This window comes from Rhinoderma darwinii, chromosome 1 (genome assembly GCF_050947455.1).
Source record: "Rhinoderma darwinii isolate aRhiDar2 chromosome 1, aRhiDar2.hap1, whole genome shotgun sequence".
Taxonomy (NCBI): Eukaryota; Metazoa; Chordata; class Amphibia; order Anura; family Rhinodermatidae; genus Rhinoderma; species Rhinoderma darwinii.
The window spans coordinates 194073144-194205126 of NC_134687.1; the positions used below are offsets into that span (position 1 = coordinate 194073144).

Genomic DNA, 131983 nt, shown 5'->3' on the forward strand with positions numbered 1-131983 from the left:
GACCGTCGCCCAGTTGTACGCCGTCGCCTAGGACGGGTCGTGCAAGTAGGCAGGGACTGAGTGGCGGGTAGATTAGGGCTCACCTGTCTGTCTCCCTACCCCGGCCATTACATAATCACAGGCCCATATACCTTTTCTACCCTGGTTCCTACTACTATGGACCCCCTTGGGACCCTGGCTCAGCAAATGCAGGGTCTCTCCCTACAGGTCCAAGCCCTGGCTCAGAGGTGCGACCAGCGTGATGCTAACCAGCTAGTGCCCTCCACCTCACCTCTTGAACCCCATCTCAAGTTGCCTGACCGGTTCTCAGGGGACCGGAAGACTTTTTTCTCCTTTCTCTCTCTATTTCCGTCTATGGCCCCACTCTTCAGGTTCTGAGAGCCAGCGAGTGGGTATAATTTCTCCCGGCTCCAGGACGGGCCCCAAGAATGGGCCTTCTCCTTGGCTCCTGACGCCCCTGAACTTTCCTCTGTTGACCTTTTTTTTCCGCTCTCGGGCTCATCTATGACGAGACTGACAAGACTGCCTTTGCCGAGAGTTAGCTGGTGACCTTACGTCAGGGTAAGAGACCCGTTGAAGAGTACTGTTCTGACTTTAGGAAGTGGTGTGTAGCTTCTCACTGGAATGACCCTGCCTTGAGGTGCCAGTTTAGATTGGGTCTGTCGAACGCCCTGAAAGACCTGTTAGTTAGCTATCCCTCTTCTGACTCTCTAGATCAGGTTATGGCTTTAGCGGTACGTCTTGACCGAAGTCTCAGGGAACGATGACTTGAACGTTTTTGTGCCTTCTCTTCTGGCTCCCCCATGATGGCTCCCGAGGTTCCGTTGCTTCGTTCTTCCACGGAAAACTCGGATGAACCAATGCAACTCGGGGCCTCCGTGTCTCCCCAACAACGTAGAGAGCTCCGCAGGAAGAATGGTCTCTGCTTCTACTGTGGTGATGAGAAGCATCAAGTGAACGACTGTCCTAGGCGTAAGATTACTCCAGCCGGAAAACTTCCGCGCCTAGGTGACCATCGGGGAGGTCGCTTGGGCGCACAGGTATTTCCCGTAAATATGAAACCTAATAAGATCTTGCTTCCCTTTCAGGTCTCTTCTGAGGGTAGGTCTGCGACCGGCAGTGCCTTCGTGGATACACACTCCTGGTTTGTCTCGGCTCGTTCACTACTCTTGTTGCTCACGGTGTTGCCGTGGGCAACTGCCCCATTTCCCTTAACTTTTTTGTACCCTTGTCTGTTTGTCTGTTGTGCACGTATTGAGCGTAGGGACCGTCGCCCATTTGTACGCCGTCACCTAGGACGGGTCGTGCAATTAGGCAGGGACTGAGTGGCGGGTAGATTAGGGCTCACCTGTCTTTCTCCCTACCCCGGCCATTACAGATCTGTTCCCAAAAAGACAAAGGCCTCCTGTAGGTCTTCCGGAGCTCTTACAGCAAATTCTGCACCCCCTTTCCGTAGAATGATACAGAAAGGAAGGCCCCAACGGTATGATCCACCCGTTTCACGGGTCTTATCCAGCAAGGGTTTCACCATGCGTCGCATATTAACGGTGTGACGTGACACATCTGGGAGCAAAGTGACAGTCGTCCCTGCATGTGGAATGGGACCCACATCCCACGCCTTTCGTAGAAGAGCTTTTTTTTGTTGGTAAAAGTGAACGCGGCAAAGCACATCACGCGGGCCACTCCTATTCCGGTCCTGCAACCTGGGGCTATAGATCCTATGGACTCTGTCGAGCTCCAGGTCATCCTCATCAGTTAAATCCAACATTTTGCAAAATAGAGCAGAGACAGAACGCCACAATTCATCATTACCCACCGACTCCGGCAAGCCACGTATTTTGATACTGTTTCGGCGGCCCCGATTTTCATCAATATGCAGTGTGAGATCAGTCAGCAGACTAGAATGAGATTGCAAGGTAGTCCTAATGTTAGAAAGCGAGCTGTCCAAGTCTGTGGAACGCTGTTGTACCTGCGTCACTGTAGCAGAGAGCTGTTGAATGTCATTGTGAATGGCAGAAATGTCCCTGGCATGTCGCTCCTCAAGGCGGGAGAACTGTGCCTCCAGCTCCACACGTGCGGGGAGAGCTTGCAATATGTCCCTCAGCTCAGAAAGCATGGGAGCATCTGTTGATTCCCCACTCTCAGCGTGGGACTCCCGTGTCTGGGAGAGAAACATAGCCGGCACAGGCGGACTAAGGGCGCAGGCACTAGGGCTGGGCGGCCCTCATAGGGGAGGCTGTCTGCACGCTGTTTGTGTGGGCACCATGTTGGAACGAGGCGAGGAGGAAGGGGAATCTAACGTGGAGTTGCGGGAGAAAAGCGCCAGCAAGGTGCCTGGGATAGCCGGAGGTTTAGGGTCCACTCTCTTCCCTTTTGGCATTCTGTCAGCGAGGATCAGGTAAGTTAAAGTCTCTGTATAAAAGCTGTGGTCTCGGAGCTCCAGATGAACGCAGCCTTACTCTGCCATGTCCGGTTTTATTTGTTTTTATGTCATTCACAGTATTTCTACATTTGGGGTTTGAAAAAGAGGTGGCTAGGAGCTAATGAAATAAATGCATTCTGCGTAGATCGTGAAGGAAGCAGTTTCTTTTATCTTAGTAATGGAAGCAGTGTTTATAGTGGACCGCTGGTGGTCTTAAGAAATTGGAGCAGTACTCTTTAACCCCTTCCCGCCGGATCACGTTACTGTACGTCATAATCTGCGGTGCATTCCCGCATTATCACGTACAGTAACGTCCAGGCGATAAACTGTCACCATGTCACTTGACATGGTGACAGCAGGCAGATCACGGCGGCGAGTAGCAACAAACACTTGCTGCTCGCCGGCACAGGACCAATCAAAGTGGTCCTGTGACGTCGATGGCTGTGATTGGTCATTCAAAAATGAATAACCAATCACAGCATATGTAAACAAAAGACAGAGAATTCTCCTCATCGCCGACTCTGACAAGCTCATTTCTGTCAAAGAGCTTGTGAGAGTCGTCGTGTGAAGCCCTGTCAGACAGAAAAAGTTAAAATAAAGTGAATAAAGATCTCTTCTAGATCTCCCCAGATCTCCCCAGATCCGCCCAGATCTCCTCAGATCTCTCCTGTCCCAGTAGTTATAAAATAATCCCCAAATCGCCCACCCATTACCGCAGTGAAAATACTGCGCCATATTACGTTAGGCGATAGCCTAAATACCCCCAGATCGTCCCCTCACTGCCCAGCGAGAGAACATTGATCCGTGTCAGCGTCCAGTTCGATACACACAGATCGCCACCATTCACTGTTGCCGTGCCACATACAGTCACAGTTTTACGCAGTGACCCAGTCCGTTCCATCCCGCTCCTACGTTTTTGAGAGCGCCAGTTTGTTTCCAGTTAATAAAAAAATAAATAAAAATATATATTAAAAAAAAATTCTAACATTTTTATTTTTTTCTTAGTGACAGTTACATTTTAGGGTTACAATAAAATTAGAGCTGTTACATTGTAGTGTCCATTACTACAATATGGCACAGAAATTTTATAGCCCAGAGGAGGCGTACCCTATGCTGTGCTCAGATACAGACTCTGCTAGCGAAGATGAAATGGAGTTCGTGCTGACATCATCTTCGTCTAGCGAGTCTGATGAGCCCCCCCAGCAGCGCAGAAGAGCTGCTGGTTCTGACCCCCCCCCCCGATAGTGCGGCGATATGGATGCCTGCTACAAGTTATGCCCCCCAGGTTCCCGACTTCACTGCATCCTCGGGAATCCAAGTGGAGACCACGGGGTTTGGAGAGTTCGATTTTTTTTAATTATTTTTCTCCGCTGAATTTATAAATTTAATGGTGAAACAGACTAATTTATATGCGGAACAATTTCTCGCCAACAATCCCACATCCTACTATGCCAAAGACCAAAATTGGACCCCCACAAACTCTGAGGAGCTTTACAAATTTTGGGGCCTGTTACTGAATATGGGCCTCATAAAGAAACCCAGCATTAGGGACTACTGGTCATCGGATGTCCTATATTATACCCCCCTTTATGGCACCATTATGACCAGAAGAAGATTTGAGGTCGTCCTCAAATTTCTGCATTACGCAGATAATACCCGCTGCCCACCCCCCAATGATCCAAATTATGACCGTTTATTTAAAATAAGGCCTGTCATAAATCATTTGAATTTAAAATTTGCCCAAATCTACACCCCAGATAAAAATATTGCGGTCGACGAGTCTCTCGACAGTTTTAAGGGAAGGCTCCACTTCCGTCAATATCTCCCAAATAAAAGGGCCCGGTATGGAATAAAGCTCTATAAGATCTGTGAAAGTTCCACCGGGTACACCCATTGTTTCCGGATTTATGAGGGAAGGGATTCCAAAATTGATCCCCCAGAGTGCCCCCCTTCCCTTACTGTCAGCGGAAAAATTGTGTGGGATCTTGTACAGCCGCTACTTGGCCAGGGATATCATGTCTATATAGACAATTTTTATAACAGCATCCCTCTCCAAAAGTGCCTTTTGGCAAGAGCGACAGTGGCCTGTGGCACAATCAAAAAAAATTCTAAGGGCCTCCCCAAAACCCTCCTGGGCCAGACTTTGCCAAAAGGGGAAAGCAAAGCAATGTGCAGTAACAACATGTTGCTAGTGAAATATAGGGACAAGAAAGATGTCCACATTCTAACTAGCATCCATAAGGATAGCAGCATCAATGTTCCAGTTCGTGGCTCTAGCACCACAACTTCCAAGCTTGCCTGCGTACTGGATTATAACCGCTTTATGGGTGGGGTGGATCTATCTGATCAGGTCATAAAGCTGTATAGTGCCATCCGTAAAAGTAAGACCTGGTACAAGAAGCTGGCAGTCCACCTCACCCAAATGGCAATGTATAACGCATTTGTGGTGTCCAGATACGCAGGCAATCGAAACACATTTCTCCAATTTTAGGAGACAATAATCAAGGCCCTTTTATTTGACAACCCAGAAGGCGAGGGCACTTCTTTGGGAGATTATAGTTGCTGTATAATCCCAGGCCAGCACTTTCCCTCAGTAAATCCCCCCACTGACAAGAAAACAAGACCCCAGAAAAGATGTCGGGTGTGTTCCAAAAAAGGCATTAGGAAAGACACTATCCACCAGTGTGAGACATGCCCCAAAAAGCCAAGCCTATGCACCAATGAATGCTTCAAAATTTACCATACCTCCCAAGAGTTTTAGATTATTTTATTTATACACCCGTTTATTTTACAAATTGGCCATTCTAAATTGATTTTTGAAGCAGAGTAATTTTATATCAAATAATTTTTGCCCACAAAATTTAAAAGAAGCCCAAACAAAACTAAAAATTCTTACTGCACCCCTGGATGAATACCTAAAGTGGCTTCACGTTATAATTAGTCACACCAAATTAAAAAATGTTTGAAAAACCCCTAACAAAATTCTCACTATACCCCTAGATAAATACCTATGTGGTTTCACGTTAAAATTGGTCACACAAAATTAAAATATTTTTGAAAAACCCCTAACAAAATTCTCACTATACCCCTAGATAAATACCTACGTGGTTTCACGTTATAATTGGTCACACAAAATTAAAATATTTTTGAAAAACCCCTAACAAAATTCTCACTATACCCCTAGATGAATACCTTGAAGGGTAGAGTTTTCAAAATAATGTCAGTTGGAATCACTGAAATAGCATACTTGAGATAAAAATGTAATTTTTATTTGACAGCATCATTTCACATAAATGTAATATTCCTTCAATACATATTTTTTTTTTATAATTTTACTGAGTTTGCCTATTATTATAACTGATCGATGGGGCTAAAGAGATGTTGTATGACTAGTCCCTTTGAAAAAAAGAAGTGACGTTATAAAGCCCTGTTCTTTCATCCTGTGAACATGCTCAAGTTCTAATGTTTTTCCTCCAGTTCTCAAATATATTGCCCTTCAGTCCAATACAGTTCTAATTTAAATTCTCCCTGCTTTAACTGTTGTTAACAGCTGTGGACTGACACATTTGTTGGTCATCTGCTTTGTCGGCACGACACAGTTACATACACTGGCAAATGCACTTCTACGGGTTAATATGCTGTGGAAGGCAACCATGTACCAAAAATAATAGATTTGGTAAAAAAATTACCACCTAAATGCCATGATTCCGGCTATAAAAACCTAGCGGTACAAACACTCATTAAACCACTAGGTGAATACCTTAGGGGTGCAGTTTTCAAAATGGGATCACTTTAGGGGGTTTCTACTGTTTTGGTCCCTCCAGGGCCTTGAAAACACGACATGGCACCGAAAACCATTCCAACAATATCTGCGCTCCAAATGGCACTTCTTCCCTTCTGAGCCCTTCTGTGGGTCTAAACAGCCGTTTATTACCACATATGGGGTATTGCCGTAATCGGGAGAAATAGCTTTACAAATGTTGGGGGGCTTTTTCTCCTTTATTCCTTTTAAAAATTAGAAAATTCTATGTTTTTTCTGAAACACAGTAGATTTTCATCTTCACAAACTAATTCTAATAAATTCAGCAAAAAACCTGTGGGGTCAAAATGTTAACTATACCCCTAGAAAAATTTATTGAGGGGTGTAGTTTCCAAAATAGGGTCACTTTTGGGGGTTTCTACTGTTTTGGTCCCTCCAGGGCCTTGAAAACACGACATGGCACCGAAAACCATTCCAATAATGTATGCGCTCCAAATGGCAGTCCTTCTCTTATGAGCCCTGCTGTGGGTCTGAACAACAGTTTATTATCACATATGGGGTATTGCCGTAATCGGGAGAAATTGCTTTACAAATGTTGGGGGGCTTTTTCTCCTTTATTCCTTGTAAAAATTAGAAAATTCTATGTTTTTTCTGAAACACAGTAGATTTTCATCTTCACAAACTAATTCTAATAAATTCAGCAAAAAACCTGTGGGGTCAAAATGTTAACTATACCCCTAAAAAAATTCCTTGAGGGGTGTAGTTTCCAAAATGGGGTCACTTTTGGGGGTTCCTACTGTTTTGGTCCCTCCAGTGCGTTGCAAACGCGACATGGCACCAAAAACAATTCCAGCAAAATCTGCGCTCCAAAATCCAAATGTCACTCCTTCCCTTCTGAGCTTTGGCGTGGGTCTAAACAACCGTTTATTACCACATATGGGGTATTGCCGTAATCGGGAGAAATTGCTTTACAAATGTTGTGGGGCTTTTTCTCCTTTATTCCTTGTAAAAATTAGAAAATTCTATGTTTTTTCAGAAACAAAGTCGATTTTCATCTTCACAAACTAATTCTAATAAATTCAGCAAAAAACCTGTGGGGTCAAAATGTTAACTATACCCCTAAAAAAATTCCTTGAGGGGTGTAGTTTCCAAAATGGGGTCACTTTTGGGGGTTTCTACTGTTTTGGTCCCTCCAGTGTGTTGCAAACGCGACATGGCACCAAAAACAATTCCAGCAAAATCTGCGCTCCAAAATCCAAATGTCGCTCCTTCCCTTCTGATCTTTGGCGTGGGTCTAAACAACCGTTTATTACCACATATGGGGTATTGCCGTAATCGGGAGAAATTGCTTTACAAATGTTGGTGGGCTTTTTCTCCTTTATTCCTTGTAAAAATTAGAAAATTCTATGTTTTTTCAGAAACAAAGTCGATTTTCATTTTCAAAGACTAATTCCATTAAATTTAGCAAAAAAACTGTTGGATCAAAATGTTAACTATACCCCTAGATAAATTCCTTGAGGGGTGTAGTTTCCAAAATGGGGTCACTTTGGGAGTTTCCCACTGTTTTGGCACCACAAGACCTCTTCAAACTGGACATGGTGCCTAAAATATATTCTACAAAAAGGAGGCCCCAAAATCCACTAGGTGCTACTTTGCTTCTGAGGCCTTTGCTTCAGTCCAGTAGCGCGCTAGGGCCACATGTGGGATATTTCTAAAAACTGCAGAATCTGGGCAATAAATATTGAGTTGCGTTTCTTGGGTAAAACCTTCGGTGAAAATGTGAGAAATTGCTGCTAAAGTTCTAAGCCTTGTAACATCCTAGAAAAATAAAATAATGTTAAAAAAACGATGCAAATATAAAGTAGACATATGGAACATGTGAAATAGTAACTATTATGTGTGGTATTACTATCAGTTTTACAAGCAAATACATTTAATATTAGAAAAATCATAATTTTTGCAAATTTTCTTTAAATGGTGGTGTTTTTCCCAAATAAGCAATGAATTTATTGACCAAATTTTTCCACTAACATAATGTACAATATGTAACCTGAAGAACAGATATTACACATCCATGTACCATAGTTCAGATCCCGAGGGCAAAATGAAAGGGGTCTCTATTTTTATCCACAAGTCTCTCCCCCACAAAGTCCTACAGGTCCAAACGGACCCCGACGCACGTTTCCTCTTTATTACATGTGAGATCGGGGAGCGAATATACACGATTGCGAGTTTATATGCCCCAAATATGCATTTTTAATTAAGACACTAGAGGTACTGCAAGTGTTCAAGAGAGGGAGCTTGCTCTTATGCGGTGATTTTAACATCCCCCTTAACCCATCTTGGGATACCTCCTCTGGGAGATCTAGCATTGCACATAACAAACTGAATAGGATTAAGAAACTCTTCCATGATATGCAGCTCTGCGACATATGGAGGTTGGCACACCCGTCGGACAGGGACTACACCTTCTTCTCCCATGTACATAACTCCTATAGTAGGATTGACTACATTTTTTCAAATCATAGTTTGCTCTCTCAAATTACCTCGTCGCGTATTGGGAATATTTTGTTGTCGGACCATGCGCCTGTCTTCTGTGCGATCACCTTACTCCCCAAATCGAGGGGCTCTTTCACGTGGAGGCTCAATGAATCCCTCCTGCAAGACTCCTTATGTAAGCTTGTAGGAGGGACTACCGCGGTAGGAATGAAATGAACAAGACACACCTCCTGTTGGGCAACTTCTTTACTGTAGCGAGCAAATAACAACAAATTCTTCTCTATGGAGCAGACAGGAATCCTGAGGTTGAGGACTTCGATCCCGCTGGAAGTCCCCCAGAGAGAGGTTGTGCCTGACCCCACGTTGCCGGCTTGGCTAAGGATACGCCGCTGTCAGTCACGGCGGGAGCTACCCACTACTGACAGCCTATCCTAGGGTAAGAGTCACACTCTCGGCCCACGGATCGCGTCGTGGGAATCAGCGACTAACGTACCTACTAGCACCGTCACGGGTCCTTGCGGAGCTATCCGCTACCTTTCATGACAACCCTCTCTCTCCTCAGTCGGTAGTCCGAACGGTGGACCCCCTAGGACGCAACTGAACTGGCGGGCTGACGCTAAGGGTTACACGAAGTCCAGCTAATAGTCCAACAAAGTCCCGTCAACACGACCGTTCCTTCTGTCTGCTCCTATTCCAACAAGATTCATAAACAACAGTTCCATGCAAGTATTACATGCGGTGCTCTAGCTATAACAGTTCCATGCAAGGGTTACATGCGGTGCTTTATCTATAACAGTTCCATGCAAGGGTTACATGCGGTGCTTTATCTATAACAGTTCCATGCAAGGGTTACATGCGGTGCTTTATCTATAACAGTTCCATGCAAGAGTGACATGCGGTGCTTTATTCTGGAGGACGCGCAGAGGCACTGGCGCGGTGAATGAGATAGCAAGTCCTCTGCCTTTGGGCCTTTCTCAGAAAGGGTTGTTTGTCCCTTTTGAGACTATTCTCTTGGGAGTAAGGTGGCGGTAGTTAGCGAGGGACGTCACGCCCAGAAACGGTCACGGACTAGGACACGGGCCCTTTGGTTATGGCGGGAATCTAGTTCTTGGTCAGGGGTCTTAAGGTCTGGGCACGGTACCTGTGGCTGTTGGCACACTCCTTGTGCTTTGGCCGGTCCTCTATCCTCCTCCAGGATTTCCTCTGAAACACCCATGCTGTCCTTCTTCCTCTTATTCTGAGGCTGCAGCTGGGAGCCCACGTGCTGTCAGGCTCCTGCCTTCTCTATTCCGGTGCCTTTCCTGCACCTCTCACTTCTCACTTCACCTCTTCTCTCCTGTTCCCTCTCCGTCCTGCTCCTTCTTCACCCACCCTGGCTTCCGCTCTCCTCCTCTCCCTTTTTCGCGCCACTCACTGCTCCGCCCCTCTTGCTTGCCGCGCTTCCCCTCCTCTTTCCAGTCTTGCCGCGCGAGAGTTCGCCCTGCTCTTTGTTCGGCGCAGGCGTCATGGCAGCCACTTCAGCCGCCCGACAGCCCGTGTCCCTGCACTGTTCTCCGGAGAGAGGTAAGCAGGGACGCACCCTTACAAGCTTGATCTTGAGGGAGCTGTGGCGCACTTTGAACAGGACTATGCCGATGATTCCACCTCCCCGCCAATTAAATGGGAAGCACTCAAATGCGTGTTGAGGGGGCTCCTTATAAAGCATGGGGCCCGACTTAAAAAAGAGGCGAGCGCTAAATTCAGCTCCCTGCTTGCTGAACTGCATGTGCAGGAAACCCAACATAAACGTACACTGCAGGCAGACTCACTACAAGAACTGCTCCTAAAATGACAGGAAATTCAGCATATACTCAATAAAAATATGCCCGTTTGAATCAAATATTCTCCAGCTCCATGTACGAATGGGGAAATAAACCCGGCAGAACATTGGCCTTAGCGCTTAAGAACCGGATGTCAGCTTCCTACATCCCTTCGATTAAAAATGGCGCGGGGGTAGAAGTGCATAATTCGGACAAAATAGCGGAGGCTTTCTTGCAATATTATAGAACATTGCATAATCTCCCCGCCACTACGGAAAATCCGAACCCGCGTGGAGAGCCTTGTTCACTGACACAGTACATCTTAGACACAGCTCTTCCCACGTTAGCCACCGCAGATATCGAGCAGTTAGAGTCTCCCTTCGCCTTAGAGGAGTTAACGAATGTGATTACACGGCTGCCAGCGGGTAAGAGCCCTGGCCCAGATGGGTTTACAGCAGCCTTCTACAAGTCTCTATCTGACGGGATTTCCCCAATATTGTTAAGGGCCTTACAGGCGCTGATTGGAGGGGCACCAACGCCTCCTGAATTTTTGCTAGCACATATCACTGTTATTCCCAAGGAAGGCAAGGACCCACAATTGTGCACTAGTTATCGCCCCATCTCATTGATAAACACAGATGCAAAAATATACGCAAAACTTTTGGCTAATAGATTAGGAGGCCTGCTTGGATCCCTAGTCCACCCGGATCAGGTTGGTTTTGTTCCCACTAGAGAGGCCCGAGACAATACTCTGAAATCCTTCTCTCTTATAGAATATGCAAAGCGGACTTCTCTCCCCTGCATGTTGCTCTCACTTGATGCCGAGAAGGCCTTTGACCAGGTGGACTGGGGATTTATGTGGAAGACTCTGGAGCAGATTGGAATAGGCCCATCCATGCTGCAAAGTATAAAAGCGCTTTACACGGGCCCACAAGCTAGGGTTCGGATAAACAGTCAGCTATCATCCACCTTTAAATTAAACAACGGTACCAGACAAGGCTGCCCCTTATCCCCCCTTCTCTACGTTTTAACTATGGAACATCTTCTACAGGCGATAAGACGCAACCCTGATATCAGCGGTGTACAGTTCGGGGCACGGCACGTTAAATGCTCTGCTTTTGCAGACGATGTGCTATTGTATATTACGCAACCTCGTATCTCCCTCGTATCTCCCTACCGGTACTGATGTCCACTATTGGTGAATATAGCCGACATAGTAATTTTAAGATCAACCTCGCTAAGAGCACGGCGTTGAACGTATCTCTCGATAACAGCACTTTACAAGCCTTGCAGTCCTCTTTTGGCTTTACCAGGCAACCTAGGGCGATTAAATATCTGGGTATAATGATACCCCCGGACCTCAAGCAAATTTATGCCATGAACTATATTCCCCTCTTACAAACCATAAGACGAGATCTTAACAACTGGGAGGGAAAGTGTTTGTCCTGGCTAGGGAGAATCAATGTCCTGAAGATGAATGTGCTACCCCGCTTACTGTACTTATACCAAACGCTACCCTGTACTCCCCCTAGGACGCTATTCCGAGAGTTAAATGTTTGCTTTAAGAAATTTGTCTGGGCTTCGAGAGGGCCTAGTGTGGCACGCCATATTTTGGTACAACGGAAAAATAGCAGGGGATTGGCCTTACCGGATTGCTTCCTATATTACATGGCTGCAACCTTGGCGAGGTTATTTGACATAGCTCATACCCCATCTGAAAAGAGGTGGATACAGTTAGAAGCAGATCAGGCGAAGTTACCATTAATCTCCCTCCCTTGGGTGCCTAGGCCATCAGGGAGTAGGAAGGCATCCAAGTCCTTACCTATGGTGGTAGGGGAGTTGTTGAGGACCCTGGACAGGTACCTCTACAGGATTGGTTTATTCTCTAGGAGTGGGCCGTTGACGCCAGTAGTGGGAAATAGAGATTTTGCCCCAGGATTGCAGCCCTCCTTTCTGGGTAGATTGGGCCGCGATACGGACAAAGGTGTCCCATTTAAAAATGTCATGGTATCGGGTCAGTTAAGACAGTATGAAGACTTGGTCCCAGTCGAAGCCAGGTCCTCACGGTCGAAGTGGGACTATCTCCAGTTACAACATTATTTTAACAAACATAAACTATCCCTACAACTGCTTAGGGAATTGACCCCTTTCGAGTGTCTGATCTCCTCGCCCTCCGCAACGTCTAGACCGATAGCGCTGGTTTATGCTCTCTTACTAGAGGAGAAGAGGGAACCAAAACCCTCATATGCACTAAGTTGGGAAAAAGAACTGGGGGCATCTATCCCACCCGAAGACTGGTCTAGGGCATTCACTTTGTGCCACAGATTTTCAATCTCATGCAAGGCGCAAGAAACCAATTTTAAAATCTTGTCTCGGTGGTATAAGGTGCCGGCGGTCCTGAATAGGATATACCCTTCTACATCGGATCGGTGTTGGCGTTGTGGTCTAGCGAGGGGAACGATGACCCATGTATGGTGGGGGTGCCCGCTTCTTCGCCCATTTTGGGGCTCGACACTATCTTTTATCAAGACCATCCTTGACATAACCTTAGAGGATAGCCCAAAAGTATTACTTCTATCCATAATACCGGGGGCCACTAAGGGCTGGTCCCGCACGCTGTTGGGCTATATACTGGTTGCAGCCAGGACGGTGATTCCCAGATATTGGAAAAGTAATGTTATCCCCACGGTGTCAGAATGGGTTAGGGAAATGTCACACATACACGATATGGAAGAGTCGACAGCTATAGTCCACCAGCGCTCCGTCTCTCACTTTCGGACTTGGCAGAAGTGGCATGATTTCCGTAACACTCCAGAGTTTGAAGCACTTAATTCTTAGGCATAGGAGACTGATGAGGCTCTGGAGGTGGGACAGGGCGGATTTGAGTTCGGCCACGGACACTAACATTAACATTGACCTGTCTGTCTGGTGCATTTTATTTTTCATCTTTTCTTTTTCTGTTTTACCCATTCCATTTTGTGCCTGCCCCTTCTTAACCACTAGTGCCATGAATGGTAGGCACCTGGATTACTCCTGGTAGTAATTGCTAGTAGTTTCCATGCAGGTAACCTCTGATCTCAGTATGTTGGATTTCAGCGAAGTAACAGTTTACCAAGTGTTATGTTAAGGCATATTCTTTGTGACCGCATAATATTGGTTGTTTTATGTGCCTGTGTACTCTTAGAAAATTGTATCATGGTATGACAAATTTGCGTTATGTGTCTACCCCCCTTCCTGTGTATTTTTTTTCCTTTTTGTACCCCCTTAGAATATGTTGTGAAAAATCTTTAAAATAAAGAATTTATAAAAGTACAATATGTCACGAGAAAACAATCTCAGAATCGCTTGGATAGGCATTCCAGAGTTATTACCACATAAAAATGACACGTCAGATTTGAAAAAAAATGGGACTGGTCCTGAAGGCCAAAATTAGCTCAGTCCTGAAAGGGTTAAAAACTAAGAAAGGACTTTTGTCTTCCCTATATAAAATTTTTTATTTTAGGGGATGAAGGAAATCATATTAAATCACAAAGAAAATGGGATAAGTATCTTGGGATTAGAATCGATTAGGGGTTAGTTTATAAAGATATCGGAGAAGCATCATTAAACCTTTCCCGAAATTTGTCGTAAGTATACGACATGGAAAGCCAGTGCTTCCCGCAAAATGTCGTATACTTACGACAAATGCATGGCACCGGCTGAGAAGCTGAGTCGGTGCCATCATCCCCGTATGTCAGCTGTATCTAACAGCTGACATCCTGATGTAGCGGCGGGGACCGCAGTTTGCTTCGATCCCCGCCATTAACCCCTTAAATGCAGCCGTTAAAAGCAATCGCTACATGTAAGGCGGTTGCAGTTCATCGACACCCCAGCAATGAAATAGCTGGTGTGTCGGTGGCTGCAATGGCAACTAATACTGGCCTCCTGGTGTGCCTAGCACGGAAAACTTCCAGCCCCGCCCGGAGGCGGGCGGGGCCTGAAAGGCTTCCGTAGCCGCCGGCAAGATGGCGCCGGCTCAGCAGATGAGCCGGCGTCATCAGCGGTGGATATCATCTGTATGTTACAGCTGACATCCACTTGTAACGGCAGGAACCGGAGCCAGCTCCAATCCCTGCCATTAACCCCTCAGATTCAGTGATCGGATGCGATCGCTGCATCTTTGTGGTTGCTAGCAGATAGCCAGCGCACGACTGCCGACTGTTTTATGACACCAGGAGACCTAACAATGGCCTCCTGTTTGCCATTACGGAATGACATTAGTCAGTGAATGACTGTCAGATCTAATACATTGCACTACGCTGGTAGTGCAATGTATTAGAAAAAAAATCGGACAGCTGAACCTTCAAGTCCCCTAGTGGGACTAAAGTAAAGTGTAAAAAAAAGTCGAAAAAAAAAAAGTGAAAAAAAATTTGTAAAAAATATAATAAAAGTTTTAAGTAATAAAATAAAACACAATCGTCCTTTTTCCCTTATCAAGTCCTTTATTATTGAAAATAAATAATAAACCATACATATTTGGTATCGCCACAACCGTAACGGCCTAAACTATTAAAATAATATGCTATTTATTCCACACAGTGAACGGCGTAAAAAACATAAAAAATAATGCCAGAATTTCAGTTTTTTGGTCACTTTGCCCTACAAGAATTGAAATAAAAAGTGATCAAAAAGTCGCATGTATCCAAAAATGGTGCCTATAAAAACTATAGCTCGTCTCGCAAAAAATAAGCACTCATACAGCTCCGTCGACGAAAAAATTAAAAAGTTATGGTCCTCACAACATGGCGAAAGAAAAAATAAATTATTTTAACAAAAGTAATTTTATTGACCCGCAGAATAAAGTTAACATGTAATTTATAACGCATGGTGAACGCTGTATAAAAAACCCCTTGAAAAAACTACACCAGAACTGCTGTTTTTTGATCACCTTGCCTCTCAAAAAATAGGATAAAAAGTGATCAAAAAGTCGCATGTACCACAAAATGGTACCAATAATAACTACAGCTCGTCCCGCAAAAAAACTCATACCATTACGTCTATGAAAAAATTAAATTAGTTAAGGCTTCCATAAGTCAGGAAATAAAAAATATGCAATATGTAGCGTAATACACATCTATGGATTATTTTATTGTTTACCCCATTATTATACCACCTGACTATGCCCCTGATTTACTCTGCCCAGCTTATATATGCCCCCACATTATAAACGGAAACACCTGTAATACTCAAACAAACTACTACCAAGCAAAATCTAAGCTTCAAAAGCCAAATGGCTCTCCCACCCATCTGAGCCCTACAGCATGCCCAAACAGCAGTTTACTTCCACATATATGGCACCGCCATACCCGGGAGAACCCTTTTAACAATTTTTGGGATGTGTGTCTCCAGTGGCATAAGCTGGGTACGACATACTTGCCATGGAATTGGCAATTCTGGGAAAAAATTTACATTTTTACTTTGCACCATACGCAGCGCATTTATTTATGGAAAAGACATGTGGGGTGAAAATTCTCACTTCACCCCTTAATAAATGCTTTTAGGGGTGTAGTTTCTAAAATGGGGTCACTTCTGGGGGGGTTTCTTTTATTATTTCCCATCTGAGCCTCTGCAATTGTGAACCAATTTTGTGTAAATCGCCAAATTAGGCCTCCATTTCGCATGGTATTCTCTCACTCCTGAGCCCTATCAAATGTCCAGGCAAAAGATTAGGGCCCCATGTAGGGTGACTCTAAAGCCGGGAAACACAGCATAATAATTAGAGAGCTGTCTTGTTATGGTGGCACAAGCTGGGCACCAAATATTGGCATATCTATTGAAAAATCTAATTTTCACTCTGCAATATCGAGTGCACACTAATTTATGCAAAACACCTGCAGAGTTAACATGCTCACTACACCCCTAGGTGAATACCTTGAGGGGCGTAGTTTCCAAAATGGGGGTCACTTTTGGGGGGTTTCCACTGTTTTGGTCCCACAGGGGTTTTGCAAATGCTACATAGCGACCAGAAACCAATCCAGCAAAATCTGTACTCCGAAAGCGAAATGGCACTCCTTCCCTTCTGAGCCCTGCCGTGTGCCCAAAAATGAGTTTATAACCACATATGGGGTACTGACATACTTGGGAGAAATTGCTTAACAAATGTTGGGGTTCTTTTTCTGCTTTTATTTTTGAGAAAATGAAAACTTTGCGCTATTGGAAAAAAAATGTAATTTTTATTTTCACTGCCCAATTCAAATAAAATCTATGAAACAGCTGTGGGGTCAAAATGCTCACTACACCCCTATATTAATTCCTCAAGGGGTATAGTATCACAAATGGAGTCCCTTTTGGGTAGTTTCCACTGTACTGGTACCTTAGGGGCTTTGCAAAAGAGACATGGTGTCAAGAAACCAATCCAGCAAAATCTGTGCTCCAAAAGCCAAATGCCACTCCTTCTCTTCTGTTCCTTGCCATGTGCCCAAACAGCAGTTTATGACCACATAAGGGGAATTTCCGTACTCCAGAGAAGTTACTTTACAAATGTTGGGGTTCTTTTTTTCGTTTATTTGTTGAGAAAATTTTGAGCTAAAGCTACGTCTTAATGAAGAAAAGGGATTGTTTTTATTTTCACTGCCCAATTCTAATAAATTCTATGAAGCACCTGTGGGGTCAAAATGCTAACTACACCCCTAGATGGATTCCTCAAGGGGTGTAGTTTCCTAAATGGAGTCACTTTTTGGGTGTTTGCATTGTTTTGTCCCCTCAGGGGCTCTGCAAATGTGACATGGCCTCCACAAACCATTCCTGCTCAATTTGAGCTCCAGAAGCCAAATAGCGCTCTTTTCCTTCTAAGCCCTGCCGTGTGTCCAAACAGCCATTTATTACCACATATAGGGTACTGTTTTACTCAGGAGAAATTGCTTTAGATATTTTGGCGTGTTTTTTCTCCTTTAGTCCTTGTGGAAATGAGAAAAAATTAGCTAAACCTACATTTTCTTTGAAAGAATGTAGATTTTCATTTTCACGGCCAACTTCCAATAATTTTTGCAAAAGACCTGCGGCGTCAAAATGCTCACTATGCACCTAGATAATTTCCTCAAGGGGTTTAGTTTCCAAAATGGGGCCACTTGTGGGGGGTTTCCACTGTTTTGGTCCCTCAGGGGCTTTGCAAATGCGACATGGCCTCCGAAAACCATTCCTGCTAAATTTGAGCTCCAAAAGCCAAATGGCGCACTTTCCCTTCTAAGCCCTGACATGTGTCCAAACAGCCATTTATTACCACATATGGGGCATTGTTTTACTCGGGATAAATTGCTTTACAAATGTTGTGGTGCTTTTTCTCCTTTAGTCCTTGTAGAAATGAGAAAAAATTAGCTAAACCTACATTTTCTTTGAAAAATGTAGATTTTCATTTTCACGGTCTACTTCCAATAATTTCTGCAATAAACCTGTAGGGTCAAAATGCTCACTATACACCTAGATAATTTCCTTAAGGTGTGTAGTTTCCAAAATGGGGTCACTTTTGGGGGATTTCCACTGTTTTGGCACTGCAAGAGCCCTTCAAACCCGACATGGTGCCTAAAATATATTCTAGGTCCAAAATCCTTTAGGTACTCCTTTGCTTCTGAGGACGGTGCTTCAGTCCATTAGCCCACTAGGGCGACATGTGGGATATTTCCTAAAACTGCAGAACCTGGGCAATAAATATTGAGTTGCATTTCTCTGGTAAAACTTTGTGTTACAAAAAAAATGGATTAAAAATTAATTTCTGCAACAACAAAAAATTAAATGTTTAAATTTTACCTCTACTTTGGTTTCATTCCTGTGAAACGTCCAAAGGGTTAAGACATTTTCTAAATGCTGTTTTGAATACTTTGAGGGGTGAAGTTTTTCACAACTGAACTGGCCCCTGTAAAAAAAGCCTTTTGAAATTTTCTTCAAATTGGGAGGAATTGCTGCTAAAGTTCTAAGCCTTGTAACGTCATAGAAAAATAAAAGGATGTTCAAAAAACAATGTCAATCTAATGTAGACATATGGGGGATGTTAATTAGCGACTATTTTGTGTGGTATAACTGCCTGTCTTACAAGCAGATACATTAAAATTTAGAAAAATGCAAATTTTTGCAATTTTTCGCAAAAGTTTGATGTTTTTCACGTTTAAATACTGAATCTATCGAGCAAATTTCGGCAGTAAACCAGTCTCAGAATCGCTTGGATAGGTTAAAGCATTCCGAAGTTATTACCGCATAAAGTGAAACATGTCAGATTTGAAAAATGAGGCTCTGTTGGGAAGGTCAAAAGTGGCTAAAGCGGGAAGGGGTTAAATCACAATCACCGATTTATTTGTTTTATGATGAGTAATAGACCTTATTATACACCGAAGCTCTAAAAGGTTATGGGGTTAAGGAATAACGATAAATGTCAGAAATGCGGTATACATCTGTAACGTCTATGGCCACGGTCCGTCGTTCTGCCTTAATCCCTGACGGCCGTGGCCATGGACATCTTACCTGCTTGCAGCGTCGTCAAGGATGAAATGGCTGCTCGAGACCTGCCTTTTGCCTTGGACGACTTGATTCTGCTTGCCACTCAGGTAGACATAAGGCTGAGGGAGAGATCTCACGAGGTTCGTCAGGAGCGTCGGCGCCCTAGACTAGCCCCCAACTTTCAGCAACCCCTCTTGCCTGCTTCTATTGCTTTGCCCAAGGTCCCGATGCAAGTGGACCGACTAAAATTATTAGTCCAGGAGAAACAGCACAGGCGCACCTCTGGACTTTGCTTACATTGCGGCCTCGCTGGCCATGTTGTGCGCATGTGTCCTCACAAGCCAAAAAACCCCAGCGCCTTGGTTTGGTTGGAGAGACAACCCTGGGCGTCAACACATTGAATCAAGAACTCTCTTCCAAACTCTTCATTCCCTGTAACCATCATTGCTGGCGAGAGGTCCGATCAGGTCTCTGCCTATCTGGACTCCGGCTCTGCAGCCAACTTCATCTGCCAGGACCTTGTGGACCTCCTTCAGTTGCCTACTATCCCGCTTGAAAGGTCGTTGATGGTTGCCTCGGTGGATGGACTGCCATTGCCTGACCCAGTTGCGTCCGTAACCAAGCCGTTGAGACTCCAAGTGGGAGCCCTTCATGCTGAACTCATCTCACTGTTCATCCTGTCCAAGGCTGTCAACCCCGTGCTGCTGGGTTTCCTTGGCTCCATCTGCATCCTGGATTGGAACTCTGGAGAGGTCCTCCAGTGGGGTCCGAAGTGTCTTGACCGCTGTCTGGGCCATATCCAGTCGCCACAGCCTGCTCCTCTTCAGTCTTTGACAGGGTTGCCTTCTTGTTAACCATGCTCCTGCAGCTGACTCGACCTTCAGGGACTTTCTTCAGATTTGGCAACAGACCCATTCCTCTATCCTGTTGGCGGTGGACCGAATGAAGAGAAAGGCAGATACAAGAACACGGACGCCTCCGCAGTTCCTTCCAGGGACTAAGGTCTGGTTATCTTCTAGGAATATCTGGCTGAAGGTGCTGTCGTGCAAATTTGCTCCTAGGTTCCTCGGACCCTTCGAAATCCTGCTACAGATCAACCCGGTATCCTACAAGCTGCGGCTTCCCACTACCCTCAGGATTCCTAACTCCTTCCATGTCTCCCTGCTGAAACCCGTGGTCCTGAACCGCTACTCCAGGACTCCTAGTTCTACAGTGGTTCCTGGCGACTCATTGGGGACTTTCGAAGTAAAGAAGATTCTGGCTACCAAGAAGGTGGGAGGAAGGACATTTTATTTGGTGGATTGGAAGGGGTTCGGCCCAGGAGAGAGGTCTTCGGAGCCAGAGGAGAACATCGATGCCCCTACCCTCGATGTCCGTCGTTCTGCCTTAATCCCCGACGGCCGTGGCCATGGACATCTTACCTGCTTGCAGCGTCGTCCTCCTGTGAGGCGCCGGCACTCACTTCCGGACTTCAAGTGTCTCCGGCGGGCGCACGCGCCTGCGTGTGCACGGTCTTAAAGGGCCAGTGCGCGCATTTTTGCAGGAAGTCTGCAATATAGCCCAGGATGCCCATGGCTACAAAAAGGGCTCTGCTCTCTTGCTCTTTGTCAGAGCGTTGTTCGTTACCCAAAGTTTGTCGTGCTTATGGTCTCCCAGTGTCTTCTAGTTTCCCAGTGTACCTTGTTCCTGTATCCCGTATCCTGTTTCCGTGCTACCCAGTCCTAGTGCCGTGCTGTGCTGTTGCCGTGCTGTGCTATAGTCTACGCTTGATTTGCTACGCCTCACCTGACGTCTTCCCGCCGCCTGGTCCTGGATGTGCCTGCCTCGCTACTGTCTACAATTGTCTCAGGTACCCTCACTGAACTATTTGAACTCTGTACTTACCTGTTTGGCCAGCTGCCATCCCGCTACGCGGTATGGCCCAGTGGGTCCACACCCCGCCTCGTGACAACATCAAGGGGATGTCATCCACTTGTTGTGGCGTTGTCCAAAGCTACATAGATACTGGAGTAAAAGTTCCAGTTAGGGACTCGCAAGACTGGGAACCTTTGACGAGGGTTGCGAACGTAGCTTTTTTTTTGTCCAAAATTACAACCAATACCCCATGTTTTTTCTTGGTTACTCATACTGTATATACTTTTTTCAGGACGCAGCCAGGTCTTATAATGCTGGGAGAGCATGGTGTGCTAGTGTTTGGTATGGCATGCAGAGCAACCCGCTCCAATAGCACGGGCGTTGCTAATAGGCTGCTATTCGGCAATATATGCTCCGCCTCACTTCTCGCACACTATCCCTCCATGTTTTACACACTGCACTCTCACTCTATGTATCACTCATAGCTCTGACCCCTATGCACCACACCCAGTACTGCCCCCTATATCCCACATTCATTATTACCACTTGTGTACTATACACAGTATTCATTTTTTGTACTACACATTTATATCTATGCACTACACACCACTCCCCTCAAGGCTAGTGGGAGTGACTATTATCATTTAACACATCTGAGCACTCTCTTTTAGTAGCATTTTTGACCTGTCTGCGCCCTGCTGGGAACGGGTCTTTACCTGCCCATTTTGTAAGTATGGCCTTTTTGTGTTTTTAAATAGATACTGGAGTGGAGAAGCAGCATCTATTTCTAAATGAATTCTGAAAGAGGTTCCAATCGAACCGATGCTCTTTATTTTTGGCACTTCCGGTCTTCTGAAAGACTGTGGTTGTAGCAAACTAATTAGAAAGATTTTGTTTCTGGCAAGATTGGTTATCATTTATAAATGGATCTCAAAAGATTTCCCACAGGATAGGTGAATAGAGTGATGCTTTTAGAAAGATCATATTACTTGACACTAAGTAAGGAGGAAGGGGAAATTGTTTTTTCTATAAGATTTGGAACAGATGGATAGTGGAACTATCCCCTGAACAGAAAAAGACCTCAGGGCCAGTTTAAAATGTGTTAGTAGCTGTTTGAGGAGTAATGTTTTTTTAGTTTTTTTTCGATCTCTCTCTCTCCCCGCCCCACGTGATATTTTCCAGGGTTTTAGTGGGTGATGGCTCATTTTCCAGCATTGACTTTTGGGATAGTGTCTGTACTACATAATTCTTTGTTTAATATAATGTTAACTCTGAACATTTTCTTAGTTTTTTTGTTATGTAGTATGGAATATTTTAATGTATAATTCAACAACAATGAAAAATTATATTATATAAAAAAAACAAAAAACGAGCCAAGTTTCTTTTTACTGTCTTTTAGGTGTCATCTGACAAAATGATGTTAGCAATATAATGGTACATGCTGCTGGTCAAAGATTTTTATATATTCTCAATGTCTTTTGCCACGAAGTCACTGCATGCCATTCACCTGCAGTTTGTGCAATCATTTCCACCAAGGAGACCATGTCTTGAACAGCTGCCTGTTACAGTGGGGCAACCTTATTCAGTCTTCAATTTTTCGCCAAGAGCCATCTAGTTTTCGGATGGACCACATTGGGCTGTTAAAAGGACTGATTGCATGCCTGAAAACTTCAGCTCGTATCAGCGCTTCCATTGATTTCCTTGTGTCCTCCAGGAATGCTGTACTGCTTCAAATTAATGGGTTTCTATGGGGCCTGAGATGTGTACTGGAGTCCATATTGCATTCCCCCTCACAATGGGCCAGATGACAGTAGGAGAAGAAGAGCACCCACTATGTGTATCAATTGTCTGGCTTCTTAAAATGTCTATACCCAGAATGTTATCAGGTAAGTCTGAGATGAGCACGGCAGTATCTAACAAAGCAGTCACATGTTGTGGTCTAGTAAAGTGTCCTGAATACAGAGTTACATTCACTCCTTTCTCCTTCCACCCCTCCACATCACTTGTCGCTATCTTCTTTGGTCCGGCTGTTTGCAATTTCCCTGTCTCCTCAGATCTTGCAATTTCTTAAAGAGTTCACTAGTAGGGATAGATTTGAGATCAAGAAACATTCTCTCGCTTATCTTTTTAAATTGAGTACCATTCTCTTTTTGGTCCTAATTTAAGCCAAAGGATTACTTGCAGTGTAGACTGTAGTGGGATTCCACATTACTGCACTGAACATAGAAGGACGATATTAGCGTGTAGAGCAATTTCTAAATAGGAGGAATGCCTCCATTTTTTCACAATTTGAGCTGACAGTAAGAAGCAAATTAGGAGGTATGCCTCAAATGCATCTAACAGAAATTTGTCACCCCTTTTTTGTTTCCAACTGTAAAATAAATTAATGTTAGAAAGAACACCTTCAATGAATGTAGGAGACATTGGCATTTTTAATTTTCTTTAAATTGCAAATTAGACAACTCACATTAGGAGGAATGCTTCTAATGAATGTAGGAGTTATTGATGGCTCTAATATATAAACTGTAAATACCTCCAATAAATGCAGGAGATATCAACATCTTTAATACATGAGTTTGCAAATAAATGAATTCAAATATATATTGAATCTTTAATGATGCTATCCTATAAAATTATAAAAGGCTGCATTTCTATTTGTTGGAATATCTATAAGGGAATATAATCAATATCTCTGTTCCATCTACATATTTTTCCATTAACATTAAATTGACAATATAATATTTATAATTGGTAAAAGCTGTACATGGATTTAATTTTTAATCCACAATTCCTTGTCCTCAGTAGGGTTAATAAAAACTCTTTTGTATATCAATGAAAGAAATTTTTGTTTTATAGTGTGAATATACATAACGAATCACACAGTTAGTGGGAGTACATCCTTTGGACTGTATAAGCACAATCCTCATGTTGGAATATGTGTCTCTAGCATGTCTCATCTTTAGGTGTACCATAAGGTCTAAACACATGCTACCCTAGCCTATGGCTTCCCTACTGGACAGAATTATACTATCGGCATTTTGCACCTAAATCTGTTAATTCCCACTATAACTATGAATCTGCTCAGTCATAGCAGCTTCTGCACCTGTCTTTGTCTGCTTTGCCTCCATCCTTTCTTCTGTTGTGTTACTTTTCTCCTTTGTTTGGTCAGAGGCGTAGCTAGGTTCTCCAGCACCCGGGGCAAAGATTCAGTATGGCGCCCCCCCCCCCCCCAACCTCTTTCCCGACATCTCCTTCCCCCTCGCCGTGTTTGTTTTCTCTACCAATCGACGTGTCATTTCTTTTTATATAACGCGAGCATAAAAGTATTTGTACATTTTACAAGTAATATGGTTCTATACACAACACAAGAACCAAGCTCGGTACATATATACAGCCCCAGAACAAATACAGCTCAATTTAGTGCAACCCCTGCCGTATAGGTGTGTACGGCGTAAAACTACAGCTCCCAGCATGGCCCGAACAATGGTAAGGATATGCTGGGAGATGTATTTTCACAAAAAATAAATCATATTATAATCATCTCGCTGCAGATCATACAGTGACTACATTACTGATTAGAGGCAGAATAAACATTTACATTGAGTGACTCACCGGTGACGTCTCAGATTCTAGTTATTTTTCTCCACCCGGTCCAGACCTCTATGACGATTTCTCCCGGTCACAGACCATTTAAATAATAATAATAATAATAATAATAATTATAAATAAATATAAAGTTATCATTATACCACACACTACGCCCCTAAATATAATAGCGCCATACACTGCACCTCTAATTATAATAGCACCATACACCGTGTTCCACACACACACACACACACACACACACACTGTGCCCCCTGTAGATAGTGCCTGCCATAGAGCCCCCTGTAGATAGTACCCCCATATAGCCCACCCCTGTATATAGTGTCCCACAAATAACTCCCCCTATAGTGCTCTACAGATAGCCCACCTCTGTATATAGTGCTCTACAGATAGCCCAACCCTGTATATAGCCCCCCTGTAGATATAGCCTACCCCTGTATATAGTGCTCCACATAGTCCACCCCTGTATATAGTGTTTCACAGATAGCCCACCCCTGTATATAGCCCCCTTGTACATATAGTCCACCCTTGTATATAGCCCCCCTGTAGATATAACCTACCCCTGTATATAGTGCTCTACAGATAGCCCACCCCTGTATATAGCCCCCCTGTAGATATAGCCTACCCCTGTATATAGTGCTCCACATATAGTCCACCCCTGTATATAGTGCTCCACAGATAGCCCAACCATGTATGTAGCCCCCCTGTAGATATAGCCCCCCCTGTAGAGATAGCCTCCTGTAGATATAGCCCCCCTCTAGATATAGTCCCCCTGTATATAGCCCACCCCCTGTAGATATAGTCCCCCTGTATATAGCCCACCCTCTGTAGATATAGTCCCCCTGTATATAGCCCACCCCCTGTAGATATAGTCCCCCTGTATATAGCCCACCCCCTGTAGATATAGTCCCCCTGTAGATAGACACCCCCCCGTAGATAAAGCCCCCCGCATGTAGACAAAGTCCCCCCCGCGTGTAGACAAAGTCCCCCCCGCAGATAAAGCCACACTTTTATTACAATTAAAAAAATAAAACGATTCAAACTCACCTTATTCCCACTCCCACGCCGTCCGGCAGCCATGGAGACCTGCTCTCTTCTGCGCAGGTCTCCAGGGGGTTGAACGCGGCGTCTATGAAAGGCGCTGATTGGCTGGGCAGGATGACTTTGCCTGTCAGTCAGCGCCTTTCATCGACGGAAGCATCACTGGTACAAAAGGTACCAGTCGCTTCATTCGTGGAAAGGCGCTGAATGGCCGGGCACGGAACGTACCCGGTCATTCATTGCTTCTAATTGTACCTGTGTGCTTGAGACAAAGGTACAATTATAGTGCAGGAGGAGGTGGCGCTGGCGCCCCCCTCTAAGCTGCGCCCGGGGCACATGCCCCGCCTGCCCCCCCCTAGCTACTCCCCTGGTTTGGTGGTAACAATAGGTCTAAACTGTGTATCTTTATCTGATATTCTAGTCTTCTTCTTCTATCTTATTCATCATCATATTGTAGCTAGCCACAAGACTATAGAACTAGGCTTCACCTATAGCAATCACCTTTCCCTGGGACTAACAATGTCTCTCAGTACTCAGTTATCCCCAGGACTTACAGCAGGGCCGAATTGTGATCCAATCAGACAGTGAAAGAAAAGGGAAACATGGAGCACATATCATTCTAGCAGGCACAGTAAAATCTAAAAACAGAAATTCACTATCTGAAAACAGGGATGGTAACAAGATGATGATGTCAGACAGATTGTAATGTCCATGGCCGCCGACCGTCGTACTGACTCACCCCTCAACAGCCACGGCCATGAATCTGTGTGCTGGCCCGCGTTTTCTCCCCAGGAGACACGAGCACTCACTTCTCTCCGCTCCGCAGTGTCCCGTAGGGTGCGCGCGCACACTTGTGCCCGGCCTTAACGGGCCAGCGTGCGCGCATGAATAATGTTACAAATTAGCCCTAATCACTCTGGACTATAAAAGGGGCTCTGCCCTTTCACTCCTTGCCCGAGCGTTGTTTGTATTCCTCTGTTAGTCTTGCAAATGGTCCCTTAGTCGTATCCTGTTCCCTGTGTTCCCGTGCCCTGCTACCTGTATCCGGAGCTGTATTTTTTCCTGTGCCATCTCTAGTATTGGACTTGTGTTGTGCCGTTTACTTTGTCTGCTGACTTACAGCACGTCTGGTGTCATCCGCCATGTTTGGCATCTCCTGCTGCCAAGGTCCCATCTGGGCCTAAGCCGTTGCTACTGTCTGGACTATTACAGGTACCCTTGTGCTTGGACTGTATATTGACTTGGTACACTGCTGTTGGGCCAGCTGCTTCTCCGCTACGACAGTGTGGCGCAGTGAGTCCACATACCCACAGATCGTGACAGTACACTCAGGCCATGGACCCCGCTGGCTAACCCAAGACCATGACAACGTCACAAGCCATGCAGGCAGACATACGAGACCTTCGGTCACGACAAGACCAACTCCTTCTGGGGGTGAATTCCATTGCGCATCGGCTGGATGCGCAAGCTGCAGTCACCACAGCACCTGTTCCTGTTGCTCTGGCTGTTTCCCCTGCTACACTTTCTTTCAGTACCAATGCCAACTTCCGATTCTCGCTGCCACTACCTCCACGCTACGATGGAGACGCGAGAACCTGCAGGGGAATTTTGAACCAGTGCCAGATCCACTTCAGTCTACATGTCAGAGCATTTCCTTCTGATGGTGCAAAGATCGCATTCCTTGTCTCTCTCCTTCCTGGCAAGGCCCTGGAATGGGCGAATCCAATCTGGGAACGTCAAGGACCAGAGATCCGTGACTTACAGTGTTAGCTATAAATATATAACCTAAAGAAGAAGATGCCAATAAACTGGAAATATGAGAAAATAGAAAAATACTTTATTGAAGATAACACATGAATATACAATGATTTAAAAAGAATCCATAAACCAACAGGTTTAAAAAGACATACAAGCCATGCAACTTACAGGGTAAATAAGCCATGTAGACATGAAAAATGAGTGCCTGGTGGCATAACCTAACACTGGATACGTCTGCAAGCTATATGCTGCCCTAATAGTTACATAAAATGAATAAATATATGCCATATATAATGGTATAAGAATGAGTAACCAAGTACGTATGAATAGCACGGCAGGAAATAGACAATGCTGAGGTATAAAAAATGTTCACAACAGGTGATAACAATTGAACATACCCATATTAAGTCCAGGCTAGAGTGCACAGCGAGATGTCCGCCCCAACTTTCCGCACAGTATTTGAGGAACCTGCACGAGTCTCTTCAGCAGCTGCATCCTTGATGACCCTGCGCCAAGAAGACACCTCTGTGGGCGGGTACGCCATTCAGTTCCGTACCCTGGCGGCAGAGCTGACCTGGAACAACGATGCCTTAGTGGCCACATTTTGGCAGGGTCTATCCGCAGCAAACTTCATCCAACAGGACCTAGTGGATCAGCTCTGGTTGCCGACGGCTCCCTTGGAGACACCTCTGGCTGTTGCCTCGGTGAACGGTCTTCCTCTGCCCGATCCAATCATGTCCAAGACCAAGCAACTGAAGCTCCAAGTGAGAGCTCTTCATACTGCAGATTACATTTCTTGTCTTGCCCAAAGCCATAAATCCGGTGTTGCTGGGCCTGCCCTGGCTCCGGCTTCATGCCCCCAGTCCTGGGCTGAAATTTCAGAGAGGTTCTTCAGTGGGGCTCCAAGTGTCTCCCCCGCTGCCTGTTACAGGTTCATCCTGTTCTGCCTCCTATGCCTCAGTCGTTGACAGGACTACCTACTCATTTTTTGAAGATTGCGGATGTCTTTGGCAAGAAGGAGGCTGATATGCTTCCCCCACACCGGGCGTACGACTGCCCGATTGAACTGGTTTCTGATGCTTCACATCCCCGCGGACACGTATACCCCCTCTCCTTGCCAGAGACTCAGTCCATGTTAGCCTATATCAAGACGAATCTGGAGAGAAGTTTCATACGAAAATCCTCCTCCCCGGCTGGTGCCTGGTTCTTCTTCGTAAAGAAAAAAGACGGAACTCTTCGACCCTGCATTGACTACCATGGTCTCAACCAAATCATGGTCAAAAACAAATACCCTTTGCCACTGATCTCAGAATTATCTGATCGTATACGAGTAGCCAAGATCTTCTCTAAACTAGACTTGCGTGGGGCCTACAACCTTATCCCAATCCGTCAAGGTGACGACCGGAAGACGGCATTTAACACTTGAGATGGGCACTATAAATACCTGATGATGCCTTTTGGCCTGTGTAACCCTCCGCGGTCTTCCAAGAATTTGTCAATGATATCTTCCGAGGTCTCCTTTATGTCTGTGTTGTAGTTTATCTTGATGACATTTTGATCTCCTCCCCAGATCCGACGACACATTGGAGGCATGTCCGTCAAGTCCTGCTCTGATTAAGGGAGAATCGGCTGTATGCCAAGTTGGAGAAATCTACTTTTGAAAAAAATTATTTGCCCTTCCCGGGCTACATCAACTCGAATCATTGTCTCAAGATGGATCCTGAGAAAGTGAAGTCCGTCCTGGAGTGGCCACGTCCTCAGGGCCTGCGGGCCATACAGCATTTTTTGGGATTTGCTAACTTCTACCGGCAGTCTATCCCAAATTTCTCTTCACTGACGGCCCCCATCTCTACCCTTACTAAGAAAGGTATGAATGCCAAGGTGTCGACTTCAGAGGCAGAATCAGCATTTAATAGCCTCAAGAATGCCTTCACTTCAGCCTCGATCCTCCATCATCCTGACTTGTCTCGGCAGTTCTCATTGGTGCAGGTGGATTTCTGGTCCAAAGAGGCTTCAAAAGGAAAGGCAGTAGTATGTTGCTATTACTCGAGACTTTTTTTCCAACGCAGAGCGCAATTACTTTATTAATATATAAATAGGGGACCATTGGGGAACCTTAGTATACATAGGGTTAACCTTTCGCTTTGTTTACCTTTGAATATGTATTGAACACGATGCAAATCCAAACTGCCTGGAGCTCCCCAGGGTTACTATGGACGCTTCGGTGTCCAGGCGTGCTGACTGGCTGAGACTTTGGGGGCGTGCCACCATCCGGGACGTCAGTAACTGACGTGCTTGATGCGGATTGGTTGGTAGGTCTACCCACGACAGTCGGTGGGAGGGCCTAAGCCTCTAAACATCCGGAATTCCTCCGGCGCGTGTGCGGCCAATACATCAGTGCCGTGCACACGCTGGGTTATTTCTATAAGCACGAAACAGTGCCAACCGGCTAGAATATCAATTTAACTTAATCCCTGATGATGTACCCCAGGAACTGGGGTTACTGAAACGCGTTGGATTAGATAATTTGTGGCAAGTACTTCAGAGAAAGCATATACTATAATGGGAGTGCATTATCAGTAGGGGGATACACGTTCTAGCACCTACTGACGCCTCTCACATCTCACATCTCTGACCGCCTGCTTGTGCCTGTATTTAGGATTTATTGGGCTTGAGAGCCAGTTTTTCTAATATCATTAATAGAGTATTTAATTAGTATTTTAATCGTTCTTTCAGGCTATAATAAACAAATGGATGCTGGATGATGACAACAAACTGACCCTTACTCTAGCTAACACTTTATCTATCCCTGAACATTGACCTTAACTCCAGAAACCACTAACCCTCACTGTCCCAAACACTGTCCATAATGGAGTACCTAATCTACAGATGCTGTGTCTATCACAACACCAAAAAAACACTAGGAACCACAGGCAATGGGCAATGAAAACAAAACTAACATGCAAAACTCAGTGAGATTGGATAAAGCAGAACAGAGAACAATAGAGACAGGAGAAAACTGAACAACTAAACAAAATCAAACACAGAAGCGAAGAAGGACTGAGGAAATACAAGACAGAGCTGGAATAACACAAGACTAAGCTGGTAACACACCATCTGCACAGAGTACAGAGAATGACAAAGCAAACACACACACACATAGCACATACGTTCTCACTTGCACCATACTGCTGGAGCAATGGATTCTTAAGGAGAGGCAGACCAATCAGGTCGCTCTCTCCAAATGAACTTCAGTGGCTCATATCAGTGTGGTCATTTGACCTGCACTGACTAATTAGCTGTGCAGCAGTTACCTTAGCAACTGCCCCTATTGCTGATTAATAGAAAGATGACGACCATGCAGGAAAAAAGCCGCTGCTCATGACACATCCTCAATGTCAGAACCCTCCCACTCTAGCAGATCTGACCATTGTCTAGATGTAATCATGGTTCTGACATGTACAGTATGCAAATCAAACACAGGCTTTTGCCTCCTCCGGCGCCTACTTACATTTTTTACTACACATTTCCTGCACACTCTATAAAATTATCTCGCATACAGACTTATTATTTCTGTTGAACTCTCAAGGCTGTCTAAATCAAAACCCTTTGGTCTATGGCTGCCTCCAGCTCCAAGCGTAAGGGTTCAATCTCCTCCTTGTAATTTTGAAGCACCTACATACAGACGCACCCGTCAGCAGCAGCGGCTATTCTTTTTGTTGGAGTATACCTTCAGAGATTATAATTGACAAGAGCTTGCCAGGGGTTTTCTAACTGCTGTCTTTTCATGTACTTCTTACATTCCTATGCTATGGGGTTCAAGGGTCCAGAACAAGACACTCATCCAGAGTAAACTTAGCAAACATACTGTCTAGCAAACATATTTATTAAAGCAATCCTACTTCTGACACCAAGTGTTTAAGGCTCTATTCACGCGACAGGGTCTGAGTGTTGGCCGATAAAAACGGCCGTTTTGGACCGTTTTTCCCAGCCATTTTGCATCTGTTTTTTTCCCTGTCCGTTTTAAAATCGGATGAATTTCATTTGTACATTTTTTTCCATACATGTTCCCTCTGTAGATAATGTCACCCACTGCCCTCTGTAGATACTGCCACAGCCCCCCTGTAGGTAGTGCCACACAGCCCCCTGTAATGCCACCCAGCCCCCTGTAGGTAGTGCCACCCAGCCCCCTGTAGGTAGTGCCATGCAGCCCCCTGTAGGTAGTGCCACACAGCCCCCTGTAGGTAATGCCACACAGCCCCCTGTAATGCCACACAGCCCCCTGTAGGTAGTGCCACACAGCCCCCTGTAGGTAGTGCCACACAGCTCCCTGTAATGCCACACAGCCCCCTGTAATGCCACACAGCCCCCTATAGGTAGTGCTACACAGCGCCCTGTAGGTAGTGCCACACGGCCCCCTGTAATGCCACACGGCCCCCTGTAGGTAGTGCCACACGGCCCCCTGTAGGTAGTGCCACACAGCCCCCTGTAGGTAGTGCCACACAACCCCCCGTAGGTAATGCCACACAGCCCCCCGTAGGTTGTACCACCCAGCCCCCTTTAGGTAATGCCACACAGCCCCCTGTAATGCCACACAGCCCCCTGTAGGTAGTGCCACACAGCCCCCTGTAGGTAGTGCCACACAGCTCCCTGTAATGCCACACAGCCCCCTGTAATGCCACACAGCCCCCTATAGGTAGTGCTACACAGCGCCCTGTAGGTAGTGCCACACGGCCCCCTGTAATGCCACACGGCCCCCTGTAGGTAGTGCCACACGGCCCCCTGTAGGTAGTGCCACACAGCCCCCTGTAGGTAGTGCCACACAACCCCCCGTAGGTAATGCCACATAGCCCCCCGTAGGTTGTACCACCCAGCCCCCTTTAGGTAATGCCACACAACCCCCCATAGGTAATGCCACACAGCCCCCCATAGGTAATGCCACACAGCCCTCTGTAGGTAGTTCTACACAGCACACCCCCATAGATGGCACCCCCCTACCTAGATAGCGCCACCATTCCAGAAGAAGTACCTGACTTCTACTGGAGCGGAGACATCAGCCACAGGGTCGGGGATTCTGCTGTTTCCGCTCCAGGAGAATTCCCTGACTTCACTGTGTCCATATATGGATACAGTGACGTCAGGCACTTCTGAAGCGGAATCTCTCGACCCTGTGGCCAGTGACTCTGCTCCAGGAGAAGTCCCTGACTTCACGGAGTCCAAGGGAAAACTCTGTCATGTGAATAGGGCCTAAGTGCAAAAGTATGTGTCTTTAATCAATATTATGCAAACTAGAGCAGAGCATAAACATAATAAGTATGGAGCAGGCTCACTGCTGACCTTAAAGTACCATAACAAAGAAGGAGACAGAAGAAGAGCAATGGAAAAACCAATATCAGGCTATGTTCACACGGGGTATTTTGCCAAGTTTTTTGACGCGGAAACCGCGTCGCAAAACTCGGCAAGAAACGGCCCGAAAACGCCTCCCATTGATTTCAATGGGAGGCGTCGGCGTCTTTTTCCCGCGAGCAGTAAAACTGCCTCGCGGGAAAAAGAAGCGACATGCCCTATCTTCGGGCGCTTCCGCCTCTGACCTCCCATTGACTTCAATGGGAGGCAGAGAAAGCGTATTTCGCGCTGTTTTATGCCCGCGGCGCTCAAAGGCCGCGGGCAAAAAACGGCGCGAAAATTGCAGCGAAAATCTGCGTGCAGGGAGAGGAATATCTGCCTCAAACTTCCAAACGGAATTTTGAGGCAGATATTGCTCCTGCAAAATACCCCGTGTGAACATAGCCTCAGTATAGATAAAAGGAAAAAAAATGGTATGGTCACTATGTTACTATCAGGGGCTCCGCTGTGTGCATGCTAAGACCACAAATTATTACCCTTCACCGGATATAAGGGGCATAGCCCAAACTCTAAAGAACAGCCCCAAAGCATTAGCTCTCCGTCATATTTTATAGTAGGTGGTTTTCATCAGGTATCCACCAAACTCGGTTTCATCAATCAGATAGTGAAACGCGACTAATCACACCAGATTCATGTGGTGGTGTGCATAACACCACTCTAGCCAAAGCTTGGCATTGTGATCTTAGGCTTGTGTGCAGCTCCGAGACCATGGAAACCCGTTTCATGAAGCTCGCGATGCAGAGTTGTTCTGCTGATATAACTTCAAGAGGGAGTATGAAACGCTGTAGTGAGTGATATAACAGAGGATAGGCGATTTTTAGGCACCAGGCACATTCAGCGCTCAGACTTGTGGCAAAGGTGGCTTCCTATGGCATCAGATACCCAGGCAATGGAAACTTTGGGGCACTTTCAATTTAGATCTTCCTATTGCCTTTGTGTTTAATTTGGCAAAGTTGGTGGAGATGAAATAGTTGGGGTTTGTGCAGTAAAGTTGCAAGCATACGAGAAACTTTATTTAACCCCTTTCCGACATTTCCCATATGGATACGTCATGGAATGCTAGTGCTTCTTACATTTTGCCGTATCCATACGACAAATGGTGGACACCGGCTCAGGAGCTGAGCTGGTGCTATCATCGGTGTATTACAGCTGACATCCGGCTGTAATGGCGGGGACTGAAATTAGCTTTGATCCCTGCCATTAAGCGATCTTTGCATTTAAGTTGTTTGCAGCTCATTGGAACCCCAGCAATGAAATTCGCACGCAAATTTATCTTAAAGAAATTGCATAGTAAAATGGATCAAAGCAATGGCCTAACCACTTTACAGGAACAAGAAACTCTAGCTGCTTTGGAATCTTTACAGGAGGACAATACGGCAGAACAGGTAAACAAATTCCCTACAGCTATGAAGAAAAAAATCACAAAAGTTTCCACCTTTGAATCTATGTTCCTCGGTTGATGTTTTTGTTAATTTAGTCAGCAAATATATGGGAAATCAAAGATAGGATAATTTATCATTCGATGAACGTAAAGCGCTTAAAGAACTGAAAGCTCTGAAAAATGATGAGATAAAACCAGCAGATAAGGGCGGGAATATTGTTATTTGGCCAAAAAGTCTGTATGAAAAAAAGACTTTTAAATTAGTCAATGACACCACATGCTACACTAAACTTTCATCTAATGCCCATCCATGTTTTCAACAACAGCTCTTGAAGAAATCTTACGGGAAGCCTTGGACAAGGAAATAATATGTAAATATATATATGAATCTCTGATGATGACTAATCCTAGAATCGCAACATTCTACCTTATTCCGAAAATCCATAAAGACATCACTGATCCTCCTGGAAGATCCATAGTTGCTGAGTTGCCTTCTCATATTAAAGATACCACTGCAGCACTAAACCGGCTTGAAGGCTTGACCCTCGATGACAACTACCTGATAGTTACTGCAGATGTGGAATCTCTGTACACCTCAATACAACATTCGGATGGTTTCATGACAGTCTCACAGGCTTTGAGATCAAGCAATCTAGCCAAAGATTTATGTAAGGTTTTACTTGTATTGCTTGAATTCATTCCCAAACACAATTTTTTCATTTTTAAAGATCGCTTCTTTTTACAGGTCCAGGGGACTGCCATGGGTGCCACCTGTGCCCCATCCTATGCCAATTTATTCTTGGGAGCATGGGAAAGAAGGATCTTTATAGGTAGTGCAATGTATTAGAAAAAAAAAAACTGACAGTTGGACCTTCAACACCCCTAGTGGGACTTGAAACAAAGTGTAAAAAAAAAGTATAAAAAAAAAAGTTTTAAAACATATAATATAAGTTTCAAGTAATAACATAAAACAAAACTGCCCTGTTCACTTATCAAGTCCTTTATTATTAAAAATAAATAAAATAAACCATGCATATTTGGTATCGCTGCGACCGTAACGGCCTGAACTATAAAAATATTATGTTACTTATTCCACGGGGTGAACGGCGTAAAAATAAACCGTAAAAAACTATACCAGAATTTCTGATTTTTGATCACTTTGCCCTACAAATATTGGAATAAAACATGATCAAAAAGTTGCATGTATCCAAAAATGGTACCTATATAAACTATAGCTCGTCTCACAAAAAACAAGCCCTCATACAGCACAGTCAACTAAAAAAAACTTAAACCGTTATAGTTCTCACAACTTGGCGGCAGAAAAGATACATTCTTTTTACGAAAAAAAATTTATTGTGCAAAAAGTTGTAAAACATAAAAAAAGTGCTATAAATTAGGTATCGCCGGAATCGTACTGACCCACAGAATAAATTTAACATGTAGTTTATAACGCATGGTGAACGATGTATAAAAAAACCTAAAAACTATGCCAGAATTGCTGTTTTTTGGTCACCTTGCCTCCCAAAAAAAAAGGATAAAAAGTGATCAAAAGTCGCATATACCCCAAAATGGTACCAATAAAAACTACACCTTGTCCTGCAAAAAAACAGCCCTCATACCACTATGTCTATGAAAAAATAAAATTAGTGAAGGCTCCAATAAGTCAGGAAATAAAAAATATGCAATTGTGCAGGCCCGAGGGGAACGTTTCTTCTGTTTCAAGAGGCGAATTATCAAGGCCCTAAAATTAGGAAACCAGGAAGGGCAGGGCCCAAACATATTTGCTGGAAGCGAGGGTGCTCATATTATACCAGCACAACGCTTTCCCAGCAAAATTCCCCAAACTGCAAAGGTGCGGACTCTGGACCAAAAGGTTGATAAGAAAGGACATTTATCAGTGCGACACTGGCCTGTGCAGAAAGGATTGTGTTACAACGTAACACACATCTATGGATTGTTTTACTGTTTTAGTTGACCCAATTATTATACCACCTGACTATGCCCCTGATGTACTCTGCCCAGCTTACATGTACCCCCACATTATAAACGGAAACACCAGCAATACTCAAATAAAACTACTACCAAGCAAATCCACGCTCCAAAAGCCAAATGGTGCTACCTCCTCTCTTAACCCTACAGCGTGCCCAAACAGCAGTTTACTTCCACATATATGGCATCGCATGCCTGGGAGAACCCTTTTAACGATTTTTGGGGTGTGCGTCTCCATTGGCACAAGCTGGGCATGACATATTTGCCACCGAAATAGCATATAGAGGGAAAAAATGTTACTGTGCACCATGCGCAGCGCAATCATTTATGGAAAAGTCCTGTAGGGTAAAAATGCTCACTACGCCCCTTAATAAATGCCCTGAAGGGTGTAGTTTCCAAAATAAGGTTTTCTTTTATTATTTCACACCAGAGCCTCTGCAATTGTGAACCAATACTTTGTAAATCGCCAAATTAGACCTCAATGTTACATGGTACTCTTTCACTCCTGAGCCCTGTAAAATGTCCAGGCAAAAGATTAGGGCCACATGTAGGGTATTTCTAAAACTGGGAAACACAGCATAATAATTAGAGAGCTGTCTTGTTATGGTGGCACAAGCTGGCATATCTATGGAAAAAAAACAAATTTTCACTCTGCAACATCGAGTGCACACTAATTTCTGCAAAACACCTGCGGGGTTAACATGCCCACTACACCCCTAGGTGAATGCATTGAGGGGTGTCGTTTCCAAAATGTTGTCACTTCTGCGGGATTTCCAGTGTTTTGTTCCCACAGGGGCATTGCAAATGCGACATAGCGAACAGAAATCAATCCAACAAAATCTGCACTCCAAAAGCCAAATGCCTCTCCTTCCCTTCTGAGCCCTACTCTGTGCCCAAACAGCAATTTATGACCACATAAGAGGTATTGCCGTACTCTGGAAAAATTGCTTTACAAATGTTGGGTTCTTTTTTTCCTTTATTTGTTGAGAAAATTAAAAATTTTGAGCTAAAGCTACGTCTTATTGAAGAAAAGGGATTGTTTTCATTTTCACTGCCCAATTCTAATAAATTCTATGAAACACCTGCGTGGTAGAAATGCTCACTAAACCCGTAGATGAATTCTTCAAGGGTTGTAGTTTCCTAAATGGAGTAATTTTTGGGTGTTTTCATTGTTTTGTCCCCTCACGGGCTTTGCAAATGCGACATGGCCTCCGCAAACCATTCATGCTAAATTTGATCTCCAAAACCCAAATGGCGCTCTTTCCCTTCTAAGCCCTGCCATGTGTCCAAACAGCCATTTATGAACACATGTGGGGTAATGTTTTACTCGGGGGAAATTATTTTACAAATTTTGTAGTGCTTTTTCCCCTTTAGTCCTTGTGGAAATAAAAAAATAAAAAAAGTTAATCCTACATCTTCTTTGAAAAAATGTAGATTTAAATTTTCACACCCCAATTCCAATCATTTCTGCAAAAAAACTGTGCGGGCAAAATGCTCATTATGCCTCTAGATAATCTCCTCAATGGGTGTAGTTTCTAAATTGTGTCACTTGTGGGGGGTTTCCACTGTTTTGTCCCCTCAGGGGCATTGTAAATGTGACATGGCCTCCGAAAACCATTCCTGCTAAATTTGAGCACCAAAAGCCAAATGGCGCTATTTCCATTCTAAGCCCTGCCGTGTGTCCAAACAAGTGTTTATGACCACATGTGGGGTATTGTTTTACTCGGGAGAAATTGCTTTACAAATTTTGTGCTGGTTTTTCTCCTTTAGTCTTTGTGGAAATGAGAAAAAATTAGCAAAATCTACATTTTCATTGAAAAAATTTAGATTTTCATTTTCACGACCTACTACCAATATTTTCTGCAAAAAATCTGTGCGGTCAAAATACTCACTATACCTCTAGATAATTTCCTCAATGGGTGTAGTTTCCGAAATGCGGTCACATGTGGGGGTTTCGACTGTTTTGTCCCCTCAGGGGCTTTGCAAATGCGACATGGCCTCCGCAAACCATTCCTGCTAAATTTGAGCAGTAAAAGCCAAGTAGCACCCTTTCCCTTCTAAGCCCTGCCGTGTGTCCAAACAGCAGTTTATGACCACATGTGGGCTATTGTTTTACTCGGGAGAAATCGCTTTACAAATGTTGTGGTGCTTTTTCCCCTTTAGTTCTTGTGGCAATGAAAAAAAAAATTAGCTAAACCAAAATTTAGATTAAACCTAGATTTTCATTTTTACAGCGTACTTCCAATAATTTCTGCAATAAACCCGTGGGGTCAAAATGCTCACTATACCCCTAGATAATTCCTTGAGGTGTGTAGTTTCCCAAATGGGATCACTTTTGGGGTGTTTCCTTTGTTTTGGTCCCACAGGAGCCCTTCAAACCTGACATGGTGCCCAAAATATATTCTAATAAAAAGAAGGCCCCAAAATCCTCTAGGTACTTCTTTGCTTCTAAGGCCTGTGCTTCAGTACATTACCACACTAGGGCCACATGTGGGATATTTCCTAAATCTGCAGAACCTGCGCATTAAATATTAAGTTGCATGTCTCTGGTAAAACTTTCTGTGTTACAAAAAAAATGGATTCAAAATAAATTTATGCAAAAAAAAATTACATTTGTAAATTTCACCTCTACATTGCTTTAATTCCTGTGAAACGTCTAAATGGTTAAGAAACTTTCTAAATGCTGTTTTAAGGGGTGAAGTTTTTAAAATGGAGTGACTTATTTCGAGTTTCTAATATATAAGGCCCTCAAAGCCACTTCACAACTGAACTGACCCCTGTAAAAATAGCCTTTTGAAATTTTCTTGAAAATGTGAGAAATTGCTGCTAAAGTTCTAAGCCTTGTAACATCCTAGAAAAATAAAAGGATGTTCAAAAAATTATGCTATCTAAAGTAGACATATAAAGGAGGTTAATTAGCAACAATTTTGTGTGGTATAACTGCCTTACAAGCAGATACATTTAAATTTAGACAAATGCTAATTTTCGCCACATTTTGTGGTTTTTCACAATTAAATACTGAATGTATCGAGCAAATTTTGCCAGTAACATAAAGTCCAATGTGTCACGAGAAAACACTCAGAATCGCTTGGATAGCTAAAAGCATTCCAAAGTTATTACCACATAAAGTGAAACATGTCAGGTTTGAAAAATGTGGCTCTGTCAGGAAGGTCAAAAGTGGCCAAAGAGGGAAGGGGTTAAAAATGAACAAATTGCCCAACAGGGAGTCTATTCTTAATCCACCACGCTTCCTGCACTGAAGTATCCTGCACAATACTGCTAGTACACTACTATATGTACAAACTGCTGCAAGAATATTTTGAGATTCTTTTTTAACTACTTTCCTAAGAACAATCTTGGTTGTATTTCAATAAAAGACAAAGTTCACAGCAATACTTTGCTTGCTCACATGCTACGCAAATCATTTATCACTCAAAATATCACTGAACTCTGAACAGAAAACAGTCAATATTTGATCTCTAATTTAAATTTGCACAAGCGACATTTTGAATTAGGTAACAATTTTCAATGCATCTGAATGAACATGTAATAAAAAACTGTATGAAAGATCAGGTTTTGTTACACACATATTCATACTGATTTTTAGCTCAACGGATCAATGAACAAAACTAGTTTAACCCTTTCTTGACATACACCATACATGTACAGCGGAAGTCAGAGGTGAAAGTATGGAGTGAGCACACCGGCTGACCCTGATCCAAAGTGCGGATCTCAGTTGTTTAACGGCTTAGACGCTGAGGTCAATAGCGGCCATGGCATCTGCACTGTTAGGGTATGTTCACACGCCCTATTTACGGACGTAATTCAGGCGTTTTACGCCTCGAATTACGGCCGAAAAAACGGCTCCAAACATCTGCCCATTGAATTCAATGGGTCTTACGGTGTTCTGTGCAGACTGGCTTTTTTGTAAAAAAGACGCCCGCCTCAAAGAAGTGCATGTCACTTCCTGGGACGTAATTGGAGCCATTTTTCATTGACTCCAATGAAAACCAGCTCCAATTACGTCCGTAAAAGACGCCACGAAAAACACGTGCACTTATCAAAACGTCTGAAATTCAGGAGCTGTATTCGCCTGAAAACAGCTCCGTAATTTCAGACGTAATTGGCGTTGCCGTGTGAACATACCCTTAGATAGAGGGGTTGCTCCATAATGTGATCGTGGGGAGCCGCTGGGTTGTCATGACAACCGGGGGCCTAATGAATGAGTTTAATAGGAGAACGTAAAAAGCACAATATACTGCAACACATAAACATTGCAGTGTATTGTGCAAGAGATCTAACGACCGTGTGTTTAAGACCACTAGTTGGACTAAAGAAAATGTAAAAATTAAATGAAGTTTTTAAAAATCAAAAAATAAATAAATATATATATATATAGATATATATATATATCAGGGGTCTCAAGCACGCAGCCCGCGGGCCGCATGCGGCCCCTGGTGCTGTCATCTGCGGCCCGCGGGACACAGAGCCGCTAGTATCGGCTCTGCTCTGAGACTCTGGAATTCCCTGACATCGCTGTCCATATATGAACAGCGATGTTTGGGGCTTCCCCAGAGCCGGAGTCCCAGGCAGAGAGCTAGTACAGGCTCTGCTCCGGGACTCTGTGGAATTCCCTGACATCGCTGTCCATATATGGACAGTGTGTCAGGGTCTTCCCCAGAGCGGAGTCCCGGCCAGAGCGCTAGTATAGGCTCTGCTCTGGGACTCTGGGGAAGCCTCTGACATCGCTGTCCATACATCGACAATGATGTCAGGGGCTTCCCCAGAGCAGGAGTCCCAGTGATGTCAGGAGCACAGCTGGAGTCCCAGGAAGAGCCTACTAGCGCTCTGCCCGGAACTCCATCTCTGGGGTTGTCCCTGACATCTCTGTCCATATATGGACAGTGATGTCAGGAGCAGAGCTGGAATCCCAGGCATAGTGCTAGAAGCGGCTCTGCTCCGGGACTCCAGCTCTGGGCAAGGCCCTGACATCACTGTGGTAGCATCTGTGGAGGGCACTGTGGCAGCATCTGCGGAGGGCACTGTGGCAGCATCTGCGGAGGGCACTGTGGCAGCATCTGCGGAGGGCACTGTGGCAGCATCTACGGAGGGAACTGTGGCAGCATCTACAGAGGGCATTGTGGCAGCATCTACAGAGGGCACTGTGGCAGCATCTACAGAGGGCATTGTGGCAGCATCTACAGAGGGCACTGTGGCAGCATCTACAGAGGGCACTGTGGCAGAATCTACAGAGGACACTGTGGCAGCATCTACAGGGGGCACTGTGGCAGTATGTACAGAGGACACTGTGGCATTATCTAGGGGTGTGCTGCATTATCTACAGAGGGCACTGTGGCATTATCTACAGAGGGAACTGTGACAGCATCTACAGAGGGCACTGTGGCAGCATCTACAGAGGGCACTGGTGGCAGCATCTACAGAGGGCACTGTGGCAGCATCTACAGAGGGCACTGTGGCAGCATCTACAGAGGGCACTGTAGCAGCATCTACAGAGGGCACTGTGGCAGCATCTACAGAGGGCACTGTGGCAGCATCTACAGAGGGCACTGTGGCAGCATCTACAGAGGGCACCGGTGCAGCATCTACAGAGGGCACTGTGGCAGCATCTACAGAGGGCACTGTGGCAGCATCTACAGAGGACACTGTGGCAGCATCTACAGAGGGCACTGTGGCAGCATTTACAAGTGGATGTGTGGCAGTATCTGCAGAGGACACTGTGGCATTATCTAGGGGTGTGTTGCATTTCCTACAGAGGACACTGTGGCAGCATCTACAGAGGACTCTGTGGCAGCATCTACAGAGGACTCTGTGGCAGCATCTACAGAGGACTCTGTGGCAGCATCTACAGAGGACTCTGTGGCAGCATCAACAGAGGACTCTGGGGCAGCATCTACAGAGGACTCTGTGGCAGAATCTAAAGAGGGCACAGCGGCAGCATCTACAGAGGGCACAGCGGCAGCATCCACAGTGGGCACAGCGACAGCATCCACAGAGGGCACTGCGGCAGCATCCACAGAGGACACTGCGGCAGCATCCACAGAGGACACTGCGGCAGCATCCACAGAGGGCACTGCGGCAGCATCCACAGAGGGCACTGCGGCAGCATCCACAGAGGGTACTGCGGCAGCATCAACAGAGGGCACTGCGGCAGCATCCACCGAGGGCACTGTGGCACTATCTAAAAGGGGCTGCCCAATCTTGACATGTGTGCTAACTGAGCCTCCGGACTGCATTTAGCGACACTTAAACTGTAAAACTGGATTGTTGAAATAAGCACGTGGAGAAATATCTCAAATTTTAAATCCAGCGGTATTATTATAGTAATGTAGTATTATTATTATTATAGTAATATAGTGTTATAGTAGTTCAAATAACTAATTGATTAACAATAATTTTGTATTGTATCAAATTTGAAAGTAATGCGGCCCGTCAACTTCCCATTTTTTCTATATGCGGCCCACTTACCCGGCCGAGTTTGAGACCCCTGATATATATATATATATATATATATATATGAGTTAGGTCCAGAATTATTTGGACAGTAACACATCTTCATGATTTGGGCTCTGCATGCCACCACATTGGATTTGAAATGAAACAATTGAGATGCAATTGAAGTGTAGACTTTCAGGTTTAATTCAAGGGGTTGAACAAAAATATCCTGTGAAACGTTTAGGAATTTCAACCATTTTTCTACACAGCCTCCTCATTTCAGGGGCTCAAAAGTAATTGGACAAAATAACATTAATATAAATAAAATGTTTTTTTTAACACTTTGTAGAGAATCCTTTGCAGGCAATGACTGCCTGAAGTCTGGAAACCATGGACATCACCAAACGCTGGGTTTCCTCCTTTGTGATGCTTAGCCAGGCCTTTACTGCAGCCGTCTTCAGTTGTTGCTTGTTTGTGGGTCTTTCTGCCTTAAGTTTTGTCTTAAGCAAATGAAATGCATGCTCGATCAGGTTGAGATCTGGTGATTGACTTGGCCATTGCAGAATATTCCACTTCTTTGCCTTAAAAAACTCCTGGGTTGCTTTCGAAGTATGTTTTGGGTCATTGTCTATCTGTACTGTGAACAGGGCCGTATTTAGAATTTGTGCTGCTCTAGGCACTTTTATTGCGGATGCCCCCGATATTGCAGCTTTTCCGCTGCAAAAATGGCAACATGTGCTAATTCTTGCGGGTTTTACCTCCCCATTGAATTCAAAAGGGAAAAGCCTGCAACAGAAACCAGCTATTCCACAACATAAATTGACATGCTGTGGGATAAAAAAATGCGCCGCAGGTCAATTTATGAACGGTTTTCGGTGGGTTATTTACGCAGCGTGTGGATGAGATTTGTTCAAATAAGCGCTGTAGAGTAAACATAATTGGTGTTGCAGTGTCTATAAGTCTGAATTATTCTAATATACTTTTCAGACTATAAGACGCAGTTTTTAGCAAGAATAAATCTTGCTAAAAAGTCCCTGCATCTTATAGATGGGGGCTGCATGTGCGCCCTCATATGCCAATCTTTATTCCTGTCAGATCATGGTACATCAATGGACCGGGTCATCTTTTGGGCCCGCTTCATTGACGATATCTTCATGATCTGTCAGGGAACACCTGAACAACTACAGAAATTTATGTCTGAACTAAATTCAAATGATCAGAATATTAGACTAACATATAAGTGTGACAAAAAAAACAAGTAGATTTTTTGGATATTCAAATCCAATGCGATGATAATGGATATATCCAAACTGATTTGTTTAGGAAAGAAACATCTGTAAACTCACTTCTACACGCTACCTCTGTACACCCAAAACAGACAATCACCACCATACCTACAGGCCAATTCCTCAGACTAAAACTTACTTGTTCAATAAATGAGGACTTTTTAAAACAAGCTAAAGATCTAGATAATAGATTTATTTACCGTGGATACAGCAAACGCTGCATTAGAAATGCGAAAAAACGGGCCCAGGAAACAGAGAGAAACAAACTCTTACAACCAGCAGCTAGAACAACTAAAAGTAATGAGGTGAGATTTATTACACCGTATCACTCTTCTTGGGAAGAGATGAAGAGCTATCTAAACAGATATTGGCCAATTTTGAGAGCCGATCCAATATTAAATAAAATATTGCCAAAATTTCTTCTTGTAACATACCAACGTGCAAAAAACCTCAAGGACCATTTTGTCCAGAGCTTTTACACCCCAGTATAACAAGAAAAAAAAGTTCTTTGGCACAAAAGGGCCAAAATGGGGCTGCTCCCCCTGTGGAGACTGCATTTCATGCCCCAACATTGAACGTGTTGCAGATTTCACTAACTCTGAGAGAGATAAAACTTTTAAAATTGTATGGCACATCACGTGTGCTACATGTGGTGTGATTTACTATGCAATTTGTCCTTGTCATAAAATTTACATAGGACTAACCTCATGCGAATTTCGAGTGAGTGTTAGGGAACATGTACGTGACATTTTATCTGCAAAGGGGATAAATGATGCTGATAAAGTGGAGAAATTAAAAGCTATCCTCGCCACTTTAAATTATATCACAATTGTAATTCCAGATTGTTAAAAGTGAGGGGAATAGACCATGTGGAAATGAACATAAGAGGTGGAGACTTGATGAAAATGTTATTGAGGCTGGAAAGTAAATGGATTTGGACATTGGGGACTATGCAGCCGAGGGGCCTGAACTAATCACATGGGTACGCCTCTTTTCTCTGATCTTTGTGTATGCTCTGTGGCAGCATTTTTTATTTATGTAATATACTATTATTATATGATTTTAACATATATGTTGTCCTTCTCTTCCTAGTCCACTAGATATAGATACCTAGGGATATACCAACATTGTGATAGATGGTACCGTAAGGCTGGGTTCACACGACCATGTTACGTCCGTAATGTACGGAACGTATTTCGGCCGGAAGACCCGGACCGAACACACTGCAGGGGGCCGGGCTCCTAGCATCATAGTGATGTACGACGCTAGGAGTCCCTGCCTCTGCGTGGAACTACTGTCCCGTACTGTAATCATGATTACAGTACGGGACAGTTGTCCTGCAGCGAGGCAGGGACTCCTAGCGTCGTACATCACTATGATGCTAGGAGCCCGGCTCCCTGCACTGTGTTCGGTCCGGGTCTTCCGGCCGAAATACGTTCCGTACTTTACGGACGTAACAAGGTCGTGTGAACCCAGCCTAAGACATCAAAAAGATGCTTTCCACCTGTTCCCTCGGATATGGTCGTCTATACAATTGTACTGTTAATTATCTATTAATGTCTACAGTGCAAAAAAACATATTTCTATATTTTTTTTCTTGAGCCGATATATGCACAACTAATTTTGCCCACTTATTCACTAGTACTTTATTTATTTCTGTATATTTATTTGGTATGTACTGTATTATTTTTGATATTTATATTTTTTCACATATATTGTAATGTTAATATATTGTATATAAATGGTATTCTTTCACTAAGATGCATTATTTATTTACATGTCATTATTCACTTATATGCATATTTATTATGTATATATATATATATATATATATATATATATATATGTATATATATATGTATATGAAATTTGTTTACAATGACACGTCTAGTGTGTCATATTACCACATGAGTTTACTTATTTTTTGCACTATATGAAATTTCTTTCTTTTGCATTTAGGGAATTAATTGGTTTTGCTTATATCAGCACAATTCATTCACTATGTTTTTATGTATATTTATATACTGAGCAATAGTCGTTGATGGATTATAATAGATGTGATGCCTTGACTATAATATATGAGTCTTATACTATCACTTGCTGGGGTATTTATTTACATTTCTCCCAGAAATTATCATGGAACTTTTTCAGAAGATAGAGATAGTGATAAAGCTCTTTTTGAATAGGTCCCTTTAAATACTCACATCGTAACATCATGACTAGCTACATTAGACTGTACAAATCTAGACAACGTACCTGGATCAAGTGTGCAGGCGTCCTTAGCAACTCACTACAAGCCGGTATCTTGATGTGCACGTGATAAGAGGCGTTGCTGTGATGAGCAGCTATGAACAAATGCGGACATGACGCCAAGAAATTATCGAGTTAGTTACTTAATATATTGTTCACCTGGCGGATCTATATGTAATTGGTCCTTGTATAGGATAAATAGGAAGTATGTATCTGTAAGTGCCACCCCCAGACGAAGGCGTAAGCCGAAACACGTTGGGGCAGGTCGCCATTCTTGAGTTCCAGCCACATGGGGCAGTACTCTACTCTCCATCTTAATCTTTCCCTGAAAAACTTTTTTTGCACTTAGCACTTTATCGGTAGGTGTACATTCAATCAGTAGTATGGGCTCTATATTTGACTCTCTATAGTAACTGCCAATAATACAGGCCCATATACATAGTTTAGAGTATGCATACTATGTTTGACTTCTCCTTTGCACTAAGCACTTTTTTGTGGCCCATATTGATATCTGTTTTGGTGTAATCAAACATTTGCTGAATACTTACTCTCTTTTGGCGATCCTCTTGTTATCTGTGATTCATTTTTAATATTGTGTATATGTAATGTTTGTAATTTATGGAATAAAAAGATTGTGTTTTTACATTTGACTTATAGGCTCCGTGGGTTCTTGTTTTTGGTGTTATATTATACAATAGGAGTACAGTCGTGTTACTTGGGAGGATTTATCATGTGAAATGATGCATATGTATGCCCTATATATAGGTTCTATACATATATATGTATTGTGCGCTGGCGTCCCACTTGGGCTGCTGTATTGGGCAGTCACGCACACGGAAACGGGGTGAACACAAACAGCGGGTACTTTTTATTTGCACCAAACAAACAAATCCTTTTTGTACAGAGCTTGCATCCACTGGGTAAAGCAACAAACAAAACAATATAACTTGTGGAAAAACAACCTTTAAAGTTCTCACCCTGTAGCAGCCACCACCTGAGCGTGCAAGTGCCCTTTGTTAGGTGTTTCGTTCATAGCAGTGTCCCTGGAGGAACAACAATCTCCTTCCTCCTCACTCTCTCTTCCTCTTCACACTGTCAGCTTCCCTTTTAATCAAGGCCAGTTGAGACTCAGAACCTCTAGAAACCAAAACCTGGAGTGGAGGTATGGGAATGGCCATCCCACCCAGAATCTCTACAGCCATTCCCAAATCCCGGACCCTGAAATCCAGCCTAAAAACTCCTGCTCACCAACTAAACTTGCTGAGCAACGAACTTCCCAGAGATAAGAAATCTCAGTGGCACATACCTACCCTCTACCAGTCTTCCTACTGACTGTTTACAGTATATATTACATACATACATACATACATACATATAGATATGGATATATATATATATATATATATATATATACATACATATATACAAACATATATGTATACAAAACCATGTATCATGTATTATATAACAGTGTGCTAGGAAGAAAAGTGGTAACGGGGTCCCTGAGAGGGAGAGCACCCCCGTGCCCAACACGGGAAGTGCGAGTCCCCTAAAAAGACCCTATCACCCCAGCCAAATCACTATAATAAAAATCCCTTAGAAAGTACACTATACAGTGTACAGCATAATTATAGATATATGTGAGAACAAGAGGACTCGAGATATCGGTGGACGGAGCGGCAGCCAAAGCCCATCACAACGCAAACAGCGTGGCGATGTAGGTCGAGAAAGCCAGACCACCCACCCCTCTAGAGCTTCTGCACCCACATAATAGGTGAATAAAAAAAAATCAAACTTATTATACTCAAGATTTAAAGTAGATTAATAATATATATCAATTAGTGACACCAATGAATGCATAAAAATAAAAAATAGAGTTAAATACTAGATAAAGTAAAATAAAACCATTAGTCCACGGTGTCCGCATGAGAGCCCCAAGAAGGACTACCGCCTCCCGTGGACCCCTGCGGAGACTCATGAGCAAACGGCCACAAAAATTGATCATAGTGTCAATATGAAGAGTATATGCATATGTACTGTGCACACAAATTATACTAATACATACAGAATGTGTACCCTCAATCCCACTATCAAACAATTACACATATTAGATCAATACAAAAACACAAAAAGAAAAAGAAAAACCACCGTTACAAGAGACAAAGTCTTAAAAGTTATGTGTTAAAAAACACCTAAAGTTTTTACGAGGAACGTAAAACAAACTCAACGTTTTATGAGGTTGAATGTTCCACTATCCTCATTTCACATCTATACCATAGTTCCCACAACTGTATATACACAATAATAACAAATACATATACATAAAGAATAATACACAATATGTATAATAAACAAAATATATTTATCGATTATAAAAGCCCGTTAAGATCAATTTTTCCATATCCATAATTCAAAGCTGGTCCTCAATTATCTTCATAAAATGGCAGTCCACATGGTAGGGTTCAATATCCCAAAAACTAGCAAAAACAAAAAACAAAAGTAGTAGTACTCTGTGATTCAACCTTTGGAAGATAAAGTGTCAAGTTTCACAATCCACTTCACCTCCCTATGTAAAAGGCTATTAAAGATGTCACCCCCACGATTCCCCTGATATATACGGTCAATCCCCTTGACCGTAAGAAGCCTCCAATTACTCCCATGGTAATCCCTGAGATGTCATCCCCACATAAAACTTATTGCAAGGACAGTGCGCGTGATAGACCACATTCCTAACATTGCAATTAATGAAGTGCACGAGTTTGTACACTCTAGTACGGTCCGACCCAAGAAAGGAATCGGTTTTCTCCATAACCTTGCAAGCCCCACAGTTTCCACATGGCACATTACCCCATTTAGGCCCTCTGGTTCCAAAGATGTATTGGTTTTTAAGAGGGGGAACATAATGGCTCTGAACAAGTATGTCACGTAAATTCGGACTTGGTCAAGGAGTCATTGCCGTATCAGGAGTGAGTATCTTAGATAAACATTTGTCGGTTTGCAATATAGACCAGTGTTGGCAAAATATATTACGCATAACATTCCATTGTTTGTTATATCCCGAAACGAACCTCACCACATTTTGATTAGACCTGTTTCTTGATCTCGGTTTCAAAAGATCTGTCCGATTCATGGCCTCTGCATGTTCATATTCTCAAACAACTTGAGTTTGTTCATAACCTCGATTAAAGGAACCTTTTCATTAAATCTTTCGACCGATATTCAAAACACTCGTCAGAGGAGCAGATGCATCTAGCTTGAAGAAATTGTCCTCGTGGGATGGTCTTGATAATATGTCTAGGGTTGGAGGAGTCAGCCATTAAATTAGAGTTTACAGAAGTAGTTTTCCTAAAAATATCTGTAACAAGCTTACCATCAGATTCAACAAGAATTCGTAGGTCCAGGAATTCCATTTCAGTCTTACTATATTTGCTCACAAGTTTGATGTTTATGTCATTTATATTCAAATAGTCCAGAAACAATATAAGATCTTCCTCGGTACCCTGCCAAATAAATAAAACATCGTCTATAAAGAATCTCCAGGATACCACAAACACTTCAAAAGGATTTTGTTCACTCAGGATCATGTTTCTCTCACAGAAACCTATGAACAACTTAGAACACGATGGGGCACAGGTTGCCCCCATCGCTGTACGCCGATTTTGTAGATAGTACCTGTTCTTGAAAATAAAAAAATTGTGACACAGCAAAAATTCCAATAATTCAAGGACAAGTTCAACCAAGTCAATGGCTAGATTACACGTCTGTAAAAAGAATATACAAATCCGAAGGCCATGAGTGTGATGAATGGATGTAGAGTGACTCAACGCCACTTGTGACAATATACATGTCCTGTTCAAGTCTCAAACCTTCAAATGATAGTATAATTTGCTCTATCTCGGCGACATCCCTTTATCTACCTGTAAATACTCATCTGGTTATGCAGCCAATGATTTGTATCCCAAGAGGATCTTGTATCTGTGGAGGCAAACTACTCTTTCTTCGGTTGCTCGGTATGTCCTTGAGAGGTACTCACAATAAATTCCTCAAATCCTGGCATCACTGGATAAGGTTCCAAAATTCTGCTGAATTTAGATCCCTCTCTTCTATGTAAACTTATTTGTTCCTTATTTGATTATATCTCCCCCTCCAGCCTTTTTTCCCCCCTCTCTTCCTCTTGTTTTCTCTTTTCTTCCTCTTCTTGCTCTCTTTGTTCCCCAAGAGATTTACTTTCTCTTTTCTTTTTCACTCTTCTCTGCTCTCTACAATTACCTTTTATAACTTTGCATAGTTTACTATGTTGACATGTATCGTGTTTGATTGGCTTGATTTGCTTTATTGCGGCCTGTGAGCCGACACTTGCGTTGCTGCTTATGACGGCCTGCGAGCTGACAATTGCTTTGTTTATTGCTTTTGGCAAAATTTCTTTTTTCTCTTTTCCAATTGAAAAATTCCAAAAATAAAAGAATTTATTTAAAACAAGACCTGAACAAACAGATGATGCTGCAGACTAAAGCAAATTCTGATCAATTTCTTTCTAAATATGTTGCCAAAACTTTAGATGAAATTGTAGTAGGGGCCCTCTACTAACTGTATAATAATGACAGGTGATACAACAATCGAACCTTTGCTGGAAATTTACTTCTCTTGGAGAGGCAGAATTCTTAAACTTTACACATGCAATAACACAGTCTTTAATGGCAACTTTTTATAGTGGTTGGTGGTGATGATGAATTTCACCGTACTCTGCTCCTGTACACACGGTAGACCTGTTCACTGGGGAACCTGCCCAGCAATCCAGCTCTTAGCGACTTCCTCCCCGCTTGGCAATCTGGCATATTATAGCCTTTTCAGCGCCTCCAGCCCTGTTTGGCAAATAGGCGTTTCACAAATACGTCTCAGAGGTTTCTGCACAAGAGTAGTAAGACCTCCCCCGAAATGGCACCTAGGAATAAGACTACCCGGACTTGAAGTACGTTACATGTAGTATGTCCTAGGCAAAGTAGACAGCACTTTGCCCAGCAGGGTCTCCCACAACTCCGACAGCAGGGCCGTACCCCGTACCCATGACTACACATTGCATCGTGTCACAGGCCGGCTATCAATATAGTATTAACCCATAATAAAAGCTTTTTTGCCCCTGCGGAAGTCATCACTACCTGTATGTAGAAAAAGACACACAAAGTTAAATGCACATAATTGAACCCCTTTTACAAAATTCAAGCTGGAGGTGATGCTGGAGGGCGCAGTAGAGATTTGAAGGTATTGAACAGTTGTTTTGGGTTGCAAAGATATGAGAGTGGAAATCTACAATCGCATAGCAGATGAGAGGGCATCCCTCAGATCTTGTAACGCTTGTTTCTTGAAACCAGAGAAACCATTAAGTCATATATGCCACTGCAGTCACATGACTTCTTTATGGATGTGCATAAGTAAACAAACAGATTGGGGTTCAAGGAGTTTGTGAACATGCAAAAGGGTGACAATTGATCAAAAGGTATATACATAGAAAATAAATGTTTATTATTGTTATATTTTGGGGCCATAAAAATTTATTCTTTTATCTTGGGAAATCTGGAACATGGATCAACCCTTTAATTAGATCATATTTTTTTCAATATTTTGTCATACAGTATAATTAGCTATTGTATTATATAATTTAGTTTAATATCTATGGTTTAACTAAAATCGTTGTTGTAGATTTAAAGAAGCACTACCAAGCTTTTTTTTTTTTTTTTGCTAAGGCTGTGTAATGACGGGGTAGGGAGACAGACAGGTGAGCCCTAATCTACCTGCCACTCAGTCCCTGCCTACTTGCACGGCCCGTCCTAGGCGATGGCGTACAACTGGGCGACGGTCCCTACGCTCAATAAGTGCACGACAGACCAACAGACAAGGGTACACAGGAGCTAAGGGAAATGGGACAGTTGTCCACGGCAACACCGTGAGCAACAAGAGTAGTGAACGAGCCGAGTCAAACCAGGAGTGTACGAGGTACCAAACGCAGAGCAGGAGAGTCGTCAGTAAAGCCAGGGTCAATTTGAAGCAGAGGTCAATAGTATAGCAGGAGCAGCAGAGCCAGGAAACCGACAGAATCACAGGCATAGGAGGAGCAGGAAATGAAGGTATAAATAGACAGAGGGCGGGAGCTAGCTCTATCTGGCCAGGCTGTGATAGGTTCTCCCACTCCTCAGCCTCCCAGCCTGAGTGGTAGCTGATCGAGTCACCCTAACAGACCTAGGCACAGATGCAGGCTAATTAACCACGGGCATCGACAAAGAAGCTGTGTCAGGCAAATCCATTACAGTACACCCCCTTTTATGAGGGGCCACTGGACCCTTCCTAGCTGGACCTGGCTTGTTGGGGAACCGAAGATGGAACTTCCTGAGCAATAACCCGGCGTGAACATCCCGGGCGGGTACCCAAGTCCTCTCCTCAGGCCCGTAACCTCTCCAATGGTCCAGGTACTGGAGGGAGTCCTGGACCATCCTTCTGTCCACAATCTTGGCCACCTCGAATTCTACCCCTTCAGGGGTGAGAACAGGGACCGGAGGTTTCCTCGAGGTAGCCAAGGACGGGGAGCATCTTTTCAGGAGGGAGTCATGGAACACATTGTGTATCTGAAAGGACGGGGGTAACTCCAGCCGAAAGGAGACAGGGTTAAGGACCTCAATGATCTTGTACGGCCCTATATACCGGGGAGCATATTTTTTGGACGGCACTTTAAGGCGCAAATTTTTTGAGGACAGCCACACCAGATCCCCGACCACAAACAAGGGGTTAGCAGAATGTCTCTTATCTGCCTGAGTCTTTTGGATGCTCTGGGACGCCTCAAGGTTCTTCTGAACCTGGGCCCAGACTGTGCACAGTTCCCGATGAACGACATCTACTTCGGGATTGTTGGAACCACCAGGTGAAACGGAGGAGAACCATGGATTAAACCCAAAATTACAGAAAAAGGGGGAGACCCCCGACGAGTTACTGACCCGGTTATTAAGGGAAAATTCGGCGAGGGGAATGAAGGATTCCCAATCATCTTGACAGTCAGAGATAAAACACCTTAAATATTGTTCTAGAGACTGATTAGTCCTCTCAGTTTGGCCATTAGTTTCAGGATGGAAGGCCGAGGAGAAGGACAGATCAATCTCCAACTTTTAACAGAAAGCTCTCCAAAACAATGAAACAAATTGTACCCCTCTGTCAGAAACAATATTGACAGAAACCCCATGGAGACGCAGGATGTGTTTGACAAACAAGGTAGCTAATGTCTTGGCATTGGGTCGTTTCTTGAGGGGTACAAATTGGGACATCTTGCTGAAACGGTCTACTACAACCCACACCACCGACTTGCCTTGGGATGGAGGTAGATCGGTGATAAAATCCATGGAGATATGGGTCCAAGGTCTCTGGGGAATGGGCAAAAAACATAGTAAGCCCGCAGGTCGGGACCTGGGAGTCATGGACCTAGCACAAAATTCACAATCGGCGACGTAGGCCTTAACGTCTTTAAGCAACCCAGGCCACCAATAGGTTCTAGAAATGAGGTGTTTGGTACCCAGGATGCCTGGATGGCCAGATAGTGCAGAGTCATGATTCTCCCTGAGTACCCTTAGCCGGAATTGCAGGGGAACAAACAGCTTGTTCTCAGGAAGGTTCCCGGGAGCTGAACCTTGATCAGCCGCAATTTCGGAGGCTAAGTCAGAATCAACAGAGGATATGATTATACCTGGGGGCAAAACACAAGCAGGATCCTCCTCAGGAGGAGGGCTGGCCATGAAGCTACGCGACAGTGCATCAGCTTTAATATTTTTAGACCCAGCCCTATAGGTGACCACAAAGTTGAATCTAGTAAAAAACAACGCCCATCGAGCTTGTCTCGGGTTTAGCCTCCGGGCAGATTCTAGGAAAACCAGATTCTTGTGGTCGGTAAGGACCATTACCTGGTGCCTAGCCCCCTCCAGGAAGTGGCGCCACTCTTCAAATGCCCATTTAATGGCTAAGAGTTCGCGGTTGCCAACGTCATAGTTACTCTCAGTGGGGGAGAACTTCCTGGAGAAGTAGGCACAAGGACGGAGATGGGTAAGATCCCTGGTACCCTGGGACAAGACAGCACCCACTCCCACCTCGGAGGCATCAACCTCCATGATGAATGGCTCCATTTGGTTAGGCTGAATCAGCACTGGGGCAGAGACAAAGCACCTCTTAAGGACCTCAAAAGCCTGAACCGCCTCCGGAGGCCAGTGGAGGAGATCAGCACCCTTGCGAGTAAGGTCTGTAAGAGGCTTAGCGATGACCGAGAAGTTAGCAATAAATCTCCTGTAATAAATAGCGAACCCCAGGAAGCACTTGAAAGCCTTAAGGGAGGCAGGTTGGACCCATTCCGCCACAGCCTGAACCTTGGCAGGGTCCATGCGGAATTCGTTAGGAGTGAGGATTTGACCCAAAAATGGTATCTCCTGCACTCCAAACACACATTTTTCAGTTTTAGCAAAGGGTTTGTTTTCCCTAAGGGCCTGGAGCACCTTCCTGACATGCTCAATGTGGGAGGACCAGTCCTTGGAAAACACAAGTATATCATCAAAGTACACTACAAGAAATACCCCCAGGTAGTCTCTTAAATCCTTATTTATGAAATTCTGAAAGACCGCGGGAGCATTACACAACCCAAAGGGCATGACGAGGTATTCGAAATGACCTTCGGGCGTGTTAAACGTAGTCTTCCACTCATCCCCTTCCCTGATTCGGATAAGGTTATAAGCCCCCCGAAGATCAAACTTAGAGAACCATTGGGCCCCCTGAACCTGATTGAAGAGATTAGGAATCAAAGGAAGGGGATATTGGTTCCTTACAATGACCTTATTCAAGTTCCGGTAATCGATGCATGGCCTAAGACCACCATCCTTCTTCCCTACGAAGAAGAAGCCAGAACCTACCGGAGAAGTAGAGGGGCGGATGTAACCTTTGGCCAGGCTTTCCTGGATATATTCTCTCATGGCTTCACGTTCAGGACAAGAGAGATTAAATATCCTACCTTTAGGGAGTTTAGCTCCTGGTACCAAATCGATTGCGCAATCGTACTCTCTGAGGAGGTAACTCTTCGGAGCCTTTTTTAGAAAAAACATCAGCGAAGTCCTGAATAAACTCAGGTAGAGTGTTCACCTCCTCACTGAGAGAAACCAAATTAATAGAAAAACAGGAAGTCATGCATTCATTACCCCATTTAGTAAGATCCCCAGTATTCCAGTTAAACGTGGGATTATGCATCTGCAACCAAGGAAGGCCTAAAACCAAATCGGACGATAATCCCTGCATCACCAACACAGAACACTGCTCCAAATGCATGAAGCCAACCATAAGTTCAAATACAGGGGTATTCTGTGTAAAATAACCATTAGCAAGTGGAGTGCAGTCGATACACACTACCGGGACAGGTTTAGGCAAATCAATTAAAGGCATAGCTAGAGACATAGCAAATTCCACAGACATAATATTAGCAGAAGACCCTGAGTCCACGAAGGCACTGCCGGTGGCAGACCTACCACCAAAAGAGAGCTGAAAGGGAAGCAAGATTTTATTAGGCTTCATATTTACGGGAAATACCTGTGCGCCCAAGCAACCTCCCCGATGGTCACTCTGGCGTGGAAGTTTTCCGGCTGCTTATTCTTACGCCTAGGACAGTCGTTCACTTGATGCTTGTCATCCCCACAGTAGAAGCAGAGACCATTCATCCTGCGGAACTCTCTACATTGTTGGGGAGACACGGAGGCTACGAGTTGCATAGGTTCATCAAGTTTTCCGTGGAAGAACGAAGCAACGGAACCTCTGGAGCCATCATAGGGGAGTCAGAGGAAAAGGCACAAAAACTTTCGAGTTGTCGTTCCCTGAGACGTCGGTCAAGATGTACCGCTAAAGCCATAACCTGATCTAGAGAGTCTGAAGAGGGATAACTAACTAACTAATAGGTCTTTCAGGGCGTTCGACAGACCCAATCTAAACTGACACCTCAGGGCAGGGTCATTCCACCGAGAAGCTACACACCACTTCTTAAAGTCAGAACAGTACTCCTCAACGGGTCTCTTACCCTGACGTAAGGTCACCAGCTGACTCTCGGCAAAGGCAGTCTTGTCAGTCTCGTCATAGATGAGCCCGAGAGCGGAAAAAAAATAATCAACAGACGAAAGTTCAGGGGCGTCAGGAGCCAAGGAGATGGCCCATTCCTGGGGGCCGTCCTGGAGCCAGGACATAATTATACCCACTCGCTAGTTCTCAGTGGGGCCTTAAACGGAAATAGAGCCAACAACTCTCCCGGAAGGAGAAAAAAGTCTTCCGGTCCCCTGAGAACCGGTCAGGCAACTTGAGGTTGGGTTCTAGAAGTGAGGTGGGGGGCACTACCAGGGTAGCATCACGCTGGTTGCACCTCTGAGCCAGGTCTTGGACCTGTAGGGAAAGACCCTGGATTTGCTGAGCCAGGGCCTCAAGGGGGTCCATAGTGTGTCAGGGACCAGGGTAGAAAAGGTATTTGGGCCTGTGATTATGTAATGACGGGGTAGGGAGACAGAAAGGTGAGCCCTAATCTACCCGCCACTCAGTCCCTGCCTACTTGCACGGCCCGTCCTAGGCGACGGCGTACAACTGGGCGACGGTCCCTACGCTCTATAAGTGCACGACAGACCAACAGACAAGGGTACACAGAAGCTAAGGGAAATGGGGCAGTTGCCCATGGCAACACCGTGAGCAACAAGAGTAGTGAACGAGCCGAGTCAAACCAGGAGTGTACGAGGTACCAAACGCAGAGCAGGAGAGTAGTCAGTAAAGCCAGGGTCAATTTGAAGCAGAGGTCAATAGTATAGCAGGAGCAGCAGAGCCAGGAAACCGACAGAATCACAGGCAAAGGAGGAGCAGGAAATGAAGGTATAAATAGACAGAGGGCGGGAGCTAGCTCTGTCTGGCCAGGCTGTGATAGGTTTTCCCACTCCTCAGCCTCCCAGCCTGAGTGGTAGCTGATCGAGTCACTCTAACAGACCTAGGCACAGATGCAGGCTGATTACCCACAGGCGTCGACAAAGAAGCTGTGTCAGGCAAATCCATTACAGGCTGCCTCTCATCTTACCCTAAATACTATAATGTTACAGCTTTTTGTTTTGTATCACTAGCAATATAAATTTAGTCTTACCATGATTCTTCCTGCTCCGCCACAATCTTTAGCTTTTATTTTCTCCTTCCCTCTCGTCCGGATATTGCTGCTGCAGCGTGAAACATCCGTCAACACAGTATCTCTTTCCTACAACTCCCATAATGCCGTGTACATAGGAGAGACAGGTGGAGGCGTGTCTAGCTAAGTTCCTCCTCCTGTTCTGCCATGTCTGTGACTGCAAGTCCTATATGAAAGGGAAGCCCATAAACCCCCACCCCCTGTCCATATAGTGCCACAGTGCCCATGTAATTAGTGTTATACCCCCTGAAGATAGCACTACACATCCCCCCTGTATATAGCGCCACCCTCCCCCTGTAGATAGCGCCACACACCACTGTAGGTAGTGCCACACACCACTGTAGATAGTGCCACACACCCCCAGTAGATAGCATCACACCTCCCCCACCCTGTATATAGCCACACAAATCCCCCCCTACAGATAGCGCCATTAGGGCTATCTATGGGAGTGAAAGCCCCAGCCAGAGCATAGCCAACGCTCTGGCTGGGTGTACCGCTCCTAGAGGGAGACCCTGACGTCCCTGTCCATATATGGACAGTGGCGTCAGGGTCTTCTCCAGGAATGGAATCCTGGGCAGATCGTTGCTGACGCTCTGGCCGGGGATTCCACTCTTAGAGGGGCCCCTGATATCCCTGCCCATATATAGACAGTGACGTCAGGGGCTCCTCCTGGAGCGGAATCCCTGGCCAGAGCGCAGCCAATGCTCTGGTCAGCGATTACACTCTTAGAGGGAGCCTCTAACTCCCCTGTACATATATGGACTGTAATGTCAGGGGCTCCTCCAAGAGCGGAATCCCCGGCCAGAGTGTCGGCAACGCTCTGGCTGGGGATTCCACTCACATAGGGAGCCCTAATGGCGGTAATTACAGGAGGGGGAGCGCTATCTGCAGGGGGGATGTGTGTAGCTATCTACATGGTGGGGGGTATGGCGCTATCTACAGGGGGTGTGTAACGCTATCTACATGGGCACTGGGGGGCGAGACACGGGAGGGAAACCGGCTCTGAGCGACGTCATATTGTAGTTCAGATCTGCCCGACGTTCGCTCAAACTTGCTTCCGGTTCGGCCATTATTTCAAGAACAGTTTAGTAAGTCTGATTGCGGTTACGTGGTGCTTGACACCGAACGATAAGGGAGCAATTACACAATGAATGAGGACAAAGTTAAAAACTATAAAAGAAAGGGTGAATGATGTATGTACTGTACTATCTATAATAATAATAATAATAATAATAAATAGAAGAAGAAAAAGCTTGGGAGTGCTTCTTTAAGGTTAGTATTGGACAACAATGAAACACGTTCGCCACCTAGTGGTAGATAGAGATAACATGGACAAAAAGGTTAGAACTGATACTTTATCATACTCCACTGCACTTATCTTGGGAACGGGGGTCCCCTGTCGCCACGTAGTAAGGTCACCGCATTCAAGCAAAGAATCAGTGGCAAGGTGGTTGGAATTACCGAAACAGCACAGCTCGTTAAGCTATGCTGTTTCCATAACTCCCAAAGTAGTGAATAGGATATGCCATAAATGTGTGATAGATATGGGTCCCACGAAGGGAATACCCATTTAAATGGGACACAATATAATTTATATATATAATGGATATCACAAATTTAGACTTCATTCGTTTTTCCATTAAATTAAAGTTAATTGTGCAAATTTAATGCCTTAAAATTAATGTATTACCTTGTTTTTTTTTTTACTATTTAAAATAAAACTGAATATTTTTCTATTTTCCGGTTGTATTTATTTTTATTTATTCTATCATTACATGAATATGGGTGTGCCATATGAGCTGATTCTACTAATTCACTTCTATGGGAGAGTGTTGCATGTGGGGGTAGGGTTGGAGGAGTTGCGCTGTCCCTATCTCCTATTATCAACGGTGAATCCTGTTATCTGCATCCAGCTTAATAGTAGAGGTGTTTAGGCCCTTTTACAACTGTAAATTATTGAGCTAACGAGCGTTCACATAACGCTTGTTCCCAATAATTGCCCTGTATAAACAGGGCAAAGATCAGATAATGAACAAGCAAACGCTCGTTCATCGGCTGATTGCATAGTTTTAAATGACTGAACTATTATCGTTGAGTAAACAGGGAGATGTGTTGCCAACATGATAAAAATGTATGGGGACGAGCGATCGGAGTAACGAGCGTTCGTCCCCATACCAGCTCTTTGTGTAAGGAGCAAATGAGCGCCGATCAACGAGTTGTCTCATTGATCAGCGCTGGTTTACATGGCCAGGGTTGCCAACTGTCCGTAAATTTACAGACAGTCCGCAAAAAAAGTAATGTCCGGCAGAAAAAAATCACTGCGCATGCGCCAAAATGTACATGCACAGTGCAAACAAGGGAAGAGTAGGCCGCGGCCATGTGAATGACAGTCTGAGAGAGGTCGGTGCTGGGAGTGCACCAGTCCATTCGGTGACCGGTCACCGGATTATTCACTTTGCTCCATCCGCCACGGCCCTCCTGTGTATGAGTCGTCAGGCAGAGTGGTAGCAGTAGGCTACTGCTACCACTCTCTCCGCTCTGGGGGCTGTGTGTAGCGATATCTACAAGGGGGGGGGGCTGTGTGGCACTATCTATAAGGAGGGCTGTGTGGCACTATCTACAAGAGGGGTGTTGGGCACTCTCTACAAGGGGCACTATCTACAAGGGGGCTGTATGGCACTATCTACAAGGGGGGTTGTGTGGCACTATGTACAAGGGGGGCTGTGTGGCACTATGTACAAGGGGGGCTGTATAGCACTATGTACAAGGGGGGTGTGACCCTATCTATGAGAGGGTGTGTGGCACTATCTACTGGAGGGGTGTGTAGCACTATCTACAAGGAGGGCTGTGTGTCACTATCTACAGGGGGCTGTGTGTCACTATCTACAGGGAACTGTGTGTGTGGCACTATCTATGGAGCACAAAGGAGGCATTATTACTGTGTGGGGGAATGAAGAAAGCACGGTTACTGATGGTGCACTTTTATTGTGTCAAGCACTGAGGGATCATTGTTACTATCACAGTGGCCTACAGATAGTAAAACCAGAGAAAACATCACCTGTGGTAATATTGGTCTATGTATAGTGGTTTTTATTCAGTAACAGTATGGGGATATTATTCAGTCATTATGTGGTCATGGTGTGGCGGTATTATTCAGTAACAGTATGGGAGTATTATTCAATCACTATGTGGTTAAGCTTTTTTGGCTATTATTCAGTAACAGTATGGTGATATTATTCAGTCACTATGTGGTCAGGGTGAGGTGGTATTATTTAGTAACAGTACTGGGGTATTATTCAGTCACTATGTGGTTATGGAGTGGCAGTATTATTCATTCACAGTATGGGGGTATTATTCAGTCACTATGTGGTCATGATGTGGAGGTATTATTCAGTAGCAGTATGGGGGTATTATTCAGTCACTATGTGGTTATGGTGTGGAGGTATTATTCAGTAACAGTATGGGGGTATTATTCAGTCACTATGTGGTTATGGTGTGACGGTATTATTCAGTAACAGTATGGGGGTATTATTCTGTCACTCTGGGGCAGTATTATTTGGACCTTATATTGTGTTATTATTGGTAATATTGGTCTTATAAGAGTAAATTGTGTTCAGTAACTTTATGCATGGAATACTTTATCTGGTAAAGTGGTATAATCTAATAACTGTTTATCTATATAGATAATTTTTTGTGTGAGAGGAGGGACATATGCTTTGGGGCTTGCAACACTCCTAGATGCGCTAGAAATCAGCGATGCAGTTCTCTGCACATTGACTTCTGAACTGACTGCATTATTTATACAATAATTAAGCATTTGTGGCCCTACTTTTAACTTTGCCCAGCGCCACACTTTTTCTAAAACATTCCCTGGCGGCAGCGGCGGTGGTGGGGTGGAGTGAGTGGTGAGTAAGTTAGCGTGGGAAAGCTACAAGCCGGGCAGTGATTGGTGAGTCGCTCCTAGCACACTGCACACTGCACAGGCAATAATTTTGTAATGTGTCCGTAAAAAATTTGGACTGTCAGTGATTTTTTAGCTCAGTTGTCCAGAAATTACTAAAGTGGAGGTTGGCAACCCTGTGTACCGCCTATGCCTACTGTGATAGCTTAGTGGCCAATGTGAAAACAACAAAAGTTTGAGATTTTGTTTGACATAGAGAATAAGGTAAAAAAAAATCATAAATACATGTTTAGCTTAATTGGAATAATAGGTAATTTTCTGAAGATAGACAGAATATAAATGTAGGTCCATTTTGTGTCTCTGTGCTTTTAAAAAATCTAGAAATACAACATCTACAGTCTTAGGCCGGATTCACACGAGCGTGTAGGTCAGCCCCGTATGATGTGCGGCTGCGTGATCGCGCAGCCGCCATCATTATGACACTCTGTTTGGATGTTTCTAATCAGAAAAGCATGTGGTGCTTTTCTGTTTACATTCATAGTATGACAGCTGTTGCGCGAATCACGCTCGTCCCACGGAAGTGCTTCCCTGTGGCATGCGTGATTTTCACGCACCCATTGAAGCTAAATACGCACAAAGAACGGACATGTTGTGAGTTTTTCGCAGCGGACTCACGCTGCGTAAAAATCACGCAACTGTCTTCACGGCCCCATAGATTAATATAGGTCCGTGCGACGCGCGTGAAAATCGGACGTATATCCCGTTCGTCTGAATAAGCCCTCACTCAGATCCAGCATATCCAGCAGATCCAGCATAAAACTTACCTCCTTATAAAAGCTAGTCTGATTGGTTTTACAAGACCAGTCTCTCATAAACCTATGCCGATATTGAGTAATAGGTATTTTTTGTTATTAGGATACTCTAGAATAATATCCTTTTAAAAACATTTATACATTTTAGCGACATTGTGCATATGGTCATACCTCCAAACTTGAAAGTACTGCCAAGAGGTTCAAAAGATTCGGTTAATGTGTAGTGCGCCGCAACAAATTTTTACCATTAAGCCAACGCCTCTAACCCAGCACAATCCCCATCTATCCACACCCAGTTCAGCCCGCACAGTATCATGCTCCCATAATGCCTCCCCACAGTATAAGGCTCCTATGGAACCCTCTACACAGTATAATGCCACATGGAACCCCCCACACAGTATAATGACCCCATAGCTGCCCCCCACCACAGTATAATACCCCATAGTGCCTCCGCACAGTATAATGCCCCATAGAACCCTCACACAGTATGATGCCCCTATAGCTGCCTACACACAGTTACATAGTTAGTACGGTTGAAGAAAGAGACATATCCATCAAGTTGAACCAAGGGATGGGAAAAGGGGTGGGAAAAGTTTCTACACATTGACATAGAAGCTGATATTTTTTGTTCTAGGAAATTATCTAAGCCTTTTTTAAAGCCATCTACTGTCCCTGCTGTGACCAGCTCCAGCGGTAGACTATTCCACAGATTCACAGTTCTCACAGTAAAGAAGGCTTGTCGCTTCTGCAGATTAAACCTTTTTTTCTCCAAACGGAGGGAGTGCCCCCTTCAGTGGCGGATTAAGTAGACTATAGGCCCTGGGCTGTTACCCAAACTTGGGCCCCCCTTCTCACCCGCCGCGCCGTAACACTACCTTTTTGTGCAAGCATTAACAAATGGGTGTTACGATTCCCCTTGTCAAAGGGCTGTGTCCCTACATACTGACAGTCTCCAACCATCACTGACAGTACCACACTGTGCAGGGACACATCCTCCTGACAAGGGGAATGGTAACACGCATTTATCTATCAGTCCTGAACTGCACAAAGACTTTTTGTGAAACACAAGGATTTCCTATAATAAACATGTCAGGAGAGGTGAAAGATTCTCTATAAATTCAGTGACTCACAGATGACGACTTCTCAGATTCTAGTAACTTTTTTCCTCTTTTCTTCTCCATCCGGTCCAAACTTCATGACTACTTTTCCCGGCCATGACCCATTTCTGCAGAATTTGCCACTTACACCGTGTTCCAAATTATTATGCACATTGGATTTAAGTGTCATAAACATTTAATTATTAGTTTTTCAATTAAACTCATGGATGGTATTGTGTCTTAGGGCTCTTTGGATCATAATTTGTAATCAATCTCAGACACCTGTGATAATTAGTTTGCCAGGTGTGCCCAATCAAAGGAAAACTACTTAAGAAGAACGTTCCACATTATTAAGCAGGCCACAGGTTTCAAGCAATATGGGAAAGAAAAAGGATCTCTCTGCTGCCGAAAAGCGTGAAATAGTGCAATACCTTGGACAAGGTATGAAACACTGGATATTTCAAGAAAACTTAAGCGTGATCATTGTACTATGAAAAGATTTGTGGCTGATTCAGAGCACAGACGGGTTCGTTCAGATAAAGGCATAATGAGGAAGGTTTCTGCCAGAGAAATTTATAGGATTAGGAGAGCAGCTGCTAAAATGCCATTGCAAAGCAGCAAACAGGTATTTGTAGCAGTTGGTGCCTCTGGAGTCCCGCGAACCTCAAGGTGTAGGATCCTCCAGAGGTTTGCAAGTGTGCATAAAGCTATTATTCGGCCACCCCTAAACAATGCTCACAAGTAGAAACTGTTGCAGTGGGCTCAGAAATACATGAAGACTAATTTTCAAACAGTGTTGTTTACTGATGAGTGCTGTGCAACCCTGGATGGTCCAGATGGATGGAGTAGTGGATGGTTGGTGAATGACCACCATGTCCCAACAAGGCTGCGACGTCAGCAAGGAGGTGGCGGAGTCATATTTTGGGCTGGAATCATGGGGAGAGAGCTGGTAGGCCCCTTTAGGGTCCCTGACGGTGTGAAAATGACCTCTGAAAAGTACGTAGAGTTTATGACTGACCACTTTCTTCCGTGGTACAAAAAGAAGAACCGTGCCTTCCGTAGCAAAATTATCTTCATGCATGACAATGCACCATCTCATGCTGCAAAGAAAACCTCTGTGTCATTGGCTGCTATGGGCAGAGGAGAGAAACTCATGGTGTGGCCCCCATGTTCCTTTGACCTCAACCCTATTGAGAACCTTCGTAGCATCCTCAAGTAAAATATCTATGAGGGTGGGAGGCAGTTCACATCAAAACAAGCTCTGGGAGGCTATTCTGACATCCTGCAAAGATATTCAAGCAGAAACTGTCCAAATACTCACAAATTCAATGGATCCAAGAATTGTGAAGGTGATATCAAAGAAGGGGTCCTATGTTAACATGTAACTTGGCCCGTTAAAGGTAATGTGTCGCTAGAAAATGTTTTTGTTTTTTTTAGTTAAACAGTTAGCGTATAACTGATTAAACATTGTTCTAATTTTTTTAATTTTTTCACGAGTCAGGAAATATTATAAATTAGATTCTAATTTATAACATTTCCCAGTGCTGGTCACTAGATGGAGCAATTCCCAAAATTGCAGCATTGGCATGTGGTAAAGCAACCACATTGATTTATGCTGCTCTAGTGAGCTCACAGAATCCCCCCTCCTTTCTCCTGGCTAGTGCCAGGAGAAAGGAGGGGATTGAACGGTCAAACCTCCTACACTGTGTGTCGCCATTTTTTGAGCTAACACACAGTGTAGTAGGTTTACATACAGTAGTAAACACACAGTAAAACACGTACATACACAGACCTAACTTACCTGCTCCTGCCGCCGCCGCTGCCTCCGGTCCGTCCGTTCCATCTGTTGCCTCCGCTCCAAGTGCACAAGTCCGGAATCCGCGACCGGAAGTAGTAATCTTACTGTCCGGCCGCGGCTTCCGGTCTACAAGAAAATGGCGCCGGACGTCGCTCGGCCGAAGACCTTCAATTTGGACTGTGTGGGAGCGGCGCATGCACCGTTCCCACACAGACGGCGTACAGCATAGTGGATGGAACGGGCCCCGTTCGCATTCACTATGGGGCTGAATGTGCCGTATTCCATGTCTGTATGTGTAGTTAATCGACACATACAGAGATGGAAAAAAAATGGCAGCCCCCATAGACAAGAAAAAGTGAAAAAATAAAAAAAAGTAAAACACAAACACACAAATAAATATTTTTTTTTTTAATAAAACACTAAAAGCAAATTGATCTAAAAAAAATTTTTTTTCGCGACACTCGTCCTTTACGTTTTTTTTTATTGAAAGAGCTTTTGATTTCTTTAAATATGACCTCCTGATGCTGCAAATTCAACAAATTACCATTTTAGTTCTCTTTACAACCTTTAAAATGTTTGGATCTCTGTTGTGCATAATAATGTGAATACTTCTAAAAAAAAATCTGTTATCATTAGGAGATTTGTTCAATAAAATTTGCATTATACTCCAACGGTTGATGGCTTGAAGATTATACTGACTGTCATTTGCATCGAATATTTAGGAAAATCAGCGAAAAATAACATTTGCATAATTATTTGGAACGCGGTGTAGATGTCTTCTATTTCTCACTTTTCTAACATTTCTACACCTATAAACGAAAATAAAATGATCATGGTGCCACACACTGTGCCTCTAAATATAATAGCACCATACACTGCGCCCCTGAATATAATTGTGTCAAACACTGTATAGTAAAGCACCACGGGCACAAAGGCCCCTGTAGATAGTGTCACACACACAGCCCCTGTAGATGGCGTCACACACACATCCCCCTTTAGATAGCGTCACACACAGCCCCTGTAGATAGCGTCACACACAGCCCCTGTAGATAGCGTCACACACACAGCCCCTGTAGATAGCGTCACACACACACAGCCCCTGTAGAGAGCATCACACACATCCCCCTGTAGATAGCGTCACACACACAGCCCCTGTAGATAGCGTCACACACAGCCTCTGTAGATAGCGTCACACACAGCCCCTGTAGATAGCGTCACACACAGCCCCTGTAGATAGCGTCACACACACATCCCCCTGTAGCTAGCGTCACACACACATCCCCCCTGTAGATAGCGTCACACGCACATCCCCCTGTAGATAGCGTCACACACACATCCCCCTGTAGATAGCGTCACACACATCCCCCTGTAGATAGCGTCACACACACATCCCCCTGTAGATAGCGTCACACACACATCCCCCTGTAGATAGCGTCACACACACATCCCCCTGTAGATAGCGTCACACACCACTGTAGGTAGTGCCACACACCACTGTAGATAGTGCCACACACCCCCAGTAGATAGCATCACACCTCCCCCACCCTGTATATAGCCACACAAATCCCCCCCTACAGATAGCGCCATTAGGGCTATCTATGGGAGTGAAAGCCCCAGCCAGAGCATAGCCAACGCTCTGGCTGGGTGTACCGCTCCTAGAGGGAGACCCTGACGTCCCTGTCCATATATGGACAGTGGCGTCAGGGTCTTCTCCAGGAATGGAATCCTGGGCAGATCGTTGCTGACGCTCTGGCCGGGGATTCCACTCTTAGAGGGGCCCCTGATATCCCTGCCCATATATAGACAGTGACGTCAGGGGCTCCTCCTGGAGCGGAATCCCTGGCCAGAGCGCAGCCAATGCTCTGGTCAGCGATTACACTCTTAGAGGGAGCCTCTAACTCCCCTGTACATATATGGACTGTAATGTCAGGGGCTCCTCCAAGAGCGGAATCCACGGCCAGAGTGTCGGCAACGCTCTGGCTGGGGATTCCACTCACATAGGGAGCCCTAATGGCGGTAATTACAGGAGGGGGAGCGCTATCTGCAGGGGGGATGTGTGTAGCTATCTACATGGTGGGGGGTATGGCGCTATCTACAGGGGGTGTGTAACGCTATCTACATGGGCACTGGGGGGCGAGACACGGGAGGGAAACCGGCTCTGAGCGACGTCATATTGTAGTTCAGATCTGCCCGACGTTCGCTCAAACTTGCTTCCGGTTCGGCCATTATTTCAAGAACAGTTTAGTAAGTCTGATTGCGGTTACGTGGTGCTTGACACCGAACGATAAGGGAGCAATTACACAATGAATGAGGACAAAGTTAAAAACTATAAAAGAAAGGGTGAATGATGTATGTACTGTACTATCTATAATAATAATAATAATAATAAATAGAAGAAGAAAAAGCTTGGGAGTGCTTCTTTAAGGTTAGTATTGGACAACAATGAAACACGTTCGCCACCTAGTGGTAGATAGAGATAACATGGACAAAAAGGTTAGAACTGATACTTTATCATACTCCACTGCACTTATCTTGGGAACGGGGGTCCCCTGTCGCCACGTAGTAAGGTCACCGCATTCAAGCAAAGAATCAGTGGCAAGGTGGTTGGAATTACCGAAACAGCACAGCTCGTTAAGCTATGCTGTTTCCATAACTCCCAAAGTAGTGAATAGGATATGCCATAAATGTGTGATAGATATGGGTCCCACGAAGGGAATACCCATTTAAATGGGACACAATATAATTTATATATATAATGGATATCACAAATTTAGACTTCATTCGTTTTTCCATTAAATTAAAGTTAATTGTGCAAATTTAATGCCTTAAAATTAATGTATTACCTTGTTTTTTTTTTTACTATTTAAAATAAAACTGAATATTTTTCTATTTTCCGGTTGTATTTATTTTTATTTATTCTATCATTACATGAATATGGGTGTGCCATATGAGCTGATTCTACTAATTCACTTCTATGGGAGAGTGTTGCATGTGGGGGTAGGGTTGGAGGAGTTGCGCTGTCCCTATCTCCTATTATCAACGGTGAATCCTGTTATCTGCATCCAGCTTAATAGTAGAGGTGTTTAGGCCCTTTTACAACTGTAAATTATTGAGCTAACGAGCGTTCACATAACGCTTGTTCCCAATAATTGCCCTGTATAAACAGGGCAAAGATCAGATAATGAACAAGCAAACGCTCGTTCATCGGCTGATTGCATAGTTTTAAATGACTGAACTATTATCGTTGAGTAAACAGGGAGATGTGTTGCCAACATGATAAAAATGTATGGGGACGAGCGATCGGAGTAACGAGCGTTCGTCCCCATACCAGCTCTTTGTGTAAGGAGCAAATGAGCGCCGATCAACGAGTTGTCTCATTGATCAGCGCTGGTTTACATGGCCAGGGTTGCCAACTGTCCGTAAATTTACAGACAGTCCGCAAAAAAAGTAATGTCCGGCAGAAAAAAATCACTGCGCATGCGCCAAAATGTACATGCACAGTGCAAACAAGGGAAGAGTAGGCCGCGGCCATGTGAATGACAGTCTGAGAGAGGTCGGTGCTGGGAGTGCACCAGTCCATTCGGTGACCGGTCACCGGATTATTCACTTTGCTCCATCCGCCACGGCCCTCCTGTGTATGAGTCGTCAGGCAGAGTGGTAGCAGTAGGCTACTGCTACCACTCTCTCCGCTCTGGGGGCTGTGTGTAGCGATATCTACAAGGGGGGGGGCTGTGTGGCACTATCTATAAGGAGGGCTGTGTGGCACTATCTACAAGAGGGGTGTTGGGCACTCTCTACAAGGGGCACTATCTACAAGGGGGCTGTATGGCACTATCTACAAGGGGGGTTGTGTGGCACTATGTACAAGGGGGGCTGTGTGGCACTATGTACAAGGGGGGCTGTATAGCACTATGTACAAGGGGGGTGTGACCCTATCTATGAGAGGGTGTGTGGCACTATCTACTGGAGGGGTGTGTAGCACTATCTACAAGGAGGGCTGTGTGTCACTATCTACAGGGGGCTGTGTGTCACTATCTACAGGGAACTGTGTGTGTGGCACTATCTATGGAGCACAAAGGAGGCATTATTACTGTGTGGGGGAATGAAGAAAGCACGGTTACTGATGGTGCACTTTTATTGTGTCAAGCACTGAGGGATCATTGTTACTATCACAGTGGCCTACAGATAGTAAAACCAGAGAAAACATCACCTGTGGTAATATTGGTCTATGTATAGTGGTTTTTATTCAGTAACAGTATGGGGATATTATTCAGTCATTATGTGGTCATGGTGTGGCGGTATTATTCAGTAACAGTATGGGAGTATTATTCAATCACTATGTGGTTAAGCTTTTTTGGCTATTATTCAGTAACAGTATGGTGATATTATTCAGTCACTATGTGGTCAGGGTGAGGTGGTATTATTTAGTAACAGTACTGGGGTATTATTCAGTCACTATGTGGTTATGGAGTGGCAGTATTATTCATTCACAGTATGGGGGTATTATTCAGTCACTATGTGGTCATGATGTGGAGGTATTATTCAGTAGCAGTATGGGGGTATTATTCAGTCACTATGTGGTTATGGTGTGGAGGTATTATTCAGTAACAGTATGGGGGTATTATTCAGTCACTATGTGGTTATGGTGTGACGGTATTATTCAGTAACAGTATGGGGGTATTATTCTGTCACTCTGGGGCAGTATTATTTGGACCTTATATTGTGTTATTATTGGTAATATTGGTCTTATAAGAGTAAATTGTGTTCAGTAACTTTATGCATGGAATACTTTATCTGGTAAAGTGGTATAATCTAATAACTGTTTATCTATATAGATAATTTTTTGTGTGAGAGGAGGGACATATGCTTTGGGGCTTGCAACACTCCTAGATGCGCTAGAAATCAGCGATGCAGTTCTCTGCACATTGATTTCTGAACTGACTGCATTATTTATACAATAATTAAGCATTTGTGGCCCTACTTTTAACTTTGCCCAGCGCCACACTTTTTCTAAAACATTCCCTGGCGGCAGCGGCGGTGGTGGGGTGGAGTGAGTGGTGAGTAAGTTAGCGTGGGAAAGCTACAAGCCGGGCAGTGATTGGTGAGTCGCTCCTAGCACACTGCACACTGCACAGGCAATAATTTTGTAATGTGTCCGTAAAAAATTTGGACTGTCAGTGATTTTTTAGCTCAGTTGTCCAGAAATTACTAAAGTGGAGGTTGGCAACCCTGTGTACCGCCTATGCCTACTGTGATAGCTTAGTGGCCAATGTGAAAACAACAAAAGTTTGAGATTTTGTTTGACATAGAGAATAAGGTAAAAAAAAATCATAAATACATGTTTAGCTTAATTGGAATAATAGGTAATTTTCTGAAGATAGACAGAATATAAATGTAGGTCCATTTTGTGTCTCTGTGCTTTTAAAAAATCTAGAAATACAACATCTACAGTCTTAGGCCGGATTCACACGAGCGTGTAGGTCAGCCCCGTATGATGTGCGGCTGCGTGATCGCGCAGCCGCCATCATTATGACACTCCGTTTGGATGTTTCTAATCAGAAAAGCATGTGGTGCTTTTCTGTTTACATTCATAGTATGACAGCTGTTGCGCGAATCACGCTCGTCCCACGGAAGTGCTTCCCTGTGGCATGCGTGATTTTCACGCACCCATTGAAGCTAAATACGCACAAAGAACGGACATGTTGTGAGTTTTTCGCAGCGGACTCACGCTGCGTAAAAATCACGCAACTGTCTTCACGGCCCCATAGATTAATATAGGTCCGTGCGACGCGCGTGAAAATCGGACGTATATCCCGTTCGTCTGAATAAGCCCTCACTCAGATCCAGCATATCCAGCAGATCCAGCATAAAACTTACCTCCTTATAAAAGCTAGTCTGATTGGTTTTACAAGACCAGTCTCTCATAAACCTATGCCGATATTGAGTAATAGGTATTTTTTGCTATTAGGATACTCTAGAATAATATCCTTTTAAAAACATTTATACATTTTAGCGACATTGTGCATATGGTCATACCTCCAAACTTGAAAGTACTGCCAAGAGGTTCAAAAGATTCGGTTAATGTGTAGTGCGCCGCAACAAATTTTTACCATTAAGCCAACGCCTCTAACCCAGCACAATCCCCATCTATCCACACCCAGTTCAGCCCGCACAGTATCATGCTCCCATAATGCCTCCCCACAGTATAAGGCTCCTATGGAACCCTCTACACAGTATAATGCCACATGGAACCCCCCACACAGTATAATGACCCCATAGCTGCCCCCCACCACAGTATAATACCCCATAGTGCCTCCGCACAGTATAATGCCCCATAGAACCCTCACACAGTATGATGCCCCTATAGCTGCCTACACACAGTTACATAGTTAGTACGGTTGAAGAAAGAGACATATCCATCAAGTTGAACCAAGGGATGGGAAAAGGGGTGGGAAAAGTTTCTACACATTGACATAGAAGCTGATATTTTTTGTTCTAGGAAATTATCTAAGCCTTTTTTAAAGCCATCTACTGTCCCTGCTGTGACCAGCTCCAGCGGTAGACTATTCCACAGATTCACAGTTCTCACAGTAAAGAAGGCTTGTCGCTTCTGCAGATTAAACCTTTTTTTCTCCAAACGGAGGGAGTGCCCCCTTCAGTGGCGGATTAAGTAGACTATAGGCCCTGGGCTGTTACCCAAACTTGGGCCCCCCTTCTCACCCGCCGCGCCGTAACACTACCTTTTTGTGCAAGCATTAACAAATGGGTGTTACGATTCCCCTTGTCAAAGGGCTGTGTCCCTACATACTGACAGTCTCCAACCATCACTGACAGTACCACACTGTGCAGGGACACATCCTCCTGACAAGGGGAATGGTAACACGCATTTATCTATCAGTCCTGAACTGCACAAAGACTTTTTGTGAAACACAAGGATTTCCTATAATAAACATGTCAGGAGAGGTGAAAGATTCTCTATAAATTCAGTGACTCACAGATGACGACTTCTCAGATTCTAGTAACTTTTTTCCTCTTTTCTTCTCCATCCGGTCCAAACTTCATGACTACTTTTCCCGGCCATGACCCATTTCTGCAGAATTTGCCACTTACACCGTGTTCCAAATTATTATGCACATTGGATTTAAGTGTCATAAACATTTAATTATTAGTTTTTCAATTAAACTCATGGATGGTATTGTGTCTTAGGGCTCTTTGGATCATAATTTGTAATCAATCTCAGACACCTGTGATAATTAGTTTGCCAGGTGTGCCCAATCAAAGGAAAACTACTTAAGAAGAACGTTCCACATTATTAAGCAGGCCACAGGTTTCAAGCAATATGGGAAAGAAAAAGGATCTCTCTGCTGCCGAAAAGCGTGAAATAGTGCAATACCTTGGACAAGGTATGAAACACTGGATATTTCAAGAAAACTTAAGCGTGATCATTGTACTATGAAAAGATTTGTGGCTGATTCAGAGCACAGACGGGTTCGTTCAGATAAAGGCATAATGAGGAAGGTTTCTGCCAGAGAAATTTATAGGATTAGGAGAGCAGCTGCTAAAATGCCATTGCAAAGCAGCAAACAGGTATTTGTAGCAGTTGGTGCCTCTGGAGTCCCGCGAACCTCAAGGTGTAGGATCCTCCAGAGGTTTGCAAGTGTGCATAAAGCTATTATTCGGCCACCCCTAAACAATGCTCACAAGTAGAAACTGTTGCAGTGGGCTCAGAAATACATGAAGACTAATTTTCAAACAGTGTTGTTTACTGATGAGTGCTGTGCAACCCTGGATGGTCCAGATGGATGGAGTAGTGGATGGTTGGTGAATGACCACCATGTCCCAACAAGGCTGCGACGTCAGCAAGGAGGTGGCGGAGTCATATTTTGGGCTGGAATCATGGGGAGAGAGCTGGTAGGCCCCTTTAGGGTCCCTGACGGTGTGAAAATGACCTCTGAAAAGTACGTAGAGTTTATGACTGACCACTTTCTTCCGTGGTACAAAAAGAAGAACCGTGCCTTCCGTAGCAAAATTATCTTCATGCATGACAATGCACCATCTCATGCTGCAAAGAAAACCTCTGTGTCATTGGCTGCTATGGGCAGAGGAGAGAAACTCATGGTGTGGCCCCCATGTTCCTTTGACCTCAACCCTATTGAGAACCTTCGTAGCATCCTCAAGTAAAATATCTATGAGGGTGGGAGGCAGTTCACATCAAAACAAGCTCTGGGAGGCTATTCTGACATCCTGCAAAGATATTCAAGCAGAAACTGTCCAAATACTCACAAATTCAATGGATCCAAGAATTGTGAAGGTGATATCAAAGAAGGGGTCCTATGTTAACATGTAACTTGGCCCGTTAAAGGTAATGTGTCGCTAGAAAATGTTTTTGTTTTTTTTAGTTAAACAGTTAGCGTATAACTGATTAAACATTGTTCTAACTTTTTTAATTTTTTCACGAGTCAGGAAATATTATAAATTAGATTCTAATTTATAACATTTCCCAGTGCTGGTCACTAGATGGAGCAATTCCCAAAATTGCAGCATTGGCATGTGGTAAAGCAACCACATTGATTTATGCTGCTCTAGTGAGCTCACAGAATCCCCCCTCCTTTCTCCTGGCTAGTGCCAGGAGAAAGGAGGGGATTGAATGGTCAAACCTCCTACACTGTGTGTCGCCATTTTTTGAGCTAACACACAGTGTAGTAGGTTTACATACAGTAGTAAACACACAGTAAAACACGTACATACACAGACCTAACTTACCTGCTCCTGCCGCCGCCGCTGCCTCCGGTCCGTCCGTTCCATCTGTTGCCTCCGCTCCAAGTGCACAAGTCCGGAATCCGCGACCGGAAGTAGTAATCTTACTGTCCGGCCGCGGCTTCCGGTCTACAAGAAAATGGCGCCGGACGTCGCTCGGCCGAAGACCTTCAATTTGGACTGTGTGGGAGCGGCGCATGCACCGTTCCCACACAGACGGCGTACAGCATAGTGGATGGAACGGGCCCCGTTCGCATTCACTATGGGGCTGAATGTGCCGTATTCCATGTCTGTATGTGTAGTTAATCGACACATACAGAGATGGAAAAAAAATGGCAGCCCCCATAGACAAGAAAAAGTGAAAAAATAAAAAAAAGTAAAACACAAACACACAAATAAATATTTTTTTTTTTAATAAAACACTAAAAGCAAATTGATCTAAAAAAAATTTTTTTTCGCGACACTCGTCCTTTACGTTTTTTTTTATTGAAAGAGCTTTTGATTTCTTTAAATATGACCTCCTGATGCTGCAAATTCAACAAATTACCATTTTAGTTCTCTTTACAACCTTTAAAATGTTTGGATCTCTGTTGTGCATAATAATGTGAATACTTCTAAAAAAAAATCTGTTATCATTAGGAGATTTGTTCAATAAAATTTGCATTATACTCCAACGGTTGATGGCTTGAAGATTATACTGACTGTCATTTGCATCGAATATTTAGGAAAATCAGCGAAAAATAACATTTGCATAATTATTTGGAACGCGGTGTAGATGTCTTCTATTTCTCACTTTTCTAACATTTCTACACCTATAAACGAAAATAAAATGATCATGGTGCCACACACTGTGCCTCTAAATATAATAGCACCATACACTGCGCCCCTGAATATAATTGTGTCAAACACTGTATAGTAAAGCACCACGGGCACAAAGGCCCCTGTAGATAGTGTCACACACACAGCCCCTGTAGATGGCGTCACACACACATCCCCCTTTAGATAGCGTCACACACAGCCCCTGTAGATAGCGTCACACACAGCCCCTGTAGATAGCGTCACACACACAGCCCCTGTAGATAGCGTCACACACACACAGCCCCTGTAGAGAGCATCACACACATCCCCCTGTAGATAGCGTCACACACACAGCCCCTGTAGATAGCGTCACACACAGCCTCTGTAGATAGCGTCACACACAGCCCCTGTAGATAGCGTCACACACAGCCCCTGTAGATAGCGTCACACACACATCCCCCTGTAGCTAGCGTCACACACACATCCCCCCTGTAGATAGCGTCACACGCACATCCCCCTGTAGATAGCGTCACACACACATCCCCCTGTAGATAGCGTCACACACATCCCCCTGTAGATAGCGTCACACACACATCCCCCTGTAGATAGCGTCACACACACATCCCCCTGTAGATAGCGTCACACACACATCCCCCTGTAGATAGCGTCACACACCACTGTAGGTAGTGCCACACACCACTGTAGATAGTGCCACACACCCCCAGTAGATAGCATCACACCTCCCCCACCCTGTATATAGCCACACAAATCCCCCCCTACAGATAGCGCCATTAGGGCTATCTATGGGAGTGAAAGCCCCAGCCAGAGCATAGCCAACGCTCTGGCTGGGTGTACCGCTCCTAGAGGGAGACCCTGACGTCCCTGTCCATATATGGACAGTGGCGTCAGGGTCTTCTCCAGGAATGGAATCCTGGGCAGATCGTTGCTGACGCTCTGGCCGGGGATTCCACTCTTAGAGGGGCCCCTGATATCCCTGCCCATATATAGACAGTGACGTCAGGGGCTCCTCCTGGAGCGGAATCCCTGGCCAGAGCGCAGCCAATGCTCTGGTCAGCGATTACACTCTTAGAGGGAGCCTCTAACTCCCCTGTACATATATGGACTGTAATGTCAGGGGCTCCTCCAAGAGCGGAATCCCCGGCCAGAGTGTCGGCAACGCTCTGGCTGGGGATTCCACTCACATAGGGAGCCCTAATGGCGGTAATTACAGGAGGGGGAGCGCTATCTGCAGGGGGGATGTGTGTAGCTATCTACATGGTGGGGGGTATGGCGCTATCTACAGGGGGTGTGTAACGCTATCTACATGGGCACTGGGGGGCGAGACACGGGAGGGAAACCGGCTCTGAGCGACGTCATATTGTAGTTCAGATCTGCCCGACGTTCGCTCAAACTTGCTTCCGGTTCGGCCATTATTTCAAGAACAGTTTAGTAAGTCTGATTGCGGTTACGTGGTGCTTGACACCGAACGATAAGGGAGCAATTACACAATGAATGAGGACAAAGTTAAAAACTATAAAAGAAAGGGTGAATGATGTATGTACTGTACTATCTATAATAATAATAATAATAATAATAAATAGAAGAAGAAAAAGCTTGGGAGTGCTTCTTTAAGGTTAGTATTGGACAACAATGAAACACGTTCGCCACCTAGTGGTAGATAGAGATAACATGGACAAAAAGGTTAGAACTGATACTTTATCATACTCCACTGCACTTATCTTGGGAACGGGGGTCCCCTGTCGCCACGTAGTAAGGTCACCGCATTCAAGCAAAGAATCAGTGGCAAGGTGGTTGGAATTACCGAAACAGCACAGCTCGTTAAGCTATGCTGTTTCCATAACTCCCAAAGTAGTGAATAGGATATGCCATAAATGTGTGATAGATATGGGTCCCACGAAGGGAATACCCATTTAAATGGGACACAATATAATTTATATATATAATGGATATCACAAATTTAGACTTCATTCGTTTTTCCATTAAATTAAAGTTAATTGTGCAAATTTAATGCCTTAAAATTAATGTATTACCTTGTTTTTTTTTTTACTATTTAAAATAAAACTGAATATTTTTCTATTTTCCGGTTGTATTTATTTTTATTTATTCTATCATTACATGAATATGGGTGTGCCATATGAGCTGATTCTACTAATTCACTTCTATGGGAGAGTGTTGCATGTGGGGGTAGGGTTGGAGGAGTTGCGCTGTCCCTATCTCCTATTATCAACGGTGAATCCTGTTATCTGCATCCAGCTTAATAGTAGAGGTGTTTAGGCCCTTTTACAACTGTAAATTATTGAGCTAACGAGCGTTCACATAACGCTTGTTCCCAATAATTGCCCTGTATAAACAGGGCAAAGATCAGATAATGAACAAGCAAACGCTCGTTCATCGGCTGATTGCATAGTTTTAAATGACTGAACTATTATCGTTGAGTAAACAGGGAGATGTGTTGCCAACATGATAAAAATGTATGGGGACGAGCGATCGGAGTAACGAGCGTTCGTCCCCATACCAGCTCTTTGTGTAAGGAGCAAATGAGCGCCGATCAACGAGTTGTCTCATTGATCAGCGCTGGTTTACATGGCCAGGGTTGCCAACTGTCCGTAAATTTACAGACAGTCCGCAAAAAAAGTAATGTCCGGCAGAAAAAAATCACTGCGCATGCGCCAAAATGTACATGCACAGTGCAAACAAGGGAAGAGTAGGCCGCGGCCATGTGAATGACAGTCTGAGAGAGGTCGGTGCTGGGAGTGCACCAGTCCATTCGGTGACCGGTCACCGGATTATTCACTTTGCTCCATCCGCCACGGCCCTCCTGTGTATGAGTCGTCAGGCAGAGTGGTAGCAGTAGGCTACTGCTACCACTCTCTCCGCTCTGGGGGCTGTGTGTAGCGATATCTACAAGGGGGGGGGGGCTGTGTGGCACTATCTATAAGGAGGGCTGTGTGGCACTATCTACAAGAGGGGTGTTGGGCACTCTCTACAAGGGGCACTATCTACAAGGGGGCTGTATGGCACTATCTACAAGGGGGGTTGTGTGGCACTATGTACAAGGGGGGCTGTGTGGCACTATGTACAAGGGGGGCTGTATAGCACTATGTACAAGGGGGGTGTGACCCTATCTATGAGAGGGTGTGTGGCACTATCTACTGGAGGGGTGTGTAGCACTATCTACAAGGAGGGCTGTGTGTCACTATCTACAGGGGGCTGTGTGTCACTATCTACAGGGAACTGTGTGTGTGGCACTATCTATGGAGCACAAAGGAGGCATTATTACTGTGTGGGGGAATGAAGAAAGCACGGTTACTGATGGTGCACTTTTATTGTGTCAAGCACTGAGGGATCATTGTTACTATCACAGTGGCCTACAGATAGTAAAACCAGAGAAAACATCACCTGTGGTAATATTGGTCTATGTATAGTGGTTTTTATTCAGTAACAGTATGGGGATATTATTCAGTCATTATGTGGTCATGGTGTGGCGGTATTATTCAGTAACAGTATGGGAGTATTATTCAATCACTATGTGGTTAAGCTTTTTTGGCTATTATTCAGTAACAGTATGGTGATATTATTCAGTCACTATGTGGTCAGGGTGAGGTGGTATTATTTAGTAACAGTACTGGGGTATTATTCAGTCACTATGTGGTTATGGAGTGGCAGTATTATTCATTCACAGTATGGGGGTATTATTCAGTCACTATGTGGTCATGATGTGGAGGTATTATTCAGTAGCAGTATGGGGGTATTATTCAGTCACTATGTGGTTATGGTGTGGAGGTATTATTCAGTAACAGTATGGGGGTATTATTCAGTCACTATGTGGTTATGGTGTGACGGTATTATTCAGTAACAGTATGGGGGTATTATTCTGTCACTCTGGGGCAGTATTATTTGGACCTTATATTGTGTTATTATTGGTAATATTGGTCTTATAAGAGTAAATTGTGTTCAGTAACTTTATGCATGGAATACTTTATCTGGTAAAGTGGTATAATCTAATAACTGTTTATCTATATAGATAATTTTTTGTGTGAGAGGAGGGACATATGCTTTGGGGCTTGCAACACTCCTAGATGCGCTAGAAATCAGCGATGCAGTTCTCTGCACATTGACTTCTGAACTGACTGCATTATTTATACAATAATTAAGCATTTGTGGCCCTACTTTTAACTTTGCCCAGCGCCACACTTTTTCTAAAACATTCCCTGGCGGCAGCGGCGGTGGTGGGGTGGAGTGAGTGGTGAGTAAGTTAGCGTGGGAAAGCTACAAGCCGGGCAGTGATTGGTGAGTCGCTCCTAGCACACTGCACACTGCACAGGCAATAATTTTGTAATGTGTCCGTAAAAAATTTGGACTGTCAGTGATTTTTTAGCTCAGTTGTCCAGAAATTACTAAAGTGGAGGTTGGCAACCCTGTGTACCGCCTATGCCTACTGTGATAGCTTAGTGGCCAATGTGAAAACAACAAAAGTTTGAGATTTTGTTTGACATAGAGAATAAGGTAAAAAAAAATCATAAATACATGTTTAGCTTAATTGGAATAATAGGTAATTTTCTGAAGATAGACAGAATATAAATGTAGGTCCATTTTGTGTCTCTGTGCTTTTAAAAAATCTAGAAATACAACATCTACAGTCTTAGGCCGGATTCACACGAGCGTGTAGGTCAGCCCCGTATGATGTGCGGCTGCGTGATCGCGCAGCCGCCATCATTATGACACTCTGTTTGGATGTTTCTAATCAGAAAAGCATGTGGTGCTTTTCTGTTTACATTCATAGTATGACAGCTGTTGCGCGAATCACGCTCGTCCCACGGAAGTGCTTCCCTGTGGCATGCGTGATTTTCACGCACCCATTGAAGCTAAATACGCACAAAGAACGGACATGTTGTGAGTTTTTCGCAGCGGACTCACGCTGCGTAAAAATCACGCAACTGTCTTCACGGCCCCATAGATTAATATAGGTCCGTGCGACGCGCGTGAAAATCGGACGTATATCCCGTTCGTCTGAATAAGCCCTCACTCAGATCCAGCATATCCAGCAGATCCAGCATAAAACTTACCTCCTTATAAAAGCTAGTCTGATTGGTTTTACAAGACCAGTCTCTCATAAACCTATGCCGATATTGAGTAATAGGTATTTTTTGTTATTAGGATACTCTAGAATAATATCCTTTTAAAAACATTTATACATTTTAGCGACATTGTGCATATGGTCATACCTCCAAACTTGAAAGTACTGCCAAGAGGTTCAAAAGATTCGGTTAATGTGTAGTGCGCCGCAACAAATTTTTACCATTAAGCCAACGCCTCTAACCCAGCACAATCCCCATCTATCCACACCCAGTTCAGCCCGCACAGTATCATGCTCCCATAATGCCTCCCCACAGTATAAGGCTCCTATGGAACCCTCTACACAGTATAATGCCACATGGAACCCCCCACACAGTATAATGACCCCATAGCTGCCCCCCACCACAGTATAATACCCCATAGTGCCTCCGCACAGTATAATGCCCCATAGAACCCTCACACAGTATGATGCCCCTATAGCTGCCTACACACAGTTACATAGTTAGTACGGTTGAAGAAAGAGACATATCCATCAAGTTGAACCAAGGGATGGGAAAAGGGGTGGGAAAAGTTTCTACACATTGACATAGAAGCTGATATTTTTTGTTCTAGGAAATTATCTAAGCCTTTTTTAAAGCCATCTACTGTCCCTGCTGTGACCAGCTCCAGCGGTAGACTATTCCACAGATTCACAGTTCTCACAGTAAAGAAGGCTTGTCGCTTCTGCAGATTAAACCTTTTTTTCTCCAAACGGAGGGAGTGCCCCCTTCAGTGGCGGATTAAGTAGACTATAGGCCCTGGGCTGTTACCCAAACTTGGGCCCCCCTTCTCACCCGCCGCGCCGTAACACTACCTTTTTGTGCAAGCATTAACAAATGGGTGTTACGATTCCCCTTGTCAAAGGGCTGTGTCCCTACATACTGACAGTCTCCAACCATCACTGACAGTACCACACTGTGCAGGGACACATCCTCCTGACAAGGGGAATGGTAACACGCATTTATCTATCAGTCCTGAACTGCACAAAGACTTTTTGTGAAACACAAGGATTTCCTATAATAAACATGTCAGGAGAGGTGAAAGATTCTCTATAAATTCAGTGACTCACAGATGACGACTTCTCAGATTCTAGTAACTTTTTTCCTCTTTTCTTCTCCATCCGGTCCAAACTTCATGACTACTTTTCCCGGCCATGACCCATTTCTGCAGAATTTGCCACTTACACCGTGTTCCAAATTATTATGCACATTGGATTTAAGTGTCATAAACATTTAATTATTAGTTTTTCAATTAAACTCATGGATGGTATTGTGTCTTAGGGCTCTTTGGATCATAATTTGTAATCAATCTCAGACACCTGTGATAATTAGTTTGCCAGGTGTGCCCAATCAAAGGAAAACTACTTAAGAAGAACGTTCCACATTATTAAGCAGGCCACAGGTTTCAAGCAATATGGGAAAGAAAAAGGATCTCTCTGCTGCCGAAAAGCGTGAAATAGTGCAATACCTTGGACAAGGTATGAAACACTGGATATTTCAAGAAAACTTAAGCGTGATCATTGTACTATGAAAAGATTTGTGGCTGATTCAGAGCACAGACGGGTTCGTTCAGATAAAGGCATAATGAGGAAGGTTTCTGCCAGAGAAATTTATAGGATTAGGAGAGCAGCTGCTAAAATGCCATTGCAAAGCAGCAAACAGGTATTTGTAGCAGTTGGTGCCTCTGGAGTCCCGCGAACCTCAAGGTGTAGGATCCTCCAGAGGTTTGCAAGTGTGCATAAAGCTATTATTCGGCCACCCCTAAACAATGCTCACAAGTAGAAACTGTTGCAGTGGGCTCAGAAATACATGAAGACTAATTTTCAAACAGTGTTGTTTACTGATGAGTGCTGTGCAACCCTGGATGGTCCAGATGGATGGAGTAGTGGATGGTTGGTGAATGACCACCATGTCCCAACAAGGCTGCGACGTCAGCAAGGAGGTGGCGGAGTCATATTTTGGGCTGGAATCATGGGGAGAGAGCTGGTAGGCCCCTTTAGGGTCCCTGACGGTGTGAAAATGACCTCTGAAAAGTACGTAGAGTTTATGACTGACCACTTTCTTCCGTGGTACAAAAAGAAGAACCGTGCCTTCCGTAGCAAAATTATCTTCATGCATGACAATGCACCATCTCATGCTGCAAAGAAAACCTCTGTGTCATTGGCTGCTATGGGCAGAGGAGAGAAACTCATGGTGTGGCCCCCATGTTCCTTTGACCTCAACCCTATTGAGAACCTTCGTAGCATCCTCAAGTAAAATATCTATGAGGGTGGGAGGCAGTTCACATCAAAACAAGCTCTGGGAGGCTATTCTGACATCCTGCAAAGATATTCAAGCAGAAACTGTCCAAATACTCACAAATTCAATGGATCCAAGAATTGTGAAGGTGATATCAAAGAAGGGGTCCTATGTTAACATGTAACTTGGCCCGTTAAAGGTAATGTGTCGCTAGAAAATGTTTTTGTTTTTTTTAGTTAAACAGTTAGCGTATAACTGATTAAACATTGTTCTAATTTTTTTAATTTTTTCACGAGTCAGGAAATATTATAAATTAGATTCTAATTTATAACATTTCCCAGTGCTGGTCACTAGATGGAGCAATTCCCAAAATTGCAGCATTGGCATGTGGTAAAGCAACCACATTGATTTATGCTGCTCTAGTGAGCTCACAGAATCCCCCCTCCTTTCTCCTGGCTAGTGCCAGGAGAAAGGAGGGGATTGAACGGTCAAACCTCCTACACTGTGTGTCGCCATTTTTTGAGCTAACACACAGTGTAGTAGGTTTACATACAGTAGTAAACACACAGTAAAACACGTACATACACAGACCTAACTTACCTGCTCCTGCCGCCGCCGCTGCCTCCGGTCCGTCCGTTCCATCTGTTGCCTCCGCTCCAAGTGCACAAGTCCGGAATCCGCGACCGGAAGTAGTAATCTTACTGTCCGGCCGCGGCTTCCGGTCTACAAGAAAATGGCGCCGGACGTCGCTCGGCCGAAGACCTTCAATTTGGACTGTGTGGGAGCGGCGCATGCACCGTTCCCACACAGACAGCGTACAGCATAGTGGATGGAACGGGCCCCGTTCGCATTCACTATGGGGCTGAATGTGCCGTATTCCATGTCTGTATGTGTAGTTAATCGACACATACAGAGATGGAAAAAAAATGGCAGCCCCCATAGACAAGAAAAAGTGAAAAAATAAAAAAAAGTAAAACACAAACACACAAATAAATATTTTTTTTTTTAATAAAACACTAAAAGCAAATTGATCTAAAAAAAATTTTTTTTCGCGACACTCGTCCTTTACGTTTTTTTTTATTGAAAGAGCTTTTGATTTCTTTAAATATGACCTCCTGATGCTGCAAATTCAACAAATTACCATTTTAGTTCTCTTTACAACCTTTAAAATGTTTGGATCTCTGTTGTGCATAATAATGTGAATACTTCTAAAAAAAAATCTGTTATCATTAGGAGATTTGTTCAATAAAATTTGCATTATACTCCAACGGTTGATGGCTTGAAGATTATACTGACTGTCATTTGCATCGAATATTTAGGAAAATCAGCGAAAAATAACATTTGCATAATTATTTGGAACGCGGTGTAGATGTCTTCTATTTCTCACTTTTCTAACATTTCTACACCTATAAACGAAAATAAAATGATCATGGTGCCACACACTGTGCCTCTAAATATAATAGCACCATACACTGCGCCCCTGAATATAATTGTGTCAAACACTGTATAGTAAAGCACCACGGGCACAAAGGCCCCTGTAGATAGTGTCACACACACAGCCCCTGTAGATGGCGTCACACACACATCCCCCTTTAGATAGCGTCACACACAGCCCCTGTAGATAGCGTCACACACAGCCCCTGTAGATAGCGTCACACACACAGCCCCTGTAGATAGCGTCACACACACACAGCCCCTGTAGAGAGCATCACACACATCCCCCTGTAGATAGCGTCACACACACAGCCCCTGTAGATAGCGTCACACACAGCCTCTGTAGATAGCGTCACACACAGCCCCTGTAGATAGCGTCACACACAGCCCCTGTAGATAGCGTCACACACACATCCCCCTGTAGCTAGCGTCACACACACATCCCCCCTGTAGATAGCGTCACACGCACATCCCCCTGTAGATAGCGTCACACACACATCCCCCTGTAGATAGCGTCACACACATCCCCCTGTAGATAGCGTCACACACACATCCCCCTGTAGATAGCGTCACACACACATCCCCCTGTAGATAGCGTCACACACACATCCCCCTGTAGATAGCGTCACACACACATCCCCCTGTAGATAGCGTCACACACACATCCCCCTGTAGATAGCGTCATACACACATCCCCCTGTAGATAGTGTCACACACACAGCCCTTGTAGATAGCGTCACACACACAGCCCCTGTAGATAGCGTCACACACACATCCCCCTGTAGATAGCATCACACACACATCCCCCTGTAGATAGTGCCACACACAGCTCCTGTAGATAGCGTCACACTCTAGATAGTGCCACACACAGCAGTGATGAAGGGAGGGAGTGAGTGATGGAGGGATGATGGGAGGGAGGGAGTGAGTGATGGAGGGATGGAGGGAGTGAGTGATGAAGGGAGGGGGTAATGGAGGGATAATTGATGAAGAGATGGAGGGAGGGTTGAAGGGATGGGGGTTTGGAAAAGCACTCACCAGCCTGGAGCTCTGTGTAAAGACTTGACTGGTGGGTGGGCCTTCTCCCCTGCAGAAAGTCTGCTCCTTCACTGTGGTAATTAAATAGAAATAGTAAGGATGCACTCCTGTATGTTGGTGCTATTCAGGTGTGGGTTGTAGGTTGTCATTGATAAATAATTCCTTCTTTCCATGAATGTCTCACTTTACTTACACATGTATATCTATTGTTCTGGGATTAATTGTCTGAATACAGACTTGAGAAATATCATTGTCATAAATTTTCGATTTTATTTATTTATTTGTTATCCAATTGTAAATACTAAACACGTTATGTTATATTTTGCTTTCTCCATTGCGATTTTGAGAAAGGCCTTTGATAGGCCGAAACTTCAAAAGAAACGCTTATCGCTTGCAAATGTTATGTTGTACAAATTATCTTTGTTGGAATGAATGAAAATAAATAATTCTTCCACGAAAAATTCATACAGTCGAATATCTCTGGAGTGCGTTTGGGTTTCTTCTATATTCCTTCACTGTGGTAGACGGACCTGATTGGTGGGCGGGGTCACATGGGCAAGACGTCATCAAAGGTCCTTTAGCCTACTATTCGGAGCACATTTATGTAGAGAGGTGTAACTTTCACTATCCCGGCTAAGCCCGCCCCAAATTGCTCTCCCTGCACCTTCTCCCCATCTCTGCAGTGACAGTTAGCAGCGCAAGTGCGCTGCATAGTTTTTAAAATTATGTGCTGCCCGAACCGCCCATATGATGATCCGCCATTGGCCCCCTTGTTTTTTGAGGGGGTTTTGTATGGAACAGGATTTCACCATATTTTTTATATGTGCCATTCATATATTTATATAAGTTAATCATGTCCCCCCCTTAGTCGTCCCTTTTCAAGACTAAAGAGGTTTAATTCTTTTCATCTTTCCTCATAAGATTAGATTAGATTCTCCATGCCCCTTATTAGTTTCATTGCTCTTCTTTGTATTTTTTCCAACTTCAGGGCATCCTTTCTATGAACTGGAGCCCAAAACTGAACTGCATATTCTAGATGAGGCCGCACTAATGTTTTGTAAAGTGGTAATATTACATCCCTGTCCCGCGAGTTCATGCCTCTTTTAATACAAAACAATATCTTGCTGGCCTTTGAAGCAGCTGATTGACATTGCATGCTGTTATTTAGTTTATGATCTACAAGTACACCCAGATCCTTCTCAACAAGTGACTCCCCCAGTATAGCTCCCCCTAGGACATATGATGCATGCAGATTGTTAATACTCAGATGCATAACTTTACATTTATCTACATTAAACTTCATTTGCCAAGAGGATGCCCAAACACTCAGTGCGTCCAAATCAGCTTGCAATTTACTAATATCTTCTATAGACTGAACAATACTACATAGCTTGGTGTCATCTGAAAAAAATAGAAATAGTGCTATTAATCCCATCCTCTATATCATTAATAAATAAGTTGAATAATAGTTGTCCCAGCAGGGAACCCTGGGGTACACCACTTATAACCGGGGACCATTCAGAGTAGGAATCATTGACCACAACTCTCTGGATACGGTCCTTGAGCCAATTCTCAATCCAATTACAAACTATACTATCTAAACCTATAGTCCTTAATTTACCCATTAGTCGTCTAGGAGGGACAGTGTCAAATGCCTTTGAAAAGTCCAAAAACACTATATCCACAGCGGCCCCTCTGTCTAGGCTTCTGCTCACCTCTTCATAAAAATCAGGTTGGTTTGACAACTTCTGTCCTTAGTAAAACCATGCTGGCTGTCACTTATAATACTATTTTTTGTCACATAATCCTGTATATAGTCCCTCAATAGCCCCTCAAACATTTTCCCCACGATGGATGTTAAGCTTACCGGTCTATAATTACCCAGAGAAGACCTAGAGCCCTTTTTGAAAATTGGCACCACATTTGCCCTGTGCCAGTCTCTTGGCACTATACCAGTCACTAGAGAATCTCTAAATATTATGAAGAGGGGGACAGAAATAACTGAACTAAGCTCATTAAGAACTCTAGGGTGTAACCCATCTGGTCCCGGGGCCTTGTGCCATTTATTTTATTTAATTTAGCTTGGACCATATGTATATTCAGCCAATTCAATATATCAACTGATATATTAATAGCACTGGCACCGGCTACATCAGCTGCTCTTTTTTTTGTTGTATATACAGCGCTAAATAACCTATTTTACTATCCTTGGCCCAGGGGCGTAGCTAGGGGGGCAGGCGAAGCACTTGCCCCGGGCGCAGTTCAGAGGGGGGTGCCAGCGCCCCCTCCTCCTGCACTATAATTGTACCTGTGTCGCAAGGACACAGGTACAATTAGAAGCAATGAATGACCGGGCACGTTCCGTGCCCGGCCATTCAGCGCCTCTCCATGAATGAAGCGACTGGTACCTTTTGTACCAGTGACGCTTCCGTCGATGAAAGGCGCTGACTGACTGGCAGGGAAAGTCATCCTGCCCAGCCAATCAGCGCCTTTCATAGACGCCGCGTTCAACCCCCTGGAGACCTGCGCAGAAGAGAGCAGGTCTCCATGGCTGCCGGATGGCGTGGGAGCGGGAATAAGGTGAGTTTGAATTTTTTTATTTTTTTTTTTTAAATTGTAATAGAAGTGTGCGGCTATATCTGCGGGGGGGGGGGGGGCGACGACTTTGTCTACCTACGGGGGGTCTATCTACAGGGCTGGGCTATATACAGGGGGACTATATCTGCTGGGCTATATACAGGGGGGCTATATCTACAGGGGGACTATATACAGGGGGACTATATCTGCTGGGCTATATACAGGGGGGCTATATCTACAGGGGGACTATATACAGGGGGACTATATCTGCTGGGCTATATACAGGGGGGCTATATCTACAGGGGAGCTATATACAGGGGGACTATATCTGCTGGGCAATATACAGGGGGGCTATATCTACAGGGGAGCTATATACAGGGGGACTATATCTGCTGGGCTATATACAGGGGGACTATATCTACAGGGGAGCTATATACAGGGGGACTATATCTACAGGGGAGCTATATACTGGAGTGGGCCGTCTATAGAGCACCATATACAGGGGTGGGCTATGTACAGGGGGACTATATCTACAGGGGGGGCTATATACTGGAGTGGGCTGTCTATAGAGCACCATATACAGGGGTGGGCTATATAGTATATAGCCCCCTGTAGATATAGCCCACCCCTGTATATGGTGCTCCATAGATAGCCCACCCCAGTATATAGCCCCCCCTGTAGATATAGTCGCCCTGTATATAGCCCAGCCCTGTAGATATATTCCCCCTGTAGATATATTCCCCCTGTAGATATATTCCCCCTGTATATAGCCCACCCCTGTATATAGCCCCCCTATGTATAGCCCACCACTGTAGATATAGCCCCCCTGTATATAGCCCCCCTCTGTAGATATAGCCCCCCTGTGTATAGCCCACCACTGTAGATATAGCCCCCCTGTGTATAGCCCACCCCTGTATGTAGCCTCCCTCTGTAGATATAGCCCCCCTGTGTATAGCCCACCCCTGTATATAGCCCCCCTGTGTATATCCCAGCCCTGTGTATAGCTCACCCCTGTATATAGTATCCCACAAATAGCTCCCCCTATAGTGCTCCACAGAAAGCCCACCCCTGTATATAGCCCCCTTGTACATATAGTCCACCCCTGTATATAGCCCCCTTGTACATATAGTCCACCCCTGTATATAGTGCTCCACAGATAGCCCACCCTTGTATATAGTATATACAGGGGTGGGCTATCTGTGGAGCACTATATACAGAGGTGGGCTATATCTACAGGGGGGCTACATACATGGTTGGGCTATCTGTAGAGCTCTATATACAGGGGTGGGCTATATCTACAGGGGGCTATATACAGGGGTGGGCTATCTGTAGAGCACTATAGGGGGAGTTATTTGTGGAGCACTATCTACAGGGGGCTCTATGGCAGGCACTATCTACAGGGGGCTCTATGGCAGGCACTATCTACAGGGGGCACAGTGTGTGTGTGTGGGACACGGTGTATGGTGCTATTATAATTAGAGGTGCAGTGTATGGCGCTATTATATTTAGGGGCGTAGTGTGTGGTATAATGATAACTTTATATTTATTTATAGGTGCAGAAATGTTGGAAAAGTGAGAAGCTGAAGACATGTGAGCGGCAAACTGCAGAAATGGCCTGTGACCGGGAGAATTCATCATAGAGGTCTGGACCAAATGGAGAAAAAGAACTAGAATCTGAGACGTCACCGGTGAGTCACTTAATGTAAATGTTTATTCTGCCTCTAATTAGTAATGTAGTCACTGTATGATCTGCAGCGAGATGATTATGATAGGATTTATTTTTTGTGAAACGGCATCTCCCAGCATATCCTTATCATTGTTCGGGCCATGCTGGGAGCTGTAGTTTTACGCCGTACAAACCTATACGGCAGGGGTTGCACAGCTGTATTTGTTCTGGGGCTGTATATATGTATCGAGCTTGGTTCTGGTGTTGTGTATAGGACCATATTGCTTGTAAAATGTACAAATAATTTTATGCTCGCGTTACATAAAAAGAAATGACACGTCGATTGGTAGAGAAAACAAACACGGCGAGGGGGAAGAAGAGGTTGGGGGGGGGGGGCGCCAAACTGAATCTTTGCCCCGGGTGCTGGAGAACCTAGCTACGCCTCTGCCTTGGCCACCTGCATTTCATTTTGTATTTTTTCTGATTTTATTACTTTTTGCAGATTTTAATAAGCTCTTTATAATTTACAAAAGCTACAGCTGCACCCTCATTTTTTAAATGACCTTTTTTTGTCATGTATTGCCCTTTTTACAGAAGGAGTAAGCCATGTGGGGTTTCATTTTAGTCATTTATACTTGTTACCTATAGGAATACATTTTGCACTATAATTATACAAAGTGGATTTTAAGATTTCCCATTTATCATTTGCACCATTTTTTGACATCAGTTGCTCCCAGTCTATGTCCTGAATTGCAGCCCTCATCCTGCAGAAATTGTCCTTCTTAACCCCTTACCGCTTTGGCCACTTTTGACCTTCCTGACAGAGCCTCATTTTTCAAATCTGACATATCTCACTTTATGTGGTAATAACTTAGGAAAGCTTTTACCTATCCAAGCGATTCTGAGATTATTTTCTCGTGACACATTGGACTTTATGTTACTGGCAAAATTTGCTCGATACATTCAGTATTTAATTGTGAAAAACACCAAAATTTGGAGAAAAATTGCAAACATTAGCATTTTTCTAAATTTAAATGTATCTGCTTGTAAGACAGGCAGTTATACCACACAAAATTGTTGCTAATTAACATCCCCATATGTCTACTTTAGATTTGAACATCCTTTTTCTTATTTTTCTAGGATATTACAAGGCTTAGAACTTTAGCAGAAATTTTCAAGAAAATTTCAAAAGGCTATTTTTACAGGGACCAATTCAGTTGTGAAGTGGCTTTGAGGGCCTTATATATTAGAAACCCCCAATAAGTCACCCCATTTTAAAAACGTCACCCCTCAAAGTATTCAAAACAGCATTTAGAACGTTTGTTAACCCTTTAGACGTTTCACAGGAATTAAAGCAAAGTGGAGGTGAAATGTACAAATTTTTTTTGCAGAAATTCATTTGTAATCCATTTTTTTTGTAACACAAAAAGTTTTACCAGAGAAATGCAACTCTATATTTATTGCCCTGATTCTGAAGTTTTTGGAAATATCCCACATGTGGCCCTAGCGTGCTAATGGACTGAAGCACCAGCCTCAGAAGCAAAGGAGTACCTAGTGGATTTTAGGGCCTTCTTTTTATTATAATATATTTTAGGCGCTATATTTTAGGCACCATGTCAGGTTTGAAGGGCTTGTGCGGTGCCAAAACAGTGGAAATCCCTCAAAAGTGACTCAATTTGGGAAACTACACCCCTCAAGGAAATTATCTAGAGGTATAGTGAGCATTTTGACCCCCAGGTTTATTGCAGAAATTATTGGAAGTAGGCCGTGAAAATTAAAATCTACATTTTTTTCATTTAGTTTAGTTCATTTTTTCTTACTTCCACAAGGACTAAAGCACTGCAACATTTGTAAAGCAATTTCCCTCGAGTAAAACAATACCCCACATGTGGTGATAAACGGCTATTTGTACACACAGCAGGGCTTAGAAGGGAAAGAGCGCCATTTGGCTTTTGGTACTCCAATATATCAGGAATGGTTTCGTGGAGGCCATGTCACATTTGCAAAGCCCCTGAGGGTGGAAACCCCCCACAAGTGACCCCATTTTGGAAACTACACCCCTTGAGGAATTCATCTAGTTGTGTAGTGAACATTTTGACCCCCACAGGTGTTTAATAAAATTTATTAGCATTGGGCAGTGAAAATAAAAACAATCCCTTTTCTTCAATAAAACGTAGATTTAGCTAAAAGAAAATTAATTTCCTCAACAAATAAAGGAAAAAAAGAACACCAACGTTTGTAAAGCAATTTTTCCCGAGTATTAAAATACCCCATTTGTGGTCATAAACTGCTGTTTGTGCACACGGCAAGGATCAGAAGAGAAGGAGAGCCGTTTGGCTTTTGGAGTGCAGATTTTGCTGGATTGGTTTCTGGTCGCTATGTAGCATTTGCAATACCCCTGTGGGACCAAAACAGTGGAAACTCCCCAAAAGTGACCCCATTTTGGAAACTACACCGCTCAAGGTATTCACCTAGGGGTGTAGTGAGCATGTTAACCCCACAGGTGTTTTGCAGAAATTAGTTTGCATTCGATGTTGCAGAGTGAAAATGGGATTTTTTTCCATAGATATGCCAATATGTGGTGCCCAGCTTGTGCCACCATAACAAGACAGCTCTCTAATTATTATGCTGTGTGGCCCTAATCTTTTGCTTGGACATTCGACCAGGCTCAGGAGTGAAAGTGCACTATGCGAAATTGAGGCCTAATTTGGGGATTCACAAAGTATTGGTTCACAATTGCAGTGGCTCTGGTTTGAAATAAAAGAAACCCCTATTTTGGAAACTACACCCCTCAGGGCATTTATTAAGGGGTGTAGTGAGCATTTTCACCCCACAGGCCTTTTCCATAAATGATTGCGCTGCGGATGTTGGAAAGTAGAAAATTTAAATTTTTCCCTAGATATGCCATTTCAGTGGCAAATATGTCGTGCCCAGCTTGTGCCACTGGAGACACACACCCCAAAAATTGTTAAAAGGGTTCTCCCGGGTATGTCAATGCCATATATGTGGACGTAAACTGCTGTTTGGGCACGCTGTATGGTCCAGAGTGGAGGGAGCGCTATTTGGCTTTTGGAGAGTGGATTTTGCTTGGTAGAAGTTTTGTTTGGAATATTACTGGTATTTCAGTTTTTTAATGTGGGGTGCATATGTAAGCTGGGCAGAGTACATGAGGGGCATAGCCAGGTGGTATAATAATGGGGAAAAAAAACCTATAAAATAATCCATAGATGTGTGTTACGCTGTGAAACAATCCTTTCTGCACAGGCCGGTGTCGTACTGATAAATGTCCTTCCTTATCCTCCTTTTGGTCCACACTCTGCACCTTTGCAGTTTGGGGAATTTTGCTGGGAAAGCATTGTCCTGGTATAATACGGGCACCCTCGCTTCCAGCATATATGTTTGGGCCCTCCCCGGTTCCCTAACTTTAGGGCCTTAAAAATTTGCCTCTTGAAACTGAAGAAATGTTCCCCTCGGGCCTGCACAACTGTATATTTTTTCTTTCCAGGCTTATTGGAGCCCAAATAATTTTATTTCTCGATAGACATAGTGGTATGAGGGCTGTTTTTTTGCGGGACGAGCTATAGTTATTTTTGGTACCATTTTGGGGTACATGTGACTTTTTTTTATCACTTTTTATCCCATTTTTTGAGAGGCCAGGTGATAAAAAAAACTGCAATTCTGGAATAGTTTCTTTATTATTTTTTTTTATACAGCGGTCACCATGTGTTATAAATTACATGTTAACTTTATTCTGCGGGTCAGTCCGATTCCGGCGATACCAAATTTATAGCACTTTTTTTATGTTTACAACTTTTTGCACAATAAAATTACTTTTGTAAAAAGAATGTATTTCTTCTGTCGCCAAGTTGTGAGAACCATAACGTTTTAATTTTTTAGTTGACGGAGCTGTATGAGGGCTTGTTTTTTGCGAGACGAGCTATAGTTTTTATAGGTACCATTTTTGGATACATGTGACTTTTTGATCACTTTTTATTCCAATATTTGTAGGGCAAAGTGACAAAAAACGGAAATTCTGGTATAGTTTCTTATGTTTTTTACTGTACCATGTGGAATAAATAACATAATATTTTTATAGTTCAGGCCGTTACGGTCGCGGCGATACAAAATATGTATGGTTTATTTTATTTTTTTCAATAATAAAAGGACTTGATAAGGGAAAAAGGGCGACTGTGTTTGATTTTATTACTTGAAACTTTTATTATATGTTTTAGAACTTTTTTTTTCACTTCTTTTTACACTTTTTTTTAAGTCCCACTAGGGAACTTGTAGGTCCAACTGTCTGATTGTTTTGTTTTTTTAATACATTGCACTACCTATGTAGTGCAATGTATTAGATCTGTCAGTCATTCACTGACAGCAAGCCGATTAGGCTTTGCCTCCCGGTGGGGCCTAATCGGCTTCCATAATGGCAGAGCAGGAGGCCATTGTAAGGCCTCCTGTTGCAATAGCAGCAGTCGGCAGCCCTGATTACATGGCAGGGCTGCCGAACTGCTAGCAACCTCCAAGATGCAGTGATCGCTTTCGATCGCTGCATCTAAGGGGTTAATGGCAAGGATCGGAGCTAGCTCCGGTTCCTGCCGTTATGGTTGGATGTCAGCTGTAACATTCAGCTGACATCCACCGCTGAGGACGCCGGCTCAGCTCCTGAGCCAGCGCCATCTTGCCATTGGCTACGGAAGCGTTTTAGGCCATGCTTCTGGGCGGGGCCTGAACGGCTTCCATGCTAGGCAGACCGGGAGACTAGTATTAGGCCTCTGGTTGCCATTGCAGCCACCGGAACCCTGGCATTTCAGGATGTCAGCTGTAATACACTGCTGACATCCGGCGATGATGGTACATTCTCAGCTTCTGAGTACGGCAAAATGCGGGAAGCACTAGCTTTCCATGACGTATTCATACGACAAATGTCAGGAAGGGGTTAGCCTTGTTTTATACAGTATAGGTAAAATATAACTATATTGTGATCACTGTTACCAAGGTTTTCACGAACATTGACATTCCCAACAAGCTCTGCATTATTAGAAATGACCAGATCCAACAGAGCTTCACCTCTAGTCGGGTCTGCCACAAACTGGCCCATAAAATTTTCCAGTAACAGGTGGAGGATATTTCTCCCCTTTGCAGTTGAAGCCGAACCATGACGCCAATTAATATCCCGGTAATTAAAGTCTCAGATTATCTCTACAGTACCAGCCGTTCAGCCCGCCCTATCTGTTTATATAGCTGACTTTCCCTCTCCTCAGTTATATTGGGCGGTCTATAGATTACACCAAAAGTAATTTTTTCGGTGATTACCTCCCTTTGTAATTCCACCCACAAGGTTTCAACCTCCTCACAGTCTTCACCCACTATTGTCTCTTTCACACGCACCTTCATATCACTTCTCACATACAGACATACACCACCGCCTTTTCTATCTGTCCTGTCTTTCCGAAAAAGTGTAAAACCCTGTAGATTTACAGCCCAGTTGTGTGAAGAGTCTAGCCATGTTTCAGCAACACCAACTATATCAATATGTTCCTCCAGTACCAAGGCCTCAAGCTCTCCCATTTTGCTTGCTAGACTTCTGGCATTTGTGAACATACACTTTAACTTGCACTTCAAATTGCCACGTTTGGTATCAGAAATGTGACTATTTGACATTATATGGGAATTTTTGTTTTCAATTCTGTTTTGTAACAAAAGGATCTCCTTATCCTGTCCAGTCCTCTCCCCAAAGTCTATTTCTCCCCCCACCAATTTAGTCTGACCCCTCTCTAACCTAACTACCTCTTTATTTTCTACATTGACCTCCCTTCTCAGCCCTAATTTAAATACTCCACCACCCCCCCCCCCCCCCAGCTAGAATTCTCTCCCCCAGCACAGCGGACCCCCTTCCATTTAGGTGCAAATCATCTGCAGAATACAGTTTGTACCCCAATGAAATGTTAGCCCACTGATCTAGGAACACAAAGCCTACTCCTCTACACCAAGACTTAAGGCATGCATTTAACACCCTTAGATCCCGCTGTCTTTCCTGTGATGCGCATGGCACAGGCAGTAGTCCTGAGAATACTACCTTGGAGGTCCTTCCCTTCAGCTTGTAGCCTAGTTCTTTAAAATTATTCTTAAGGCTCCTCCACCTAACATTTATTCTGTCGTTGGTTCCCACATGGACCACGACAGCTGGATCATGACCAGCCCCTCCCAGTAATTTATCCACCCGTTCCACCACATGCCAAATCCTGGCACCAGGGAGACAGCAAACGGCGACAAATTATTCTATCCGTCTTCCTAATTATAGAATCCCCTACAACTACCAATTTTCTTGCCTTACCTGCATTACCATCCCGCCGACTACTAGTTGGGCTGTTCTCCCGGCTGTTAGGGAGATCAGTATCCACTAGGACTGCCATTTCTGAGACTGACACCCCCGCATCATCACCCAACTTGGCAATTTTGCTTGGAATAACAGAAACAGGATTGGCCTTCCTTTTCTTGGACCCCTTTCTACTGCCCCTAACTACATTAACCAAGCTACTTGCCTGCTCCTGCTGACCCATGTCTTCACCCTCCAGTTTTTCCCCACTAACTGCTTGCTCAGTGAGCAGCATGCTCCGCTCAAGATTGTCTATCGCCCTCAGTGTTGCATTTTGCTCCTCCAGATCTCTAATGCGAGCTCCCAGGTGAACAACATGCTCACATCTGCCACAGAGGTATTCACCCTGGAACTCCGGCTCCAGTTGTACATACATATGGCAGACTGTGCACTGAAGAACACCTCCAATCTTGCTATCTATTATCCTAGTTAAAAAAAAACTGTCAACAATTCAAAAAGTAAAAGAAAAGAAAAGAAGAGTACTTACAGGGACTTTAACTCCTCTTTTTAACTCCGGTTTAGTAACTCCACTTATATCACAAGCCACTTAATTCACCTAGCCTAAAAGAGAGCAAGATCAGTGTGTCATGCTGGTTAATTTATATCACCTGGGAGCAATTATAATACCCAGTATAATACCCCATGGTTCCCCACAAAGTATATTGCCCCCATAACTGCCCTCATACAGTATAATGCCCCATAGATGCACCCATACAGTATAATGCCCCATTGCTGCCTCCATACCGTATAATGCCCCCATAGCTGGCTCCATCCAGTATAATGTCCCCTTAGCTGCCCCCATACAGTATAATGCTCCCATAGCTGCTCTCATACAGTTTAATGCCCCATAGATGCACCCATACAGTACAATACCCCATAGCTGCCTCCATACAGTATAATTCCCCCTTAGTTGCCCCATACAGTATAAATCCCCCATAGCTGCCCCCTACATTATAATGCCCCTTAGCAGGTTCCCCCATACTGTATAATGCCTCTTAGCTGCCCCCATAAAGTATAATGCCGCCTTAGCTGCCCCCATACAGTATAATGCCCCCTTAACGGCCCCATACAGTATAATGCCCCATAATGCCTAATAAAATAAATGAATACTTACCTATCCCCGTTCCCACGACGAGTGGAGGAGATCCCCCTGCTCCTCCACTCTGTGCTTTGAGTGGCTCGGCGCAGACAGGCGCGATGTAGTGACATCATCGCGCCTGTCTGTGCCAAGCTGTTCACGGCTGCTTCAGACAGTGAATGCTGAAGCATGGAACTGACAGTTCCCTATTTCAGCATTGGATTCAACTGTATCTGCGTCCTGAGGTCGGACATGCCGTGCAATTTTTACGCAGTGTATCCGCCCTGTGGGAACCCGGCCTTAGGGTGCAGTCACATGCAACAGATTTTGTTGCAGAAAATTTCCGAGACTGGAAATCAGTTACATTAATCAGTATGGAACTTGCAGAAATCCATGCACCTGCTGCAGAAGCAACCCCATTCCGATGAACTGATTTTCAGTCACAGAAATTTATGCAACAAATTTTCTTCCAAAATCTTACATTGTAAAAAATTTTCAGCATATTTTTATGCTACAGAAATACAAGACAAATAGGTCACGTGTAACTGCACCCTAACACTGAGAAAACAGAGGGGAGAGCTTAAGAACCTTAGAAGAAGTAACTGCACTTCACCGTGGGAGATGATCTGCATGATAGTCACGAAAAAGTGATGTTTGGCAATGGCATTCAGCAAACCACAAAATCGTCAGGCAAGAAAAATTAAAAAACCCACAACAGCATAGTTTGCCACTGCCCCCATAAAAGTCAGTAACCTTTTCCCAAAAAGATAATATAAATATCCCTTGCGTGGTACTGCAGAGGAAGTAATAATTCTTTAACTCACCACTAGATGTCTTAGAATTATCATATGAATGCACACTCACATATAGAGTACAAATGTAAAGGATCTGCCAGGCACAGCTTCGGGGTTAACTCCCTTAATTAATCAGTCAGCACCTGAATCTACATCCCTGAGACTGACTCCAGCTTCCACCACTCAGGCTGGCAGGCTTAGGAGTGGGAGAGCCTATCGCAGCCTGGCCAGACTCAGCTAGCTCCCGCCCTCTGTCTATTTATACCTGCATTTCCTGTTCCTCCTTGCTTGTTATTCTTTTTCGTGTGGTTTCCTGGCCCAGCTACAGCTCCTTCTATTTTGTTCCTGCTCCATACAGACCCTGGCTTACTGACTACTCTTCTGCTCTTCGTTTGGTACCTCGCACACTCCTGGCTTGACTCGGCTCGTTCACCACTCTGGTTGCTCACGGTGTTGCTTGTATTCCCTTGTGTGTTTGTCGTGCACTTACTGAGTGCAGGGACCGCCGCCCAGTTGTACCCCGTCACCTAGGGCGGGTCGTTGCAAGTAGGCAGGGACAGAGTGGCGGGTAGATTAGGGCTCACTTGTCCGTTTCCCTACCCCCCGGTCATTACAACAAAGCTCAATAACTTATATGAGATAATATGAGCTTAAATAGTATTTTTTAACCAGAAATCTGTGTGTGGTGGAAAGTCACAATGGTAGCATGGCAAATTCGTCACTGGTATTATTGAAAAATAAAATAAAAAACATCAATCTCTTCTAGATTAAAGGCATTGCAACCAGAAGGAAAATAAACTTCTAGTTCCCCAGCATTCCCAGTTAAAACCATCACACATTTATTTCTGGATATATTTAACCCCTCCTGCCCTGTTCCGTAACAGTACGTCACAGCTCGCAGTGAGTTAATGCGAGACACCGTATTGTTACGACGCTGTGATGGCGTGGCTTTAGGAGCGGAGCCAGCACCATCACTTGCAGGTGTCGGCTGTAATATACAACTGACACCCTGCCGTGATGGCTGGAATCAGAGATAACTCTGATCCCCTCCGTTTAACCCCTTAAATGCCAATGTTACATAGTTACATAGTTACATAGTTTGTACGGTTGAAAAAAGACACATGTCCATCAAGTTCAACCAAGGGATGGGAAAGGGGAAGTGGGATGGGAAAGGGGAAGTAAAAAATATTAAACTGCAGTATCTGACATACACAGAATTATTAGGCCCTGCTGAAACATAGAATGCATTTCAATACAGATTTATTGCAATGTATTATATGAGCGATAAAAAGGTTAGAATTTCAAGTCCCATAATGGGAGTAAAAAAAAAAAGTTTTGAGAAAATATAAAAATAAAAAAATATATACTGTATTTTTCGGACTATAAGACACAGTTTTTAGCAAGAATAAATCTTTGTAAAACCTTCCTGCGTCTTATAGTCCGCAGTCAAGGGACCCGGCATCGCCGGGCCCCCTGACCGCTTCATTACTTAACCCCTTCCCGACCCATGACGTGCCGGCACATCATGGAGCGGGGGATGATGTATGGAGTGGGCTCACGTGCTGAGTCTGCTCCACACACTGCAGGTGTCAGCTGTGTTTTACTCGGACACGCTGCTCTGATGGCCAGGAACAGCAATTTCGCTGTTCCTGGACGTTTAAAGGGGTTGCGCCATAAAACACATGTATCCCCCTATCCACAGGATAGGGGATACACGTGCGATCGATAAGGAGAACGGGGACCGAAAGTTACCAAGAGCGCTGCATGAGAAGCTTTGACTTCCGCATTCTGTGTCCGTGAGCGTCTCTCCATTGATCTCTATGGAGCTGCGGAACAGATAAGCCGGACACAGAACCCGGAAGTTCAGGCTTCTCATGTAGCGCTTTGGGTGACTTTCGGTCCCCTGTTCTCCTTATCGCTGGGGGTCCCAGCGGTCGGACCCCTAGACATCTCACATGTAGCCCCTATCCTGTGGATAGGGGCTACATGTGTTTTATGGCAAACCCCTTTAACTAGTTAAATGCCGCGGTCAATAGCGACCACGGCATTTATATATTTTTTTTTTATCAAGGACATTTATGACATATCCACAGGATATGTCATAAATGTCAGATAGATGCAGGTCCCACCTCTGGGACCCGCACCTATCTCTAGAACGGGGCCCCCTAAACCCCGTTCTAGCTTTCTGTGCTCTCCCGGCCACTTGATTACACGTGGAGTTACTGAAACAGCGTAACTCGCTGAGCTACACTGTTTCTGTAACTCCCATAGAACTGAACAGTAGTTACGGAAAGAGCGTAGCTCGCATGCTACGCTGCTTCCGTAACTGCCATTCACTACTATGGGAGTTAGGGAAACAGCGTAGGTCAGCGAGTTACGCTGTTTCAGCAACGCCACATGCAACCAAGTGGCCGCTGGTTCAAGTCCCCTAGGGGAACTAATAAAATGTGCAAAAAAAAAAAACGTTAGATAAATTTTCAGGGGTGTAAAATATAAAAAAAATTGATGGCTCTCAGAATGTGGTGAAACAGAATAAATTATTTTTTAACAAATCATTTTTTTCCTATTTTCTGTTGTCTAAAACCTGGGTGCGTCTTATGGTCAGGTGCGTCTTATAGTCCGAAAAATACGATACATATTTGGTATCGCCACATTTAGAATCGCCCATATAATAAAATTAACATTTTTTGTATCACACGCCGTCAAATCAAAAGACTAAAAAACAATGCCAAACACGCTATTTTTCACCATCCCACCTCCCAAAAATTGAATAAAAAGTGATAAAAAAAAAACAGTCCTCATAGAACTCCTTTGGCAGAAAAACAAAAATGTTAGGGGGTTTGGAATGCAACGACACAAGAAATAAATTTAAGTAAGTGTATTTATTGGGCAAAATACTAATAACATAAAAAAACACTATATACATTTGGTATCGCCGCTATCAGACCGACAACAGAATAAAGTTATGTTATTTATATATACTGCACGGTGAACTCTGTAAAAACAAAATCCATAAAACAATGGCGAAATTGCTATTATTTTCATACCTCCCCCCAAATAGTTAACAAAAGTTATACATTATATGTACCCCAAAACAGTGCTATTAAAAAAATATTGTCGCACAAAAAAACATATATGGAAACATTGATGGAAAAATAAAAAAGCGTATGGATTTTGGTACGTGGAGATGAAAATACTAAGCAAAGTTGTTGGAGATTTTCTATACAGATTTGCAGGGGGAAAGGGTACCCACACACGTACCAGATTTGTTGCAGATTTTCCGCAGCATATCCACAGCGTTTCTGCAGCATTTTTGCAACATTTCTGCACAAAAATCCATACTTGTGCAGGGGGCCAATCTGCAGCAGAAGACTGTTGCAGGCAAGTGGATGAGATTTAAAAAATCTCATCCACGTGCTGCTGAATATTTTCCACACGGAATTCAAAGCATGCTGCAGATTTTTAAATCCACAGCATAATCATTATGTTCTGAATGTACACTGGGTGAAATCCGCAGAAAACGTGCAGAATTTCCTGCAGAAATACCGCAGAAACGCTGTGGAAAATCCACAACAAATTCGCTACGTGTGTGGGTACGCTTCGGATTTCTTGCAGATTTTTCTGCAGCAAATCCGAAGTAAAATCAGTATGTGTTCCGATTTACCGCGGATTTTACCCCTTCTACATTAAAAAAGGGTGAAATCCGCTGTGAACATCCGGATCATACTCTGATATCAATGCGGAAAATGTTCAGCAGCATGTGAGTGAGATTAGTTGAATATTCGAACAATCAGCTCAAGCCAAGAGTTTCAGTCCTCTACAAGAACATCAAAAAATGAACACACAGGGCAGGACGCAAACATATACAAAACGAGATCGTACTCCTCACGCAAACGCAATCAACCCAACAAACCACACAATTTTATAGTGTTTTGAATGTATCAGCACCTGTTTTGACACATGAACCAATCCCTTAGTTGAACTTGATGGACATACAGTGTCATTTTCCAACCGTACTAACAATTGTTAAAAGGTCTAAACTTTGTACCAGCATGCAAATTTGATTACATCAGATCCTAAGAGATGTGAACAAACTTGTTTGTCACCTAACGATCCAGAGAGACTTTTCAAATAAAACTAAGGGTCCTCTTACACGGTCCGACGTGGGCCGTGTAAACTAGCACCAATCAACGAGACAGCTCTTTCACAAGGAGCTGTGTATCGGGACGAGCGCTTGTTACTACGATTGCTCGTCCTCATAAATTTCGACCATGTCGGCAGTCGTGCTGCCGACAATGATAATATTTGTAAAAGTAGAAATACAGATATAAATGTAACTAAACAATTATATATCTATCGTTGTATTACGCACAGTTTAAAAAAGGTCGGGGCAGGCTAAGTTCAGAGTTGTCCTATAGAACTCTTTTAGGCTATGTTCACATCTGTGTCAGTTCTCCATTACGACGTTCCGTCTGAGCTTTCCGTCGAAACGGAGCCCTGACTGACACATTTCTATCACCACTGATTTCAATGGTGACAGATTCGGTGCCAATGCTTTCCGTTTGTCTCAGTTGTGCAAGGGTTCCGTCGTTTTGGTGGAATCAATACCGTAGTCGACTACAGTATTAATTCAGTCAAAAATACGGAACCCTTGCCCAACGGAGAGAAATGGAAACCATTGGCACCGGATTCGTCACCATTGAAAAACGTAGGGTCAGGGCTGACTTGGCGTGCCACGTTTTTATATGCTAATTTTAAAAGTTTGTTTGTAAGTACAATAAACCTTGTGTTGTTTTGCAAATTACTGGCTGTGCTACTCTATCTGTTGTCTCCTTCTTAGTAGGCTTATGGTAACATCAGATAGACCTGGAGACATCTGTAGAACTACTGAGCCCAGCATTCACTGACATCTTCTACACCAGTAATAATGCATCTTTACCTTACTTCAAGACGTTTAGGAGAAGGATACAATCGGGATTATTGGACTGACTTTGTGGATTCATTAGGTCGTTTTGAGCTGCTGAGTATTTATTCTAGATAATATTTTGTGTTGTATAAACGATACGATAAGCCGATGAACGAGCGTTTTCTCATTCATCGGCTGATTGTTGCCCTGTTTACACAGGGTAATGAACTGGAAAGAGCATTTTGTGAGTGCTCGTTTTCCCGATAATTGGCCCATGTAAAAGGGCCTTTACTTGTATGAAGAAGATGCCACCTACACTAATCAAATTTTAAAAAAGAAATTGGGGGACATTTTTAGATTCTTTAGAATCGATGAACAAACGGTCGTTCAACATCTTATGAGTTTATAAAAGTATAATGAGATTGAATCAAGCCCTCTAAATACCATCGCAAACAGAGAGAATTCCTAAGGGTATGTTCACACGCACTAATTACGGACATAATTCGGGCGTTTTTGCCCCAAATTACGTCCGAAAATAGCGCCTCGATAGCGTTGACAAACATCTGCCCATTGAAAGCAATGGGCAGACGTTTGTCTGTTCACACGAGGCGTATATTTATGCGCCACTGTCAAATGACGGCGCGTAAATAGACGCCCGCGTCAAAGAAGTGACCTGTCACTTCTTTGCCCGTAATTGGAGCCATTATTCATTGACTCCAATGAATAGCAACGCTAATTACGTCCGTAATGGACGCGGCGTTCAAGCGCCTGCACATGCCGTTATGGCTGAAATTACGGGGATGTTTTCAGGCGGAAACATCCCCGTAATTTCAGCCGTTACGGACGCTGTCGTGTGAACATACCCTAACCCTTATTTCGACCCTACTCAATCAAGGGCTCTGGCAATGAATGCAGTCCAAAAGGCAGTAGAACGGGATTTGAATCCTACATCAACAAGAAGATAGTAATATTTTAACCTCAGCAAAAGAGAAATATTAGCTCTAAAACAACTTCATAATAACCCTTACATCATCATCCATGCAGCTGATAAGAGCAGTCCAATGGTTCTTTTAACCCCTTAACGACCGGCGTATAGTGTTTTTACTTCGGTCATTTAGGGTAGTTCTTCTGAAGTATCGTCTTTTCACGTCGGCACTTCAGAAGAACTTTTCTGCCATCGTGCTGGGATCTCTTGAAGACCGGGCTGTTAGTAACAGCCTCGGGCTTCAGGGCAACGATCGGAGACCACTAGTAGTGGTCTCCGATCAGTTTTAACCCCTCAGCTGCGGCACTCAATAGCAAGTGCCGCATCAGAGTGGTTTGGGAGGGAGTCGCATCGGAGAGGTTTTCCCAGTCATCGGGTAATCTGCCTCTGAAGCCAAGGCTGTTAGCAACAGCCAAGGCTTCAGAGTGATGATCGGAGACCAATAACAGTGGTCTCCGTTCATGTGATCACTGTGAGAACCATCCACAGTGATCACAAAATGAAAAACTAAGTGTTTCTCCTACCTGTCTCTCTGTCTCTCCTCACACTCTCTGTATGAGAAGAGACAGAGAGAGAATTTTACTGTGACACCAAAGACACAAAATTACAATAAATCTAATATATAAACTTCAATTGTATACCTAGGATAGGGTTATCCTTAGGGCACGTTCACACGTGGCAGAGTTTTTCCGCTGCAAATGTTGGTGCAGATTTGGGGCAATTACGCAACGAATCTGCACCAACATTTGCATATTTGACAGAAACTTCAGACGTTACAGAAAAGACAGCGGAATAGCCACGGATTTCAGTTTTTGCATTGCAAAGACTGAAATCCACAGTGAAATTCCACTTCTTCTCCGACACAAGACAGTGCATGCTGCGGAGGGAAAATTCTGCACCGCAGCCTATGGTCCGCAGCGGAGTTTTCCGCAATGTCTGAACTAACTTGCCTAAAAATTTATTGAAACAACTGTAAAAAACGGCCACTGGAGAATTCCACTGCGGACTGTCCACAGCGGAATTCCACAGCAATTCCGCCACGTGTGAACGTGCCCTTAGGGTTAGTCTAGGGTTATTCTAGGTTCTATTCTAGAGTTAGTCTAAGGTTAGCCTAGGTTTAGTCTAGGTTTAGCCTAGGGTTTTTGTGTAGCGTACGTGTGTGACGTCTGTGTATTTTATTTGTGTAAAAAAAAAATATATGTAAAATAAAAAGTTTTATATTCTACGTGTTTGTTCGACATCAGTTTTTTGTGGAGCGTGCTTTTGTGACATACGTGTATTTTTGTCTGTGAAAAAAAAAAAGTTAAGAAAAAATAATAAAATTTGTCTGCGTGTGCGTCTGGTTACAGTCTTTTTTTGTACGTGTGTGTAATTACAATGGCCCATAAAAGGTTCACGGTGGAAGAGGCATACGCCATGTTAATTTCTGACTCTGATGAAAGCGATACAGAAACCGCGTCCGAGGTAGAAATGTATTCTACCAGTGATAGCGACGACAGTGATACGCTTTCTGCAATTCAAGTATCGCTGCAGAGTCCACAAGCACAGGGCATGTCGCAGAAGTACCACAAAACAAGGCCCACTCTATTCCCCCAGAATATATTGAGTGGGTACCCACAGAGTCATTTTCCCCTAATATCCCAGAATATATTGCCACACCAGGGATAAATATTATTGTGGAAAATTTTACAGCTCTCGATTTTTAAAAAAATATTCATTACAGATGAACTATTGGAGCTGGTTGTTAACCTAAACCAATCTGCATGCTCGCCAATTCTTTGCTGAAAAGCCAACGTCCTCCTATGCAAAGGAGTGGCACCCCACAAATACTGGCGAACTTAAACATTTTTGGGGCTCATCCTCAACATGGGGTTAGTGAAAAAGCCCTCAATCCGGTCATATTGGGCAACAAGCCCTACACATGCCACACCTGTTTTTCCAGCCGTTATGACCAGAAGCAGATATGAGATGCTATGCGCTCCCTTCATTTTAACGACAATCACCAGGCCCCCCCGTAGTGATCCAGGCCATAACCGCCTGTACAAAATAAGGCCCCTGATAAAAATTTTGGAGGAGTTATTTATTCCGATGTACAACCCCGAAAAAAAACTAGCGGTGGACGAATCGCTGATGAGTTACAAAGGCAGGCTCTCATTCCGCCAGTACATCCCCTCAAAGAGAGCAAAATATGGGATTAAAATCTACAAGCTCTGTGAGAGCGGTACAGGCTACACATCTGCCTTTAGAATCTATGAAGGCAAAGACCGTGATATTGCCCACATTATTAACTCATTTACTTTCACACTTTTTGTGGGGAGAACCAAAAGGGAGGGTTGCTTATTGGATAATGTTTCACTGTAAAAATGCAGCAATACTGTATTTTCTGGAAAAAATTATTTTTTATTTCTTTACGCCTATTAAAAATACTCACTATACCCCTAGATGAATATGAGCAGGACATTTATACTGCGCCGTGGACCTAGGAAATGGATACACCGGATTACACTCACAAATAGCAGTAAGGGCTATATATACGGACGAGACACACAGCAGTTCACACCCCCTAAGGAAGCGACACTTGCGAAACGGGGTGCCTCAATACCAGGTGGATCATTCTACTTCTAAATACCTCCATGGGTAAGCTCTTATTTAATCATTCCCTTGGTTTCTCTTATGCGGACCTTGGTTCCTCTTTACATCGGGCTACATTTGGGTTAACCCCCTTTTTTCCTTGCCCTATTTCTGGGACCATGCAATAGAGGAGTTAGACGTAACTCCCCTGTCATTACCCTGTAGATGTCATTTCTTCCTATTTTGATATGCATGTGTCAATTGGTGGTGGGATAGCACAAGTGCTGTTTCAGTGAATCAGCATCGTCTGTATGGGACAGCATTGTGCTACCTTTCCCCAATGTACCCATAACAAACAGTACCTTTGACGTTTAGTACTTATAGCATACCCGTGTGGAGGGTTTTTGACAATTGATCCACGCACTTACTCTCAGTTTTAATACCTCGATGTGTATTTGTGTTTTTATATTTTGTATGTAACAATAAAATTATTTTTTTTGTATACTTATAGTTCACGACTCCTTTTTCTCTTGGTTTCAATGTAATTTCGGAGTTTTCGCTAGTTTATAGTGACATTTTTGGAGGTATTTTACACCGCTCTGTGGGTGATACCTAGCCAAATTACCATACCTGTGAGACATTCTGGTTGTTAAATGTGTGATCGCTGGCAGCGATAGGGAGAACGGGGGACTGAAAGTTGCCTGAAGTTCTCCATCACAAACCTCAGACTTCCGGGGTCTGTGTCGGCAGCTCCGTAGAAATTAATGGAGCGCCGGTCGCGCTTGTGCGCATGCGTGACCAGCGCTCCTTTCATTTTTATTGAGCTGCGCAGACGCCGGAAGTCAGAGGTTAGTCATGGAGAACTTCGGGGGACTTTCGGTCGCATTTTTTGGGGAGGGGGGACGCTGTATGGCGTTCCCTACAGGGGAGGCTGTATGGCGTTCCCTACAGGGGGGCTGTATGGCGTTCCCTACAGGGGGGCGCTGTATGGCGTTCCCTACAGGGGGGCTGTATGGCGTTCCCTACAGGGGGGGCTGTATGGCGTTCCATACAGGGGGGGGTGTATGGCATTCCCTACAGGGGGTGGCTGTATGGCGTGCTCTACAGGGGGGCTGTATGGCATTAGCGCCATACAGCCCCCACTGTAGAGAACGCCATACAGCCCCGACTGTAGAGGACGCCATACAGCCCCCTCTGTAGATAACACCATACAGCCCCCACTGTAGAGAACACCATACAGCCCCCTCTGTAGAGAACGCCATACAGCCCCCTTTGTAGATAACGCCATACAGCCCCCTTTGTAGATAACACCATACAGCCCCCTCTGTAGATATCTACAAAGGGGGCTGTATGGCGTTATCTACAGGGGGGGCTGTATTGTGTTCTCTACAGAGGGGGCTGTATGGAGTTATCTACAGAGGGGGCTGTATGGCGTTATCTACAGGGGCTGTATGGCGTTATCTACAGGGGGCTGTATGGCGTTATCTACAGGGGGGCTGTATGGCGTTATCTACAGGGGGATGTATGGCGTTATCTACAGGGGGATGTATGGCGTTATCGCAAGGGGGCTGTATGGCGTTCTCTACGGGGGGCTGTATGGTGTTCTCTACAGGGGCACTGCAAAAAAGAGGGGTGTCCATGGGGGCCAAGTTCTCCCCTTCCATGGCCAACCTGGTCATGGCATGGTGGGAAGAGCATTTTTTTATTTTCCACCAGCAATCCCAGTGCAAAATCCATACACTGGTATGGCAGATACATTGATGACCTCCTGTTCATATGGGAGGGCGATGTGTCTGCCATACAAACTTTTCTGATGTTTTTGAACAACAATGATCTGAATCTCAGATTCACCCATAATTATGATTCCACTACGATTAATTTTCTTGATCTCAAGTTAACATCCAAAACGGGGGATAAAATATGTTCAGAAATTTTCCATAAACCTATTTCCGGTAATACCATCTTGCACGCTGCTAGTTGCCATCCTAAACATACCATTTCTGCAATACCGGTAGGGGAGCTGACACGGGCTAAGAGAAACTGTAGCCTAATGACAGGCTTCACTAAAGAAGAGTCCAATATATGTCAAAGGTTAAAGGAACGTGGATATAAGAGATGGACATTGGAAAGGGCCAAAACAATAGTCCGATCTAAAAATAGGGACTCCCTTTTGTCCATTGAAAATGACAACAAAATATATACACCTCATATTCCAAATTCCAATATACCCACTCTAGTTTTGCAATTCAGCAATCAATTCAACATCATTAAAAGTATGGTCCTCAAATATATTCCTCTTCTTTATGAGGATACTAAATTGGAAAAGGCTTTAGAGAACGGTTGCAGAGTGGTGTCACGGAGACCTCTAACTACAGAGTCTCCCTCACTTTTAACATCAAATAATACAAAACCAACATGGTTACTACATAAAGGTTATTTCAAATGTGGTACCCATCCTTGCAAGGTGTGCACCTTTTCCAAAGTTACAAAACAATTCTCTAATTCTACAGGAACTACAAATTTTCCAATCAAATCCTATATAAATTGTAATAGTCAATACATAGTTTATATCATAGAATGCACTAGCTGCAATTTAAAATACATTGGTTGCACAACTAGGAAATTCAAAACTCACATTTTGGAGCACCTAGGGTATATAAGGAATCCAGCTATTGTCAACATTTCCAACGCAGCCAGACATTTCATCACCTGTCATAACAGGTGCATTAACTCTTTTTGCACCTATGCAATTGAGAAAATTAGGGGGACCATTAGAGGAGGAGATCTCAAACATCTCCTATTAACCAGAGAGGCATTCTGGATTTATAATCTGGAAACACGATTCCCACTCGGTTTAAACCTCAAAAAAGAATTGATGTTTCATTACTAAATTCTATATATAGTTTTCTCTTTACAACAAATATGATCAACTTAAAATATGTTTTCTCAAATAAAAATAAAAATAAGCGGAGATATTAACTATATTTGGAATAATAAAGAGTTCATAATATATTAATTCCATATTCTTATCTTAATTCATCTAGACCTATTGTGTGCCAGGCACAAGTTACCTTTAGGGACACATAAATAGGTACTCTACAAATTATTAAACATAAGTAAATCACAAGATGTACCGGTAGTACACATAATAACGCATAACATAATTTGACTCACTATTCAGATGTAGCGACTTCTGTCCTGGTTCTGGCCCCAAATCTTGCTCCGTGGAAGTTCTTCTTGGTTTGAATACCTCTATTTGATAAAACAAAGTTGTTACACATGAGGGACTAGACTTATAACATAAACCCCTTATGCTGCACCGCTTTTGATTTTCAACAGTAAACCCGTTCCTTCCTTGCATAATCATAATACAAGTGTCATCATTATGCACATATCATAGATAAATTGTTTTGAAATATAGTGCATTAAAATTATGACAATATTTTATATCTGCCGTTTAGATGATAGGTGAGTCTTCGATCTCGTGTTCTTTTTTATATCAGAAAGTGTCTTTCCTTTCTGTTTTAACTTTACAGACAATGCATTGCATTCTACTGTTATACATATAATCACGCGTACTCCACACTTCTTAAATCAGATATCAGATATATACCTGGAGGAACTATATAATTAAGCTCTGCATTACAGTCTGTTTTTTCTATTTCTATGTTTTGCTTTTTGTCTTTTCTTTTGTGTTAAAATCGTTTGTTGTATATGAAAGAGTGTTTTCATGGCTATGTGTTCCTGTGCGCTTTCTTTGCTTCGTTGGTGAAAGACCACATAATTGGATATTACATTTGTTCTAACATGAATTTATCAGTGACAGTCCGAGCATCTACTCTATTCATATTTTCCCCTATTTTGGACAAATTATTATCAACATAATTCCATACTTATTAGATAATATCAACAAACCATACTCACGTTCGTATCATATGGGGCCACTCCTCTGCCAATGACCTTTATCAATCACCGACGCCCAATTACTAACCCGTTCCAATCACCAACGATGCATATAAATGAGACAGACACATAGGGCTCTCACATTCTTTGCCATGAATAAGAACACTGCACGTGTTCGAAACGCGTAGGCTCGGGTACTAACCCGCACTACTCTTCACCTTGAGACTGCGTCTCTGCTCTATTTTTAATCTTTTTCTTGCTAATAAAAGTTGGAACAGAGTATCCCTTTTAACTTCACACAGCGCTGGATCACCTCTTTTCCTTTTCTGCATTACTTACCGTGGGCCTTCGCGGGGATCCGAGCGAGGTGTCTTGAGACGCAGAACCGGTGAGCTGGAGGTTTCCTCCCTTTTCTACTTTCTCAACATAAATGTTACCGATACATATATACCACAAAAAGGAAGCACTACATGTGCCAAGAAAACAGTGCAAAATTCACATCGATACATAAAACATATACAGAGCTATACTGCGTTACATCTGTGAATAGCAAAACTGCGAAAATTGCTCTGGTCACTAAGGTTTAAAACACCTTCGGTATTAAGGGGTTAAGCAAACTGCCATATGAAGGGGAGATAAAAAGAATGCTTCATGACTTCACTTCGTATTGCAAATTAACATCTGATCCTACGTAGCAGGTTAAAACATTTTTATCTTACATTCTATAGGTGGGTGTGTGTTTAGGCATTCTCACTAAACAATTTTGGCAGAAAAAGAAATGGCGACAGCACACTGCGAACACTAATGCCACCTAAGCCACTAAATATAGATAAATATGCATTACTGCTAAATCTACTTACAAATAGGGAGGTTCTTAGTGCACATTTTGATCAAAAAGTGTTTGCCCACCTGCCACGACAAGGCGACCTCTGTAAGGTGGGGACCTACTCTGCACATACACCCAGAACTGGGACTAAGCCTACATATATATCCCCACCTTACAGAGGTCGCTTTGTCGTGGCAGGTGGGCAAACACTTTTTGATCAAAATGTGCACTAATTTGTAAGTAGATTTAGCAGTATTTATTATATATTTATTTATATTTAGTGGCTTAGGTGACATTGGTGTTCGCAGTGTGCTGTCGCCATTTCTTTTTCTGCTGTATATTTGCAGTCACAGGTGTTCTTGCACCAGCATACACGTTTTGTATCATTTTGTTGGAATGTGCTGTTCAAATTTTTGTTGTGTTTAAACAATTTTGGTTAATTTTCTGGTATGTACAAACTTTTATGCATCGTCTAAAACACACAAAATATATTTTCCTCCTTATTTACGGCCGATAATTTCAGGAACAGGATCCCTAAGGCTCCATGCATACGACCACAAAAATCGTCCGTAATTGCGGACCGCAATTACGGTCCGCAATTACAGGCCCATTCACTTCTTTAATTTACGGGAAGGTGTCCGGGCCGTAGATAGGACATGACATACCTTATACGGGCCATTGGTGGCTGGCCGTGCTCGCAATCGCGGCCTTTTATTATGGGCACGGCCGTGTGCGTAAGGCCTTACAGAGAGATTTTGTTTATGGTTGGATGATTTAATGCAACCATTAGTATGCAGAATATCAGGGTTCCTCAAGAACAGTGAATAAAAACTGAAGATAATTACACATTTTATTTGGGACCAGAACTTTACAAGGTTAATGTGTAATGTGACTGCACTTTATACCTCTATACCAAGTGCCAAGGTCCTAAATGTCTTGTCACACTATCTTACTAAGTACAGTAAGTACTCTACTCAATTACTTATTACCCTGTGGCCTGGGACTGGACATGCACATTTCAGCAAGGGCTTGTCCAGTCTCCAGGCCATAGGGTAATGTAGTTGACCACACTGAATGTTCTTTTTTACTACTTTTTATTCATGTAAAATTTTGCTATAGACACATTTTTTTTCCACCTGATCATGTCAGGTGATTTATATGCAGTGCTATTAATATTTACTATAGAGAGGCCAGAGGACTTTTTATTTTTATATTATTTTTTAAGAAAAAAATTTAATAATTCAAAAAGGCCCCATTGAGTTGGACGGAAATATCGTGTTTGGTGAAATAAACAGATCCTTTCTTTTTTCACTAACATTGGAGTGCTGCCTCGTGTCTGGATTTTTAGCTATGCTATTTATGACACAGGTCGGGTGTCTGGCGAGGATTTGCACCTCGCACTATTAAAGGTGGTGCTGCTTCTTTTTAGTTTTTGTAGTCAGCAACGCTGTGGACTGGGATTCCTTCCTCTTTAAGGGTATGTGCACACGATAACGTCAATTACAGCTGAAATTACGGAGCTGTTTACAGGAGAAAACAGCTCCTGAATTTCCGACGTAATTGTTCGTAGTCGCGTTTTGCAAGGCGTCCATTACAGACGTCATTTGGAACTGTTCTTCATTGAAGTCAATGAAAAACGGCTCAAATTACGTCCCAAGAAGTGTCCTGCACTTCTTTGACGAGGCTGTTATTTTACGCACCGTCTTTTGACAGCGACGCGTAAAATTACAGGTCGTCGGCACAGTACATCGGCAAACCCATTGAAATTAATGGGCAGATGTTTGCCGACGTATTGGAGCCGTGTTTTCAGGCGTAATTCGAGGCGTAAAACGCCTCGTTTACTCCTGAAAATAGGTCGTGTGAACCCAGCCTGAGGGTATGTGCACACACACTAATTACGTCCGTAATTGACGGACGTATTTCGTCCGCAAGTAGTGGACCGAACACAGTGCAGGGAGCCGGGCTCCTAGCATCATACTTATGTACGATGCTAGGAGTCCCTGCCTCGCTGCAGGACAACTGTCCCGTACTGTAAACATGATTACAGTACGGGACAGTTGTCCTTCAGCGAGGCAGGGACTCCTAGCATCGTACATAACTATGATGCTAGGAGCCCGGCTCCCTGCACTGAGTTCGGTCCGGTACTTGCGGCCGAAATACGTCCGTCAATTACGGACGTAATTAGTGTGTGTGCCCATACCCTTAGAGTTGCTCCTGATGTCACTGTCCATATATGGACAGAGACATGAAGCACTTCGTCCAGGAGCGGAATCCCCGGTCACACGGGGATTCCGCTCCTTCAGGGAGCTACAGTGGCGCTAGTAGATATCAGAGCCGGAAGATACCTCCCTGCTTTGCTATAGTGGCGTCGCAACCGCTGTAGCAGCCACAGCAGCCGCTAGCAGCGCCGCTGGCCATAGGCGGCCCGTCCCAGCTGATGAGCAGGGGAAGGGAGCCAGCGCAGCGCCCCCTTCCACCTGCGTGAGTGATGTGCCCTGTGCAATGGCACAGTCGCACACCCCTAAGGCAGGGCCTGTATACACATTATATATAAGTATATACACACATATACAGTTAGGTCCAGAATTATTTGGACACTGACACAATCTTCATGATTTGGGCTCTGCATGCCACCACATTGGATTTGAAATGAAACAATTGAGATGCAATTGAAGTGTAGACTTTCAGGTTTAATTCAAGGGGTTGAACAAATATATCCTGTGAAACGTTTAGGAATTGCAACCATTTTTTTACACAGCCTCCTCATTTCAGGGGCTCAAAAGTTATTTGACAAATTAACATTACCATAAATAAAATGGTTTTTTTTAATACTCTGTAGAGAATCCTTTGCAGACAATGACTGCCTGCAGTCTTGAACCCATGGACATCACCAAACGCTGGGTTTCCTCCTTTGTGATGCTTTGCCAGGCCTTTACTGCAGCTGTCTTCAGTTGTTGCTTGTTTGTGGGATTTTCTGCCTTAAGTTTTGTCTTAACCCCTTCCCGAAATTTGACGTATACAAAAGCCAAAGTCGGGTAGGGGAAGTATGGAATGGGCTCACGGAGTGAACCCGCTCCATACGATGCCGGTGTCGGCTGTTTGTTACAGACGACACTTCAGAGTAACGCGATCCCGCACGTTTAACTCGTCAAATGCTGCGGTCAATAGCGACCGCAGCATTTAAATCGTTAGAAAGAGGGGGGCGACCCCCTCTAACAGCTCATCGCACCCCCCCCCCCCGCAACCCAATCGCAGGGGGGCAATGGGTGCTATATCTGCCTGGGGACCTAATGAAGGCCCCCAGGTCCACCATCTTTGTGCTCCTATTAAACGCTGCCTCCAGCAGGGCTTAAAGAGGCTCTGTCAAATCCCTATCTCGTATTGCAGCAGATCGGCGCTGCAATGTAGATTACAGTAACTTTTTTTTTTTTCAAAAACAAGCATTTTTGGCCAAGTTATGAGCATTTTTATATTTATGCAAATGAGCCTTTCTTAAGTACAACTGGGCGTGTTTAAATTTAAGTACAAGTGGGCGTGTATTGTGTGTGTACATCTGGGCGTTTTTACTTGTTTTACTAGCTGGGCGTTGTGAATAGAAGTGTATGATGCTGACGAATCATCCACTTCTCTTCGTTAACACCCAGCTTCTGGCAGTGCACAGACACACAGCGTGTTCTCGAAAGATCACGCTGTGACGTCACTTCCTGCCCCAGGTCCTGCATCGTGTCGGATGAGCGAGGACACATCGGCACCAGGCGACAGAGGCTACAGTTGATTCTGCAGCAGCATCAGCGTTTGTAACCTCTGTCGCCTGGTGCCGATGTGTCCTCGCTCTTCCGACACGATGCAGGACCTGGGGCAGGAAGTGACGTCACAGCGTGATCTCTGGAGAACACGCTGTGTGTCTGTGAACTGCCAGAAGCTGGGTGTTGACGAAGCTGTTGATTCGTCAGCATCATACACTTCCATTCACAACGCCCAGCTAGTAAAACAATTAAAAACACCCAGATGTACACACACAATACACGTCCACTTGTACTTAACTTTAAACATGCCCAGTTGTACTTAAGAAAGGTGCATTTGCATAAATATAAAAATGCTCATAACTTGGCCAAAAATGCTAGTTTTTGAAAAAAAAAAACGTTACTGTAATCTACATTGCAGCGCCGATCTGCTGTAATATGAGATAGGGGTTTGAAAATCTGGTGACAGAGCCTCTTTAATAGATGCCTGTCAGAATCACGATATACTGCAATACATTAGTATTGCAGTATATCGTGCAAGCGATCTGACGATCGCTGGTTGAAGTCCCCTAGGGGGACTAATAAAAAAAGTAAAAATTAAATAAAGTTTTTTTTTTATGTAAAAAAAAAAAAGTCAAATTAAAAGTGAAAAAAAAAAAACTTTTCCCCCTAGAGCATAGTAAAAAAAAAAAAAAAGACATAATTGGTATCACTGCGTCTGTAAAAGTCTGAACTATTACAATATACCATTATTTAACCCGCACGGTGAACGCCGTAAAAAAAAAAATTGTAAACGCCAATATCTCTATTTTTTGGTCACCTAATCTCACACAAACAATTAAATAACAAGTGATCAAAACGTTGCATGTATATAAATTGTAAAAATTTGATTTTTTACACTTAGGTTTTACTTGTAAAAGTAGTAAAATATAGAAAAAACTATATATATTTGGTATCACCGTAATCGTATTGACCCACAGAATAAAGTTACCATAATGTTTTAATTGCACAGTGAATTCCGTAAAGACGGTGCGCAAAAATCCATGGAGGAATTGCTGTTTTTTTCATTTTCTACCCCACAAATATTTTTTTTCCCGTTTCCTAGTAAATTATATAGCAAAATAAATGGTGCTACAAAAAACTACAACTCGTCCTGCATTTGGTTGAATATGAGCAGAAAGTATATCCCTGAATACTTCAGAATTCATCCGGCTGCTTCTGTCTTCAGTCACATCATCAATAAATACTAGTGACCCAGTGCCTTTGGCAGCCATGCATGCCCATGCCATCACACTGCCCCCACCATGTTTTAAAGAGGATGTGGTGTGCTTTGGATCATGAGCCGTTCCAAGCATTCTCCATACTTTCTTCCTCCCACCATTCTGGTACAGGTTGATATTAGTTTCATCTGTCCAAAGAATGCTCTTCCAGAACTGGGCTGGCTTCTTTAGATGTTTTTTTGGCAAAGTCTAAACTGGCCTTTCTATTTTTAAAGCTGATTAATGGTTTGCACCTTGTGGGGAACCCTCTGTATCTGCTCTCATGTAGTCTTCTGTTTATGGTAGACTTAAATACTGATACACCTACTTCTAGGAGAGTGTTCTTCACTTGGGTAGATGTGGTGAAGGGGTTTTTCTTCATCATGGAAAGTGTTCTGTGATCATCCACCACTGTTGTCTTCCGTGGACTTCCAGGCCTTTTGGAGTGTCTTGAGATCACCAGTGCGCTCTTTTTTTTCAAGAATGTACCAAACTGTTGATTTGGCCACTCCTAACATTTGTGCTATCTCTATGATGGATTTCTTCAATTTTTTTCAGCCTAACGATGGTCGGTTTCACTTGCATTGAGAGGTCCTTTGACCTCAAGTTGTGGGTTCACAGGAACAGCTTCCAAATGCAAATGCACACCTGGAATCAACTCCAGACCTGCTTAATTGCTGGTGGATTAACGAGGGAATAGCCCATTAAATAGCTTTTAATATAACTGTCCAATTACCTTTCATCCCTTGAAAAAGAGGCAGCTACATATTAAAGAGCTGTAATTCCTAAACCCTTCCTCAAATTAGGATGTGAATACCCTCAAATTAATGCAGAGAGACTGCACTTTAAGCCCATATTAATTATATAACTGTATATTCAATATGTTTTGGTACACAGCTAAAATACCAAAACTTGTGTCACTGTCCAAATAATTCTGGACCTAACTGTATACATGTATACACACACATTACATAGGTAGTACGGCTGAAAAAAAGATGGCTTTCCTAGATGTTGACCATGGCAATGGGAGACGCTGTCTTTTGATTTGCGCACGCCCTTTGCTTTGCATGACGTTCTGTCACGCATGCGCTGTTGATTGTTGAAGACGCCGAAACATTATAGATAATCATTAGTAAAGTTATTTTTAACATGTGTCCATGGTTTGGCGATTGGTGAGTGGCTCTAAACTCCTCCTCCTCTTGAATATGTATGGTTATCGATATTTAATCAATTAATATACTATACTGTTTTTATCGCTTTTTCTATTACACATTGGATCCAATATATATGTAACAACGATATACATTGTTTCACATATTTTGTATTTTTTATTAGCCAAATGTTGACCTGAATTTGTATGTTTCGTCATTGATCACTGTTGATTATGTAACTATCACACATGGGTATAAAACCCTGCTTTGCACAGATCACTTTAGCTTGACAAAGGTCCTGCGAGAGGACTGAAATGTAGATTGTTTTTTGGACGTGGAACAATAAACAATATTTTATTTGAAACCAATTTTTGGAGTGCTGCGATCATTTTGTGTGTATCTATAGGACCGTTTGGATCAAAGTCAGGTTCGCATAGCACCCGCTACTCTACTGTGAAGTGCTGCTCTTTTCTACCAAATATATATATATATGACATGAAAAAGACCTAAGTCAATTACAAATTCAAAGGGTAGACAAAAATATGTTTTTTACCAAGTGATAAAAGGAATATGTACAGTATCAAAATGGTTACATTCTCCACACAAAACAGCAAAAACTATAAAGAAGAGGCTGGACGCAGAACGCAGGGCTTCAGAGGGAAGCCTCCATGACAGGACCTAGTAGGGAAAGGGTTAATCAAGAGGGAGATGGAGGGGGTAGCAGGGGGAGGTAGAAGAGGGGTAGGGAGGAGTCAGGGGACGTTACCAGTCTTCCCGCTGTTTTCGGCATTGAGCCGGAAGCAGCGGGAGGAAGAACACACAAAGTTATAAGCTCCCTCTGCTGCCCCGCTCCGTGCTTACCTGCCATGTCGGAGGTCGGCATGCTTGAACAGCTGAATGCGGCAGCTGCATTCCACGGTCCCGGGTGGTTAGAGGAGACCGTGGCTGCACTGTCCAGGATCCCGGAGGCTGATTCACCTCCACGCCAGGCCCGGCGCTCAGCGTCAGTTGCTCAGGGAGACAGGCTCCCCTCCCCCGGCCCCCTCCCTAGTGCTAGTACTGTGGCGGCGGGGGGGGAGTTGGCAACCCGTACTCCTGCTCGCATGAAGCAGAGAGCGTCGTCAGGGGCGACGGTGGCTCAGGCCGGGTCTCCCTGTCGCTCCCGGCGGTCCCGCCCTCCAGAACGCCTCAGCCCGGAGGTGGTCCCGCGGACACGGCGTCGCAGGGGGAGCCCTTCAAAGGACGCTGCAGGCCAGGCAGCTGGGAGGGCCGCCTCTTCCCAGGCCCTGCGTCCTGGCAGGAATCCCCAGCCGCGACGAGGTCCGGCGGTACACAGGGGGTCGCAGTCAACCCTGTCACCCCTCCTCCATCGGATGCAAGATCCAGAGAACAGCCTACGGCCGCCCCGCATGGTGATGTTCCGGCCAGGGGGCAGGCTTCCTCGAGACCTTCAAGAAGGACGCCTAGATCATCAGCGGCGACGAGGCAACAGGTCCGGTCGGAAGTCTGGGTCCCTGCGGTCGGGCGGCAGGTGGCCGGCCCATCTGTCAGCACGTCGTTGTCCCCGTGTAGGAGATGTCGGTGGGATGGCCAGTCGTCAGCGAGAGAGGATCTGGAGGATGGCGAATTGGACGATTTTCGGCGAGGTCAGGATTGTCCGGCTGACGGGAACACAGTGCCTGGGCAGCCCGGTGAGTGCGTAACTCCTTCTTTGCCGTATCCAGCGATTTTTATGTCGGGTGTTGGGGGGGGGCAGCAAGCGTGGCATCGGCTGCCGATAGCGGCGCGGTCGGGCGTGACGGCGTTGGCTGAGCTGATTTAGTGGGTTGCTTGCGGGAGTTGGTCGGGTGCTTAGATAGGGCTGCGGTGCCTGTAGTTACGGCGGGGTCCCCGGCGGTAGTTTGGGAAGGTCCCCGTGAGGTTGGATTGTTACAGTCGCGTCCCAGGGTTGTGGAAGGGTTGGTGGCGTCTAAGGAGGCGGTCGCGGTTTCCGTGCAGACCGAGGCGCAAAAAGATGGTGATCGGGTGCGGCTTCACGATCGTGCTTGTGGCGAGGTGTATGTATGCTTCGAGGGTCCGTTAGGGGCACACCTAAAACAGGAGGTCCGCGAGCGGATCTGGAAGGACGAGTATGTGGAGATTTTCTCTCTTCTGCCGCTTGCAAAATTCAATTTGGATAAAGGCAAGCGGGACGAGAGTAAGAAGGAGGAAGAGGAACGTCGGCGGTATAGGCTTATCCCGCAGACGTTCGTCAATTGGTCGCAAGCGTTTGCCATTTTAGCCAGTGTGATCGGAGAGAAGGCGCCTGAAAATTGCTCAGCGTTATTTTGCTATTTTGATGCCATCGGAGAGGCTCATAGGGCATACGGGGGTCAGGCGTGGTTAAGGTACGATGAGCAATTCCGACAGCGAAAGGAGGTTCGGCCGGCGATTCGGTGGGACCAGAAGGATATTGCGCTTTGGTTGAGGGTGACGGCTCCGGTGAAGCAGTCCTTTCCCGGGAGCATTGGCCAAGGAGGTCAGTTTAGCCAGGCCGGGCAAGGTTCAGGGGCAAAACTGGGATTCTGCTGGCAATTTAATGATGGCCAGTGTAAGTTCGGGGCCACGTGTAAGTTCAAGCACGTGTGTTCAGAATGTAATGGTTCATCCCACGGGGCTGCCAAATGTATGCGGAACAAGCGGTCAGGGAACCAGTCCTCCTCGGCTGGTCAAGGGGTTGTCGCCGGTGAGGGTGGAAAGGATGGTCCCGTATCTAAATGAATATCCAGATAGGGTTGCGGCCAAGTTAATTTATGAAGGTTTTCATGTTGGTTTCATTATTCCTCCGCCTTCTTATGAGGTTCCGGCGACGCGGCGCAATCTTAAGTCGGCTTACTTGCATGCCGAGATCGTGTCGGAAAAACTGTTTAAAGAAGTTTCGTTGGGTCGCATGGCGGGGCCTTTTGTTGATCCGCCAATAAAGGATTTAGTGGTGTCCCCATTGGGTATTGTGCCAAAGCGAGAGCCCCAAAAATTTCGTTTAATTCAGCATTTATCTTTTCCCAAGGGCTCGTCGGTGAATGATGGGATTGATCATGAGTTGTGCTCAGTAGTATACACATCATTCGACAAGGCGGTGGGGCTAGTTCGCGCTGCGGGGCTCAGCGCGCTGTTAGCAAAAACCGACATTGAGGCGGCTTTCCGGTTGTTGCCGGTTTAATGCAGAGAGCCAACGGTTGTTGGGTTGTTTTTGGAATGGGGCTTTTTATGTGGATAGGTGTCTTCCGATGGGGTGTTCCCTTTCTTGCGCGTATTTCGAGGCATTTAGTAGCTTCGTGGAATGGGGGACGAAGGGCATAGCCGGGGTCGACTCTTTGATACATTACCTGGATGATTTTTTGTGCGTCGGCCCGGGGGGTTCGCCTATTTGCGGTAATTTGCTTCATTCATTGCAGAAGGTTGCGAAGGATTTTGTGATCCCCTTGGCGCCAAAAAAAACTGAGGGCCCGGTATCTACCATTTGTTTTTTAGGAATTGAAATTGATTCAGTGGCAATGGAGTGTCGACTTCCTGCGGATAAGCTAGGGTCATTGAGTCAGGAGGTACGGCGGGCTTGTAGGTTGAAGAAGATGACGTTGCGCGATCTCCAGTCTCTGCTGGGGAAGTTGAATTTCGCTTGCCGGATTATGCCGATGGGGAGGGTTTTTAGTAGACGTTTGGCGGCAGCGACGGCGGGGGTTCGTGCGACACATCACTTTGTGCGGCTCAGGGAAGAGCATCGGGCTGATCTGCAGGTTTGGGATGATTTTCTTGGTCAGTATAATGGTCGCTCTCTATGGATGGCTCCAGCGCAGGATACAAGTGACTTAAAATTTTTTGCGGCTGGGGCAGGTGGGTTTGGTGCGTACGGGGGTGGTCCTTGGTGTGCAGGTAACTGGCCGGCTAGCTGGGTGTCCAGTGGACTCACGCGGAATCTGGCCCTGCTCGAGCTGTTCCCTATCGTTGTTGCGGCAACCATTTGGGGGGACAGGCTCAGGGATAAGAAGGTCCGTTTTTACTGCGACAACATGGGGGTGGTGCTGGCCATTAATAACATCACTGCATCCTCTCCTCCGGTAGTTCAGTTGTTGCGACATTTAGTTTTGGTGTGTTTGTCTTTGAATGCGTGGGTGGTGGCGGTGCATGTGCCGGGTGTACGGAATTGTATCGCTGATGCTCTTTCTCGCTCGCAGTGGGATCGATTTCGTCAATTGGCACCGGGAGCGGAGCGTCTCGGTTTGGCTTGTCCGGAACATCTCTGGGATCTGGTTTCGGTCCCGTAGAGCGATTGGTGGAAAGGTCATTGGCACGTACAACATGGAGTGCTTATTCTGCTTGTTGGAAGCAGTGGGAGGAGTGGGTAAGAGAGTTGGGTAACATCAGCACGGATCAAGACAGGTTGGTGGCACTTTTGTATTGGTTGGGGGACGCCTGGGAGGCGGGGTTTTCGTTGGCGAAGGTCAATCGTTTCGTTTCTGCATTGGCTTTTGGTTTTAAGTTGCGGGGCTTTCGGGATGTGTCTAAGGAATTTTTAGTAGGACAAGCTTTAAAGGGTCTGCGTCGAGGTAGGGTCGAAGCAGATTGTAGATGGCCCGTGTCTTTTGCTCTCCTCGTTTCTTTGGGCGTATCGCTAGTGTCTGTTTGTCGTTCTTCGTCCGAGGTTGAGTTGTTTCAGTTAGCATTTTCCTTAGCGTTTTTTGGTGCACTTAGAATTGGCGAGCTGGTTTCACCTAGTACCAAGCAGGCAGGGGGGTTGAAACTGGAGGAGGTGGGTCTATATGGGGATAGACTCGAGGTATGGTTGCGGCGGTCAAAAACTGACCAAATGGGCAAAGGAAAGAGCATAGTTTTGTTTTCCCACCCGGGATCGGCGATGTGTCCGGTCGCTTGTATGCGTGCTTTTAAACCACATGTGGGGTCGCCCGAGTTGCCGTTGCTACGTCACGAGGATGGGTCATTTTTGTCCAGATATCAATTTGGCGCAGTATTTAAAAAATGCTTGGCGGCAGTCGGTGTCGCTGCGGGCCCTTACTCATCTCACTCCTTTAGGATTGGCGCAGCAACCGAGGCGGGGCGCTGGGGGTTGGACGACGAGGGGGTGCGGCGCATTGGCCGTTGGGAGTCCAACAGGTTTAGGTCCTACGTGCGCCCTCATTTGTTATGAGTCATGTTGTTATTGGGTGTTAAAAGTGTGTGTGCTTGTATTTAATTTTCTTTTCCATTTCAGATCAGCTTCCGTGTCTTGTGTGGTTGTTGGGCCACTCTTACGTGCATTGGGGGGCTTTGAGGGCGGACGTCCGTGCTGACGGCCGCCAGCTGCGCATTCCGCGGCAGGACGCGGTTTTGCATTGGCTGGGATTTAGAGGTATGTTGTGGAGCCGGGTGTTAGCAGAGTTTCAGACATACTCTCGGCTGGATAGGGTTCCGGAAGTCCTGGTATTGCACGTGGGGGGAAATGATTTGGGGGTTCGCCCCTTTCGGGAGTTGGTGCGGGATATCAAACATGATATGTTGTGTTTGTGGGTTTCTTATCCCGGACTAGTGATTGTTTGGTCTGACATTGTTCCAAGGAAGCATTGGCGGCTGGCTAGGTTGGTGGAGAGGGTCAATAAGGCTCGCATTAAAGTAAATCGGGCGGTGTCCCGTTTTGTGGCCAAGAATGGGGGCATTTGTGTGCGGCACAGGGATTTGGAGTCAGGAGTAGGGAACTACTGGAGGAGTGATGGGGTGCATCTGACCGAGGTTGGGATTGATTTGTGGAGCCTGGCACTAGCAGAAGGAATTGAAAGGGCGGTGGTGGTGTGGCGGAACTCACAGGCTTAAGGAGGTCAAGGCCTGTTTCGCTGTGGCGGGGGGAGTCCTTGAGGTCGGTCAGTACGAAATGGTGGGGGGGTCGCATCGGGGGTATGCGTCCCCCAAAAAAGGTACATTGTTTGAAGACTTCATAGGGTGTTATCCCTTTGTAGTGGTCTTCTGGTGGTTGTAGCCATCTGCAGAGGTGAGCGGTGCCTCCGAGCTGGTTTATGGCTGGAGGTAATTTGTTGGTGGTGGTTGCAGATGGCTAACTCGAGGTAAAGCATATCTAAAAATGGCTTCAAGGACTTCCCCTGCTCGGATTAATGTTAATGTTAATTGTTATTTATGATTCTGACCCATGTTGGGTCATGTGAATTATAGGAGGAATTCTCTGGTTGGATTCCTAATTAGTTATCCGAATGTTTCGGATCAAAATTGCATTTTATAAAACGATGTAAATTAATAAACGGCTGCTGTGGCCATTTCACATCCAACCTCGGTTGTCACGTGTCTTTTTCTCAGAGGTAGGGGTGGGAAAAGAAGGGATAAGTAGAATGTTCAATAACACACGACTCTACTTAGGCAAGTCATGATATCTTAATATCATAAACAAATACATACCTATACTGTACAAGGATACCACACTTGATGACATACTAAATTCAGAATATAATATTGTAGCAAAGAAATTGTCTTTAGGTAACTTTCCCCCAGTTGTTTCTTTTTAAATAAGAGCAATACAGAATATAGCTGGCACAGAAACAAGAGTTATTGATGTGGTATCAAAAGATGTGGTCTGTGCAAGTTGTTATTTTGACCTTACCAGACTCCATTGAGTCCCAGCAAAAAGCCATGGCTCCTGCCAAAGGCCTCTTCTGGTTGCTAGGCAACCAGACGCCTGCTCCTCTGCTCCAGTGATGCAATGGCTTCCTGCTTCTAGCCACGGCCCGTGTCCGCTTGCCAACGCGACCGGAGGCCATTGTTGACGTAAGAACTGGTGGCCTATTTAAAGGAGAGGCTTTCATGGATCCCTTGTCTGCAGATCAAGGTACATCTGTGTTTTTCTATTGTTCCTATTACTGTTTTGACTTTTCCTGACTCCTGATTCTGACCTTTGCCTTGTTTCTGGATTATGCTCCTGTCTTGCCCTTTGGGTTTGTTGCCTGGCTCTTGTGGTTTTCCTAGTATCCACTTCTTGCGTGATTCCGGACTACGATTCCATCTCATCCTCCGGCTTGTTGCATTCTGACCGCTTATTAGTTGAAGACCCCTGGCTATTTTCGTGACATCACTGCAAGTTCTATGCTACAGCACATTCCTAACTATTCTGGGGACTGAAACCAAGGAATCCGACTATGAAAGTCCATGCCTCCTTGTGGAAATTAAGGGTGAAAAAGAGGGAAATTCCTTAGACTCCACACCACAGCCTAGCCAATGCCAAAATGAATGCGTGTTAGTGGATCCGCTTGTAACGTCCGTGGTCGCTGACCACAAACTCCTTCCATCCAGTCGACACCTTTCTCTCAAGAGATGTCTGCCCATATGGCCGTCCTGCTCCACAGTAACCACCAGGGTGCACTCACAAGCTCAGTCCAGACTTAAAGGGTTATTCCCAAGTTGACTCAAATTTATTTTTTTTAGACATTCTAAGCAGGAAATGAATTTAAAAAAATTTGCTGTTAACATTTTTAAAAAATTCATTTCCTAAGTACCTTTTTTTACACTTGATAACTCAGCAAGTGCTGGTTATCTTTTCTAAAAAGGGGCGTGAGCGGCTCGATGTCAATCAAGCCGTTCTGCTCTGCAGTCTGCGCGCTCCCGATGTTGCTAGATACTGTAGTTCTAGCAGCATCGGGAGAATGTTCGGCTCAAGCGGGCATGGTAAGGCCTCATTTACACGAGCGTGTGCGTTTTGCGCACGCAAAAAACGCAGTGTTTTGCGTGCGCAAAAGGCACTTGACAGCTCCATGTGTCATCAGTGTATGATGCGCGGCTGCGTGATTTTCGCGCAGCCGCCATCATAAAGATGAGGCTAGTCGACGTCAGTCACTGTCCAGGGTGCTGAAAGAGTTAACTGATCGGCAGTAACTGTTTCAGCACCCTCGACAGTGAATTCCGATCACCATATCGAGTAACCTGTTTAAAAAAAAAGAGGTTCGTACTTACCGAGAACTTCCCGGCCGTTGCCTTGGTGACGCGTCCTTGGTGACGCGTCCTTGGTGACGCGCCTCTCTTGACATCTGGCCCCACCTCCCTGGATGACGCGGCAGTCCATGTGACCGCTGCAGCCTGTGCTTGGCTTGTGATTGGCTGCAGCTGTCACTTGGACTGAATTGTCATCCCGGGAGGTCAGACTGGAGGAAGAAGCCGGGAGTTATCGGTAAGTCAGAACTTTTTTTTTTTTACACGTTCACGTATATTGGGATCGGAAGTCACTGTCCAGGGTGCTGAACCAGTTTAACTCTTTCAGCACCCTGGACAGTGACTGTCTCCTGCCGGGTTCGGTCAAAACGAGTTCGGCCGAACTCGGTGAAGTTCGGTTCGCTCATCTCTAAGACACTCCGTTCGGATGTTTGTAAACAGAAAAGCACGTGGTGCTTTTCTGTTTAAATTCAGTTTGACAGCTCTTACGCGAATCACGTGCTTCCGTGCGACCTTCGTGATTTTCACGCACCCATTGACTTCAATGGGTGCGTGATGCGCGAAAAACGCACGATTATAGAACACTTGCACTTGCGCTGCGCAAAATCCACGCATTGTCTGCACTGCCCCATTGAGTAATATAGGTGCGTACGACACGCGTGAAAAGCACGCGCGTATATTACGCTCGTGTAAATGAGGCCTAAGCCCGATTGAGACGAACTTACCGTGAATGTCAACTACACTACACTACACTACACTACACTACACTACACTACACTACACTACACTACATTCACCCCGTTTCGGCAAGCCACTTTTCCCTCCCCCACCCTGTCACTTCATGTAATGTTTGTACCCGCCGCACCGATGCTGCATCAGCACCCGGCGAACAACTAAAAATATATTAAAAAAATAAACTCACCTAAGACGTTCTAACGGCGCTCTGAACGGTCCCATCACTTGCCATCTTCCTTCTTCTTGGCGCCGCTCGCATTCATAGTAACAATGCGTTGTGGCGCAGATGACGTAATCATATCAGGCACACGTGATTACGTCATCTGCGCCCACCGCTCTGTTATTGTGAATGGGAGCAGTAAGACGAAATGTGACGGGACCGTTCAGCTCTTCGTGGGAACGTCTTAGGTGAGTTTATTTTTGTATGTATGTTGTCATGTATGTTGTCATGTATGTATGTTGTCATGTATGTATGTATGTTGCGATGTATGTATGTTGTCATGTGTATATGTGCATGTATGTATGTTGTCATGTATGTATGTTGTCATGTGTATATGTGCATGTATGTATGTATGTATGTTATCATGTTTGTATGTGTATATGTGCATGTATGTGTATATGTGCTTTTATGTATGTTTTCATGTTTGCATGTATGTATGTTTGCATGTATGTTTTCATGTATGTATGTTTGCATGTATGTTTTCATGTATGTATGTTTGCATGTATGTAAGTTTGCATGTATGTATGTTTTCAAGTATGTAGGTTTTCATGTATGTATGTTTGCATGTATGTATGTTTGCATGTATGTTTTCTTGTATGTATGTTTTCATGTTTGTATGTGTATATGTGCATGTATGTGTATATTTGCATGTATGTATGTTTGAATGTATGTATGTTTGCATGTATGTATGTTTGCATGTATGTATATATGTGCATGTTTGTATGTATGGTTGCATGCAAGTATGTATATATGTTTGCATGTATGTATGTTTGCATGTATGTATGTATGTATGTATGTATGTTTGCATGTGTATGTTTGCTTGTGTGTATGTTTTCATGTATGTATGTTGTCATGTTTGTATGTGTATATGTGCATGTATGTTTGCATGTATGTATGTATGTTGTCATGTATGTATAGATGTGCATGTTTGTATGTATGGTTGCTTGCAAGTATGTATGTTTGCATGTATGTATGTTTGCATGTTTGTATGTTTGCATGTATGTATGTTTGCATGTATGTATGTTTGCATGTATGTATGTTTTCATGTATGTATGTTTTCATGTATATATGTTGTCATGTTTGTATGTGTATATGTGCATGTATGTGTATATTTGCATGTATGTATGTTTGAATGTATGTATGTTTGCATGTATGTATGTTTGCATGTATGTATATATGTGCATGTTTGTTTGTATGTATGGTTGCATGCAAGTATGTATGTTTGCATGTATGTATTTTTGCATGTATGTATGTTTGCATGTGTATGTTTGCTTGTGTGTATGTTTGCTTGTATGTATGTTTTCATGTATGTATGTTGTCATGTTTGTATGTGTATATGTGCATGTATGTTTGCATGTAAGTATGTTTGCATGTATGTTGTCATATGTGCATGTTTGTATGTATGGTTGCTTGCAAGTATGTATGTTTGCATGTATGTATGTTTGCATGTATACATGCATATTTGTTATGTATCTATGCATGCTTGTATGTATATATGTGCTTGCTTGCTTGTATGTATGTTTGTATATATGTATGTTTTCATGTGTGTGTGTGTGTATGCATGTATGTATGTATGTATGATAGTTTGCATGTATGTATATATGTGTGTATGTTTGCATGTATGTATATTTGCATGTATATATGTGCATGCTTGTATATATGTATGTATGTATGTTTGTATGTATGTATGTATGTATGTTTGCATGTATGTATGTCTGTTTGTATAAATGTCTGTATGGCCATGTATGATACTGTCTGCTGGCGCCCTGTATCTAAGCCAACTTTGCGGCAGGCTTCTATACATGGTATAACAGTCAGTATCACACATGAAACTGAAACTAAGCCCACGACATTTTTTATTTCATTTTTTTTTTTTATATATTTTTTTTTACAGGTTTGGTGTTTGGACTACATCGGTTTCGAGGACTACTTAGATGACGCTTTTTTTTAATCAATAAAATTGTTGGGGGTGCTTTATTTCAATAAAATATTTTATCTATATCTTTATCTTTTCTTTTCAAGTTTTATTACTACCACTTTAGTAATGGCCGCTGTCTGAGTGACAAGGTCCATTACTAAGGGGAGGCTTAGTGTTAGCCGGTACAGAGGCTAACACTAAACACCATTATTACCCCGGTACCCACCACCACCAGGGGTGCCGGGAAGAGCTGGATACGATCCAGTACCCGAACATCTGTTGTGATGGACGGGCTCTGGGGTGGCCGCAGGCTGGTATTATGAGGCTGGTTAGGGCCAAAAACAGTGGACCTTCCCACCCTTGTAATGCTAGGCTGCTGCTGCTGTGTTGTATCTGGCTGGTTATAAAAATGGGGGGCACCCCACGTCATTTTTTTTATTATTTATTTATTATTTTTATTAAAAAGACATGGGGTTTCACCCAATTTATCATAACCAGCCACAAACAACACAGTGTTATTAGCCTGGGAATGTACTAAAACAGTGGCCCCTCCCACCCGTGTAATGCCAGGCTGCTGCGGCCTTGTATATGGCTTGTTATTAAAAATGTGGGGGACCCAACGTCTATTGTTAAATTTAAAAAAAAAACGACGTGGGGGTCCCCCCCTTTTTTTATAACCAGCCCGATACAACACAGCAGCAGCAGCCTAGCATTACAAGGGTGGGAAGGTCCACTGTTTTTGGCCCTTCCCAGCCTCATAATACCAGCTTACGGCCGCCCCAGTACCCGACCATCACAACAGATGGTCGGGTACTGGATCGTACCAAGCTCTTCCCGGCACCCCTGGTGGTGGTGGGTACCGGGGTTATAATGGGTGGTTAGTGCTAGCCTCTGCACCGGCTAACACTAAGTACCGCCTTAATAATGGATGCTGTCAATCAGCCAACTGCCATTATCTAGGCACTAATAAAGTTTGAAAAAAAAACACAAATACAATTTTTTTTTATTGAAATAAGAAATCCCCAACAAAACCCTCGTTAACCATTTTATTAAAATTTGCAAAAAACTTAGATCTACGCAGTAGTCCAAAGAATCGAAGACGTAGTCCAATCGGTACATCAAAATCTACAACAACATAAAAAAAAATTATCAATGTGAACAATACTTATACTCCCCTACACACACACAAACAACCACACACAAACATATATAAACACACACCCATATATTACACAAACACACACATAAACACACAAACACACATATACACACAAACATATACACAAACACACCCATATATACACAAACACACCCATATACAGTGAAGGAAATAAGTATTTGATCCCTTGCTGATTTTGTACGTTTGCCCACTGTCAAAGACATGAACAGTCTAGAATTTTTATGCTAGGTTAATTTTACCAGTGAGAGATAGATTATATTAAAAAAAAAACTGAAAATCACATTGTCAAAATTATATATATTTATTTGCATTGGGCATAGAGAAATAAGTATTTGATCCCTTTGGCAAACAAGACTTAATACTTGGTGGCAAAACCCTTGTTGGCAAGCACAGCAGTCAGACGTTTTTGGTAGTGGATGATGAGGTATGCACACATGTTAGATGGAGTTTTGGCCCACTCCTCTTTGCAGATCATCTGTAAATCATTAAGATTTCGAGGCTGTCACTTGGCAACTCGAATCTTCAGCTCCCTCCATAAGTTTTCGATGGGATTAAGGTCTGGAGACTGGCTAGGCCACTCCATGACCTTAATGTGCTTCTTTTTGAGCCACTCCTTTGTTGCCTTGGCTGTATGTTTCGGGTCATTGTCGTGCTGGAAAACCCAGCCACGAGCCATTTTTAATGTCCTGGTGGAGGGAAGGAGGTTGTCACTCAGGATTTGACGGTACATGGCTCCATCCATTTTCCTATTGATGCGGTGAAGTAGTCCTGTGCCCTTAGCAGAGAAACACCCCCAAAACATAATGTTTCCACCTCCATGCTTGACAGTGGGGACGGTGTTCTTTGGGTCATAGGCAGCATTTCTCTTCTTCCAAACACGGCGAGTTGAGTTAATGCCAAAGAGCTCAATTTTAGTCTCATCTGACCACAGCACCTTCTCCCAATCACTCTCAGAATCATCCAGATGTTCATTTGCAAACTTCAGACGGGCCTGTACATGTGCCTTCTTGAGCAGGGGGACCTTGCAGGCACTGCAGGATTTTAATCCATTACGGCGTAATGTGTTACCAATGGTTTTCTTGGTGACTGTGGTCCCAGCTGCCTTGAGATCATTAACAAGTTCCCCCCCCCCCCCGTGTAGTTTTCGGCTGAGCTCTCACCTTCCTCAGGATCAAGGATACCCCACGAGGTGAGATTTTGCATGGAGCCCCAGATCGATGTCGATTGACAGTCATTTTGTATGTCTTCCATTTTCTTACTATTGCACCAACAGTTGTCTCCTTCTCACCCAGCGTCTTACTTATGGTTTTGTAGCCCATTCCAGCCTTGTGCAGGTCTATGATCTTGTCCCTGACATCCTTAGAAAGCTCTTTGGTCTTGCCCATGTTGTAGAGGTTAGAGTCAGACTGATTAATTGAGTCTGTGGACAGGAGTCTTTTATACAGGTCACCATTTAAGACAGCTGTCTTTAATGCAGGCACCAAGTTGATTTGGAGCGTGTAACTGGTCTGGAGGAGGCTGAACTCTTAATGGTTGGTAGGGGATCAAATACTTATTTCTCTGTGCACAATGCAAATAAATATATATAATTTTGACTATGTGATTTTCTTTTTTTTTTTATATATATATAATCTATCTCTCACTGGTAAAATTAACCTAGTCTAAAAATTCTAGACTGTTCATGCCTTTGACAGTGGGCAAAGTTACAAAATCAGCAAGGGATCAAATACTTATTTCCTTCACTGTATACACAAACACACCCATATATACACAAACACACCCACATATACAAAAACACACACAAACATATACACACAAACATATACACATATGCACAAACGCACCCATATATACACAAACACACCCATATATACACAAACACACACATATACACTAACACACACACACACACAAAAATATACACACACACACAAATACACCCATATATATATATATATATATATATATATATATATACACACACACACAAACACACACACACATATATATATATACACACACAAACACACCCATATATACACAAACGTATACACAAACACACCCATATATACACAAACACACCCACATATACACAAACACCCAAATATACAAAAACACACACAAACATATACACACAAACATCTACACATATGCACAAACACACCCATATATACACAAACACACACACATAAACACACAAACACACATATACACAAACACAGATATACACTAATACACACACACAAAAATATACACACACACAAATACACCCATATATATATACACACACAAACACACCCATATATACACAAACACACACACGTATACACAAACACACCCATATATACACAAACACACCCACATATACACAAACACCCACATATACAAAAACACACACAAACATATACACATATGCACAAACACACCCATATATACACAAACACACACACATACAGTGAAGGAAATAAGTATTTGATCCCTTGCTGATTTTGTAACTTTGCCCACTGTCAAAGACATGAACAGTCTAGAATTTTTAGGCTAGGTTAATTTTACCAGTGAGAGATAGATTATACAAAAAAAAAAAAGAAAATCACATAGTCAAAATTATATATATTTATTTGCATTGTGCACAGAGAAATAAGTATTTGATCCCCTACCAAGCATTAAGAGTTCAGCCTCCTGCAGACCAGTTACACGCTCCAAATCAACTTGGTGCCTGCATTAAAGACAGCTGTCTTAAATGGTGACCTGTATAAAAGACTCCTGTCCACAGACTCAATTAATCAGTCTGACTCTAACCTCTACAACATGGGCAAGACCAAAGAGCTTTCTAAGGATGTCAGGGACAAGATCATTAACCTGCACAAGGCTGGAATGGGCTACAAAACCATAAGTAAGACGCTGGGTGAGAAGGAGACAACTGTTGGTGCAATAGTAAGAAAATGGAAGACATACAAAATGACTGTCAATCGACATCGATCTGGGGCTCCATGCAAAATCTCACCTCGTGGGGTATCCTTTATCCTGAGGAAGGTGAGAGCTCAGCCGAAAACTACACGGGGGGAACTTGTTCATGATCTCAAGGCAGCTGGGACCACAGTCACCAAGAAAACCATTGGTAACACATTACGCCGTAATGGATTAAAATCCTGCAGTGCCCGCAAGGTCCCACTCCTCAAGAAGGTACATGTAAAGGCCCGTCTGAAGTTTGCAAATTAACATCTGGATGATTCTGAGAGTGATTGGGAGAAGGTGCTGTGGTCAGATGAGACTAAAATTGAGCTCTTTGGCATTAACTCTACTCGACGTGTTTGGAGGAAGAGAAATGCTGCCTATGACCCAAAGAACACCGTCCCCACTGTCAACCATGGAGGTGGAAACATTATGTTTTGGGGGTGTTTCTCTGCTAAGGGCACAGGACTACTTCACCGCATCAATGGGAGAATGGATGGAGCCATGTACCGTCAAATCCTGAGTGACAACCTCCTTCCCTCCACCAGGACATTAAAAATGGCTCGTGGCTGGGTTTTCCAGCACGACAATGACCCGAAACATACAGCCAAGGCAACAAAGGAGTGGCTCAAAAAGAAGCACATTAAGGTCATGGAGTAGCCTAGCCAGTCTCCAGACCTTAATCCCATCGAAAACTTATGAAGGGAGCTGAAGATCCGAGTTACCAAGCGACAGCCTCAAAATCTTAATGATTTACAGATGATCTGCAAAGAGGAGTGGGCCAAAATTCCATCTAACATGTGTGCAAACCTCATCATCAACTACAAAAAATGTCTGACTGCTGTGCTTGCCAACAAGGGTTTTGCCACCAAGTATTAAGTCTTGTTTGCCAAAGGGATCAAATACTTATTTCTCTGTGCACAATGCAAATAAATATATATAATTTTGACAATGTGATTTTCCTTTTTTTTTTTTATATATATATATATAATCTATCTCT

At 44.0% G+C, this 131983-nt stretch overlaps 1 protein-coding gene across 1 annotated transcript; it reads left to right on the top strand.

Annotated features, from left to right (window-relative positions):
• The first annotated feature begins 34389 nt into the window (after window positions 1-34389).
• LOC142738053 (uncharacterized) lies at window positions 34390-121204 on the top strand. Its single transcript, XM_075849740.1, has 2 exons — window positions 34390-34674; window positions 120389-121204. Exons 1-2 carry the CDS (start codon window positions 34390-34392, stop codon window positions 121202-121204), a joined length of 1101 nt encoding a protein of 366 aa, XP_075705855.1.
• Window positions 121205-131983: the final 10779 nt, after the last annotated feature.

What these genes read in the sequence shown, in the direction of transcription:
- LOC142738053 (XM_075849740.1), top strand. Translation starts at nt 34,390, where the DNA reads ATGACTAATCCTAGAATCGCAACATTCTACCTTATTCCGAAAATCCAT. An exon ending in ATTTATGTAAGGTTTTACTT is followed by an intron (nt 34,675 to 120,388) that starts GTATTGCTTGAA and finishes TGTTGGAAGCAG; the next exon opens with TGGGAGGAGTGGGTAAGAGA.